Raw genomic sequence first — 137,586 nt, 5'->3', positions numbered from 1 at the left:
CCCAGGAAAAGAGTCAAGTCCAAGAGGACAGAGTGAATGTTATGAGAATCTCCCAGACAATTTGGGGTATCATCTAGATTTTCTGTCACTCATTTTCCAGCCAAGTTTTCATGAGCATATTGACACAACTCTCTAGTATCTGTGGAGAGGGCTTTCAGACTGCAGAACTCAGAAGATAGAAAATGATTTTATTTTCTGTGGAGATGAATGTACATTAATCTTCCTGTAAATTATTCTCTGTTGTGATGTCACAATACACACTATTCCTATGAGTCGATTCATTAAACCCAGAGACACAAGCAAGTAGGAATGACAAGAAGTTGCAGGGTGGAGGGAGCTGAGTGTGCAGCTCTGTGTCCATCTTACCTTGTCCATGAGCCCAGGAGACCCACAAGGTGACAATGACACTGACCAGGGACAGCAGCATGTTGGGCATCCCCAGACAGTGTATTAACACGAATATCCCAGCCGTGCTCTGTGGGTTGTGAGTCTGCCTCGTGAGCGGTTGTTAGTGTGAGCCTGAATTTAAGTGCTCTGTCAGGATGCTGGTTTGTTATATCAGTTAATGAATATCAAAGTTCAGAGAGTTTTGCAATATCTGTTAATTTTTGTTAAAGGTTTGCTGTCTCTTCTTGACTTCACTCCTTGTTGTGCTTGCACAGCTTTCCTCAGGGATATGAACACATGGGCTCCAAAAGTGACACAAAACACTAATTTTATTGATTTTTGATTTTTAAGTGTATTTCATTGATTATGCTATTACAGGTTTTCCAATTTATTCTCCCTTTTATCCCCCCACTGCCCTGCATGCCCCTGCCTCCAGCATCCTCTCCACTTTACTTCATGTCTGTGGGTCTTACATATAAGTTCTTTGGCTTCTCTATTCACTATACTATTCTTAACACCCCCCCTGTCTATTTTGTAACTACCAGTTATGCTTTTTATTCCCTGTACCTTTGCATCCCCATTCTTCCTCCCCCACTCCACACTGAATGCCCCCACCCCCCCATGTGATCTCCATTTCTCTGGTTCTGTTCCTATTGCAGCTGATTGTTTGGTTTTGTTTTTTAGGTTTAGTCATTGACAGTTATGAGTTTGTTGTCATTTTACTATTCATGTTTTTTTATCTTCTTCAATTTCTTAGATAAGTCCCTTTCATATTTGATATAATAAGGGTTTGGTGATGATGGACTCCTTTAACTTGACCTTATCTGGGAAGCACTTTATCTGCATATCCATTCTAAATGACAGCTTTGCTGGATAGAGTAATTTTGGATGTAGGTACTTGCCGTTCATGACTTCAGATACTTCTTTCCAGTCCCTTCTTGCCTATAAGGTTTTTTTTTTTTATGAAATCAGCTGATAGTTTTATGGGAACTCCTTTGTAGGTAATTGTCTCCTTTCCTCTAGCTTCTTTTAAGATTCTCTATCTTTAATCTCTGTAAAGTTGATTATGATGTGCCTTGGTGTGTTCCTTCTCTGGTCCAACTTCTGTGCGACCCTCTGGGCTTCCTGGACTTTGTGGAAGTCTATTTCCTGTTCCCAATTGGAGAAGTTATCCTTCATTATATGTTCAAATAAGTTTTCAATTTCTTGCTCTTGTTCTTTTCCTTCTGGCACCCCTACAAGTCAGATAGTAGAGTGTTTAAAGTTGTCTTATAGGTTCTTAAGCCTCTCCTCATTTTTCTGAATTCTTGTTTCTTTATTCTGTTTCAGTTGGATGTTTATTTCTTCCTTTTGTGCCAAGTTGTTGATCTGAGTTCCAGTTCCCTTCTCTTCACTGTTGGTTCCCTGTATATTTTGCTGTATTTCACTTTGTGTAGCCTTCCTTTCTCCCTTCATTTAGCAACTGAGCTCTATCAGCTCTATAGATGCTCACAGGACATTCTGTTGGCATCCTAACTACCAGTGTTTTGAACTCCGAATCAGATAGGTTGTCTGATCATCGCTTAGCTCTTTTTCTGGTGCTCTGATCTGTTCTTTCATCTGGGCCATATTTCTTTGTCTCAGTGTATCTGTTATGTCGTAAGGGGTGGGGCCTTAGGTGTTCTCCAGGGTGGGCAACCCACTTGCTGCATTGTGGCACAACTGTTGGGGAGGGGTCCAAGAGGGGTCAGTTCTGCTTGTTTGCTTGCTCTAGCTCCCCGTTTCCAACAAACTCTCCTGTGAGACTGGGAGTTACTACCGCCGTGGCAACCCCACCCCCGCAGTAGTTTACAGGAAGCTTTGAGTTTTAGTTTCCTGCTCAGCCAGCCCTGCCTCGCCTGCCTGTGCAGTCTGCCACCTTGCCACGTACCTTTTCCACTGGCTGGCCATCTCCCACCCACTCCTACCCTTCTGGGTGGATGTTTCCTTATCTACTTGGTTGTCAGGCTTGCATGCAGTTTGATTTTCTGGCACTTCTGGTTGTTTATCATTTTTTTGTTGGTTGTTATCTCTCTTTTGTTTGTGGGACAAAGCAAAGCATTTCTATCTATACCTCCATGTTGGTCATAACTTAAAACACTAATTTTTAAATGAAAGAATTCTTGAAATGGGTGAGGTTCTGTCTTTACCAAGAGATGATGTGAGAGTAACTCCGAGTCCATGTCCCTGTAACTGTCCCTTGTCCTGTAAGTGTCCTCAGCCAGCCCCAGTCCTTCGGGTCTGTGAGCACCAATCACAAAAGCTACTAGCAAATGTTTGTTAAAATATTAGTATTCAATGTTACTTAAGATTTTATTACTCAGTAATGTATAATGAGTGTTCTTATTCTCATAGGGAGTCTTTCACATCCCTTGTGGTTTTCATGAAGAGCTTCTCATGAAAGGTGAGACCTCTTGGAACACTCTCCCTCCCAGAATGCTCCCCTTGACCCCCTTGTCATCACCCAGGCCTCATTGCCCTCACCTCTGTTCACCTACGTCTCTGGTATTTGAAAGGTGCACACACAGGGAGCTTATACACATCACTTACTGTGGCCTGGTACTTCTGGGGACCTACCTTCTGGTATGGAAGTGATGTCATGCAGTCACCTTATGAAAAGGTCACACAGTTGGCTCCTCAGGGGTAGCACCATTTTCCTGCAGATGCTGGAAAGTATGGTTCATACCTGCCTTCCATGTACGGACGTCTGAGCTTTCTTTCTGGAATATTTCAAGGTGTCACTGGCAACAAAAAACAAGGAGCAGATGAAGTAATGATTTCTATGACCAATCAGAACACAGAAGAATTGTTTCATCAATGAACTATCACCTGTTTGGCATCACTGTCCTCCTGGTTTAGGGCTCCCAGGATGAGAAGGGATACAGAGTTTGGAGGGCAGAGCTGGTGAAAATGTCTTGCTGAGCTGGAGAAGATGATATCTTGTGGGTCATTTGATGTATGAACTTGGATTTGAACTCTGAAGGAAGGAAACTGTTCAGATCTATCCAGTTTTCCCCCCCAGTTTTTGGAGACAGTGTAAGAAATATAAAGCAATAAAATGTTTATTGCTCATATCATATAAAAAATAATGTTCTTAGTCTTTTCTCAAACCAGTCATTTAGGTAAGATATTTTTTATTAAACACAGAAAGATAAAGAAACTTTTCCTAATACCTAAATAAGTAAATTATGTTAAATATTTGATGATTTATTTTTAATTTTAGAAAAATGTGTTTTTAAGTGTACCCTATACATTTAAAGAGATATAACTGTTTTATCACATTATTTTTACATATTGAATAATTTTAATTATATGCAAAATGTTACTTTTTTGTGAATAGGTTTTTACCTATTAATTCAGAATATTTGCCCATTACATGACATGATTTAGACATACTTTAGTTCTCTTAATACCAGACTAGGATATCTTTTATCCCTAAATATGATTCTAGTTTTAGAAACTCAAAGCAAAGATGTTTAAAGAAAGAACTAACACACACACAGCTCAAATATGCATGATCATATTCACCTGCAAGTTTATTGATCTATTTCCTTTCTTGCTTGATTATAGAAATTTCCAAGTGCTTTCTACAGACTTGTTGCATAGAGTATAAACTGCAGTGTTGCACATCCCAGAGTCTTATTTCCAGCACAGACCTGGGAGTGACCCAAGCCCAGGTGTGGCGTTCCGCCTGCCCTCTGTCTCTCTCTCACATCGTGGATGGAGTTTTCCTACTTCCTGGCAGCTTTCAATGTTGGGAATGAAATGCTCTTCTAGTATCATTATTTTGAGTAACATTCTCGTGTAGTTTCAGCTGCTTTTGGAGATTTTGAATATCCTCTCCTGACATGAGATTCTTAAAATTTCACCATGATACATGAAGATGTGTGGCCCGTAATAATCATTCTGCCTCGGACACAGCTGAGTCTGGGTTTGCAGAAACTGGGTCTGAGAAACACTGTTAAATTTATCATTACATAGTTCAGAAGAGACGTGAACCCTGGCGGTCTGGTTTAAGAAGAAGGGTGATTACCCACCTCATTATGGTGTTTCACAGGACATGAACAAAATAAAATTGGTCCCTGGGGTTTTCTTTCAAAGGTCCAAAAGAGGTTTAATTAAAAGTGGAACCCAGTACGAAGTACCACAGGCCTGAGCCTGCTGCTGGTCTTCTCTCTCATTGGGTGCATTTGAATCTGTCTTTGTCTTGCAAGCTGGTTCTCGAAGGCAACATAATACTGTGCTAATGAGAGGACCAAACCTGAGATGTGTGGGACCTATTTTCTCCTCTGGCTTCCTGTCCCATGTTGGTGGATGCAGGTGGTGTTCCCTTAGGCCGTTATGGTGGGTCCACCTTGGGCTGACTTTAGGGATCTTAGTGTTCATTCGATAGTCATGAATTTCTAGAGGGGTCGCTAATCCTTCTGTGCTGGTGCAGTGGGTTCTTCAGGGACAGTCCATGAGGTTCACGTCACCACAGCTAAATGTTGCTGTGAAGTGTTACAGATGCCACAAAGCATGTGGGACTGTACATGACACTCTGTCCTCATTGCCTGTGTCCTTCCAGAAGGGAATTCACTGCTTTTCCCTAAAACCCCAAACCATTGGGTCACACAGATAATGAGGGAGCAGGCCCGGAAACACAGCCCTGCACCTGCCAGTCTCATGAGTTAACCTGGCTCCTTGGTGACAGCCAGTCTCCTCATTGGAGTGATGCCTCGGGTTTGGTTTTAACACAGAGAAACAAGGTACCACTTCAGTTATTTGTAGCTTAGTTACTTATAGCTTTATTTCCATTTTAAAATTTTTGTTGAATTCACTGGGGTGACATTGCTTCATAAAATCACACAGGTTTCAGCAATACAAGTGTATAGTACAGCATCTCTATATTGTGTTGTGTGTTTATCATCCAAAATCTAGTCCCCTTCCACCACATTTACCCCCCATCCCTTCACCCTCTTCTCCCTCCCCCACCCCGTTTCCCTCTGGTCATCACCATACTGTTGTCTGTGTCTACGGGATTTATTTTCTTTTATTTTTTGCTTAATTTTGTCATCTTTTTCACCCAGTCTGTGAAATCTCCCCATGACAGCTGTCGGTATGTTTCTGTATCTGTGAGTCTCTTTCTATTTTGTTAGGTAATTTTGTTTATTATATTCGAGATAGAGTGAAATTTTTCAGTGTTTGTGTTCCTCAGAATGGCTTATTTCACTTCGAATAGTACCCTCCAGGTGCACCCATGCTGTTGCAAAATGTAAGATTTATACTTTACGTTCATCTTAAAGTATTAATGATTTGGTATAACTTAAAAATGTTTATATTCAACTGATTTTAGTTAAAATCAGTTGAATTCAGTTGAATTAATTATGTATTTGAAAGGTACAAACCTAAAAATCATACATCACGCTCTGGTCTTTGAAAGTCTCCAAAACTCTTGAAAGCAGCAAAATCATGGAAATGATATTCAATTGGAACATCATTATGAAAGAGTTCTTTCTGGTTCTCAACATGTGTCATCTTACTTTTTGTGTATATTTATTCCAAATTAACATATTTCATGGTTCAAAGGTGATCTACGTTCAATACAGAAGACTGGGGGGAATACGGGACTGAAGCCCAACTCCTACCCCTGTTGTCTCTACATCCAACAGAGCTGTGGAAAGTGTGTCATTGCATGTCCTGCCGGTCTCTGCTCTGTAAACACATAGTCACAGTTCACAGCATGTTGCGAGAACATGTGAATGTGTTTATACTGATGCTGTGTTTTCATCAGGGCATGTGCCACTGCCCACAGTCATGCCCTGAATTGGACCCACCTGCTCCGTGTGACGTGTCTGAGAGCTTGCCTGCACTGGGGGGACAGGCTGCAGGCGATCACACCTGTCACCATCTCTGGTGTGTGTTTTGCTAGGACAGGTAATAACCGCTGATGTCTTCTCACCAGCACAGGTGTGACATAGTTTGGTTTCTACGTGTTTGTGAAGTGAATATATTTTGAAGATGGAGACAAGCATTTTTTCCCATTTCCTCTGCAACAAGAGTCTTAAACGGCCTCAGAAGTTTCGGATACAGTGTTGGGAAAGTTAGGGGAATGGTTGGGTGCAAGCGGGCCGTGAAGGGATGGCTTCTGATTTCTGGCCACAGATGTTTACAAACAGAACACGCAGCAGGGTGGTTTGCCACATTTTAATGAGATCCCTTTCAGAGCGATTCATTGTTTTTTCAGATTACAATGACATTTTCCACATAATATTTACCACAAATTCTCATTCATGAATAAACATGAGTTAAACTAAACTTGAAAAATTGAGAATTGGATTAATGATAAAAAATTCTAAATGAATGTATTTTAGTTTTCAGATTGCAATACAACCATCATTTCATTCACAAGCGGGATACATCAGTTTTCCTTCCTGACACATTACCCGGAATGTGGAACGTGCTGACTTTTGACGATACCCAGATCGACAGATGAACTCAACAGTATCATTTGTTTTCGAATAAAGTTTGTTGTCCCTTTTCCATTTTAACCGTATGTTATATTTTTCCATCATTTCTTCTGATATTACACATGCATCTGAAGGTAAAAAACAATAAACATAAAATATTAAGTAGCACATAAATATTCACTACAGACTCTTAAACTGTCATGTAGAATATTCTACACTGATTCAGGAATTTATTTTCAAAACCCATTCAGAAACAATTCATTGAGAAGCCATCATGTAGGTATAAGCCATTCAAAACTCTAGATGATGTAAAAATGAGGTACCGTGTGTAATAATTAAATGCTATCATCAAAGTTCTAATTTGAAGAGTATGACATGACAAAAAATCTTTTGTTACTGTACTGGCTTAAGGAGTTTTCAAACTTCATTTCTTCACATATTAATGTTTATTCATCAAGTTTTCAGTAGAATTGTTTATTACTTCAATACATTTTTACTGTAAAATGTAGACAGGAGTGATTTCCAGACTATTTGGGCTGGTGTAAATGGATTTTGACCCCAGTCCTGCCACTTCCAGTGTCAGGAGCACTGAATTTGCTATAAATGCCACAGAAGGGGACACATACTCAGGGGATCAGGAGTGCGGTCTGGCCCCTAGCAGGGTCAGTTAATGGGTCAGCATTGGTGTGGGTTTTGCCTCCTTTTCAGATTTTAATTGAGTATGAAGGTGCCAGTTTGTTGCTGGGCTCTATTCTGTTCCATGGTATATGCCTCCACTTATTTGGATTTTCTTCAGTTTATTTCCACAAAGACGTATACCTTTCTGAATACAGGTCTTCCTATAGTTGGTTATATTCCCAAGTATTTTAATTTTGGACAATTTTAAATGGGATTGCTGCCTCAGAGATATCACCTAAAACCTGTCAGAATGCCCATCATCATAAATCAACAAAGAAGTGATGGGGAGGATGTGGAGGAAAGGGAACCGTCCTGCACTGCAGGTGGGATTGCAGACTGGTGCACTGCTGTGGAAAGCAGAATGGAGATACCTCCAAAAATTAAAGGTCATACAGCCTTATGACCCAGTGATACCACCTCTGGGAATTATTCCAAAGAAACTAAACACCAAACACTAATTCAAAAGAATTAGTGGTATATATATATATATATACACCACTGTGTTCATAATAATATTCTGTACAATAGCCAAGAATTGGGAGCAACCCAAGTGCAGGAGGTGATTGAATAAAAAAGCTGTGGCACATTTACACAGTGGAACGCTACTGAGCTGTATGAAGGAAGAAAATCTTACTGCTGAAATGGCATGGATAGATCTGGAGAGCATTAAGCTAGGTGGAAAAAGCCAGTCAGAGAAAGATAAGCATCACTTGATTTCACTTACACGTGGAATCAAATGAACCAAATAAACTAACAAACACAGTGGAGACAGAGTGATGGATGCAGAGGACAGACTGACACCTGTGGGTGGGGGTGGGGGTCAGGAGGGGCTGGGTGAGAGGGTGAAGGGATTAAGAAAAGGAAAAAGACTCCTAAACAAGGACAGCTGTGTGGTGACGCCAGAGAGAAGGGGTGGAGGAGGGAAGTGGCCGAGGGTGAAGAGCGATGGAGGGCGAGGGAAGGAGAGCTGACTTCGGGTGGCGAGCACACAGCACAGTGTGCAGATGACCCCTGTGAGAGTGTGAGCCCGATGCAAAATAATTGCACTAACCAACGTCACCACAGTACATTGAATAAACTTGCAAAAAGAAAAAAAGAGTGTCTGAACATTACTGTGTCAAAAAAGCGATTTCATTGTTTACATGGGAATTTTCTCAGCATCTGGCCTTATACATGAGTGTTAGAATGTCCAGCCTCTGGCAGGACAGCTGTCTGAGAACACAGTCTAGAGTACCCCTGCAGGAGTGCTAGACTATGTATGAGCACTGAAACATGCCTATAATTGTCTCAGGATCCGGAAGAATATGGAGAACTTACCTAGACATTTTGGGGGTTCGGACCACTTAGCATCACTGCAGGTTACATATTTAGGACCCTGAAGTTCATAGTAGGCCTGGCATTGGTATTCAACTCTTGACCCCGGAGGGTAGGCATCCAGTGGGAAGGATATGATATCTCCATTGCTAACAGCTGGAGGAGGCCCACACTTTTCTGCAGATTCTAAAAAATAGCATTTTCAATGTTGAGGAGAAATTCTAGTTATATTGCAGACTATGTAAAGGAAGCTCCATAGGAACTCTGAAGTCTGTCCTGCATTGTAAACCTGTGACTTAAAAGTGTGGTAGATAATTTCCATTCAAATGAGCACTGTGTTTAAATAGACTTTTCGACTCTTGACAAAGGAAGCACCGGAAATAAAATACTTACTGAAGCAGCTTGGCAAGTGGGACCAGCCATCCTCCCCACACAGCAGGGAGCCCATAGTGTGTCCATCTCGGGTTTCGTACCCATCCAGGCACTGGTAGTCCAGCGTGTCATTGGGCCTAAACACTTTTCCAGTGATGGTGGCTGTGGCATTCTCAAACAGAGGCGTGTCACAATGTTCTAGAGGGAAGAAGAGTTGACAGTTGTATATCTAAGGCCATACCATGGATAATGCAGCAAGGAGACCTTCTTCTGGAGGAAATCACCGTGACCCTAACTGTGTGACACCAACAAAGTATCACTTGAAAATGCTCTGACACTCAGCGTCACTCTGTGCTGGAGCACCTACCGCACATCTCCCTGTGCATTGTTTTCTTCTTTTGATGTGCCAAGCACCCTTTTATTTACATTAACTGCATTTACATTTTTCTTTTTATTAAATCGTTCTTCAAGTACACTTGTCTCATTTTCTCCCCTACCCTTCGCAGCAGCATGGATGGAACTGGAGAGCATTATGCTCAGTGGAATAACCCCTGTACATTGTTTGCTGTCACTCGAAGCCTGTCAATTACAGTGGGACATTTAGTCACATCAATTTTTAGCTGCATGTCACAGGCTGTTACCTAATCACATTATCATAATGTTATGACATTATCATTTTCAGGGCAATGAAATTTGTGAATGTTTGAGGTAATATATGTGATTGTGCAGGAGACATACTGAGATATTCTAAGGGTGCATATCTTACGGTGAAACTGTAGGCACTGGATATACAAGCCTGTCATCCCCATTTCTACTCATGCCCCTGGAGTACCGTCATCCCACTGTCTGGACTGTCCTATCAGGGACTGTGGTCCATTCCTGGGGAGCAGCCTCAGAGCAGGTTCCCATCAGTGCAGATGCAGCCCTTCCCCCACGGGAACCTCCCAGGGCTCTCCCTGCAGGTCTGCTCCTTTTCTCTCAGGGCTTCCCGGTTGGACTTGACCCACTTTTCCTCCTTCCCGCTCTGTTTGCGCTGCACTGGCCATCTGCTGTCCTCAAATACACAGAATTCCTTCCTTGCTTAAGTCATTTCACTTGAACATCATCTCTCTCTGAAAGCCGTCCTTCCAATGATCATGGGGCCGCCTCACACTTTGAGGGCTTATGTGTTAACTTCCCTGCTGGGCCTTACTGTGCAACGCCCACACATGAGCAATGGTCTGTTATTTTCTGATGTGACTCCTCTCATGTCCTGAACGACAGCATCACTCACACTCACTGATCACCTGGTCTTGTTTTTTTTTTTTCAGTATCCTTATATTCTGTTGCATAGGCTTTAGTTTTTTTGAAAAGAGTTTTTTTTTAATATCTATGAATATGCTTAGTCCTCCACATTCTCTGAGAGAATGAATGGTCAGTGTTTAAACCCCTCCACTTATAGAGAAAGCAGGAGAAAAAACAGCTTTCAGGTCCCCTGACTGTCATGTCGGATGGGCTCACTAGTTCCTAAGTTCCCATCCACATTCAGTGATCACGGCTTCTCTGTAGACGTAGAGGACTCCTGTTAAAGTTCAGCTCTAGTATTTCATGATTTATAATACAATACCCATAAACTGAATTTTCTATATTTCAAACAACACCCTCAAAACAACTTACAGACTCCTGTCAACTTAAAATGTGAAAGCCAGTTATAAATGGTGTATTAGAGTCTGAATTTACTACATCCTAGGACTAATACAAGTATATTATATGTGAAATGTTTGTGATATGTATATGACTTTGAAAATCAGTGTATTTGTTTATAATTTCAACTATACTTTAAATTGCTTTTCAATGAACTAATTAGCATGAATTCAATGCAAATACTCAAGTAAAGTGACTCTAACCTGTTTCATTTAACATTCAGTGGCATTCATGAGCTATAGTTCTATTGTTACATAATTCAATAAAGTAACATCATCTATTATTGTCAAAAAATTAAACTCATTTGGACATAATTTGAATGGAAATGTATTTATGTCTCTAAGACAAAAAGATTTAATGCATTGAGTTCAGATTTGATACATAAAACTTCCCGCAGATATAAGTCTGGGTCTCGGAAAATCCCAAACAGATTATCTCAGAGCAGTTCACTTACTGAGGCAAGAGAGATCTGGGGACCAGCCATTCTCCGTGCATGTGACTAAGCTCTCCCGATTTTGAAGACTGTAACCAGGGTGGCAGAAAACTCTTAGAGATTCTCCGGGTAAATATGTTTGTTCCTTAGGTGGAGAATGTCCATGCTCCAAATTGTTGGCAACACATTTTCCTAAGAATGGTAAATGATAATGAAAAAAATGAATTTGGTCAAAATAATATATTAAAAATTATCTTTGGGGAATTTAAATTAGAATGTATAAGCACCCAAATAAGAAATAGCTTTAAAAAATTAGAGCTGCTCCCAAGAGATTTTTAAAAAGAAAATCAATATAAATATGATTTATCTGTAGTTTTCACAATTAAAATATGTATAAATGACATAGATACCCTTGTAGAGTCTATTTATGTCTCATGCTTTTAATGAAAAACCTCCAATAAAACCAACAGCCTACATGGGTCTTCCTGCTCTCAGAACTCTGCCTTCCACCTTATGCTGGTCACACAGCCTCATCGTTCTCCCTGGTGTGATTCCCCTCCTCTCCGAAGTGTCCCCAGGGGCACAGTGAGGAAGGGGTTTACTTACGGAGACAGGGAATGTCAGGCGACCATCCATCTGTTGTACAAGTAATTGTGCCCCAGTTGTCTCGTGTAGGCGGCACATAGTTGCCATCACAGTAGTAGTAAAACTGTTTTCCCACGAAAGCTGGGAAGTATCCTCTATAGCTGCTTCCCCAGGATAGGTACCCATGCTTTATTTCTGGATATTCACATGGCTTAACTTGCAATCAAAACAAAGAAAAACAACATAAATTATATTTGCCTTTATAGAATCTAATGAGAGATAAATGGTTTCCTTGATGACTTATGTTATTAACATAGTTACACTCATTGCATTAGGGTTTCTAGGACAAGAAAGGTTGTAAACGCAGATGATGTAAAGAACACATGTTTCTGGTCATTTCATGACGTGCACATGCAGAGTTCATCTGTTGTACACCTGAAACCACACGGTGCTGCCTGTCAGTTCTGTCTAGGTGAGCACACAGACACTCTTTTTGTGGTGGTCACGCTCACTGAGGTCTGTGTCACCGTGATGCTGGAATCCTCTCTAAGTGCCACACACTGTCACATTCATGTGGACATTTGTCCTGAACTGACACTGAGCATCATTTTGTTTCTCACTCATGGAGTGTCCAGCTGCAATATGGACGCCTCTACAGGGACCTGATACGTGAGCAAGAGGAACGGGAAGGTGGAGGCAGAAAGCTCTTGGAAAGAGGTCAAAGAAACCTCCCAGAAATAAATGCCCTGATGGTGTGGGTGGCACTTTGTGACATGTGATGGTGTCAGAAAATCAACTATGTCTTCCACTCTCCTCCCTGAGAGAAGGAGCCCACTGCCCCCACCTTTGAGTGTGGGTTGGACTTAGGGACCCTCTTCTAAAGGGTATAAATAGCTCAGATGGCAATGTGTGAGCAGGTCATAGATGGCATGGAGGTGTCCTCTTTGTGTCTCAGATCACTCAACATGGGGACATTAGAGCCACATAGGCTCCTATGGAGACACCAGGAGGTTAGGCCCTGAGGCCCCTGCACTACCAGGGAGGTACCCACTTGGGAGCAGGTCCCAGCTGCACTCAGCCCTGAGCCCACACTCTGGGCCAGTGTCCCAGTGCCGCCCAGAGAATGACCGGGCACTAGAGGGCTGAGCCTCTCCCCAGGGCTGACCTTGTGACCCTGAGTCAGGAGAGGGTGGTTGTTCTCAGTCAGTATTTACGGGAAATTTTTAGAAAGGAATAAATAACTAATATACTTGTTTTTAGACAATATGAGCCTTAGCCAATGTTTTAGTTTGGGTACTACAAATGTATCACTTACAGAAATAATTAGACATGTATGCACATATTTAATATTGAATAGCAAAACTTAAAAGTTCCTCAGTTATAATATATGACTCTATCCTTCATATAACTGGCTATTTTGAAAAGCAGAGGATGTTATAAAATCTTCCACTTTCCATTCTCTGTAGTCAATGATGGTGACTTCTTATGTCCCCATTTTTATGTTTAAGAGAAGTAATTCAGAATTAGGAAGCAGATCATGATTTGAATTGAACTTACGGCTACATCTGGGAGGAGGTGCCCAGCCTCCTTCAGTGCATTTTGCTGTATTTCCGTGGGAGGAGGGATAAAGGCCATTGTCACAACGGTATGTGATTACATCTTCCAGTCTGTATTTGGTCCTGAGAGGTGCGTAGACACCATTGGCAATAGCTGGAGGATCACAGGTTGTTTCTGAAAAGAGAAAGGACAGGTGGATAATGCAGAAATCACTGTCCAGGAAAAGAGTCAAGTCCATGAGAATACAGGGAATGTTGAAAGAATCCCTCAGACAATTTGGGGTATCAGCTAGCTTTCCTGTCACCCATTTTCCAGTCAAGTTTTCATGAGCATATTCACACGACTCTCTAATATCTGTGCAGAGACTTTCAGCCTGTAGAACACAGAAAACTATTTATTTTATTTGCCCTGGAGATGAATATATGACAATCTTCCTACAAGATACTCTCTGCTGTGAAGTCACAATACTCACTGTTCCTAGGAGTCAATTCATTAAACCCAGAGACACAAGCAAGTAGGAACAACAAGAAGTTGCAGGTTGGAGGGAGCTGAGTGTGCAGCTCTGTGTCCAGCTTACCTTGTCCATGAGTCCAGGAGACCCACAGGGTGACAATGACACTGATCAGGGACAGCAGCATGGTGGGCATCCCCGATGGCGTATCAACACAAATATCCCAGCCGTGCTCCGTGGGGTGTGAGTCTGCCTCGTGAGCGGCTGTTAGTGTGAGCCTGAATTTCAGGGCACTGCCAGGATGTTTCTTCATTGATGTCACTTAGTGAATATCAAATTTCAGAGTTTTGCAAGATCCGTAAATTTTCATTAATTTTTTCACAATTATTTCTTGATTTCACTTCCTCATTGTGCTTCTCCAACTTTTCTTAGGAATATCAAGACTAGGCAAAAAAAGGCAATATGAATCACTATGTTTTAAAATAAACAACCCTTGGAATGGGCGAGGTTCTTTCTCCACCCAGAGACGGAGTGGGAATAACTCCGAGTCCACGTCCCTGTAACTGTCTCTGGTCCTGTATGTGTCCTCACCCAGCCTCAGTCCTTAGGGTCTGTGAGTACCACGCCGTGTATCTGGACCCGCTCCAACCTCTGTACTTTCTTGTCCATAGAAAAGCACCAATTTTTTGGTGAACCTTTAATAGACCACTTCACAGTGTACAAGAGTTTCAGTGCATCCTGGGCACTGAGACATTGGTAACTAATGTGCTTTGAGGTACCTTGTCATTTAAGGTGCACTACATTCAGAGGCTTACAATAGAAAAATGGGAGGTATGAAGTCTCACCCTGAGAAGTAGTTTGACTAATATACTTCTGCTCAATTGTAATTTGGAGACTGGTTTTAAGACACTGCTTTCTATTTGATGGGGACTCTAAATGTTTTTAAAATGCTTTCACAATAAGCATCGAGAAAATAAAAATTCAGTTCCTATATTAACTTAGCATCAGGTATATTGTTCAGTGACTGGCGAGTATAAGATTTGCAGCTTTTAAATAAGGTGTTACTTTTGTCAAATAGAAGAGCAACTGCCCGGCACTGTGACACAGTTCCGACCACACTCAGGGGAGCAGGACGAAGGATGGATCTTTGTCACCCTCACAAACTCCTTCCCTGGTCCAGGGCCCCCTGCTGACAGCAGCAAGGGGACAGAGTGACAGGCCTGTTCTCACTCACTGCTTTACCATCTAACGTTTTCATTGTGTTAGCTCCCCTAGTAAATCCTAAGCTCACATGTTTTCACTGTTAAACCTCCAATCCAAGACGCACAAAGCCACACTGTCAGGCATACTGAGTTCAATAATCTGTAGGCAAGTAGCCCTGGCTGGTGTGGGTCAGTGAATTCAGCACTGGCCTGTGAACCAAAGGGTCAGTGGTTCGAGCCTCAGTCAGGGCACATGCCTGGGTTGTCCCCACTTTGGGGGTGTGCAAGAGGCAGCTGCACTTCTGTGTTTCTGTCCTTCTCTTTCTCCCCCACTTTCCCTCTATCTAAAATAAATAAAATAAAATCTTTTAAAATATGTCTAGGCAAGTAGTCCTATCCCTGAAATGGTGAATAATGCTTTTCTCAGTAAAGTCTAAATGATGACATAGTTTATTTTATTACCTTTGTGAGAAGATTAGGTTGAAAGTTCAGACTACCGTATTGTACTGATTTCTCTGAAATAAGGTAGAAAAGAGCTGGAAATGTCTGGATATTTTTAAGAAGTGATGAACAAGTACGGGTGGCTGGTGGAAGCTCCTTCATTCACATCTGGCAACTGCACTGTCCCTTCCCGACACACGGCTTCAAGTGACTGCCCTGATGTCGCTGTACTCTGTCCTAATTTACACGTAAATTCTATGATATCCCGTTTTTGCGTAGTGTGTCTTGTCCTCTTTCCCTTTCAACTGTATGTCATTTTCATTTAGGGTTTCTTCAGATATGACACAGGGATCTGAAAGTAGACAAAGAAATAAAAACAATGAGTAATCTTTCCTATTGTGGACTAAGAAAGATCCGAGCTAACGAATACATGAGGACAACATGAAATGATGATGTTGTCTCAATTGCTAATATTTTTTAAAGAATTTTATTTATTCATTTTTAAAGAGAGAAGGGAGGGAGAGAGAGAGAGAGAGAAAGATCAATGTGTGGTTGCTGAGGCTATGACCTGCAACCCAGGCATGTGACCTAACTGGGAATCAAACCTGTGATGCTTCCGTTCACCGCCTGCGCTCAGTCCACTGAGCTATGCCAGCCAGAGCCCTCAATGGCTAATATTTATTAACATGGGCTAAGTGCTGTCCTTGGCACTTCCTGTGAGATCCTTCAGCTCCTTCAAGGGGCAGCTACTGCTACTCACACACAAGGAAACTGAGGCAAGGGCAGTTCATTCACACTGTCCAAGGTCATGGAGCTTAGCAGGGGGATAATGAATGTGGACCCTGGCACCTGACTCCAGAGTTTTGACCTCTGTTTCTGGTGTGCACGGCACCCGCCCCTGTGAGCTCATGTCCAGGGGAGGTATGTGAACGTGCTCTACATTGTCATGGTTTTCACTCTCTGTTTCCTATTCAGCTGGCAGTGACCACAAAGGCTCCAAATTCATTCACACTCTGCTAAGTTCAATCAATGTCTGCTTTTTTCTTATGCCCAAAATGTGGAAAGAGAACTATAGAAAACCACAAACTTTCTAATAAACAATCTTCTATCAAAATACACTTATATATACTATATATACCGATATAATCTTTATATCTGTACATCCATCTACCCATCCACCCACCTTACAATCCACTATTTTCTTCCTCCTTCCCTCCTTCCTTCCTTCCTTCCTTCCTTCCTTCCTTCCTTCCTTCCTTCCTTCCTTCCTTCCTTCCTTCCTTCCTTCCTTCCTGTCTTTCTTTCTTTCTTTCTTTCTTTCTTTCTTCTATCTATCTATCTATCTATCTATCTATCTATCTATCTATCTATCTATCTAATCTTTTTCATTCTCTATGGTCAGGACAGGCTGCAGAGAAGCACAGATATACACATAGAGGAGATTTGAATCCCATCTTGATTATGAACAAATTTCTTTGCCTCACTATATCCCTGTGTCCTCTGGTGTAAAAATCACTATAAATGTTTCCTTTTTAGGAATGTTTTGTGACATCAAAGAGTTTCTAGTTCATTACTACTGCAATGTGACTATAAGCAATATTTCATATGTTATAATATTGTTGTAGACCTCGTCTCTTTCTGTAAACAAGCTGCTACTGCATTGTAGAAATTATTACATGTGAGAAATTTTAACTTTCTTCTATTTACTGTATTGGGTTAGCATTGGTTAATAAGAGTACATAGGTTTCAAAGTACACAAGTCTATGTCACATCATCTGTATGTTGAATGTGTGCCCACTACTCCAAATCAAATCTTTTTCTGTCACCAGATAGTTGAACCCCTTTCCCTTTGCTACCCGCCCATGTCCTTTCCCTCTGAGAACCACCATACTGTTCTCTGTGTCAGTGAGGTTTTGTTTGTTTGTTTTCCTTATTACTTACTTGTTGTGTTTACTTGTTATCAACAGTTTTATGTCCTGCATTTAGTTAAATCATATGGTTCATGCCTTTTTCTGTCTGACATTTCACTTGCATGATATTCTCAATGTCCATCCAAGTTGCCACAAATGTCAGTGTTTCATCTTATAGCTGATAAGTATTCCATTTATACATGTACTGCATCTTTATCCAATCATATACCAAATTTTGAACACACCATGGGCTCCTCTCTCTCTTCTCTTCACCTAAGTATTTTGCATTTTAGTTCATGCCTCTCAGACATTGATAAGATCTTAGAAATAGCTCAAAATGATGTCCTCACACACCCCTTTAACTCTACATGATTAAACTTCATGCAAAATACATATAACCTGATAGGGTAGTCCAGCATGTCATTGGGATTAAATGCTTTTCCAGTGATGGTGGCTGTGGCATTCTCAAACAGTGGCATGTCACAATGTTCTAGAGGGAAGAAGAGTTGACAGTTGCATGTCTAAGGCCATACCATGGATAATGCAGCCAAGGAGACCCTCTACTGCCAGAAATCACCATTATCCTAAGTGTGTGACACCAGCGAAGTATCACTTGAAAACTCTCTGACACTCAGCGTCACTTTGTGCAGAGCACCCTACCACAGATTTCCCTGTGCATCGCTTTCCTGTCACTCAAAGCCTCTAAGTGTATAGAAGGGACACCTAGTAACATCAATTTTTACCTGCACATCACTGTCTGTTACTGAATTACACTACCATAGTATAATGATGTTATGATTTTAAGGACAGTGAAATTGTTGAATGTAACAGGTAATGTATGCATTTATGTTCCATACATACTTAGAATGTATATGTTAAAGTTGTAGTTGTTGGATATATAATGCATGTATTTACATACTGCACCCTCTCATCCAAAATGTTTCCTATAATAGAATATTTATCAAAACTGAGTGACTTGTGGTCAAGATGGCAATGTAGGCAACATGGCTCGCTTCTGCATATGACCACACCAAAATTAAAACTAAAATATAGAACAACCATTACTCAGGGCTGTCAGAAATTGAGTTGAATGGAAGCCTGGCAACTAAGATATTAAAGAAATCACATTCATCCTCTCTGGAAGAGGGGCACAGATGCAGAACAGACTGGAACCTCACCCAAATGTGGTGGATAAAAATTCGGGAGAGATATCTCAGGAGTGAGAATTTCCAGCCCCACACCAGGCTCTCCAGCCCAGGGTGCCAGTGCCAGGAAGATAAGTCCCCACAATCTCCTGCTGCAAAAACCAGTGGGAATTGAGTGGGTGGAAGAAACTTCTGAAGCTCCAAGCAGTTCCTCTTAAAAAACCCATGCACAGACTCACCTACTCAGACTCATTCTCTCTGAGCTCCAGCACCGGGTTAGCAGCTTGAAAGGCAATACTGGCATGCAGGGAGAGACTGAAGTTTCTCCAGCAAGGCGAGCAGAGACCTTTGTTCCTTTTTCAAACCACCCCACCCTGGAGCCCCTGAACCTGCAAATTGGTGCCATATCTGAGACTCCATCAAAATGGTCCACACTGTTTGACTTGCCTTGGAGATCCCTAGAGACCCCATCCCACCCAATTTACAGCCCCACCAAAGCTGCTTTATCAAATGAATGGCTGGTCTTGGCTGATGCTTCACAACTACCTAAATCCTCTCAAACCAGCAGCAGCTGGCTTCAGTGAGCCCCAGGCTCAGAACTAGCAGCCTAGATTCACAGCTTGGCTTTTCCTGGGAATCTCCAAACCCAGTGCAAGTAGCAGCCATTTCAGATTGCTTTACAGCTCAAGCAGGGTTACCCCGGGAAAAACACAGGTGGGGTTGATCTTGGCCTATACCACCTGGGAATCTCCAGGGCCAGTGCACCCAGTGGACATCTACAGATCATGTAGGAGCACCACCACCCTACCCCTGCACAGCTGATCCTCCATGGGATATGGAGGTTTTGGCACAGAGGTCACAGCCAATCCTTGTAGCTGATTGGCCTGGGTATATCCTTCCTATTGATCTGCCAACAGCAAACAAGGCTCAGCTACAGGAGGAGGATATATTCAGCCAACACAAAGGACATACCTGAAGCAACCAGCTTGGGGGATAGGGGAGGCTGTTCCACTGGACCTTACAGGACACCTACTACATCAGGCCATACTACCAAGACACAGAGTCAAAGAAGCTCAATTTAATACACAGAAACAAAACCAAGGAGGCTGCCAAAATGAGGAAACAAAGAAACATGATCCAAATAAAGGAACGGATCAAAACTCCAGAAGAGCTGAACAAAATGGAGATAAGCATTCTATCAGATGCAGAGTTCAAAACACTGTTTATAAGGACGCTCAAGGAACTTAGTCAGGACCTCAACAGCATAAGAGAGATCCAGTCAGAAATAAAGGATTTACTAATTGAAATAAAGAAAATTTACAGGGAAAAAACAGTAGAGTGGATGAAACGGAGAATCAAGTCAATGATTTGGAACATAAGGAAGCATAAAAGAGAAGAGAAAGAGCAAGAAATTAGAAACCTATTTCAAAATATAATGAAAGAAAACTGCCCTATTTGTTGAAGGAAATAGACAGGCAAGTCTAGGAAGCACAGAGAGCCTCAAACAAGATGGATGCAAAGAAGTTCACTGCAGGACACATCATAATTAAAGCCTCAAAGGTTAAAGATAAAGAGAAAATCTTAAAAACAGCAAGAGAAAACAAGTTAGTTACCTACAGGGCAGTTCCCATAAGACTATCAGCTGATTCCTCAAAAGAATCTTTGTAGGCAAGAGGAATTGGCAAGGAATATTCAGAGTTATGTAAAGCAGGGACCTACAGCCAAGACTGCTATACTAGCAAAGCTATCATTTAGAATTAAAAGGCAGATAAAGAGCTTCCCAGACAGGGAAAAACTAAAGGAGCCAATCATCTCCAAACCATTATTATATGAAATGTTAAAGGAACTTATTTCAGATAAAGGAGATCAAAACTATGAACAGTAAAATGGCAAAAGATGCATATCTATCAACAATTGAATCTATAAAACAAACTAAGCAAACAAGAAGAACAGAGACAGAATCCACGCATACAGAGAGCATTTTGATGGTTGCCAGATGGGAGGGGGGAGGAGGGACAGGGAAGAATGGGTAAAGAGGTGAGGTTATCAAGAAGTACAAATAAATTGTTATAGAATACCCAAGGGGATATGAAGTACAGTGTAGGAAATGAATAGCCAAAGAATTTATATGCCTGACCCATGAACATGGACAATGGTGGGGGAATTGCCTGAGAGAGTGGGGTGTGCTGGGTGGAGAGGGGACAAAGAGGAAAAAATCAGGACAACTGTAACAGCATAATCAATAAAATATAATAAAAAAGAAAATATCAAAATTAAGTATAAAAATGAATTGCAAAGGTACAGGATTGCATTAAAGAAAGCCCATGACAAGCATAGAAATAGAAAACAACATATTAAGAATGTAAGAATTGATATTTTGCAAGTCAAATATCTCACTAGGTGATGTTGAGATAATAAACTTTCGATTGTATTTGTTATTTTTTACTGAAGACAGTGTTTTGCAAATTTATCTAAGTTGTATTGAATAATATATATTAGCAGCTCTTGTGATTTTATATATGGAAAAAGTAAATGAATAGAGATCTTTATATCAGTGGGATATTGGGTGTGAAATCATACATCAGTAACTGTTAAATTTAAGATGTGGTTGGTCCTAGAATGTCTGAGCGGGGAGAAAGGACCTGGGTCAGTGGTACTGAGGTTTGTCACACAGAGAGGTTTCCTCTGTCCTTCCCCACGCCCTCGTGGTAATAAGGAAAACCTCAGCATGTGTGAGACTGTGGGTGTCACAGAGGGTTAGTACATTAAGACTCTGAGCAAGAGATCAGGTAGAAGGGGTTGATCACTTTAAAATACGAGGAAGGGGATGAGAAGAGTGTGCCAGGTGACAACACAGTACGTGTTGCCAGTATGCCGATCAACCTCCCTAAGGAGTCCCTCCCCCATGGGCTTGCTGTGACAAGAGTCACATTGAATGAATGGAAAGAGATGGACGACACCCTTCCCCATTAGCAACCACTCTACACACAGAAGTGTGTGTCAGCCCCCCGTGTTCAATGCTGTCACCCATATTTACCTATCTTTTCACCCCTCTGGTGTTGGTGCATTTTTACATGCAGCAGTCCCCTCCACGACGTGCACATGCTGACAGAGAATGGGTGGGACCCCCTTATTCACTATGCAAGCAGGCTAGGAGGGCTGTCACCTTGCCTTAGTGGATATCTGCATATCACCATCCCCTTGTCTTTCTTGCACAGTGACCGGGTCTTGTTCCCACCTACTGTAGGTGTCTCTGGAAAAGGACCAACTGCCCAGCCTTCCCTGAGCTTATGGCTGTGAAACTGAGATGTGATCTTTGCCATGTAAGGAAATGTTTTTCTTTTTAAGTTTTTTTAAAATTGTTGTTCAATTACAGTTGTCCCCATTTTCTTCCATGTATCTCCCGTGCCCTACCCCCATCCCACATTCAACCCTCCTTTCCCTGTTCTCTTTTTCCACGGGTCCTTTATACATATTCCTGGACTTGACCCTTCCCCTTCTTTCCCATACTCTCCCCCATTCCCCACCCCTCTGGTCATTGTCAGTTTGACTGAGGGGAGCACTAGCCTCCTCTGGAGGTCAACTGGAATATTCCATCCTTGCCCCTCCAGTGTCGCTAGACTCTTCCTTGCTGCCTGAAAACGAACCCAAAGTCAAAAGTCCACTGCCCTTTGATGACCATGAACCACAAGTAGCTGAGAGGAGACTTAGAAGTGTGGACCCAGATGACCTCAGGTCAACTTTGCTCTTACTTCTCACCTCAGAAGTTTATTTGGGGGAAATAAGCCTTTGTCTATTAAGTCTCAGTGATTTGATCATTCTATAAATACATTGAACAGATTCCTACAGAATCTCCTCCCATGCCATCTATGGTCACATTAAGATGATATCATTTCCAGAGATTCCTCTTACACATCCTCTCGTCCCCATTTCTACTCATGCCCCTGGAGTACCTTAGTCCCACTGTCTGGACTGTCCTATCAGGGACTGTGGTCCATTCCTGGGGAGCAGCCTCAGAGCAGGTTCCCATCAGTGCAGACGCGGCCCTTCCCCCACGGGAACCTCCCAGGGCTCTCCCTGCAGGTCTGCTCCTTTTCACTCAGGGCTTCCCGGTTGGACTTGAACCACTTTTCCTCCTCCCCGCTCTGTTTGTGCTGCACTGGCCATCTGCTGTCCTCAAATACACAGAATTCCTTCCTTGCTTAAGTCATTTCACTTGAACATCATCTCTCTCTGAAAGCCGTCCTTCCAATGATCATGGGGCTGCCTCACACTTTGAGGGCTTATGTGTTAACTTCCCTGCTGGGCCTTCCTGTGCAACGCCCACGCATGAGCAATGGTCTGTTATTTTCTGTGGTGAGTCATCTGATGTCCCAAACAGCATCACTCACACTCACTGATTACCTGGTCCTCTTGTTTTTGTTTTGTTGTTGTTGTTGTTGTTGTTGTTATTCTCATAGTCTGGTGCATAAGCTTTAGTTTTTCTTGAAAGCAGTTTTGTTTTTTAATGCCTATGAATATGTTTAGTTCCCCATACTCACTGAGGGATGAATGGTCAGTGTTTAAACCCCTCCACTTGTAGAAAAAGCAGGAGAAAGAACAGCTTTCAGGTCCCCTGGCTGTCATGTCAGATGGGCTCACTAGTTCATGAGTTCCTGTCCACATTCAGGGATCACGGCCTCTCTGTAGACATAGAGGACTCCTGTTAAAGCTCAGCTCTAGTATTTCATGATTTATAATACAATTCCATTAAATTTACTTTCAAAATTCCAAACTATATCCACAAATCAACTTATAGAATCCTGCCAACTTAATGAGAAAGCCGGATATTACTTTATATTAGAGTCTTAATTCATACCATTATGGCACTAATGCATAAACTTATATGTGAAATGTTTGTGAACTGTGTGTGTGTGCATGTGTGTGTATGCTAATGGGCAATCAGCTTATTTTTTAAATATAAGGTATATTTTAATTTCTTTCAATGAATACATTTAGCATGATTTCAATGTAAATACTAAACAAACATGATTCTGAACTTTTGTTTTATTTAACATCATTTAGTGACATTCATGATGAATAGTTCTACTGTTACTTACTTCAATAAAGTGACATAATCTATTGATTATTAAAAATTTAAAAGTGCTTAGACACAATTAGAGTGGAATTGCATTTATGCCTTTAAGACAAAAAAGCCTTGATACACTCAGCTTGAGATTTGATACATAATACTTTCCACAGAGATAAGTCTTGGATTCAGAAAATCATAAACAGATTGTATCTTGGAGGAGCTTTCTTTTTGATGCATTTGGGAGGAGGCGACCAACCATTCTCCATACACGTCATTGTGGTCTGCTGGTTTGGGAGACTGTAATCAGGATGGCAGGTAACGCTTACAGACTGACCCTGTAAATATGTTTGTCCATCAGGTGGGGAATGTCCATGCTCCAAATAATTGAAAACACATTTTCCTAAGAATGATGAAATGATAATGAAAAAACACATTGGTTGATAAAAATGATAAATTAAAAATTATCTTTATGATATATAAATTAGAATGCCTTTAGAATTAGAATGCATTAGAATGCATAAGCATCCAAAAGTGACTCATAGAGTAAGAACAAGTAAAGCTGCTACTAAATGTTTTTAAAAAGAAAAGAAATCAATAGTAAATATAATTTATCTGTAGATCACAATTAGAATATATATAAATGACATAGAAATTCTGTAGTCGATTTTTGTCTCTCATGTTTTCATGTTTTTGATGAAGAACATCTCACAAAACAAACAAACTGTATTGGTCTTTCTGCTCATAGAACTTTCCCCTTGACCTATGTTTGTCATGCAGGCTTAATTGTCCTCACTTGTTTAGTTCCCCTCCTCTCCAAAGTGTCCCCACGTGCACAAGGAGGAAGAGGTTTACTTACTGAGGCAGGGAACCTTAGGAGACCATCCCTCTGGTGTACAAGTGATCGTAGCCCAGTTCAGCTGTGTGAGAGGAGTCACATAGTAGTCCTCACAGGCATAGTAATACCATTGTCCCACAGGAGTGGGAAAATGTTTTCTGTATACGTCTTCCCTATAGAGGACTCCATGTTTTATTTCTGGAAATTCACAAGACTTAACTTGCAGTGGAGATAAACAAACAAAAAAACCAGCATAAATTATGTTTTCCTCTAATAGAATCTACTGAGAGATAAATGGTTTCCCAGATGAATTATGTTATTAACATAGTTATACTCATTGCATTAGGGTTTGTAGGACAGGAAAGGTTGTAAAATCAGATGATGTAAAGAGCACATGTTTCTGGTCATTTCACGGCATGTGCACACGCAGAGTCTGTCTGTTGTACACCTGAAACAACACAGTGCTGCCTGTCAGTTCTGTCTAGGTGAGCACACACTCTCCTGGTACTGGTCAGGCTCACTGAGGTCTGTGTCACTGTGATGCCAGCATCCTCTCCAAGGGCATCACACTGTCACATTCATGTGGACATTTGTCCTGAACTGACACTGAGGCCATTGACCTCCTATTAGCATGATTTTGTTTTTCACTCATGGAGTGTCCAGCTGCAACATGGACACCTCTCAGCGACCTGATACGTGAGCAAGAGGAACATGAAGGTGGAGATAGAAAGCTCTTGGAAAGAAGCCAAAGAAACCTCCCCAGAAATAAATGCCCTGCTGTACTGAGTGGCACTTTGTGACATGTGATGGTGTCAGAAAATGAACAATGTCTCCCACTCTCCTCCCTCAGAGAAAGAGCCCACTGCCCCCACCTTTGAGTGTGGGCTGGACTTAGAGACACTCTTCTAAGGTATGAATGGTTGAGGTGACAAAGTGTGAGCAGGTCATAGATGGCATGGAGGTGTCCTCTTTGTGTCTCAGATCACTCACTCTGAGAACAGTTAGTTCCACTCAGGCTCCTATGGAGACCCCAGGAGGTTAGGCCCTGAGGCCCCTGCACCACTAGGGAGGTGCCCACTTGGAAGCAGGTCCCAGCTGCACTCAGCCCTCAGCCCACACTCTGGGCCAGTGTCCCAGTGCTGCCCAGAGAGTGACCGGGAACTAGGTGGCTGGACCTCTCCCCAGGGCTGACCTTGTGATCCTGAGTCAGGAGAGGGTGGTTCTTCTCAGTCAGAATGTTATGGGGAAGTTTTTATAAAGAAATACATGACTAACATACTTGTTAGATAAGACTAGTCTTAGCCAAAGTTTTAGTTCTGATACTTGAAATAAATTATTTAGAGAAATAATTATAAACACATACACATATTTAACATTGAAGAGGACAAATTAAAAGAGTTTTCAATTATAGTCGTAAGATTTTATCTTACTTAGATTCAGCCACTTTGAAAAGCAATGGATAAAATGAAATCCTCTGCTTTGCCTTTTCAGCAAGTCAGGAAGGGAGACGTATTGCATCCTCATTTTTATGTTTAAGAGAAGTAATTTCAGAATTAGGAAGCAGGTCATGATTTGAATGGAACTTACGGATACATCTGGGAGGAGGTGCCCAGCCTCCATCAGTGCATCTTGTCTCATTCCTTCGGGTTAAAGGAGAAAAGCCATTGTCACAGCGGTATGTGATTACATCTTCCAGTCTGTATTTGGTCCTGTTCTGTGTGTAGAGACCATGAGCAATAGTTGGAGGATCACAGGTTGTTTCTGAAAAGAAAAAGGACAGGTGGATAATGCAGAAATCACTGCCCAGGAAAAGAGTCAAGTCCATATAATACAGTGAATGTTGACAGAATGACTCAGACAATTTGGGGTATCAGCTAGCTTTTCTGCCTCCTATTTTCCAGTCAAGTTTTCATGAGCACATTCACACGAATCTCTAATATCTGTGCAGGGGCTTTCAGCCTCTAGAACACAGAAGACAGAAAACTACTTGTTTTATTTTCCCTGGAGATGAATATATGACAATCTTCCTACAAGATACTCTCTGTTGTGAAGTCACAATACACCCTGTTCCTACGAGCTGATTCCCTAAACTCAGAGACACAAGCAAGTAGGAATAACAAGAAGTTGCAGGGAGCTGGTGTGCAGCTCTGTGTGCAGCTTACCTTGTCCATGAGCCTGGGAGACCCACAAAGTGACAATGACACTGATCAGGGACAGCAGCATGTTGGGCATCCCCGATGGTGTATTAACAAAAATATCCCAGCCGTGCTCCGTGGTGTTGTGACTCTGCCTTGTGAGAGGTTGTTAGTGTGAGCCTGAATTTAAAAGCACTACCAGGATGCTAATTTGTTGAGGTAACTTAGTGAAAATCAAAGGTCAGAGGGTTTTGCAAGATCTGTACATTTTTGTTAATGATTTCACAATCATTTCTTGACTTCATTTTCTCATTGTTCTTGTGAAACTTTTCTTAGAACTAGTAACACACCTGATCCAACAGTGATATGGAACACTAATTAAAATTAAACAACTCTTAGACTGGGCGAGGTTCTTTCTCCAGCAAGAGGTGGAGTGTGAATAACTCCAAGTCCATGTCCCAGTAACTGTCCCTTGTCCTGTATGTGTCCTCACCCAGCCTCAGTCCTTAGGGTCTGTGAGCGACAATCCGTGTATCTGGACTCACCTTCTTGTCCACAGAAAAGCACTGATTTTTTTGTAAACCCATAATACACTACACCACAGAGTACAAGAGTTTCAGTGCATCCTGGGCATTGAGATATTCGTAATTGATGTGCTTTGAGGTACCTTGTCATGTCAGGTGCACTACATTCAGAGGCTTACAATAGAAAAATGGGAGGTGCGAAGTCTAGCCCTGAGTACATTTGAGACTGGTTACTAGACAGGGCTTCAATTTGACAGGAATGTCAATGGTTCTTCACATGCCTTCACCATAAGCCTTGAGAAAATGAAAATTCAGTTCCTATGTTCACTTTGAATCAAATATATTGTTCTATGACTAGGTATTATAAGATTCACAACTTTCAAATAATTTATTATTCTTGTCAAACAGAAGAGCAATTGCCCGACACTGTGACACAGTCTCAATCACACACAGGGGAGCAGGACGAAGGATGGATCTATGTCACCCTCACAAACTCCTTCCCTGGTCCAGGGACCCCCTGCTGACAGCAGCAAGGGGACAGAGTGACAGGCCTGTTCTCACTCACTGTTTTACCATCTAACGTTTTCATTGTGTTGGCTCCCCCAGTAAATCCTAAGCTCACATGTGTTCACAGTTAAAACTCCAATGCAAGATGCACAAAGCCACACTGTCATCCATACTGAGCTCAATAGTCTCTAGGCAACTAGTCCAGTCCTTGAAATGGTGAATAATGATTGTCTTGGTACAAGTGTAAACAATGACACAGTTTATTTTAACACCTTTGGGAGAAGATTAGTTTGAAACTTCAGACTACCGTATTGTACTGATTTCCCTGAAATAAGATAGAAAAGAGCAGGAAATGTCTGAGATTTTTAAGCAAGCAAGTGTTGAGGCAGTGTGGGCTGCAGGTGGAAGCTCCTTCATTCACATCTGGGCAACTGCACTGTCCCTTCCCCACACACGGCTCCAAGTGACTGCCCTGATGTCATTGCACTGTGTCCCGGTTTACATGTAAATTCTGATATCCCCTGTTTTTGCGTAGTGTGTCTGGTCCATTTTCCCTTTCAACTGTATGTCATTTTCATTCAGGGTTTCTTCAGATATGACACAGGGATCTGAAAGTAGACAAAGAAATAAAAGCAATGAATAATCTTTCCTTTTGTGGACTAAGAAAGCTCTCAGCTAATGACTAGTTGAGGACAACATGAGATGATGATGTAGTCTCAATGGCTAATATTTATTAATGTGGGTTAAGTGCTGTCCTTGGCACTTCCTGTGACATCTTCCAGCTCCTTCATGAGGCAGCTACTGCTACTCACACACAAGGAAACTGAGGCAAGGGCAGTTCAGTCACACTGTCCAAGGTCACAGAGCTTAGCAGGGGGATGATGAGTGTGGACCCTGGCATCTGACTCCAGAGCCTTGACCTCTGTCTCTGGTGTGCACAGCACCTGTAAGTGGATCCTAATCAACAAAACCAAGAAGCAAGCAAAATGGAACCAGAGGCATGGAAATAAAGAACAAACTGACAGTGGCCAGAGGGGAGGGGAGAGAGGGAGCACATGAGATGGCCATCAGGGAATGTGGATGAAGGACCCATGGATGAAGCCGGGTGGTGTGTTGGAAGGTGGGAGGTGGGGTGAAAATGGAGACAATTGTACTTGAACAACAATAAAAAAAACAACTAAAAAGAATCTGCAAACTACAAATAATGTCTTTAGAGCTTTTATTTTACCTTTTAAACCTGTGCCAAATTGAGTAAGAAGAGACTATGATATCATGTGTGCCTGACATATGAGCACTTTGTACCCAAAACAATCTTATTCTAGAATAAATATAAATATACTGCAAAATAGTACATTTGTACATATATAGATGCATAAATCATCTCTATATCCATCCATCCACCCACCCAATACTGCATTACATTTTATCTATCATCTATCTATCTATCTATCTATCTATCTATCTATCTATCTATCTATCTATCTATCATCTATCTAATCTTTTTCATTCTCTATGATCAGGACAGGCTGCAGAGAAGCACAGATATACACATAGAGGAGATGTGAATCCCATCCTGATTATGAACAAATTTCTTTGCCTCACTATATCCCGGTGTACTCTGGTGTAAAAATCAGTATAAATGTTTCCTTTTTTGAAGTGTTTTGTGACATCAGAGTTTCTAGTTTATTGCTATTGCAATGTGACTGCAAGCAGTATTTCATATGTTACAATATTGTTGTAGACCTTGTCTCTTTCTGTAAACAAGCTGCTACTGCATTGTAGAAATTAGTACATGTGAGTAACTTTAACTTTCTTCTGTTGAGTGTGCTGGGGAGGTGTTGGAGAATAAGATTATAAAGCTTTCGGGGGTGCGATTCTCTGCCACATCATCTGGTGTCCACCTTCCTAAGTCAAATCTTTTTCTGTCACCAGGTAGTTGAACCCCTTTCCCTTTGTACCCCCCCTTGTCCTATCCCTCTAGAACCACTATACTGTTGTCTGTTCACTAGTTTCTGTTTGTTGTTTTTCTAGTTTGTTCATCCATTTCTTTCAGTTTTATGTCCCATGTATGAGTGAAACCGTGTGGTTCATGTCCTTTTCTGTCTGACATTTCACTCGCATGATATTCTCAATGTCCATCCAGGTTGTCACAAATGTCAGTGTTTCACCTTATAGCCGAGAGGTATTCCATTGACACGTGTACGCATCTTTATCCAATCATATACCAAAGTTTGAACACACTGTGGTCTCCTCTGTCTCTTCTGTTCACCCCAGTGTGTTGCATTCTAGTTCTACCATCACTGACATTGGTGAGGCCTTAGAAAAAGCTCCACTTATGTCCCCACACATGCCATTAACTCTTACAGGATGAAACTTCATAAAAATTCACATCACTTGGGATATTCATAGGTTTTCAAAGTCCAACAAACATTCTCATGCATGTTAATAATCAGAAGTATGTACTATATGAGGTCTACAACCTCCACACATCCATTCCAGGAATTTTCTTTCTGCTTTTCTATTGAACTTTTCTTTACATTTCCTGAGTTTTAGTAAGAGAGGGAGGGAGGAATAGAGGGGAGAGAGAAATTTCATCAGTGGCCCCCTGCACACATCTCGGGACATATATGACCTGACTGGGATTCAACACTTGAAATTTCCAATCAGTGACTCAGAATGCAGTCTGATTTCTCTGTCACAGAATTGCTTTTGTGTCCTCAGATATTGATAACTGGTTCCCATTCTTTGGACACTATATCATTTTAATTCTTTCTATCCATGAAACAGCATGTGCTTCCACTTATTTGTATTTTCTTCAGTATCTTATAATTTTCTTAATACAGGTCTTTTACATCCTTGGTTAAATTTATTGCTACGTATTGAGGTTTTGAAGCAATTGTAAATGGAAGTGCTTTCTTAGAGATATCGCCTCACACCTGTCCAAATGCCTATCATCAATAAATCAACAAGCCAGAAGTGCTGGAGAGGATGTGGATGAAAGGGAACCCTTGTGCACTATTGGTGGGAATGAAGACTGGTGCACCGCTGTGAAAAACAATATGGAGATACCTCAAGGAATGAAAAAGAAAGCAGCCTTATGGCCCAGTAATACCTCTTTCCAGTCTTTATCCAAAGAATCCTAACACTAATCAGAAGGATACATAACCCTCTAAGTTCCCAACAGTGTTATTTACAATAGCCAAGATTTGGAAGCAGCCCATATGTCCATCAGTAGATGAATGGATAAAAAAAGCTGTGGTACATTTACACAAAGGAATATTACTGTATAAAAGAAGGAAATCTTACCTTTTATGAGAGCACAGATGGACCAGAAGAGCATTAGGCTAAGTGAAAAAAGCCAGTCAGACAAAGACAAGCATCATACGATTTCACTTATATGTGGAATCTAATGAACAAAATAAACTAACAAAGTGGAGACAGACTCTTGGATACAGAGAACAGACTGACAGCTATTGGAGGGGAGGTGGTTGGGGGCTGGGTAGACTCATGGACATGGACCACATATGGTAATTGTCAGGGGGAAGAGAGGTGAGGGGAGGTAGAACAGGGTAAAAGGAGGATGAATGGTGATGGATGGAGGATGACTCAAGGTGGTGAACACAATGTAATCCTACAGATGATGTATCATAGAATTGTACACCTGAAATCTGTATAATTTTATTAACCTAGTCATCCCAATAAAAGCATTTAAAAAGCCAAAAAAATCATCAAGTCCGAACCTTCCTGTTTTAATTAAACTTTGTCATTCTTTACTTAGGAATTTTCTCAGCGTCTCGTCTTATACATAAGTATCAGAATGTCCAACCTCTGGCAAGACAGCTGTCTGAGAACACAGGTCTAGAACATTACTCCACGAATATTACACTATTAGCACATAAACATTAATTTTCTCTGGATCCAGAAGAACTTTTAAGAACTTACTTATACATTTCGGGGGTTCGGACCACTTAGCATCATGGCAGGTTACATATTTAGGACCCTGAAGTTCATAGTAGGCTTGACATTGGTATTCAACTCTTGACCCAGGAGGGTAGGCAGTTGGTGGGAAGGAGGTGATGTCTCCATTGCCAACAGCTGGAGGATGACTGCACTTTTCTGCGTATTCTAAAAAATAGTATTTTCAATGTCTAGGAGAAATTCTAGTTTTATTGCAGACTATGTAAATGAAGCTCCATAGCAACTCTGAAGTCTGTCCTGCATTGTAAACCTGTGACTTAAAAGTGTGGTAGATAATTTCCACTCAAATGAGCACTGTGTTTAAATAGACTTTTCGACTCTTGACAAAGGAAGCACTGGAAATGAAATACTTACTGAAGCAGCTTGGCAAGTGGGACCAGCCATCCTCCCCACACAGCAGGGAGGAAACCCCATAGTGTGTCCATCTCGGGTTTCAGTACGCATCCAGGCACTGGTAGTCCAGCGTGTCATTGGGCCTAAACACTTTTCCAGTGATGGTGGCTGTGGCATTCTCAAACAGAGGCATGTCACAATGTTCTAGAGGGAAGAAAGAGTTGACAGTTGTATATCTAAGGCCATACCATGGATAATGCAGCAAGGAGACCTTCTTCTGGAGGAAATCACCGTGACCCTAACTGTGTGACACCAACAAAGTATCACTTGAAAATGCTCTGACACTCAGCGTCACTCTGTGCTGGAGCACCTACCGCACATCTCCCTGTGCATTGTTTTCTTCTTTTGATGTGCCAAGCACCCTTTTATTTACATTAACTGCATTTACATTTTTCTTTTTATTAAATCGTTGTTCAAGTACACTTGTCTCATTTTCTCCCCTACCCTTCGCAGCAGCATGGATGGGACTGGAGAGCATTATGCTCAGTGGAATAACCCCTGTACATTGTTTGCTGTCACTCGAAGCCTGTCAGTTACAGTGGGGACATTTAGTCACATCAATTTTTAGCTGCATGTCACAGGCTGTTACCTAATCACATTATCATAATGTTATGACATTATTATTTTCAGGGCAATGAAATTTGTGCATGTATGAGGTAATATATGTGATTATGTAAGAGACATACTGAGATATACCAAGGGTGCATATCTTATGGTAAAACTGTAGGCACTGGATATACAAGCCTGTCATCCCCATTTCTACTCATGCCCCTGGAGTACCGTAGTCCCACTGTCTGGACTGTCCTATCAGGGACTGTGGTCCATTCCTGGGGAGCAGCCTCAGAGCAGGTTCCCATTAATGCAGACGCGGCCCTTCCCCCACGGGAACCTCCCAGGGCTCTCCCTGCAGGTCTGCTCCTTTTCACTCAGGGCTTCCCGGTTGGACTTGAACCACTTTTCCTCCTCCCCGCTCTGTTTGCGCTGCACTGGCCATCAGCGGTCCTCAAATACACAGAATTCCTTCCTCGCTTAAGTCATTTCACTTGAACATCATCTCTCTCTGAAAGCCGTCCTTCCAATGATCATGGGGCCGCCTCACACTTTGAGGGCTTATGTGTTAACTTCCCTGCTGGGCCTTACTGTGCAACGCCCACACATGAGCAATGGTCTGCTATTTTCTGTATGAGTCATCTCATGTCCTGAACGACGGCATCACTCACACTCACTGATCACCTGGTCTTCTTCCTTTTTTTTTCAGTCTCCTTATATTCTGTTGCATAGGCTTTAGTTTTTTTGAAGAGTTTTGTTTTTTAATATCTATGAATATGCTTAGTCCTCCATATTCACTGAGGGAATGAATGGTCAGCGTTTAAACCCCTCCACTTATAGAGAAAGCAGGAGAAAAAACAGCTTTCAGGTCCCCTGACTGTCATGTCGGATGGGCTCACTAGTTCCTAAGTTCCCATCCACATTCAGTGATCACGGCTTCTCTGTAGACGTAGAGGACTCCTGTTAAAGTTCAGCTCTAGTATTTCATGATTTATAATACAATACCCATAAACTGAATTTTCTATATTTCAAACAACACCCTCAAAACAACTTACAGACTCCTGTCAACTTAAAATGTGAAAGCCAGTTAAAACTGGCATATTAGAGTCCAAATTAATTACATCCTAGGACTAATACAAGTATATTATATTTGAAATGTTTGTGATATGTATATGACTTTGAAAATCAGTGTATTTGTTTATAATTTCAACTATACTTTAAATTGCTTTTCAATGAACTAATTAGCATGAATTCAATGCAAATACTCAAGTAAAGTGACTCTAACCTGTTTCATTTAACATTCAGTGGCATTCATGAGCTATAGTTCTATTGTTACATAATTCAATAAAGTAACATCACCTATTATTGTCAAAAAATTAAACTCCTTTAGACATAATTAGAATGTAAGTATGTTTATATCTCTAAGACAAAAAGATTTATGCATTCAGTTCAGATTTGATACATAAAACTTCCTGCAGATATAAGTCTGGGTCTCGGAAAATCCCAAACAGATTATCTCAGAGCAGTTCACTGACTGAGGCAAGAGAGATCTGGGGACCAGCCATTCTCCGTGCATGTGACTAAGCTCTCCCGATTTTGAAGACTGTAACCAGGGTGGCAGAAAGCTCTTACAGATTCTCCAAGTAAATGTGTTTGTTCCTTACGTGGAGAATGTCCATGCTCCAAATTGTTGGCAACACATTTTCCTAAGAATGGTAAATGATAATGAAAAAAACAGCAATTTGGTCAAAATAATATATTAAAAATTATCTTTAGGGAATTTAAATTAGAATGTATAAGCACCCAATTAAGAAATAGCTTTAAAAATTAGAGCTGCTTCCAAGAGATTTTTAAAAAGAAAATCAATATAAATATGATTTATCTGTAGTTTTCACAATTAAAATATGTATAAATGACATAGATACTCTTGTAGAGTCTATTTATGTCTCATGCTTTTAATGAAAAACCTCCAATAAAACCAACAGCCTACATGGGTCTTCCTGCTCTCAGAACTCTGCCTTCCACCTTATGCTGGTCACACAGCCTCATCGTTCTCCCTGGTGTGATTCCCCTACTCTCTGAAGTGTTCCCAGGGGCACAGGGAGGGAGGGGTTTACTTACGGAGGCAGGGAATGTCAGGTGACCATCCATCTGTTGTACAAGTAATTGTGCCCCAGTTGTCTCATGTAGGCGGCACATAGTTGCCATCACAGTAGTAGTAAAACTGTTTTCCCACGAAAGCTGGGAAGTATCGTTCAGATCCGCTTCCCCAGGCTAGGTAACCATGCTTTATTTCTGGATATTCACATGGCTTAACTTGCAATCAAAACAAAGAAAAACAACATAAATTATATTTGCCTTTATAGAATCTAATGAGAGATAAATGGTTTCTTTGATGACTTATGTTATTAACATAGTTATACTCATTGCATTAGGGTTTCTAGGACAAGAAAGGTTGTAAACTCAGATGATGTAAAGAACACATGTTTCTGGTCATTTCACGACATGTGCACACTCGGACTCCGTCTGTTGTACACCTGAAAACACACAATGCTGCCTGTCAGTTCTGTCTAGGTGAGCACACAGACACTCTCCTTGTGGTGGTCACCCTCACTGAGGTCTGTGTTACTGTGATGCCAGCATCCTCTCTAAGGGCATCACACTGTCACATTCATGTGGACATTTGTCCTGAACTGACACTGAGGCCATTGACCTCCTATTAGCATGACTTTGTTTTTCACTCATGGAGTGTCCAGCTGCAGCATGGACGCCTCAAAAGCGACCTGGTACATGAGCAAGAGGAATGTGAAGGTGGGGGCAGAAAGCTCTTGGAAAGGGGTCAAAGAAACCTGCCAGAAATAAATGCCCTGATGGTGTGAGTGGCACTTTGTGACATGTGATGGTGTCAGAAAATGAACAATGTGTCCCACTCTCCTCCCTGAGAGAAGGAGCCCACTGCCCCCACCTTTGAGTGTGGGCTGGACTTAGGGACCCTCTTCTAAAGGTATGAATGGTTGGAGTGAAAATGTGTGAGGTTATAGACCACACGGAGGTGTCTTTCTTGTGTGTCAGATCATTTGTTCTGGGGACATTAGTGCCACTCAGCTCCTATGGAGACCCCAGGAGGTTAGGCCCTGAGGCCCCTGCACCACCAGGGAGGTGCCCACTTGGAAGCAGGTCCCAGCTACACCCAGCCCTCAGCCCACACTCTGGGCCAGTGTCCCAGTGCTGCCCAGAGAGTGACCGGGAACTAGGGGGCTGAGCCTCTCCCCAGGGCTGACCTTGTGACCCTGAATCAAGAGAGGGTGGTTGTTCTCAATCAGTATTTATGGGAAATTTTTAGAAAGGAATAAATAACTAATATACTTGTTTTTAGACAATATGAGCCTTAGCCAATGTTTTAGTTCCGCTGCTACAAGTGTATCACTTACAGAAATAATTAGACATACATGCATATATTTAATATAGAATAGCAAAACTTAAAAGTTCCTTAGTTATAATATATTACTCTATGCTTTTTATAATTGGCTACTTTGAAAAGCAGAGGATGTTATAAAATCCTCTGCTTTCCATTCTCTGTAGTCAATGATGGTGACTTCTTATGTCCCCATTTTTATGTTTAAGAGAAGTAATTTCAGAGTTAGGAAGCAGATCATGATTTGAATGGAACTTATGGCTACATCTGGGGGGAGGTGCCCAGCCTCCTTCAGTGCATTTTGCTGTGTTTCCGTGGGAGGAGGGATAAAGGCCATTGTCACAGCTGTAGGTGATTACATCTTCCAGTCTGTATTTGGTCCTGAGAGGTGCGTAGAGACCACTGGCAATAGCTGGAGGATCACAGGTTGTTTCTGAAAAGAGAAAGGACAGGTGGATAATGCAGAAATCACTGCTCATGAAAAGAGTCAAGTCCAAGAGAATACAGGGAATGTTGAAAGAATCCCCCAGACAATTTGGGGAATCTTCTAATACACTTCTATACTAATAGAAGTAGGGGTGTCTACTAATATACTTCTTCTAGCTTCTTTGTCACCCATTTTTCAGTCAAGTTTTCAGGAGTACATTCACAAGAGTCTCTAATATCTGTGCAGACACTTTCAGCCTTTAGAACACAGAAGACAGAAAACTATTTATTTTATTTGCCCTGGAGGTGAATATATGACAATCTTCCTACAATATACTTTCTGTTGTGAAGTCACAATACACACTGTTCCTACGAGTTGATTCTCTAAACCCAGAGACACAAGCAAGTAGGAATGACAAGAAGTTGCAGGTTGGAGGGAGGGAGCTGAGTGTGCAGGTCTGTGTGCAGCTTACCTTGTCCATGAGCCTGGGAGACCCACAAGGTGACAATGACACTGATCAGGGACAGCAGCATGGTGGGCATCCCCAATGGTGTATCAACACAAATATCCCAGCCGTGCTCTGTGGGGTTTGAGCCTGCCTCATGAGCGGCTGTTAGTGTGACCCTGAATTTCAGGGCACTGCCAGGATGTTAGTTCACTGATGTCACTTAGTGAATATCACATTTCAGAGTTTTGCAAAATCTGCAAATTTTCATTAATCCTTTCACAATTATTTCTTGATTCCACTTCCTCATTGTACTTCTGCAACTTTTCTTAGGAATATCAACACAGAGGCAAAAAAGTCTACATGAATCACTATGTTTTAAAATAAACAACCCTTGGAATGGGCGAGGTTCTTTCCCCACCCAGAGACAGAGTGGAAATAACTCTGAGTCCACATCCCTGTAACTGTCCCTTGTCCTGTATGTGTCCTCACCCAGCCTCAGTGCTTAGGGTCTGTGAGCACCAACCCGTTTATCTGGACCCACTCCAGCCTCTGTGCCTTCTTGTCCATAGAAAAGCACTGATTTTTTGTGAACCTTTAATAGACCACATCACAGAGTGCAAGAGTTTCTGTGCATCCTGGGCACTGAGACATTGGTAACTAATGTGCTTTGAGGTACCTTGTCATTTAAGGTACACTACATTCAGAGGCTTACAATAGAAAATAGGGAAGAACGAAGTCTCGCCCTGAGAAGTAGTTTGACTAATATACTTCTGCTCAATTGTAATTTGGAGACTGGTTTTAAGACACTGCTTTCTATTTGATGGGGACTTTAAATGTTTTTAAAATGCTTTCACAATAAGCACTGAGAAAAAAATTCAGTTCCTATATTAACTTAGCATCAGGTATATTGTTCAGTGACTAGCTAGTATAAGATGTATAGCTTTCAAATAATTTATTACTTTTGTCAAACAGAAGAGCAACTGCCCGACACTGTGACACAGTTCCGACCACACTCAGGGGAGCAGGATGAAGGATGGATCTGTGTCACCCTCACAAACTCCTTCCCTGGTCCAGGGACCCCCTGCTGACAGCAGCAAGGGGACAGAGTGACAGGCCTGTTCTCACTCACTGTTTTACTGTCTAAGGTTTTCATTGTGTTGGCTCCCCCAGTAAATCCTAAGCTCACATGTGTTCAGTGTTAAATCTCCAATCCAAGATGCACAAAGCCACACTGTCAGCCATACTGAGTTCAATAATCTTCAGGCAACTAGTCCAGTTCTCAAAATGGTGAATAATGATTGTCTTGGTTCAAGTGTAAATGATGACACAGTTTATTTTACCACCTTTGGGAGAAGATTAGGTTGAAAGCTCAGACTACTGTATTGTATTGATTTCCCTGAAATAAGATAAAGAGCAGGAAATGTTCGGATATTTTTAGCAAGTGTTGAGGTAGTACGGGTGGCTGGTGGAAGCTCCTTCATTCACATCTGGGCAACTGCACTGTCCCTTCCCCACACACGGCTTCAAGTGACTGCCCTGACGTCACCGCACTGTGTCCTGATTTACTCGTAAACCCAATGATATCCCCTGTTTTTGCATAGTGTGTCTTGTCCTCTTTCCCTTTCAACCGTATGTTATTTTCACTCAGGATTTCTTCATATATGACACAGGGATCTGAAAGTAGACCAATAGATAAAAACAATGAATAATCTTTCCTTTTGTGGACTAAGAAAGCTCTGAGCTAATGACTAGTTGAGGACAACATGAGATGATGATGTAGTCTCAATGGCTAATATTTATTAACGTGGGCTAAGTGCTGTCCTTGGCACTTCCTGTGGTATCCTCCAGCTCCTTCATGGGGCAGCTACTGCTAGTCACACAGTAGGAAACTAAGGCAAGGGCAGTTCTGTCTTACTGTCCAAGGTCATGGAGCTTAGCAGGGAGCAGATGTGTGTGGACCCTGGCACCTCAGTCTGGAGCCTTGACCTCTGTCTCTGGTGTGCACAGCACTCGCCCCTGTGAGCTCATGTCCAGGGGAGGTTTGTGAACCTGCTCTATGTGGTCATGGTTTTCACTCTCCATTTTCCATTCAGCTGGCAGTGCCCACAAATGCTCCAAGTTCACGACAGCATGGATGGAACTAGAGAGCATTATGCTAAGTGAAATAAGCCAGATAGTGAAAGAGAAATACCACATGATCTCACTTGTAAGTGGAACGTATTCAACAAAACCAAGAAGCAAGCAAAACAGAACCAGAGACATGGAAATAAAGAAAAAAGTGACAGTAACCAGAGCAAGTGGGGATATGGATAACGGGTAAAAACTTGGGGAATGTCTGTCATGCAACATGTAGAAAGGACACAAGGACAAAGCCAAAGGGGGCAGGTTAGTGGGTGGGAGGTAGGATGTGTCTCCTGTGGCATTCCAAGATCTTATGACAATATATGAATCAGTGTAAGCAGAATGTTATTTTACACTGAATGCACAAGCACACATGTGTATTTTTTATTTCAATGTGGAGGAAGGATGTACCGAGCCCCTTCTGGATGCCAGGTACTGCGCTGGGCACTGGGACTTGGTTGTTGTCCATTCCTGTGACAGTATTTTCTTCATGGTCTCATGACAACACTCGATTACTTGTGCTGTTTGAGACCCAGATGCATTCTTTGTAGAAGAGTGTATGGTGCCTATAAAAATGTATTTACACTTGTTATGGGTGTACTGTTGATCCTTGCAATGCATTTTCAATTTCATTTCCATTTCACAGATCTAACGATCAAGAGGCCCTGAAAGTGAAAACACTTCCACACTCTTGGACACGCCCATGCGGCACCAGTAGCACATAGTTCTTGGATTCTAAATGCTATTTCCTGATAAAAAAATATCTGAGGTTCTTGCAAGCATGTGTACACACATGAGCAATTGCCAGAAGTACACACTGAACGTGGAACAACACACTGTGATATAAAGAAGAGAAAGGCTGAATGAGTAAGTGGGGATTCAGCCAAAGCTCCAAGAATGCAGTTCAGAAGACAGCCCGTAGGCAAAACTGGTGTCATCTGGACCGCCAATGGAAAAATGAATGTGACCAAATGAGACAAATAGAATATTAAACATTGAGCTGGTTTAAAGAAGAAAAACAAATCTTGAAAACCATCATGGAAGGACACAAACACAAGTTTGTGTGTTTCTTGCTCCAAAAATTGGAGATTGAAAGACCAACATAATGCTTAGCCACATCTTTTTAGGTGAAGGTTTAACTGATGTAGCGTTGGTGAAGGAACACTTACCTTTGTACAAGAGGGACAGTGAAGGAACACAGAAGAATGATAGAACTGATCTGTGAAATTACAATTTTGTGGCCACCAATGTAATAAATGGTGAAAACCAAGTGTGACAGGTTCCACTACTATTCGGTAAACAGTTGGGAGAAACACTGCACAAATATCAGCGTTAATAGAAAAGAGACATGTCTATTGTGACGATGTCCCTTCACATGACAGGAAGCTGGCTGCCCTGCTGACACAGGTTTTATAACATGGCTCCTTGGTGACAGCCAGTCTCCTCATTGGAGCGATGTCCTGGGTTTTGTGTATTTTTTATTTCAATGTGGAGGAAGGATTTATCGAGCACCTTCTGGATGCCAGGTACTGCACTTAGCACTCGGACTTGGTTGTTGTCCATTCCTGTGACAGTATTTTCTTCATGGTCTCGTGACAACAATCTATTACTTGTGCTACACAGAGCAACACAGAGCAATAAGGTACCACTTCAGGTATTTGTAGCTTTTTTTAATTTACTAACTTATAGCTTTATTTTCATTTTAAAATTTTTGTTGAATTCACTGGAGTGACATTGTTTAATAAAATTATATAGCTTTCAGGGGTACAGTTCTATAATACACCATCTGTAAATTGTATTTTTGTGCTCACTACCCCAATCGGGTCTCTTCCCATCACTATTTATCCCCCATTTACCCTTTTCTACCTCCCCCAACCCCCTCCCCTCTGGTCATCACCATACTGTTGTCTGTGTCTATGGGTTTTTGTTTTATTTTATTTTAAAATTAATGCTTTCATTTTTCTCACTCAGTCCCCCCAATTCTCCCCTCTGACAGCTGTCAGTCTGTTTTTGTATCTGTGAGTCTGTCTCCATTTTGGTTGTTAGTTTACTTTGTTCATTAGATTTCATACATATCTGAAATCTCATGCAGCTTGTCCTCCTCAGAACGGCTTATTTCACTTCACACAACACTCTCCAGGTCCATCCATGTTGTTGCAAATGTAAGCCTTACATCTTCACTTTCATCTTATAGTATTAATATTTTTGTAGAAATTGAAAATGTTTGCAGTCAACTGATTTTAATTAAGTACGTGTTTGAAATGTACAAACATAAAAAACGTATTTTAGGCTCTGGTGTTTGAAAGTTTCCAAATCTCTATAAAGCAGCAAAATCATGAAGATGATATTTGACCCATCCATCTTCATGCAGAGCTCTTTCCGATTCTCAACATGTGTCAGCTTACTTTTTGCATGTACTTAATCTAAATTAACATATTTCCTGGTTCAAAGGTGATGCATGTTCAATACACAAGAATGGGAGAATACGGCAACTGAAACCCAACTCCTACACCTGTTATCTCTAAATCCAACAGAGTTGTGGTGTGTCTTTGCATGTCCTGCCAGTCTCTGCTATGTAAACCTGTAGTCATGGTTCATAGCATGTCGTGAGATCATGTGAATGTGTTTATACTGATGCTGTGCTTTCATCAGTGGCAGGTCACTGTCCCCACAGTCATGCTCTGAATTGGACTCCACCTGCTCTGTGTGATGTGTTTGAGTGCTTGCATGCACTGGGGGGACACACTGTAGAAGATCACACCTGTCACCATCTCTGGTATGTGTTTCGCTAGAACAGGTAGTAACCACTGACATCTCACCAACACAGGTGTGACATAGATTGGTTTTGACGTGTTTGTGAAGTGATTACATTTTGAAGGTGGAGACAAGCATTTTTTCCCATATTTTTTGCAACAAGAGTCTCAAACGGCCTCAGAAGTTTCGGACAAAGTGTTGGGAAAGTTAGGGGAGTGGTTGGGTACAAGTGGGCCATGAAGAAATGGCTTCTGATTTCTCGCCACAGATGTTTCAAGAACAGAACACACAGCATGGTGGTTTGCCACATTTTAATGAGATCCCTTTCAGAGTGATTTATTGGTCTCACATTATAATGATATCAATATAAATTCTGATTATGAAGAACAATGAGTTAAACTGTACTTGAAAAATAGAGAATTGGATTAATATAAATAATTCTAAATGAATGAATGTGTATTTTAATTTGCTGACTACAATATAACCATCATTTTATTCACAAGTGGGATATGTCAGTTTTCCTGCCCGACACGTTACCTGGAATGTGGGATTTGGTGACTTTGCATGATACCCAGGTCGACAGGTGAACTCAAGACTATCATCTGTTCTAGCATAAACTTTTTTCTCATTACTCCATTTTAACTGTATTTTATGTTTTTCCATCATTTCTTCTAATATTACACATGCCTCTAAAGGTAAAAACAAGAAACATAAAACATCAAGTGGTATACAAATTCTCAGTACAGAAGTTTAGACTGTCATGTAGAATCTTCCACACTGATCCAGGAACTCATTCTCAAAACCTTTTTCAATATAATTCATTGAAAAGCCATCCTGTAGATGTAAGTCATTTCAAGCAATTAATGATGTAAATATGAGGTACTCTGTGTGATAACTAAAAGTTAAATCAAAGTTCATAATACCAGTTATCATGTGTAGAGTTTTCATAAAAGAATCTTTGTTGCTCTTCTTGCTTAAGAATTTTTCATATGTTATTCACTCACAGATCACTATGAGGGAGTCAAGCATTCATCAGAATAGTGGTAACCCATGAAAGTTCTGGTATAAAGAGCAGAACATCACACTCCTTACACACATTTCTGAGGACCCATGGGAACGGCAACACACTTACCTAAACATTTGGGTGGTTCTGACCACTCTCCGTCATGACATGTTAGTATCCTGTTTCCCTGAAGTTTATAGTAAGCCTGGCATTTGTACTCCACCGAGTCTCCTGGAGCATAGACGGCTGATGGGAATGTGGTGATGTCCCCATTGTCGATGGTTGGAGGGCGCCCACATGTTCCTTTGGACTCTACAAAAGGACAGTCTTTGGTTTAAGGTGGCTCTGGAGTATGTGGGAGCTATCCTCACCTCTTCAAGGCGCCAAAGTGGATTTACAGCTAAATAAGAGAGTAAGCAAGGTGAATAACCAAGTGAAGGACGCCTGACCAAGAGCCTTAAATCTAGGGTGTAAGGAAGCTGCCACACAGATGGGTAAGCAGAGAGGACATAGGGACAGCCTTGACCCCCCACCAAGTACAGTGGCTGAGAAGCCAGAGGGGCAGCTGGGCTGAGTCTAACCCTCTTTCGACAGACAGGTGTGACACAAGTGACACACTACTGACCAATGCAGCGTGGGACTGACTTCCAGATTCCACCCTGGCACACGAGGTCTCTTGCTTCCAGAATCAGAGAATTGTCTTGACAGAGAATAGAGATTGTTTCTCCTTCCTGATAATTCACTGTGGTCGTCATATTTTGAGATTTGGGAATCTGAGGTGGGGGTGCACATCTTGGTATTTCTAAAAATATTAAAATGAGACTTCTTAAGGAAAACCACAAGTTACAAATATTAAAAGGGTAATTCAGTAAACAAAGCTGTCAGTGATATTGCATCTGAAAAGATCAAATTATAGTATGTTCAAGATTTAAGTTTGTTGTACTGTTCTTCTTGCTTACCACTGTAACATACCACATGGGGTTTCTATTCTCATGGCCTTCTTTGTAAAGTCTCTCTCTTATTCTTTCTGTGATCAAGCTTGGATAATTTAGGGAAAACCTACTTTAATGATTTCTAACCAGTTGAGTGTCCTAACTAAATTATTCATTCAATAACAGTTGGAATATCAAGATTAATATCAGAATCTTTTTTTACGGATATCCATGATCAAATGTATTGAGAGCTGATGCAAACCCTCAGAAGATGTTGTGCCAATAGAAGCTGAATACCCATAGGTATAGGGAACTGGTTGGTGTGACAATGGCAAATGTATCTCAGCCTGGTTCTGAAACAGACATGGTCCAAGTGGCGCACAGAAGCCAGTCCCGCAGATCAGCTTTCCCATGGGGGAGCAGGCCTGCATTATATCTAGGCTGCTTTGAGGCTTGCTTTTGCTAAGACTCCCTCACCCTGAGTTAGGACAGCAGATGTGTAATGTGTATCTTGGAGATAACTCACTAAAGCGTATGCTAAGCTGTTCCAACCATGGAGTGTTACCAGATCAATCACTTTTATTGTTCTTTTCATTTGCAACATTCTTTTCTTTGTTATTTGTAAGAAGTAATCACTTCAAGCAAACTTGAGCATAATGAATGAGAACCTTCCTTGATGTAATGCTCCCAGAAAGCAGTAAAAGGCTGTCCAGGCAGGGGTCGGGGCACTCTCTCACTCAGAGAGTAGCCATGCTGTCCCTTTTCTTCACAGGACTTCTGCAGTCCATGTGATTTTGTTCATCACATCTACAACACCACAGACACTGCTGGCCACACAGACCATATCACATAGGGAAGAATTGCCTTCAGTTAAAGATCAATGAATTTGATACAGAATCTTGGCTGAGATACGAATTAGATATGTTAACTAGTGATTTATGTATTGTTAAAAGTTTAAAACTTTCCTGCAGGTTCTGTTTCCTAGCTTGCCAAAGTGGTAAGAGAGGTACATAGGAAGTTTAAATAGTCCACTCTCTGTTAAGGATATTAAGTTAATCAGCAAAACGTCTTTAAAAGAGAAAAGAAACTAAACTATATACCAGATGATTTCACCAGTGAATTCTAGCAATCATTTAAAGGAAAAATAATATAATAACTCTGTATGCAATAATATTATATATGTAATTTCTGGAAACAGAGGAGCAAATAACACTTCTTTGTTAGGTCTCTGACACCACAATAACCTTGATAACAACACCTGGCAGAGACGTTCCAAGAAAAAGTAACTGTAATTTAATATATCCATTAACATGTAAAAGAATTTTAAATATATAATAGCAAATCAAGTACAGGAAGTACAAAAAGAATAATATATCACCACCAAATAGAATTAACTCCAAGAATGAGACATTTTTATATGCAGTTCAATGGTATGGTGGGAGGAAAATGGAGACAACTGTACTTGAACAACAGTAAAAAAGAAAAATTCCCAATATAGGGGTACCCAAATGCACAGGGAAAATCTTGGAAAACCTCAAGATAGATATTGACAGCAACACAATTATCATAGGGGATTTTAACACCCCACTGTCAAAAATGGATAGATCTTACAAACAAAATATCAACAAAAATATTTTAGCATTGAACAATGTCCTAGATTAAATGGCCTTAACTGATATGTATAGAGCTCTTCATCACAAAGAAGCAAAATACACATTCTTTTCAAACACACATGAAATATTTTCAAAGATAGACCACATGATAGGACATGAAACAAGTCTCAACAAATTTAAGAAAGAAATAATATCAAGCATTTTCTCTGATCACAAGGGACTGAAACTGGAAATTAACCTCAAGGAAAAAACTCAAAAACACCTAAACTCATGGAGATTGAACAGAATGCTATTAAATAATGAATGGGTCAAGAAGGAGATTAAGGAAGAAATAAAAAACATTCTGGAAACAAGTGAAAATGAACTCACAATAATCCAAAACTTATGGGACACAGGAAAAGCAGTCCTGAGAGGGAAGGTCATAGTGATACAGACCTATCTAAAAAAGAGAGAAATATTTCAAATAAAAAACCTAACCCTACATTCACAAGATCTCAAGACACAACAACAAAGACAGCTTAGAGCAAGTAGAAGGCAGGAAATAACCAAGATCAGAGCAGAATTAAATGACATAGAGGCTAACAGCACAATTCTAAAGATCAATAAATCCAGGAGGTGGTTCTTTGAAAAGATAAACAAAATCAACAAGACTTTAGGCAGGGTTGAAACCTTTAAGCATCAAGAAACAAAGAGAGAAATGACCCAAATAAACAGAAATGAAAGAGGAGAGATTATAACTGATACCACAGAAATAGAAAGGATTTTAAGAAATTACTAGGAGGAACTATATGCTAAGAAATTTGAAAGCCTAGGTGAAATGGACAAATTTCTAGAAAAATATAATCATCCAAAAGTGAAGAAGAAGCAGAAAGCCTGAACACACCAATAAGAGCTGACAAAATTGAAGCAGTAATCAAAAACTCCTGACACACAAAAGCCTCAGACCTGATGGTTTCACAGGAGAATTCTATAAAGCATTTAAGGAAGAGTTAACCCTTATCCTTCACAGATTATTCCAAAAAATCCAAGAAGATGGAAGACTCCCAAACTCTTTTTATGAAGACAGTATCACCCTAATCCCCAAACCAGATAAAGACATAACAAAGAAAGAAAACTTCAGGCCAATATTGCTGATGAAAATGCACTCTAAAATCCTCAACAAAATGTTGGCAAACGCATCTGGCAATACATTAAAAACATCAAGTGGGATACACCATGATCAAGTGGGATTCATCCCAGGGATGCAGGGATGATTCAGTATTTGAAAATCCATAAATATAATACGTCACATAAACAAAAGGAAAGATGAAAGTCACATGATCATATAAAAATGTGGAAAAAGCATTTGACAAGGTTACAGCCCATTTATGATAAAAACACTCAGCAAAGTGGGAGTAGGGGAAGCATTCCTCAACATAATAAAGGCCATATAAGAGAGACCTACAGCCAACATCATACACAATGGGCAAAAACTAAAAAGCTTTTCCACTAAGATCAGGAACAAGACAAGAATGCCCAATTTCACAACTCCTATTCAACATAGTATTGGAAGTCTTAGCTACAGCAATGAGGCAAGGAAAAGAAATAAGAGGCATCCAAATTGGAAAGGAGGAAGCAAAAGTGTCATTGTTTGCAGATGACATGATAGTGTACATAGGAAATCCTATAGACTCCACCAAAAAAACTGTTTGACCTAATTAGTGAATTTGGCACAACGGTGAGATATAAAGTCAATATGCAGAAATCAAAGGCATATTTGTACACTAATAGTGAACTATCAGAAACAGAAATCAGGAAAAAAGTCCCATTTGATAGAGCAACAAGAAAAATAAAGTACCTAGGAATAAACCTAACCAAGGATGTAAAAGACCTGTACTCATAAAACCACACAACACTCAAGAAATAAAATAAGGAAGACACAAACAAATGGAAGCATGTACCATGTTCATGGATTGGAAGAATTAACATCATCAAAATATCCATACTACCCAGAGCACTACATAGATTCAATGCAATCCTTATTAAAGTACCAGTGACATATTTCACAGATATAGAACAAATACTTCAAAAATCTATATAAAACCATAAATGACCCTGAATAGCTGCAGCAATTTTGAGAAAGAAGAACAAGGTAAAAGGCATCATAATACCTGATATCAAACTGTATTACAAGGCCACTGTAATCAAAACAGCCTCTTACTGGCACAAGAACAGACACATAGACCAATGGAACAGAAGAGAGAGCCCAGAAATAAACCAAAGTCTCTAAGGTCAATTAATGTTTGACAAAGGGGGCAGAAGCATGAAATGGAGTAAAAATAGCCTCTTCAACAAATGGAATTGGGAGATCTGGACAATTACATGTAAAAAAATGAAACTCAATCACCAACTTACACCATACACAAAAGTAAATTCAAGGTGTATAAAAAAGTTAAATATAAGTCATGACACCATAAAAGTCCTAGAGGAAAACATAGCCAGGAACACCTCAGATATTCCACAAAGCAATATTTTCACCCTTATGTCCCCTATAGCAAGGGACATAAAGGAAATAATAAACAAATGGGACCTCATAAAATTAAAAAGCTTCTGCATAGCTAAAGAAAACGGTATTAAAATGAAAAGAGAACCAACTATATGGGAAAACATATTTGCCAATGATACCAAAGACAAAGGTTTAATTTTCAAAATATATAAAGAACCCACATGAGTCCATTCCACGAAGGCAAACAACCCAATAAAAAATGAGCAAAAGACTTGAACAGACATTTCTCCAAGAAGGACATACACAGGGCTGAGGGACATATGAAAAAGTGCTCGATATCACTAGCCATCAGAGAGATGCAAATTAAAACCACAATGAGATATCACTCCACACCAGTGAGAATGGCCATGATAAACAAAACAACAAACAACAAGTGTTGGAGAGGATGTGGAGAGAAGGGAACCCTAGTGCACTGTTGGTGGGGTGCAGCCACTGTGGAAACAGTATGGAATTTACTCAGAAGACTAAAAATGGAACTACCTTTTGACCTGGCAATTCCACTAGTGGAATTGTATACTAAGAACCCCGAAACACCAATCCAAAGGATCCTATGCACCTCAAAGTTCATAGCAGCACCACTTACAATAGCCAAGTGCTGGAAGCAATCTAAGTGCCCATCAGTAAATGAATGGATAAAGCAACTATGGTATATTAACACAATGGAATAGTACACAGGAGAAAAAAAGAAGGAGCTCCTAATTTCTCCCTCCCTCTCCCTCTTTCTAAAATTAAGTAAATAAAATCTTAAAAAGTAAAAAATACAAAAGAAGATCTAAAAATAAGTAGGAATTTTGTATTGGTATGAAACTGCTTTCTCTGTATTCTAGACCTGAGGAAATAGGTAAAGCACTGAGGACAGTGAGCCCAGGTGCCCTACAGTTGGAGAAGAGCAACATAGACATGAAAAGTGGGGAATCAGAATGAGCCCTGTGCTGTTGGAATTGGTGGTGGAAATATGACTGTTTCTAAGACAGATACAGATAAACAAAACGATAGATGGCTCGGTGGGTAGATACCTACGGAGATAGATGGATACATACACAGAAGGGTGTATACATCCATGGGTACTAAGATAGCTACATGAGTTAGAGATATAAGCATAAGCATCACATTAATACAAAAAATAGTAGCTATGGTATTCCAACAGCAATGAACTGACCTACTCCCCAAAGTTGAAGTCACCAGTTCATGAGTGGTTTGTGAGGTAGCTGTAGAATGCACATGATACAATTACTATTTTGAAACAGTGCTCTGGTTACCTTCTAAATCACCTTCCATCTGGGAATTATTTGTAATAAGAAATAGTTAATAAAAAATTTAAGACACAACAAGGCTCCTTTCACAAGGTAGGAAGAAATTGGATGACATTTGAAAATGTTATAATCGAGAGCTCACCTCCACAGTTCACTTGGGGAACCCATCTTCCATTGACACAGACTGAGTGCTTCTGCTCTGACCTTCTTTGGCACGTGTAATTCACTTGCTCATTATGGTTGTAGTCAACCCTATATGACCTGGTTGTCTTATATTCAAGTGACCTTGGTAATTTACATGTCTTAATGTTACCCGTTTCTGTAAAATGAAGACAGTACCTTGAAAATACTAATCATGAGAATCTAAGCAACTAATACAAAAAATAGCTATAGAGTCCAGAGTACAATGAAATGGGAATTTAGGTCTATAAATTCCACCAGCAAAGTTATTCCTGATCATGTTGCATAAGGTGGGCTATTATGTAGGAACACAGTCCTATGTCCAGTGCTGATATTTCAGAGAGAATAACCATCATTAAGGCATTTGGCACTTTGGGAATTGCAAGAACATAGAGGTTCAGTTTTTGCTTTATCTGCATAGAGAAGAGTCATCACATGACTAAATTTGGTCCCATTTGAAATCTTTACAAATGTTCACATCCATTCTTTTCCTGATCTCAGACATTTCTGCATTATTTTTAACCACAATCCTGAAGCATTAGAAGCAAACAATGATCTGTGTAAACAAAATAAATGAACTTGGTAATTTTATTATATTGTTTCAATAAAGTTAAGGTAAAATAAGAAGAAAAGTTGATCTAAGGTGTAGAGTATAGAATGTAAATATTAAAGCACATCTTGTGCATGATCACCAAAATTAAGAATAAAAATTAGTTGGTTAAGTCATAACCTATTTTGCATACATACTTTAGAATCTTTGAGAAGCTCTTTTATACACCAGATCATCCTATAATCCAGTATTATATAATCCAATACTATAATGCTAGAATAATCCATTTTTGCTGGCTTCAGTATATTATCTATAGATTATTAAAGTTTTTATACAACTATGTGTTTCAAAAATTTCATGCATATGGCAAATCCTGTTTTGAACTTGATGTCAGTGTAGGTCTTGAGTAGTATTATTAATAATTTGGTAATGATGTCAGTGAGGATGAACAGAAGAAAGAAAATTTAGGTAATTGGCCATAAAATAGTAAGGATTTTGTAATGCAACCCTGAAAAACAAATAATGTGGAATAATTTAAAATGCACTAGATTCTTGAGAATTAGTCTTATCTTTCCAGGTCTTCTCCAGAGTGCTGAGGAAGAAAAAATCCCAATATTCACCTTCAAGGGATGGTAACTGAAGGAAGATTTGTAGTTGAAAGGATGTGTGTGGTTCTTATCCTACATCCTATGGTGACTGGTTTCTGAAATCATTTCTTTTTTTTTTAATGTTTGCTTTTTTTTCTCTTGGTGTTTGCATTTTCCTTTTTTTTTAAATTTCATTTATTTATTTTCAGAGAGGGAAGGGAGGGAGAAAGAGAGAGAGAGAAACATCAATGTGCAGTTGCTGGGGGTCATGGCCTGCAACCCAGGCATGTACCCTGACTGGGAATTGAACCTGCGACACTTTGGTTCGCAGCCCATGCTCAATACACTGAGCTACACCAGCCAGGGCTTGAAATAATTTCTTTATTAAGAAAAAATAGACATCTTGAGGAGAAGGAAAAGTTAAGATTATAGGGAGGTACAAAAATCACTGAAGGAGAAAATTTTAATATACATCTATCTACAAGTAAAATTTAGCTTCATACTTGTAAATAATGTTAACATCAGAATTATTCATACAATTCTATTCACTAGTTTCTTTTTCTCTCATAGACTCTTTTGAACTACAAACAACAAATCTTTGGATTCATTGTAATTTATGACCTGACATTTTCAAGAATATCTCCAAATTTCAGAAATATGGTGGCAAGGGCTTCACAGCAAAAATATTAAATTGTCTCACAGGGCCATTTTAGAAAGGCATGCTCACCAATGCACTCAGGTGGTTGGGTCCACTTTCCCTTCAAACATGTAACTGATCTGGGCCCCACCAATGTGAACCCTTCTCTGCAGCTGAGCTGCACAGACTCTCCATGGTGATAGGGACGCCCTCGGGAATAGACGGCACCGCGAACGATGTGAGGTATGACTTCACATGTGCTGTTTTCCTCTGTGAAAATGTCACAAGCATATGCTAATGAAGAACAAACTGCCAGTAACCAGAGGGGAGGGAGAGGGGGATAATGGGGAAAAGAAGGGAAGGGTCAAGCCAAGGAACATGTATACAGGACCCATGGCCAAAGACAATGGGGAGGGGAGGATTGAATGTGGGATGAGGAGGGTTGGTAGGGCAGGGGAAAGGAATGGGGGAAATGGGGACAACTGTAATGGAACAGCAATAAACAAAAATAAAAAATAAAGCTCCTGTAAACAAAAAGTAAAAATGAATTATGTGTTCTATGAATATAAATACACACTAGTGACTTAAGTCTAAGTGTTAACATTTTTATGCATTACCAATACACTGGGGCAAGGATGTCCATTCCCCATCAACACACTGAATTTTCCGAGAACCCTTCAGCAGAAACCTGGGGTCGCAGACGTACTCCACAACTTCACCGTGTTCATGTTCTTCTTTCGGTGTGTTTGTAGCTCTCCCATTGGGGAGCTGAGGATGTGGACCACACCGTTTCACTTCCGCTACGGTAGAAATGCAGTATAACTGGTTACATAGTCTAATTTACAAGTTAAAATCCAGTAAAATTTTTCTTAACTTTCTTCCTCATTATCTAATTTACAGGTGGCAAACACAAGGACCGGGGGGCCGAATCTGGACCTCTACCTGATTTTATCTGGCCCAGCACCTTGCTTCTACCTGGCAGCAGTACCGAGCTCCTTGCCCCTAGTTAAGAAGCAGTTACATTTATACAGTCCTAAAATTAATTTCCTCCCTTTGAAGACAACCACGAGGCTGATGTGGCCCCCAGTAAAAATAGTTTGACACCCTTGATCTAATTTATTATAGCGGCCTTTGACAGAGGAGAAAGAGTGGTGTTTACACTAGATTCAAGTCCCCCAGTTCTGTTACTCATGATGATTTAGCAATCTGGAAGTATTTTTAAGCCCAGGAAACATGTTCTGTATTCTAGATAGTCTAAAAATATATGCAAACTAAGTAAATATACTACTGTAACTTATAATGATGTTTATATTCCTCAGAAAAATCTTATCAACACTTTTATCTTAAATTATTTTTTTATTTATTTAACTTAGAGAGAGCAAGGGAGGGATGGAGAGGGGGCAGAGAGATAGAAATGTGGATTTGTTGTTCCATTTATTGATTTAGAAGCATTCAGTGCTTGCTTCTTGTATGTGCCCTGACCTGAGATTGAACTTGCAACCTTGGAGTATTGGAATGATGCACTAATCAAATGAGCTACCTGGCCAGGGCCAAGGCCTTTTGAAAAAACACCACCATTGGAGCCAAGCACTTGATGAGCTAGTTTTAAGTCATCTCTATGATTGAGTTGACTGTAAGATGCTTAAACATTGTTCAGACACTCAGTGGAACCTGAAGTGAAGCCCATGCTGACAGAATGAGATGCAAAAACAGGACTAAAAAGAAGTGGCTCCAGCACCAGACGCCACTGAAGGTGAACTTCTTAAACAAGGACATCTGAGGCATGTACTACCAACGCATAGTTTTCTGAAGTAAATCTCTGGCTTAATGCCCTAGACTAGAGACACCCTGGAAACCAACAGAACACTAACAGAGAAACACAATGTGATAACCAAAATTCTCATTCTTGTTGGAGCAATTGTCAGATAAAACATTCACCTTTACATGTTGGAGGATCTGGAGACCACCCAAAGTTGTAACACTGAATTGAATCTGGTCCAACAAGTTTCAGTCTTTGTCTGCAGGAGAATTTCAACACGTCTCCAATGAAATATTTCTCTTTCCGGGGCTGAGCAATTAAGTTTTGTTCTATATCAGGAACAATGCATTCTTTTTCTATAAAAACAATTTCATAATTATTATGAAAATAATTTAATGAGTATATACAAGTTTTCATTGCCAAAGTATATGTTATACATCATGCAAAGATAAGTTACTGGGTGTTGTATATAGAGAGAGGCATCAAACCAATCCTGTCCCTGGAAAAACATTTATCCATTCAGTTTACACCTCCTTCAAATTTACATGGGACTCCCTGAACAACAATACATGGGTCCTGAAAATTTGTAAGATCAGGTTGCTCATAGTGGATATGATTTTATCACTGCATTTATAAAATTTAATGTTACTAGTTTTGTATTATCAAAACAAAACTATTCTCTCACAAAAAAACCCACTGATGCTACAATTTTAAATTGCATGCATAAGTAAAAACTGGAATTTTTGTTTAATATACATGGGAAACCAGGACACTCAGAGAGGCATATCTGATATATTTCAGTTAGAAGAATTTTAAAAATAATTTAATTAATAAACTGAAATGTAATCAAACCAAAACATAAAAGAAGGTGAAGTAACATTCTCAAGGTCACACAGGTAGACATATCCTATGTGTCCTCAATATTTATATAATAGAAGACCATCCTTACTTAGGTATAGTTTATATTGGCTATTAATAAATTATTAGTTATTCTGATTCTATTTAGAAATGTGTAAATTATCCCTTAGCATTTTAAAATTTATGAAATTTATGATATTGCAGACATTGTATAAATGCATTTTGGTTTGAATTCTCCATCTCATTAGTTAATATATAAAATTAATAAGTGGAATTTAAAATTTGCAATCATACAATAAAGAAAATTATACTATTTAAAAGTCACTTATTAACACATAATCATAAAAGTAGTCATAGAACTTAATGATTTTAAGAAGTGGGGTCACCGAAAACCTCAATCAGTTTTTTTTTTTGTGTGTGTGTGTGTTTTCCTTTGATGTTGACCTTCGTACCTTATTGAGTAGATCACCTTTTAATGGGAACTACTGGGACTCTTCTAAAATGTTATTCCAATACTATGCATAGCAATTCTTTTTTTAGTGCGTGACCTCATTTGCATATTTTGTGCTCATTTTGTATAAATTCTCTATCTCATCATATTGTAAAAAAATGCTGCCTTGTGGGGGAAAGAAAAAGATCTTGGGTGTTGGCTATTTCCAGCTGTTATATTTATAGAATGACTTAAGATTTAGGTCATTCCACAAATATGACAGCTGGAAGTATCCAACGGCATAGATAGAACTGGAGAGCATTATCCTAAGTGAAATAAGTCAGGCAGTGAAAGGCAAATACCATATGATCTCACCTCTAAGTGGAACCTAATCAACACAACAAACAAGCAAGCAAAATAGAGCCAGAGACAAGGAAATAAGGAAGAAACTGACAGTGACCAGGTGGTGGGGGAGGGGTATAACAGGGGAATGAAGGGCGGGGGCGAAGCAAAGGAACAGGAATCATGGACACGGAAAATGTGGGGGTTGCCTGTGGGATGAGGGGTGGGGTTGGGCTGAGCAAGGGGGAAAAAAGGCGGGAAAACTGTGAGCAACAATACGTTTTATAAAAAGATATTCAATAGAGATCTTAGAACTAAGCAAGATGTAACATATTCAGACTGCCTTACGAGAAATTACTGATGTCCAGAGGCAGAGGGCAGGGGATTGGTGGAGGTGGACAAAGGGAGGCTAGGTGACATCTGTAATAGTGTCAACAGTAAAATAAAGTTAAAAATAAAATAAATAAAAAGTAAATTATTAGGATCCGTCTGTGCACTGCATGTGGAGTGCTACAGCACAACAGAGTGCTACTAGCATGCGTCCATTCCCGGGACCCGTTTCAATTATCGCTGAGAAGGAAGAGTCACATGTTCTGGCCTCATGCAGAACCATGGTCCCTACATGAGGGGGATGCACATGCTAATGACCATGACATGGTGGTCACTTCAACCGGTGTGCACATGTCAATATAACCAGCTGCCACATGTGCCATTCTCATTAACATTGAACACAGAAAAACATATTTGAAAAAATGACAATGTTGGCAGACATAAATTGAAAACAAACACCACAGAAAAATGTACAGAATTAAAAGGTGGTTCATGGGAGAAATTTAATAAAATTAACAAATGCACAGTAGGAATACAGAAGAGATTCCAGCCCCGCACGGTGAAGAAACTGAACCAACCCTGTGAAAACAACCCTGTGAGCTGTGCACACGCGCCCAGCTCCTGGCTCTGACTGCTGAGAGAGAAGGAGAATGCTGTGGGCTCTGTTCTCACAGTGGCTTCATTGGGGTGGGGGTGCAAATTGTCCAGATTACAACAAGGAAGAAAACACTCAAGCTGAAGACATCAGTCCCACTGAACAGAAGGACAAACCCGGCATTCTCAAACAGGCTGACATCACTGAACTTGGAGTCTAGAGAACACAGTGGGAAGAGCTACAGAGGGAGAGAGCCCCACACACCTGCAGGCTGAACACATCACGCCTCAGAGCAGGGCAGAGCCCCGCCACAATGGGCAGGGAGTAACCCCTCCAGGAAGAACCAGCAGGAAACCATCAGTTCAAAGATTTCCAGGGCACCCTCAACACTGGGAGATTTTCACATGGGATCAGTGAAATTGGAAGGACGTCTTTAAACACTGCCCATTTACTAGAGGGGCCAGAAGAGGCCTTCTTCATCCACATTCTGAATAAACTGGTCGTAGTGGACAGGGTGCCAAACCAGCCTTATTAGTTTGGAAATGAGCCTTCAGTGAATCAAGTCAGCCTGAACAACAAAACCAAGTACAAAACCACTAAGAATCGAGGTCTCAGACCCCAAACCTCCACCAGGTGCAGGACTGGGGAGGCGCTAACTCAGGGAGAGGAAGCTGTTGCTCCCAGGCCCTTCCACGCACCCAGTCCTGGATCTCTGTGCCCCTGGGGCAGGAGGGACCTGTCTGCCAGAGTCCAGACTCTCACCAAGCTGCCCTCATCTAGGAGATATTCTCTGTTGTGATGTCACAATACACACTATTCCTATGATTCCATTCACTAAACCCAGAGACACAAGCAAGTAGGAACGACAAGAAGTTGCAGGTTGGAGGGAGCTAAGCGTGCAGCTCTGTGTCCAGCTTACCTTGTCCATGAGCCTGGGAGGCCCACAAGGTGACAATGACACTGAGCAGGGACAGCAGCATGTTAGACATCCCCGAGGGTGTATTAACACGAATATCCCAGCCGTGCTCTGTGAGGTGTGAGTCTGCCTCGTGAGCGGTTGTTAGTGTGAGCCTGAATTTCAGGGCACTGCCAGGAAGCTGGTTTTTTGAGTTCACTTAATATCAAAGTTCAGAGAGTTTTGCAAGATATGCAGATTTTTGTTGAAAGTTTCCCAATCTCTTTGTGATTCCCTTTCCTCATTGTCCTTGCACAACCTCCCTCAGTGATATTAACACACCTGATGCAAAGTTGACAAGAAACAGTAATTTTTAAATTAAACAACTCTAGAAATGGATGAGGTTTTCTCCATCAAGAGGTGGCCTGGGAATAACTCCGAGTCAATGTCCCTGTAAGTAAGTATCCCTTGTCCTGCATGTGTCCTCACCCAGCCTCAGTCCTTCGGGTCGGTGAGCACCAGTAACCAAAGCCTAGCAAATGTTTGTTAAAATGTTAGTACTCAATGTTACTTCTCTTCAGTTTTTGTTACTCAGTAATGCATAATTAATATTCTTTTTCTCAAAAGCACTCTTTCACATCTCCTGTGGTTTCCATGAAGAGCTTCTCATGAAAGGAAAGATCTCTTGAACATTTTCCCTCCCAGAACGCTCCCCTTGACACCATTGTTGTCACCCATGTTTCATTGCCCTGACATCTGTGTGCCTACATCTCTGGTCTTTGAGAGGTTCACACACAGGGAGCTTACACAGGTCACTTACTGTGGCCTGGTACTTCTGGGGACCTACCTTCTCACGTGCAAGTGATGCCATCCAGCCACCTTGTGAAAAAGTCACACAGTTGTCCTCACGGCTGTAGCACCATTTTCCTGCAGGTGCTAGAAAGTACGATTCATTCCTGCTTTTCCTGTATGGACATCCGTCCTTTCTTTCCGGAATATTTCAAGGTGTCACTGGCAACTAAAAACAAGGAGCAGATAAAGCAATGATTTCCATGACCAATCAAAACACAGAAGAATTGTTTCACTGATGAACTATCAGCTGCTCAGCATCACTCTCCCCCTGGTTTAGGGCTCCTGGGATGAGAAGGGTTACAGAGTTCGGAGGGCAGAGCTGGTGCAGAGGTCTTGCTCAGGTGAAGGAGGTTATGTCTTGTGTGTCATGTGATGTATGAACTTGGATGTGGACTCTGGAGGAAGCGAACTGTTCAGACGCACCTGCGGTGTTTTCCGGAGTCCCTGTGGTCCAGGGCTGGGTGAGCAGAGCGGGGCCGGCTCCAGGGATGAAGGGGCTGTTTCCACCTCTCAGCTCCTTTGTCCCCCTTTTGTCTCATCTCCTCTCTCAGCAGGAAGTGGGCCCTGGGTTCTCTTCTCACAGCAGCTCATGCAGAGAGACTGCGGTGTCTTACGGCTTCATTGTTGTATTTCCTTACATTCATGGTCCCCCCCCGCCCCAGTTATTGGAGACAGTGTACTGTCTTAATTATATATATGTAATTACAACTAATATATATAATTATTTATAATTATAATATATAATTATAATTGTGCTTTTTTATAATTAATAAATTTATATATGAAAAAGGAAAGCAGATAATTAGAATTAAAATTCGTGCATTGGTTAGATTTATAAGGGCATGTGCAAGGAAGATATAAACAAGGGAATAAATTGAAAAAAGATTATGTTAATATAGGATAAAGCAGAAAAATCTAAAACTGAAGAAATCACCAATGCAAATAAATGTAAAATGTTACTACTAATTTGGTAAGCAAGCCAAGCAGAGATTAGAATCTCTGTCCAGTTCTTTGGAATACCAGAGGGTGTTCAACATCCTGGGACAGAACAAATACAAAAGCATTTTAGCTGTCACTCAGTAGTTACTGTGCTAACAGTAATGTTTGCATTGCACTATTGAGAACTTTTTCTGAAACTGAGATGTAAGAATACAGAAGTAATGAGACAGAGAGAAAATGTATTGAAGAGTTTCTAGACCCTGTATTAGCTGAGCTGTAAAATCTAAACAGAACTAATGCTTTATTTATCTTTCCATTCAGTCACTGATTTATGTATCTTTGGAATATTATTTTTATTTTATTTTGTTGAAAGCACAGACTGCATTCCACCCCCAAGGCCAGCCAAGTGTCCTGTGGAAGTACAAGGCCTTATGACCTTCCATGAAATCATTGTAAACTGAATGTTTAATATTTTACACACTTAGGTGTTGTCCATGGCAATGACCAGCAAAGATTTACTGAGCACCTTCTGGATGCCAGGCACTGTGCTGGGCACTGGGACTTGGTTGTAGTCCACTCTTGTGACAGTATTTTCTTCATGGTCTTGTGACAACACTGTATTGTGCTGTTTGAGACCCATATGAAATCTTTGTAGAAAAGTGTATCATGCCTGTAAAAATGTATTTACTCTTGTTGTGGGTGTACTGTCATTCCATGCAATGCATTTTAATTTCATTTCGATTTCAAAGATCTGACAATCTAAAGAAATTTGAAGTGAAAATACTTCCACAGTCTTGGACATGCCCATGTGGAACACAGTACTTGGGTTCTAAATGCTATTTCCTGATTAAAAAAAATCTGAGGTTCCTGCAAGCATGTGTGCGCACGTGAGCAAGTGGCAGAAGTACATGTTGAGCCTGGAACAACACACTGTGATATAAAGAAGAGAAAGGCTGAATGAGTAAGTGGGGATTCAGCTGAAGTTCCAAGAATATGGCTCAGGAGACACCCCCTTGCCAAGACTGGTATCATCCAGGCCACCATTGGAAAAATGAATGTTACCAAATGTGACAAATGGATCATTAAACACTAAATTCTTGCTGATACATGCAGCAGTTTTAAAGAAAAAAAAGAAATCCTGAAAACTGACATGGAAGGACATGAACATAAGTTTTTGCTTCAGAAAGTGGAGATGAAGGACAATCATGATAAGTAGCCACATCATTTAGGTGAAGGTTTAACTTACTTGCCAAGTCAGAGACTCAGGTTCCATAACCTGGCTACTTGGTGAAGCCAGTCTCTTCATTGGAGCAATGTCCCAGGTTTGGTTTTAACACAGAGCAACAAGGTACCACTTCAGATATTTGTAGCTTAATTACTTATAGCTTTATTTTCATTTTAAAAATTTTATTGAATTTACTGGGGTGACATTCCTTAACAAAATTATGTAGCCTTCAGGGGTACATTCTATAATACGTCACATATAAATTGTGTTCATTGCCCCAATCAGGTCTCCTCCCATCACAATTTATCCCCCATTTACCCTCTTCTACCTCCCCCACCCCCTTCCCTCCAGTCATCACCTTACTGTTGTCTGTGTCTATGGGTTTTTATTTCATTTTACTTTTTAATTAATGCCTTCACCGTTCTCACTCAGTCCCCCCAATTCTCCCCTCTGACAGCTGTCAGTCTGCTTCTGTATCTGTGAGTCTGTCTCCGTTTTGATTGTTTGTTTACTTTGTTCATTAGATTCCACACATATCTGAAATCTCATGCAGCTTGTCTTCCTCAGAACGGCTTATTTCAGTTCACACAGTACTCTCCAGGTCCATCCATGCTGTTGTGAAATGTGAGACCTACATCCTCACTGTCATCTTACAGTATTAATGTTTTTGTAGAAATGAATCATGTTTATATTCAAGTGAATTTAGTTAGTGATGTGTTTGAAATGTACAAACATAAGAATTATATTTCAGGCTCTGGTGTTTGAAAGTGTCCAAATCTCTATAAAGCAGCAAAATCATGAAGATGATATTTAAGCCCTCCTCTTCATGCAGAGCTGTGTCTGGTTCTCAACATGTGTCGTCTTACTTTTTGTGTGTATTTACTTTAAATGAACACATTTCATTGTTCGAAGATGATACATGTTCAATACAGAAGACTGGGGGAATATGGGACTGAACCCCAACTCCTACCCCCATTATCTCTACATCCAATAGAATTGTGGTAAGTGTGTCACTGCACGGCCTGCCGGTCTCTGCTCTGTAAACACGTAGTCATGGTTCACAGCATGTCCTGAGATTGTGCGAGTGTGTTTATACTGATGCTGTGTTTTCATCAGGGCGTGTGCCACTGCCCGCAGTCATACCCTGAATTGGACCCCATCTGCTTCGTGTGACATGTCTGAGCGCTTGCATGCCCTGGGGGGGGAGGCTGCAGGTGATCACACCTGTCACCATCTCTGCTGAGTGTTTCCTTGGAAAGGTAATACCGCTGACGTCTTCTCACCAACACAGGTGTGACATAGGTTGGTTTTTACGTGTTTGTGAAGTGATTACATTTTGAAGATGGAGACAAGCATTTTTTCCCATTTCCTCTGCAACAAGAGTTTCAAACAGCCTCAGAAGTTCCAGACAAAGTGTTGGGAAAGTGAGGGGAGTGGTTGGGTGCAAGCAGTCCATGAAGGGATTGCTTCTGATTTCTGGCCACAGATGTTTGATGAACAGAACACACAGCATGGTGGTTTGCCACATTTTAATGAGATTCCTTTCAGAGCAACTCATTGGTCTTTCACATTATAATGATATCAACATAAATTCTGAGTATGAAGAAAAACGAGATAAAATATACTTGAAAAAATACAGAATTGGATTAATATAAAATGCTCTAAATGAATACATGTATTTCAATTTTCAGACTGCAATATAACCATCATTTCATTCACAAGTGGGATACGTCAGTTTTCCTGCCCGACACGTTACCCGGAATGCGGAAGGTGGTGACTTTGCACGATACCCACGTCGGCAGGTGAACTCAATACTATCATCTGATTCTGAATAAATTTTCCTGCCCTGTGTCCATTTCAACTGTATGTTATGCTTTTCCATCATTTCTTCTAATATTACACATGACTCTAAAGGTAAAAACAAGAAATGTAAAACATTAAGTGGTATACAAATTCTCAGTAGAGAAGTTTACACTGTCATGTAGAATCTTCTACACTGATCCAGGAACTCATTCTCAAAACCTTTTTCAATATAACTCATTGAAAAGCCATCCTGTAGATGTAAGTCATTTCAAACAATTCATGATGTAAACATGAGGTGCTCTGTGGGATAACTAAAGGTTAAATCAAAGTTCATAATACCAGTTATCACGTGTAGAGTTTTCATAAGAGAATCTTTGTTGCTCCCCCTCCCCCTGCTGAAGAATTTGTCATATGTTGTTTGCTCACACATCACTATGAGGGAGTCAAGATTCATCAGAATAATGGTAACCCATGAAAGTTCTGTTATAAAGAGGAGAATATCACACTCCTTAGACACATTTCCCAGGACCCATGGGAACGACAACACACTTACCTAAACATTTGGGTGGTTCTGACCACTCTCCGTCACGACATGTTATTAACCTGTTTCCCTGAAGTTTATAGTAGGCCTGGCATTTGTACTCCACCAAGGCTCCTGGAGCATAGACGGCTGATGGGAATGTGGTGATGTCCCCATTGTCGATGGTTGGAGGGGGCCCACATGTTCCTCTGGACTCTACAAAAGGACAGTCTCTGGTTTAAGTTGGCTCTGGAGTAGGTGGGGGCTATCCTCACCTCTTCAAGGCGCCACACTGGATTTACAGCTAAATAAGAGAGTAAGCAAGGTGAATAACCAAATGAAGGACGCCTGACCAAGAGCCTTAAACCTAGGGTGTACGGAAGCCAGCATACAGATGGGTAAGCAGAGAGGACATAGGGACAGCCTTGACCTCCCTCCATGGACAGTGGTTGAGAAGCCGGAGGGTCAGCTGGGCTGAAAGGCCCCACTGAAGAGGTCCCACTCTCAACCTCATTCTGGAATCCATGACACAGAACATCTCTTCTTCTAATGCGGCCAAATATGTCCTAGAATAAATACACCATACTACTTACTCAGTCCATAAACAGAATGGGACTTTAAGCATTACTATTTTATTTGCATGAAGTTATTTCATCCATAGGAATCACTTCATTATGTATTCATACCAATACAGTTTGTCCCTAATATATCCTCTACAATGGGGGTGAGGGGAGAACAAGATACTCTACCTTTGCACTGAGGTGGGTCTGTCCATTTCCCATTCAGACAGGTCACCTCTACATCCCCAAATAGGTCCAACGATTTCATGCATTCGTAACGTACTCTGTCACCAGACTGATACCGAGTCATCCTGTTTTGTATAGTGGCATATTTGACTATGGGAGGATTCCCACAGGAGTTATCTGAATGAGAAGGAAAAATGTGTGCCTAATGCAATGAATGTTTATAACTCACATCAACCAATGGGATTCCCTTCTATTTCTGGAGGACTTAAATCCATATTAATCTGTCATGAAGACAGATTAAGTTAAGCTTCTGCCTCTTAAATTTCTTTCCCATCCCCTCAAAGTTCAATAGATATTTATAGCCAATGTAAATGGTGGCTTTTCAGATATTTCCCTCTGAGTTTAGTAAAAAAAATAAAAGTTGTACAAATTGAAGATGAATTGATAAACCATAAAAAGTCAGAATAACAGATTATTTGGCTTCAAATGTGTTGAAATCATCACATCTATTCATTGTGATTTTAGACTCTTGGGCTAATAAGTATAGTAGTCATTTCCTTAAGGAGTAAATCAATAATTAAATGTTTTGCAGAATACCACATAGTTAAAGGAAGAGGGTGATCTCACAAAAGATCCAAACAGAGGCTGAGGAAAATATGAGAAAAATGAATTTACAATTTAATGAAAGTACTCTAGTCATCTGAGGGGGGCAGATTCTTATGGATGCTAAGATGAGCAAGGAGCTTCAGCTGGAGGTAAAGTAGTAGTAGACTGAAGTGGAAGCTGCTGGGAATTCCCATGAAAGAGTTTCAGGTCACCACCTGGAGTTTTGGATGCTGCTCTGAGTGAGCCTGTGAATTGGCATTTGCATTTCCTCCAGTTTCCTAGAAGGTGCTGATGCTGCTGTTTCAGGGACCACCCAGTAAAAACAACAGGCTCTCAGGTCAACCCTCACCACCCCTTCCATTCCTCTGTGTGAAGGCACCAACCCCCACCTCCCCCAATCTGGCCTAAGACAGAGCCTGTGTTCATCTCTTCATCATGCAAGAAGCAATGCTATATTGTACTATTTAAGACACTTCAGGAAATTAAAATCAATGTTTATCAAAACACCTCTGCATGTGGGCGTCCCTATCCATCTGCCAGTCATACAGCGAACAACATTGGATCCATCTATTTGGTAGGGCTGTCGACATCTGTAAGCTACTTCATCTCCTGACTGATACACTTTCCTGTTCTTGTTTACATTTATAGGTTCAGCATTATCAAAGCTGGGTGGGGAAGGACAAGTTGTTTCTGAAAGGAAAAAAACAAAATACTTGTTCAGTAAATCTTTAAAAATAGATATTGGCCAATAACTTTACTCTAGAATAATAGGTACATACCAAACCAATGTATACTGTATAACATTTTTCTTATAACTTGAAAATACATTAGTGGTCTTGACTTGATCACATTGAATGATTTTACATTTATCAGAACTGTAATGTGGTACTGATGGTTCAGAAAGCCTGATGAGATCAGGACCACACTTCTTACATTCAGATTCTTTTTTGTCCACAGAGGCCATCTGTGTTATATATATATATTTCTAGCCTTTCTGTCCAAGTCCACTTCCTAGAACTACATGAAACATTGGAAAATGACACAAATGTCTCTAAGTAGGTAACTGGTAAAGTGACAAGAGCTGAGTCACGATGAGACTGGTGAGCAGGGGCCAGCTGCACCACACAGAGGCGACATGTCTGAGCATGCACATAGAGCAAGGGTCAGAGGGGCAGGGGGACCCCAAAGTAAACCAATCAGGCTCCTGTTGCTAATCTGGTCATGTGATTAGGGCTATTAATTGTCCACCAGAATCCAGAACTTTTTGGAGATACCTTGTTATATTCTAAAATGACTGCGGATTTAAATTTATATCGTTCATGCTCTAGTTACAGATATTGATCAGCCTGAGAATAAAATTAAATACACCATACTTATGCATTCTGGGGGAGGGCTCCATTTTCCTCCTGAACATATCACAGATGCAGGCCCATGAAGTGAAAATCCTCGGGCACAGTGGTACATAAATTCTTCTCCATACTCATATCTCCTTTTCCTGTTCAGTGCAGCCCCATTGGAAATTGAAGGTGGTGGTCCACAAGGAAGTCCTGAAGGAAAAAAGTTAACAATGACTGAACATTTCACTAACTCTGGAATTAATTTCATGTACTGGTTGCCACAGTTGGTACTTTTATTTGATCACACAGGTGCTAATAATAATACATCACAGAAAAGGTGCATAAATGTTTCCTAAATCCACCATTGTAGGGTGCATCCAGCCATCAACTTGACCAAAAACTTGAAAAGAAAAATCCCCATATATTTAGGAATGGGACTGTCAATGCTTCCCTAACCAGTCACGAGTAATAAAAAGAAACACATTGAGAATAATGTTAAGAAAATTGTCATCTATTGTAAGAGATCAGAAAGGACATTGTAGGAAAAATGTGAAATTTTAAAAGCCTGGCAGCAAAGCATTCACTACAATGTATACAAATATTTAGAAAATACAAATAGCTGTACCTACATGAATAGTTAGGTTTAATTTCACTACACATCTAGTTTTGGTGGGGAAAATGCCATAATTAAAAGTGATTACATGTACCACAATCTTTTATCCACTTAGGGACTGATCGGCCCTTGGACTGTTTCTAGGTCCTGGAGGTTGGAAACAACGCTGCTATGAACATGAGGGTGCATATAACCTTTCTAACTGGTGTTTCAGGACTCTTAGGGTGCAGTCCCAGGAGTGGGGTCTCTGGGTGTGAAGGCAGTCCTATTTTTAATTTTTGAGGTGCCTCCATACTGTTTTCCACAGTGGCTGCTATGTGGCCTGTGAAAAAGAAGGAAATCTTACCTTTTGCGACAGCATGGATGGACCCGGAGAACACCATGCTGAGTGAAAGAAGCCAGTCAGAGAAAGACATACAGTATGATCTCGCTTACATGTGGAATTAGTGAACAGAAGAAACTGGTGAACAAAATAGAACAGAGGTGTGGATGCATGGGACAGACTGACAGCTGTCAGAGGGCATGAGGGAGAGGGGGGCTGGGTGAACAAAGGAGAAGACATTGCAAAAGGACATGTATGCATAGCCCATGGACACAGAAGACAATGTGGTGATGGCCGGAGATAAGGCAGGGGGTGGAGGCTGGGTGGAAGGGCACAAAGAGGTAGAAATAGGGACCTTGGTAATAGTGTCAACAACAAAAATAAACAGAAAGAACAAAAATTTAAAGCGATTTCAGAATAAACCCATAACATTAACAAAAAATAGGATTTCTTGGTTTATAGAAAACTTGTTTGGTAAAATATGTTAATACATAAATGGTATATAAAAACATAAAAGGGTTTGTATACTTATAAATCTAAAGAACTATCTCTCATGCCTTTGATGATGATTGCTCATTTTAATCAATTGTACCAAAAATAGGATTTTAGTTTGCACGCTGTCCTCACCTACACACTGAGGTGGGGAACTCCATCTCCCCAGGTGGCATGTTATCTCATGATGCCCAGTTATCTTGAAACCGTCTTCACAAACATAATGTAATTTAGTGCCATGTGGATAGAGCTTGGGCTCCACTGTTTCTTCTCTTTCTTCTTCTGATCGGGAGGAATTTACAGATCCATGTTCTATATAAGGTGGCTGAGGACACGGTGTTTTCTCTACAATCCAGAGCAGAGGTGAAAGGGTCAGGCACAGAGATCATATTTACAAGGAAAAATAAAATTAAACACGTTTGGGATTTTAAAATAACAATTTTTGAACTACTGAAATTATTTAATAACTAAACAATACTTGAAACTTGCAAAGATATGTGTCTCCATAAAATCAGTGCTACCATCCCCTCATTCCCTAGGCCCCTTCATTCCCTTCCTGCTCAGCCCCAGGAGTGAAACACGCATGGAGAACAATTGCGTCTGGGGTTTCCGCAGTAACCCAAAGCTTCCCTCTGTGCTCACTTCACAACACAAGGGGAACAATGCTGATTGGTTCTGGTACTGAGATTGTGATGTAGGGTTGCAAGGTGAAGTGGAACCCATATGGAGAAAGGGATTCATCTGTCCCTTTCCACAAAGCACAAGGCAGTCTAACCCTTGTAAGAGAGACAGGTGTCATGCAAGTGACACACTACTGACCAATGCAGCGTGGGACTGACTTCCAGATTCCACCCTGGCACACGAGGTCTCTTGCTTCCACAATCAGAGAATTGTCTTGACAGAGAATAGAGATTGTTTCTCCTTCCTGATAATTCACTGTGGTCATCATATTTTGAGATTTGGGAATCTGAGGTGGGGGTGCACATCTTGGTATTTCTAAAAATATTAAAATTAGACTTCTTAAGGAAAATCACAAGTTACAAATATTAAAAGGATAATTAAGTAAATAAAACTGTCAGTAATAATGCATCTGAAAAGATCAAATTATAATGCCATGTTCTACATTTAAATTTGTTACACTGTTCTTCTTGTTTACCACTGTAACATACCACATTGGGTTTATATTCTCATGGCCTTCTTTCTAGAGTCTTTCTATTATTCTTTGGATAATTTAGGATGACCTATTTTAATGACTTCTAACCAGTAGAACATCCTACCTGAATTATTTATTCAATAAAAGTCCATAAAATCAAGATTGATATTAAAATCTTTTTTACAGATATCCCTGATTAAATGTATTGGGAGCCAAGGAAAACCCTCAGAAGATGTTGTGCCAATAGATGCTGAACAGCCATAGCTATAGGGAACTGGTCCACGTGGCAATGGCGAATGTAGCTCAGCCCTGGTTTGGAAAACCAGCAGGTGCCAGGAGGCACACAGGAGCCAGTCCCACAGATCAGCCTTCCCATGGGGGACCAGGCCTGCATTATTTCTAGGCTGCTTTGAGGCTTGCTTTTGCTAAGACTCCCTCACCCTGAGTTAAAACATCAGAGGTTTAGTATATATCTTTGAAGTAACTCACTAAAGTGTGTGCTAAGCTGTTCCAACCATGGAATGTAGCCAGATCAATCACTTTTATTGTTCTCTTGCATTTACCACATTCTTTTCTTTGTTATCTGTAAGAAGTAATCACTTCAAACAAACCTGAGCATAATGAATGAAGACCTTCCTTGATGTAATGCTCCCAGAAAGCAATGAAAGCCTGTCCAGGCAAGGGTTGGGGCACTCTCTCACTCAGAGTGGCCATGCTGTCTTTTTTCTTTATAGGACTTCTGCAGTTCTTGTGATTTTGTTTGTCACATCCACAACACCACAGACACCATGTCACATAGGGAAGAACTGCCTTCAGTTAAAGATCAATGAATTTGATACAGAGTCTTGGCTGAGACATGAATTAGATAGGTTAACTAGTGATTTATGTATTGTTTAAAAGTTTAAAACTTTCCTGCAGGTTCTATTTCCTAGCTTGCCCAAATTGGTTAAAGACCAATATAAGAGGTTTAAATAGTTCACTCTCTGTTAAGGAAATTAAGTTAATCAGCAAACAATTTTTAAAAGAAAAAAGAAACTAAACTATATATCAGATGATTTCACAGGTGAATTCTATCAATCACTTAAAGGAAAAACTATAATAACTTTATGCATTATAACATTATACATGTACTTTCAGAAAACAAAGGAGCAAAGAACAATTCTCTAATGGGTTTCTGAGGCCACAGCAACCTTGATAACAACACCTGGCAGAGACGTTCCAAGAAAACAATGGTAATCTAATACGCTCTGCGAACATACATACCAAATTTCTTAAAAATATATCAGCAAATCAAGTACATGAAAGTAAAGAAAAATAACATATCACCACCAAGTAGAATTAACTCCAGGAATGAGACATTTTTACATGTAGTTCAATGGTATGGTAAGAGGAAAATGGAGACAACTATACTTGAATAACAGTAAAAAAGAAGAAAAATTCCCAATATAGGGACATCAAATATATAAGGAAAATCTTGGAGGACTGCAAGAAAGATATTGACCGCAACACACTTATAGTAGGGGATTTTAACACTCCACTGTCAAAATTGGATAGATTTTCCAAACAAAATATCAACAAAGATGTTTTAGCATTGAGCAATGTCCTAGATCAAAAGGCCTTAACTGATATGTATATAGGTTTTCTTCACAAAGAAGCAAAATACACATTCTTTTCAAATGCACATGGAACATTTTCAAAGATAGACTACATGATAGGACACAAAAGAAGCCTCACCAATTCAAGAAAATGGAAATAGCATCAAGCATTTTCTCTGACCACAAGGGACTGACTGGAAACCACCCTCAAGAAAAAAACTCAAAAACACCCAAACTCATGGAGATTGAATAGCATGCTATTAAACAATGAATGGGTCAAGAACGAGATTAAGGAAGAAATCAAAAACTTTCTGGAAACAAATGAAAATGAAAATGAACTCATAACAATCCAAAACTTATGGGGCACAGCAAGAGCAGTCCTGAGAAGGAAGGTCATGGCGATATGGGCCTACCTAAAAAAGAAAGAAATATTTCAAATAAAAAACCTAATCCTACACTTGCAAGAACTCAAGAAACAACAGCAAAGACATCCCAGAGCAAGTAGAAGGAAGGAAAAGACCAAGATCAGAGCAGAATTAAATGACATAGAGGCTAACAGCACAATTCTAAGGATCAATAAATCCAGGATCTGGTTCTTTGAAAAGATAAAGAAAATTGACAAGCCTTTAAGCCGGCTTGAAATCTTTAAGCATCAAGAAAAAAAAAGAGAGAACACCCAAATAAACAGAAATGAAAGAGGAGAGATTACAACTGATACCACAGAAATACAACAGATTGTAAGAAATTACTAGGAAGAACTATATGCTAAGAAATTTGAAAATCTAGGTGAAATAAACACATTTCTAGAAATATATAATCTTCTAGAAGTGAATAGAGAAGCAGAAAGCTTGAATAGACCAATAATAACTGATGAAATTGAAGCAGTAATAAACTCCCGACACTCAAAAGCCCTGGACCAGATGGTTTCACAGGAGAATTCTACAAAGCATTTAAGGAAAAGCTAACCCCTATCCTTCACAGACTATTCCAAAAGATCCAAGAATATGGAAGACTCCAAACTATTTTATAAAGCTTGTATCACCTTAATCCCAAAACCAGATAAAGACATAACAAAGAAAGAAAACTTCAGGACAATATTGTTGATGAACATAGACACTAAAGTTCTCGAGAGAATATGGGCAAACCACATCCAGCAGTACATTAAAAATATCATACACTGTGATCAAGTGGGATTCATCCCAAGGATGCAGGGATGGTTCAATATTTGCAAATCAATCAATGTAATATATCACATAAATAAAAGGAAAGACAAAAATCACATGATCACATGATATAATCACTTGATTATATCAATTGATGTGGAAAAAGCATTTGACAATGTACAACATCCATTTATGATAAAAACACTCAGCAAAGTGGAATAGAGGGAGCATTCCTCAACATAAACAAGGCCATATAAAAGAGACCTACAGTCAAGAACATTCTCAGTGGGCAAAAACTGAAAGCTTTCCCACTAAAATCAGAAACAAGACAAGGACATCTGCTTTCATCACTTCTATTCAACACAGTACTGGAAGTCCTAGCCACAGCAATGAGGCAAGGAAAAGAAATGAGGCATCCAAATTGGAAAGGAGGAAGCAAAAGTGTCATTGTTTGCAGATGACATGATAGTGTATAGGAAATCCTGTAGACTCCACCAAAAAAACTGACCTAATTAGTGAATTTGGCACAACAGTGAGACATAGTCAATATGCAGAAATCAAAGGCATATTTGTACACTAATAGTGAACTATCAGAAACAGAAATCAGGAAAAAATCCCATTTGATAGAGCAACAAGAAAAATAAAGTACCTAGGAATAAACCTAACCAAGGATGTAAAAGACCTGTACTCATAAAACCACACAACACTCAAGAAAGAAAATAAGGAAGACACAAACAAATGGAAGCATGTACCATGCTCATGGATTGGAAGAATTAACATCATCAAAATGTCCATAGTACCCAAAGCAATACATAGATTCAATGCAATCCTTATTAAAGTACCAGTGACATATTTCACAGATATAGAACAAATGTTTCAAAAATTTATATAAAACCATAAATGACCTTGAATAGCTGCAGCAATTTTGATAAAGAAGAACAAAGTAGGAGGGATCATAATACCTGATATCAAACTGTATTACAAGGCCACTGTAATCAAAACAGCCTCTTACTGGCACAAGAACAGACACATAGACCAATGGAACAGAAGAGAGAGCCCAGAAATAAACCAATGTCTCTATGGTCAATTAATATTTGACAAAAGGGGCAGAAGCATAAAATGGAGTAAAAATAGCCTCTTCTACAAATGGCATTGGGAGATTTGGACAGCTATATGCAAAAAATTGGACTTGATCACCAGCTTATACCATACAGAAAAATAAATTCAAGGTGTATAAAAAACTTAAATATAAGTCATGACACCATAAAAGTCCTAGGGGAAAAGATAGCCAGGAAAACCTCAGATATTCCACACAGCAATATTTTCACCCTTATGTTCCCTAGAGCAAGGGACATAAAGGAAATAATAAACAAATGGGACCTCCTCAAATTAAAAAGCATCTGCATGGCTAAAGCATTAAAATGAAAAGAGAACCAACTACATGTGAAAACCTATTTGCCAATGATACCTAGGAAAAGTGTTTCATCTCCAAAATATATAAAGAACTCACATGACTCCACTCCATGAAGACAAACAATCCAATAAAAAATGGGCAAAAGATTTGAACAGACATTTCTCCAAAGAGCACATACAGAGAGCCCAGAGACATATGAAAAGATGTTCAGCATCACTAGCCATCAGAGTTGCAAATTAAAACCACAATGAGGTATCTCCTCACAACAGTCAGAATGGCCATCATAAACAAATCAATAAACAACAACTGCTGCAGAGGACATAGACAAAAGAGAACCCTAATGCACTGTTGGTGGGAATGCAGACTGGTGCAGCCACTGTGGAAAACAGTATGGAATTTCCTCAGAAAACTACAAATGGGGCTGCCTTTTTGACCTCGCAATTCCACTGCTGGGATTAATCCTAAGAACCCTGAAACACCAATCCAAAAGATCCTATGCACCCCGATGTTCATAGAAGCACCACTTATACAATAGCCAAGTGCTGGAAGCAAGTGCCTATCAGTAAATGAATGGATCAAAAAACTCTGGTACATTTACACAATGGAGTTCTGTGCAGCAGAAAGAAAGAAGGAGCTCCTACCCTTTGCAACAGCATGGGTGGATCTGGAGAGCATCATGCTAAGTGAAATCAGCCAGGCTGTGAGGAACAAATACTATATGATCTCACCTATAAGTGGAACCTAATCAACCAACCAAACAAGCAAGGAAAATATAAGCAGAGATACTCAAATAAGAACAATCTGACAGTAACCAGAGGGGAGGTGTAAAAGGATAATGGAGTAGAAGGGGAAGGGTTTTCAGGAAAACCTACAAAGGACACCTGGACAAAACTAAGGGGAGGGGTGGAAGCAGGGGAGGGAGGTGGGGATGGCTGGGGAGGCAGTGTGGGGGGGGTGAAATGCAGACAACTGTAGCTGAACAACAATAACGTAATTAAAAAAAAGAAAAGAAAAATTAAGAATGTCAGATTATCCCATCAAAAAGCATAAAAAGCAATGAAAAATGCTCAACAGTACTGGATGATAAAATTCCTTACTGAGCAAAGTGGGAGCAGAAGGAAATTCAGTTAAACTGATAAAAGGAATCTACAAAAATTCTAAGCTAACATTGTAGTTGTAGTAAGAAATGAAATACTGTCTCCCAGAGGTCAAAAATAAGATAAAGATGTCTGTTCTCTTTACTTCCTCTCAACCCCGTTCTGAAGGTCTGAGCTAGTACAATAAAGAAGACAAACTAAATAGCAAAATAAAAAGGGACCAGTAGAAATCTAACTGTATATTTGAATGATATTTGTACTTGATCTACAAAAGAATGCATAAAATGAATAATGTCATTCTGTGTAGTTTCAGAGTATAAAATCAATTTCCAAAAATAAAATACATTTCCTTAGACTTAGAGCAAAAATTGGAAAATGCAAACATGAAAAATACCATTTGAAATGTCAAAAATATGAAATATAAATACATTTCAAAATCTCTACATCTTCTACCCAAATCATTGCTGAGAAAATAGAAGCCAAAATAAAAGACTGATGAGATATACCAAGTTTATGGATTGAACACTCAGTGTAGCGAAGATGCCGGCTCTCCCTAATTTATCTTTCACTAGAGAAGCTGTCCGTTTGCTTTCACCCATAGATGCATTACATAAGCCAAACAGTTTTTCCTGAAATTTCTGTTAATGAAAAGACCAGAATAATTAAAACAATCTGAAAGATGAAGAGCATAATTGGTGAAAACACAGCAGAATCCAAGACTTAGTGTACAGTAGTACTCATCAAGGCAAAGTGGTGGGGCTAAGAATAGAAAAGTGGATAAACAGACTAAAACAGAGGGTTGAAAAATGAACTGTCACTTCCACAGACAATTGATTTTTATTTCAAAGGCTTTCCCCCTCATAATGCTAGAACAATTAAATGTCCATCTGCAAAAAAGATCAACCCTTATTTTACAGCACACTCAAGCTTAATTTAACATGGAGAATATTCTTAAATATAAATGTGAAAACTGTATAAAGCTTCTTAGAAGAAAACAGATGAACACTTGCATTTCACAGACTATAATTACTCCTTCTTTCCATTAAGAAGATCTGAAAATATGTCCTGGCTGGTGTGGCTCAGTGGACTGAGTGCTGGCCTGCAAACCAAAAGGTCACTGGTTTGATGTCCAATCAGGGCACATGCTAGGTTGCAGGCAGGTCCCTGGTGGGGGGCATGGAACAGGCAACCACATATTGATGTTTCTGTTCCTCTGTTTCTCTATTCCTTCCCCTCTCTCTAAAAATAAGTAAATAAAACCTTAAAAAATAAAAAAGAAGATCTGAAAATAAGTAGGAGTTTTGTATTGGTATGAAACTGCTTTCTCTGTATTATAGGGCTGAGGAAATTGGTAAAAGCACTGAGGAAAGTGAGTCCAGGTGCCCTACAGCTGGAGAAGAGCAACACAGATGTGGAAAGCTGGGAATGGGAATGAGCCCTGTACTGTTGGAATTGGTGGTGGCAATAAGACTGTTTCTAAGACAGATATGGATAAACAAAACTATAGATGCCTCAGTGGGTAAATACCTACAGAGATAGATGAATACATTCATAGAAGGGTGTATACATCCCTAGATACTAAGATAGCTACATGAGTTAGAGGTATAAGCATAAGCACTGTAGTAACACAAAAAATTAGTAGGAATGGTATTCCAACAGCAATGAGCAGACCTACTTCCCAAAGTTGAAGTCACCAGTTCATGAGTGGTTTGTCAGGTAGCTGTAGAATGCACATGATACAATTAGTATTTTGAAACAGTGCTCTGGTTATTTTCTAAATCACCTCCCATCTGGGGATTATTTGTAATAAATAGTTAATAAAAAGTTTTAAGACACAACGAGGCTCCTTTTACAAGGTAGGAAGAAATGGATGACATTTGAAAATGTTATAATCAAGAACTCACCTCCACAGTTCACTTCGGGATCCCATCTTCCATTGACACAGACTGAGTGTTTCTGTTCTGACCTTCTTCGGCATATGTAATTCACTTGCTCATTATGGTCATAGTCAACCTTATATGACCCGGCTGTCTTATATTCAAGTGACCTTCGTAATTTACATGTCTTAATGTTACCTGTTTCTGTAAAATGAAGACAGTACCTTGAAAATACTAATCATGAGAATCTAAGCAACTAATACAAAAAATAGCTATAGAGACCAGAGTACAATGAAATGGGAATTTAGGTCTATAAATTCCACCAGCACAGTTATTCCTGATCATGTTGCATGAGGTAGGCTGTTATGTAGGAACATAGTCCCATGTCCAGTGCTGATATTTCAGAGAGAATAACCATCGTTAAGGCATTTGGCACTTTGGGAATTGCAAGAACATAGAGGTTCAGTTTTTGCTTTATCTGCATAGAGAAGAGTCATCACATGACTAAATTTGGTCCCATTTGAAATGTGTGCAAATGTTCACATCCATTCTTTTCTTGATCTCAAAATTGTCTGCATTATTTTTAATCCACAATGTAAAGAATTAAAAAAACAAAGATCTGTGCAAATAGGATATATAAAGTTGGTAGTTTCATTATATTGTTTCAATAAAGTTAAGATAAAATAACAAGAAAAGTTGATCTAAGTTATGGAGTATAGAATGTGAATATTGAGGCACATCTTGTGCATGATCACCAAAATTAAGAATAACAAGTTAGGTGGTTAAGTCATAACCTATTTTGCATACATGCTTTAGAATCTTTGAGAAGCTCTTTTATACACCAGATCATCCTATAATCCAGTGTTATATAATCCAATATTATCATGGTAGAATAATCCATTTTTTTGCTGGCTTTAGTATGCTATCTATAGATTAATAAAGTTTTTATACAACTATGTATTTCAAAAATTTCATACATATGGCAAATTCTGTTTTGAACTTGATGTCAGTGTAGGTCTCGGGTAGTATTTGTTAATAATTGGTAATGATGTCAAGTGAGGAAGATCAGAAGAAAGAAAATTCAAGTAATTGGCCAAAAAAGAGTAAGGATTTTGTAATGCAACCCTGAAAAACAAATAAAGGGACTAATTTAACACACACTAGATTCTTGAGAATTAGTATTACTTTCCCAGGACTTGTCCAGAGTGCTGAGAAAGAAAAGAACAATATTCCTCTTCAAGGGATGGTAACTGAAGGAAGATTTGTAGTTGAAAGGATGTATGTGGTTCTTCTCCTATGTCCTATGGTGACTGGTGTGTGACTGGTGTGTGACTGGTGTCTGAAGTAATTTCTTTATTAGGGAAGAATAAGCATCCTGAGGAGAATGAAAAGTTAAGACTAACAGGAGGTACAAAATAAACATTGAAGGAGGAAATTTTAATCATACATCTATGTACAAGTAAAATTTAGCTTCATACTTATAAATAATGTTAACATCAGAACAGATTCATAAAATTGTATCACTAGATTCTATTTTTCCCCTGCAGACACTATTGAAGTATAGACAACAAATCTTTTGATTCTTTGTAATTTATGACCTGACACTTTCATGAATATCTCCAAATTTCAAAAATATGGTGGCAAGGGCTTTACAATAAAAATATTAAACGGTCTCACAGGGCCCTTTTAGAAAGGCATGCTCACCAATGCACTCAGGTGGTTGGGTCCACTTTCCCTTCAAACATGTAACTGATTTAGGCCCCACCATTGTGAACCTTTCTCTGCAGGTGACCTGCACAGACTCTCCATGGTGATAGGGACGATCCTGGGAATCGATGGTGCCGTGAACGATGTGAGGTATGACTTCACATGTGCTGTCCTCCTCTGTGAAAATGTCACAAGCATATGTTAATGAAGAACAAACTGCCAGTAACCAGAGGGGAGGGAGAGGGGGATAATGGGGAAAAGAAGGGAAGGGTCAAGCCAAGGAACATGTATACAGGACCCATGGCCAAAGACAATGGGGAGGGGAGGATTGAATGTGGGATGAGAAGGGTTGGTAGGGCAGGGGAAAGGAATGGGGGAAATGGGGACAACTGTAATTGAACAACAATAAAAATAAACAAACAACAAAACTCCTGTAAATAAACAAAAAGTGAAAATAAATTATGTGTTTCTATGAATACAAATGCATACTATTGACTTAAGTCTAAGTATTAACATTTCTATACACACCGATACACTGGGGCAAGGATGTCCACTCCCCATCAACACACTGAGTTTTCCGAGAACCCTTCAACAGAAACCTGGGGTTGCAGATGTACTCCACAACTTCACCGTGTTCATGTTCTTCTTTAGGGGTGTTTGTAGCTTTCCCATTGGGGAGCTGAGGATGTGGACCACATGGTTTCACTTCCTCTACGGTAGAAATGCAGTATAGTTACTGGTTAAATAGTCTATTTGACAAATTAAAATCCGGTATAATTTTTCTTAAATTTCTTACTTATTATCTAGATTATTAGCAACTTATAGAAATGATCCCTGAAAGTATAGTTTTTATTATTATCTAATTTATTATAGCAGTCTTCATGAAAGGAAAAAGTGTGGTGTATACACTAGGTTCAGGTCTCCCAGTTCTGTTACTCATGCCAATTTAGCAAACTGCAAGTACATTTAAGCCCAGGAAACATGTTCTGTATTCTAGATAGTCTAAAAATATATGCAAACTAAGTAACAAATATACTAGCGTAACTTTTAATGATGTTCATATTCCTTAGAAACATCTATCAAGACTTTTATCTTAAATATTTTTTATTTATTTAGCTTAAAGAGAGCAAGGGAGGGATTGAGAGCGGGGAGAGATAGAAATGTGGATTCGTTGTTCCATTCATTGATGCATTCACTGGTTGCTTCTTGTATGTGCCCTGACCTGAGATTGCACCTGCAGCCTTGCAGCATTGGAATGATGCACTAACCAAATGAGCTCCCTGGTCAGGGCCAAGACTTGTTGAAAAAAATACCATCATTGGAGCCAAGCACTTGATGAGCTAGTTTTAAGTCATATCTATGATTGAATTGACTCTAAAATGCTTAAATATTGTTTAGACACACTCAGTGGAACCTGAAGTGAAGCCCATGCTGGCAGAATGAGATGCAAAAACAGGACTAAAAAGAAGTGCCTCCAGCACCAAGCACCACTGAAGGTGAACTTCTTAAACAAGGGCTCTGAGACACGTACTACCAATGCATGGTTTTCTGAAGTAAATCTCTGGCTTAATGCCATAGATTAGAGACACCCTGGAAACCAACAGAATGCTAACAGGGAAACACAATGGGAAAACCAAAATTCTAATTCTTGTTGGAGCAGTTGTCAGATAAACATTCACCTTTACATGTTGGAGGATCTGGTGACCACCCAAAGTTGTAACACTGAATTGAATCTGGTCCAACAAGTTTCAGTCTTTGTCTGCAGGAGAATTTCAACACGTCTCCAATGAAATATTTCTCTTTCTTGGGCTGAACATCTATTGTTTGATCTATATCAGGAACAATGCATTCCTTTTCTATAAAAACAATTTCATAATTATTATGAAAATAACTTAATGAGCATATACAATTTTTCATTGCCAAATAAATGTTATATATCATGCAAAGATAAGTTGCTGGGTGTTGCATATACAGAGAGGCATCAAACCAATCCTCTCCCTGGAAAAACATTCATGTATTAGATTTACACCTCCTTCAAATTCATACGGGACTCCCTGAATATGAATACATGTGTTATGAAAATTTGTGAGATGAAATTGCTCATATTGGATCTGATTTTATCATTGACATTTATAAAATTTAATATTTGTTTTTGTATTATCAAAATAAAACTATTCTCTCACAAAAACCCCATTAATGCTATAATTTTAAATTGGAGCATGCATAAATAAAAAGTGGAACTTTTGTTTCGTATACATGGGAAACCAGGACACTCAGAGAGGCATTTCTGATATTTTCAGTTAGAGGAACATTAGAAATTGCTTAATTAATAAATTAACCCAAAATGTAATCAAGCTGAAACATAAAAGAAGATAAAACAACATTCCCAAGGTCACAGAGGTAGACGTATTCTAGGTGTCCTGAATATTTATATACTATAAAACTATCTGTTCTTACTTAGGTATAGTTTATGTTGGCCATTAATAAATTATTAGTTATTCTGATTCAACGTAGAATGTGTAAATTATGCCTTAAAATTTTTTAAAATTGTGAAATTTATTACATTGTTAAATGTTATAAAAATACATTTTGCTTGATTCCTCTCTCATTCATTAATATAAAAATTAATAAGTGGAATTTAATATTTCCAATCACAGCAAGAAGAGAATTCTTATGAATTAAAAGTTGAGTATTAACACATAATCATAAAGGTAGACATAACTTAAAGATTTTCAAAAGTGATGTAACAAAAACCTCAATAATTTGCTTTTGTTTTGGCTTTTGCTTTAACGTGAGCTTTGTAGCTTATTGAGAAGATCATGCTTGAATGGGAACAACTGGGATACTTCTAAAATGTTTTTCCAATATTTTCCATAGCAATTCTTGTATTAGTGTGTGTCCTCATTTCCATATTTTGTGCTCATTTCCTATCAATTCTCTATCTCATCGTATTGTAAAACAATGCTGCCTTGAGCAAAAAAAAGAAAACAACAACAAATAAGTTTTGGCTGTTGGCTATTTCCAGCTGTTATATTTATAGAAGGACTTAAGAAATGTGATTTAAGAAGGAGAATGAATAGGCATATCCTGAATTACAGATTTTTATTTATATTCATTCAAAAGTCAAAATTCTAAATCCTAGCACTGAGACTTCAATATGTTGGTCTGGACTTTTAACTCTGAAATGTACATGTAGTTAAGATTGTTGTTGGCACTGTTTGGCTTAATGGTTTATGATAACATTGCTTGGAAACTCCTCTCCAACCAGGAGACTTTCCAGGACATTTGAAATCAATTCCAGTGTCAGCTACTCAGTGTGCCAGTCCCTGCTACGTGGCCGAGGAAAGCCCTCTGAAAGGAATGCTAAGCTGCCATTTGTTTGCTCTGTCCTTGGAAGCCTTACATCGTGCTGGCGAATTCTGACCAGTGTGTCCTCAGAGTCATGGGTAACTGCAAATTCTCAATAGAAAGCCATATTGACCCTGGTGCTTTCTACCACTGTCTCTGTCACCTCTAGGTCCATTCCTTCACATTGTTCTGTCGTGCCTGATGGCCTTGGAAGCACATATTCCTGATTGGGCATTCTTCCTTACAGAAGGCCCTCAAGGCTATCAAAGCTTCTGGGTTCATACAATCTAGATCTGCCTCTGATCCCAGAAAAGAGTGACAGGGAGATTACACTTTCATCACAGATTTGTGATGTGCTTGCACTCTAGGGCACATCAGTGCACTGGGTTGGATGGGTTGTTGTCTTTAGACTTCAAAACCCCTGTCCTCCCAATTTGCATTGAATCAGAAGGAGACAACTCAGTTGTATTCAGTATGCATTAAAAGTAATTCCACATAATCCAAATTTGTTAAAAATAAAACATTTTAAATGAATTTTATTATGATAATCCTGAAAAGTGACTTACCGTGACAGGAGGGTGTACCAGACCAACCACTGTGACCACACACTATGAAGCCTGTGGTGCGTCCATCTTCATTTCTATATCCATCCTGGCACTCATAGTCCAACCTGTCATTGACCTTAAACCACGTGCTGCCACTTCTGGCTCTGGCATTCTCAAGCACTGGCATATCACAAGATTCTAATGCACAATGGAATTGAAGAGTTCATGTCCAGTAGCATTTAACAGACACTCTAAAGGGGTAAGTCCCATCCCAAGGAAATGCATCACCTAAGAGCAATCTCAGAATACCAGTGATAAGTCACTGTCCTGATATTGTTACTCAGGATGAAAACAGGTGTTTCTACAAAGTAGTTTTACCATCACTTAAATCATCTGAACAATTTAAGGTCATTTTTCTCAATGCCATTACACTCACACATTTATTTCACCCTAGCAGGAAACTAGACCCTAACAGACCTGCTGGACTTTGGTTCTGGCAAAGCAGAGTAGCATTTGGTGAATGGAGGTAGGAGCCAAACTCAGTAGCAGTTGGGCCATCAATGCCAGAAATGAAGTTAACTGGTTCAATGAAAAGATTAATTTTCAACAGTGACAGTGATTTTTAAACATTCTATAGAAATCTACTTTAGAACTTACTAATTTTAAAAACTCACATGCTAATTGAACTTTTTTCTAATATCCTCTTAATGGCTGGATATTCTTCTATACTTATCAAGACTGAATGGAGAAATAGTTCCACACTGATAACTTGTATAGGAAATTAAATTGTTGAACAAATAGTCTCCATTTTCACTAACTCCTTTCCAGAAAGATGTTAATGTAGACTTCAATAGTTTTCCTGAAATTTTTAAACATATTATGCAGCCAGCTAATTTAAAGATTTAAAAAGTAAAGAAAACTATAACAATAAAAATAATAAGAGACATTTTTCTTTCCAAGTCAGAGTGTTGTAATGGATAATTAATCACAATTTAATATAGTATCAATGTGATATAAAGGCAACCTTCATCATTTTTTCTTTCGCTAGTCCGCATTGTAAGTATAGAAACTGAAAAAAATGAAATAATAAAAGTGGATATTTTACATATTCACTTCATGTGAATGAAAAATACTATTATGTGGCTTTGGGATAAATACTATAAAATGAGAAAAGTGTTCTTAGAATATTCTCATAAACATTGAGGAGGCAACAAGCACTTCTTAGTCTCCACTGATTCAATGTTGATGTATGTTTTCTTAAAAATATAAATTTTATTTGGAAATGGGCCTGCTCTGCTATTGCACATATAAATTACACAGGTGACACTGTTTTACAATTATGTACTGTGAACACGTTGCAATTTAAAACATAACTTTTATGTCTAGGAATGAACACCCAGATGTAAAAGTCTGACCCCCTGAAAACAGGCCCAGGCCAAGGCCTCATGTAGAAATGAATGAGTTGACACCAGAACATACAGAAGGGCTCTCACCAGTTTGGAAATCACGGGAAGTTTTATGATGAGAAAACCCTGAACTGAAAGATGGGCTATATCTACCTTCTAGTAGGTCATTGTAAAAGGCAAAACTTATGCAAACTTTCTCAAAAACCTTTTATTTATCTTTTCAAGTGGAACCACCTCAGCTTCCACCAGCCCAAGGAAAGGAAATCAGGTAAAGTAACCATTTCTGCCACAGGCATCGGGGCAATAACTCAACATCATGAATGACTTACTAATGCACCTGGGGTGAGCGGACCATCCACGCTGCAGACACGTGATCTTTCCTGATGTCTGACCATCTTCTGTTAAGTAACCTTGTTTGCACTTGTATTGTGTTTCTTTATATAAGGGGTATGTCAGTTCAGATTCAGAAAAAAATCCATTCTCAACTTCTATATCCGACTTTAAACATGTGACTAAAGGGAAGAGAGCATGAGGGAAAGGTAAGCATAGGGTCCATACACATGATCATTAGGGTTCTAACAAAATACAGCAAAAACAACAAAAAATGGGGCTTCTGTTGTGAATGAAAACCTGGAAAGTCCTAATCATCCAAGGTCTGGTATCAGAGAAAATAAGCTATGAGTCTCCAAAAATATATATCGAAATATATATCAACATAACCATTCCCATTGAGAAGACATTGCCTTCATTATTAAATCAACAAACAAGTGCTGGCAAGGTTGCTGAGAAAAGGGAACCCTAGTGCACTGTTGGTGGGAATGCAGACTGGTACAGTCACTGTGAAAACAGTGTGGAGTTTCCTCAAGGAACTAAAGATGGAACTGACTTTCAATCAAGTGATCCCTCTGCTGCGCCCATACCCTAAGAATCCTGAATCACCAATTCAAAAGAACCTGTGTTACATAATGTTCACAGCGGGGTTATTTACAAAAGCCAAATGACAGAAAGAGCCTAAGTGCCCATCAGTCAATGAGTGGATCAAAAACCTGTTGTACATTTACACAGTGGAATATTACGCAGCAGAGAAAAGAAGGAACTCCCACCCTTTGCACACAGCATGGATGGAACTGGAGAGCATCATGCTAAGTGAAATAAACCAGGAAGTGAACGGCTAACATCATATGATCTCACCTATAAGTGGAAGCTGATCAACACAGAAAACAAAAGAGAAAATAGAACCAGAAATATGGAAATAAAGAAGAAACTGACAGTGACCAGAGGGGTGGGGGAGGGGTATAACAGGGAAAAGAAGGGCAGGGGACAAGAGGACTCATGGGCATGGAAAATGAAGAGGAGGGGGTTGGCTGTGGGAGTTGGGGGGCGGGGTGGCATTGAGCAAGGCGGGACAACAGTAACTGAGCAACAGATTTTTTAAAAAGGTATTAAAACCAGGTCTGGGAACTAAGCAAGGCTTAGTATATTCAGATTGCCTTATAAGAAATTACTGATGGCTACAGGAAGGAGTTGGGGCTGTGTGGCATTGGGCAAAGAGGGATGGGGACATCTGTAAAAGGGTCACCAATGAAAATGAAGATAAAAAATAAATGTAAAAAATAAATTATTAGGATGTGTCTGTGCACCGCATGTGGAATGCTACAGCACGCCCGAGCACTCCTAGATTGTGTCCATCCCCGGGACACGTTCTAATTATCGCTGAGAAGGAAGAGTCACGTGTTCTCGCCTCATGCCGAACCAAGGTCCCTAAATGAGGGGATGGACGTGCTAACGACCTTGACGTGGTTGTCACTTCATAATGTGTGCACATGTCATCATAACTAGCTTCCACATGTGCCATTCCCATTCACACTGAACACAGAAAAACATATTTGAAAAAATGACAATGTTGGCAGACGTAAATTGAAAACAAACACTACAGAAAAATGTACAGAATTAAAAGTAGGCTTATGGAAGAAATTTAATAAAATGAAGAAATGCACGGTAGGAATACCGAAGAGAGATCCAGCCCCGCACAGTGAAGAAACTGAACCAACCCTGTGAAAACAACCCTGTGAGCTGTGTGCATGCACCTAGCGCCTGGCTCTGACTGCTGAGAGAGAAGGCGAATGCTGTGGGCTCTGTTCTCACAGTGGCTTCATTGGGGCGGGGGTACAAAGTCTCCTGAATACAACAAGGAAGAAAACACTCAAGCCGAAGACATCAGTCACACTGAACAGAAGGACAAACCCGGCATTCTCAAACAGGCTGACATCACTGAACTTGGAGTCTAGAGAACACAGTGGGAAGAGCTACAGAGGGAGAGAGCCCCACACACCTGCAGGCTGAACACATCACGCTTCAGAGCAGGGCAGAGCCCCGCCACAATGGGCAGGGAGTAACCCCTCCAGGAAGAACCAGCAGGAAACCATCACTTCATGAGGGTGAAACAATCACCCTCAACATTAGGAGATTTTCACATCGGATCAGTCAAATTGGAAGGACGTCTTTAAACACTACTCATTTACTAGAGGGGCCAGAAGAGGCCTTCTTCATCCACATTTCGAGTAACCTGGTCCTAGTGGGCAGGCTGCCAAACCAGCTTTATCAGTTTAGAAACGAGCCTTGAGTGGGTCAAGTCAACCTGAACAACAAAACCAAGTACAAAACCACTGAGCCTGGAGGTCTCGGACCCCAAACCTCCACCAGGTGCAGGACTGGGGAGGCGCTAACTCAGAGAGAGGAAGCTATTGCTCCCAGGCCCTTCCACACACCCAGTCCTGGATCTCTGTGCCCCTGGGGCGGGGGGGACCTGTCTGCCAGAGTCCGACTCTCACCAAGCTGCCCTCATGTAGGAGATATTCTCTGTTGTGATGTCACAATACACACTATTCCTATGATTCGATTCATTAAACCCAGAGGCACAAGCAAGTAGGAACGACAAGAAGTTGCAGGTTGAAGGGAGCTGAGTGTGCAGCTCTGTGTCCAGCTTACCTTGTCCATGAGCTCGGGAGGCCCACAAGGTGACAATGAAACTGACCAGGGACAGCAGCATGTTGGACATCCCCGAGGGTGTATCAACACGAATATCCCAGCCGTGCTCTGTGGGGTGTGAGTCTGCCTCGTGAGCGGTTGTTAGTGTGAGCCTGAATTTCAGGGCACTGCCAGGAAGCTGGTTTGTTGAGTTCACTTAATATCAAAGTTCAGAGAGTTTTGCAATATATGCAAATTTTTGTTGAAAGTTTCCCAATCTCTTTGTGACTCCCTTTCCTCATTGTCCTTGCACAACCTCCCTCAGTGATATTAACACACCTGATGCAAAGTTGACAAGAAACAGTAATTTTTAAATTAAACAACTCTAGAAATGGATGAGGTTTTCTCCGTCAAGAGGTGGACTGGGAATAACTCCGAGTCAATGTCCCTGTAAGTAAGTATCCCTTGTCCTGCATGTGTCCTCACCCAGCCTCAGTCCTTCAGGTCTGTGAGCACCAGTAACCAAAGCTACTAGCAAATGTTTGCTAAAATGTTACTATTCAATGTTATTTATCTTAAGTTTTTATTACTCAGTAATGTATAATTAATATTCTTTTTCTCAAAAGCACTCTTTCATATCTCCTGTGGTTTTCATGAAGAGCTTCTCATAAAAGGAAAGACCTCTTGGGACCTTTTCGCTCCCAGAACGCTCCCCTTGACCCCATCGTCGTCACCCAGGCCTCATTGCCCTCACGTCTGCGCACCTACGTCTCTGGCCTTTGAGAGGTTCACACACAGGGAGCTTTACGCACGTCACTTACTGTGGCCTGGTACTTCTGGGGACCTACCTTCTCACGTGCAAGAGATGCCATCCAGCCACCTTGTGAAAAAGTCACACAGTTGTCCTCATGGCTGTAGCACCATTTTCCTGCAGGTGCTAGAAAGTACGATTCATTCCTATCTTTTGTGCATGGACGTCCCTGCTTTCTTTCTGGAATATTACAAGGTGTCACTGGCAACAAAAAACAAGGAGCAGATAAAGTAATGATTTCAATGACCAATCAAAACACAGAAGAATTATTTCATCGATGAACTATCACCTGTTTGGCGTCACTGTCCTCCTGATTTAGGGCTCCGGGGATGAGAAGGGTTACAGAGTTCGGAGGGCAGAGCTGGTGCAGAGGTCTTGCTCAGGTGAAGGAGGTTATGTCTTGTGTGTCATGTGATGTATGAACTTGGATGTGGACTCTGGAGGGAGCGAACTGTTCAGACGCACCTGCGGTGTTTTCCGGAGTCCCTGTGGTCCAGGGTTGGGTGAGCAGAGGGGTGCCGGCTCCAGGGATGAAGGGGCTGTTTCTACCTCTCAGCTCCTTTGTCCCCCTTTTGTCTCATCTCCTCTCTCAGCAGGAAGTGGGCCCAGGTTCTCTTCTCACACCAGCTCATGCAGAGAGACTGCGGTGTCTTATGGCTTCATTGTTGTATTTCCTTACATTCATGCCCCCCCCGCCCAGTTATTGGAGACAGTGTACTGTCTTAATTATATATATATAATTACAACTAATATATATAATTATTTATAACTATAATATATAATATAACTATAATTATGCTTTTTTATAATTAATAAATTTATATATGAAAAAAGAAAGGAAATAATTAGAGTTAAAATTGATGCATTGGTTAGATTTGTAAGGGCATGTGCAAGGAAGATATAAACAAGGGAATAAATTGGAAAAAAGATTATGTTAATATAGGATAAAGCAGAAAAATCTAAAACTGAAGAAATCACCAATGCAAATAAATGTAAAATGTTACTACTAATTTGGTAAGCAAGCCAAGCAGAGATTAGAATCTCTGTCCAGTTCTTTGGAATACTAGAGGGCGTCCAACATCCTGGGACAGAACAGATACAAAAGCATTTTAGCTGTCACTCAGTAGTTACTGTGCTAACAGTGATGTTTGCTTTACACTTTTGAAATGTTTTTCTGAAACTGAGATGTAAGAATACAGAAGTAATGAGACAGAGAGGAAGTGTATGGAACAGTTTCTAGACCCTGTATTATTAGCTGAACTGTAAAATTCAAACAGAACTAATGCTTTACTTATCTATCTATTTGCTCATTCATTCACTTACATATCTTTAGAATATTACTTTCATTTTATTTTGTTGAAAGCACAGACTGCATTCCACCCCCAAGGCCAGCCAAGTGTCCCATGGAAGTCCATGACCTTATGACATTTCATAAAATCATTGTAAGCTGAACATGTAATATTTTACACACTTAGGTGTCGTCCATGGCAATGACGAGCAAAGAGTTACCGAGCACCTTCCGGATGCCAGGCACTGCGCTGGGCACTGGGACTTGATTATTGTCCACTCTTGTGACAGTATTTTCCTCATGGTCTCGTGACAACACTCTATTGTGCTGTTTGAGACCCAGATGAAATCTTTGTAAAAGAGTGTTTCATGCCTGTAAAAATGTATTTACTCTTGTTGTGGGTGTACTGTCAATCCATGCAGTGCATTTCAATTTCATTTCCATTTCAAACATCTGTCAATAAAGACATCCTAAGTGAAAACATTTCCACACTCTTAGACACACACATGTGGAACATAGTTCTTGGGTTCTAAATGCTATTTCCTGTTAAAAATATCTGAGGTTCTTGCAAGCATGTGTGCCCATGTGAGCAGTTGGCAGGAGAAGTACACACTGAGCGTGGAACAACGCACTGTGATATAAAGAAGAGAAAGGCTGAATGAGTAAGTGGGGATTCAGCCGAAGCTCCAAGAATGTGGTTCAGGTGACAGCCCCTGGCCAAGACTGGGGTAATCCAGCGACCAATGGAGAAATGAATGTGACCAAATGTGACAAATGGATCATTAAACACTGAATTCTTGCTGATACATACAGCAGTTTTAAAGAAGAAAAACAAGTCTTGAACACCATCATGGAAGGACACAAACATAATTCTTGCTCCAGAAAGTGGAGATTGAAGGACAATCATGATGAGTAGCTACATTTAGGTGAAGGTTTAACTTACACAGCCTTGGTGAAGGGACACTTACCTGTGTACAAGAGGCACCGGGAATGAACACAGAAGAACGATAGAACTGATCTGTGAAATTACTGTTTTGTGACCTCCAATGAAATAATTGACCAAAACCAAGTGTGACAGGTTCCACTACTGTTGGGTAAAAGGTTGGGAGAAACACTATGTGCCCAAATATCTGCATTAATGGCAAAGAGATGTGTCCATTGTGATGATGTCCCTTCATGTGACAGGAAATTTGCCAACCCAGGGACCCAGGTTCCCTAACTTGGCTCCTTGGTGATGGCCAGTCTCCTCATTGGAGTGATGTTCCAGGTTTGGTTTTAACACAGAGCAACGAGGTACCACTTCAGGTATTTGTAGTTTAATTACTTACAGCTTTTTTTTTAATTTTAAAATTTTTATTGAATTGACTGAGGTCATATTGCTTAATAAAATGATACAGCTTTCAGGGGTACCGTTCTATAATACACCATCTGTAAATTGTATTTGTGTGTTCACCACCCCAATCAGGTCTCCTCCCATCACCATTTATCCCCCGTTTACCCTCTTCTACCTCCCCCACCCCCTTCCCTCTAGTCATCACCCTACTGTTGTCTGTGTCTATGGGTTTTTATTTCATTTTATTTTTTCATTAATGCCTTCACCGTTCTCACTCAGTCCCCCCAATTCTCCCCTCTGACAGCTGTCAGTCTGCTTCTGTATCTGTGAGTCTGTCTCTGTTTTGGTTGTTAGTTTACTTTGCGCATCAGATTGCACACATCTGAAGTCTCATGCAGCTTGTCCTCCTCAGAATGGCTTATTTCACTTCGCACAGTACTCTCCAGGTCCATCCATGCTGTTGTGAAATGTGAGACCTACATCTTCAGCTGGCATCTTACAGTATTAATGTTTTTATAGAAATGAACAATGTTTATATTCAAGTGAATTTAATTAGTGATGTGTTTGAAGTGTACAAATATAAAAAACATATTTCAGGCTCTGGCGTTTGAAAGTGTCCAAATCTCTGTAAAGCAGCGAAATCATGAAGATGATATTGACCCGTCCTCTTCATGCAGAGCTATTTCTGATTCTCAACATGTGTCATCTTACTTTTTGTGTGTATTTATTCTAAATTAACATATTTCATCACTGAAAGATGATACATGTTCAATACAGAAGAATGGGGGAATATGGGAACTGAACCCCAACTCCTACCCCCATTGTCTCTACATCCAACAGAGTTGTGGAAAGTGTGTCACTGCACTTCCTGCCCATCTCTGTTCTGTAAATGCATATTCACAGTTCACAGCATGTCCTGAGATTGTGCGAATGTGTTTAAACTGATGCTGGGTTTTCATCAGGGCATGTGCCACTGCCCGCAGTCATACCCTGAATTGTATCCCACCTGCTTTGTGTGACATGTCTGAGAGCTTGTATGTACTGGGGGGTCACACTGCAGGAGATCATGCCTGTCACTATCTCTGGTGTGTGTTTCCCTAGGACAGGTAATAACTGCTGATATCTTCTCTCCGACACAGGTGTGACATAAGCTGGTTTCTACGTGTTTGTGAAGTGATTATATTTTGAAGATGGAGACAAGCATTTTTTCCCATTTCCTCTGCAACAAGAGTCTCAAACAGCCTCAGAAGTTCCAGACAAAGTGTTGGGAAAGTGAGGGGAGTGGTTGGGTGCAAGTGGGCCATGAAGGGATGGCTTCTGATTTCTGGCCACAGATGTTGGATGAACAGAACACACAGCATTGTGGTTTGCCACATTTTAATGAGATCCCTTTCAGAGCAATTCATTGGTCTTTCACATTATAATGATATCAACATAAATTCTGATTATGAAGAAAAATGAGATAAAATATACTTGAAAAAATACAGAATTGGATTAATATAAAATATTCTAAATGAATATGTGTATTTCAATTTTCAGACTGCAATATAACCATCATTTCATTCACAAGTGGGATACGTCAGTTTTCCTGCCCGACACGTTACCCGGAATGCGGAAGGTGGTGACTTTGCACGATACCCAGGTCGGCAGGTGAACTCAATACTATCATCTGATTCTGAATAAAGTTTTTTGTTCTGTCTCCATTTTAACCGTATGTTAAACTTTTCCATCATTTCTTCTGATATTACACATGCCTCTAAAGGTAAAAACAAGAAACATAAAACATTAAGTGGTATACAAATTCTCAGTACAGAAGTTTACACTGTCATGTAGAATCTTCCACACTGATCCAGGAACTCATTCTCAGAACCTTTTTCAATATGATTCATTGAAAAGCCATCCTGTAGATGTAAGCCATTTCAAACAATTCATGATGTAAACATGAGGTGCTCTGTGGGATAACTAAAGGTTAAATCAAAGTTCATAATACCAGTTATCATGTGTAGAGTTTTCATAAGAGAATCTTTGTTGCTCTTCCTGCTGAAGAATTTGTCATATGTTATTTACTCATGCATCACTATGAGGGAGTCAAGCATTCATCAGAATAATGGTAACCCATGAAAGTTCTGTTATAAAGAGGAGAACATCACATTCTCTGCACAGATTTCCCAGGACCCATGGGAATAGCAATACACTTACCTAAACATTTGGGTGGTTCTGACCACTCTCCATCATGACATGTTATTAACCTGTTTCCCTGAAGTTTATAGTAGGCCTGGCATTTGTACTCCACTGAGTCTCCTGGAGCATAGACGGCTGATGGGAATGTGGTGATGTCCCCATTGTCAATGGTTGGAGGGCGCCCACATTTTCCTTTGGACTCTACAAAAGGACAGTCTTTGATTTAAGGTGGTTCTGTAGTAGGTGGGGGCTATCCTCACCTCTTTAAGGCACCAAACTATATTTACCGCTAAATAAGGGAGTAAGCAATGTGAATAACCAAGTGAAGGATGCCTGAACAAGAGCCTTAAACCTAGGGTGTACAGAAGCCACCACACAGATGGGTAAGCAGAGAGGACATAGGGACAGCCTTGTCCCCCTACCATGGACAATGGCTTGGAAGCTGGAGAGTCAGCTGGGCTGAAAGGCCCCAGTGAAAAGTTCACATTCTCAACCTCATTCTGGAATCCATGACACAGAATATCTCTTCTTCTAATGTTCCAAATCTGTCCTAGAGTAAATACACCATAGTACTTACTCAATCTATGGGTAGAATGGGTGTTTAAGCACCACCATTTTATTTGCATGAATTTATTTCCCCCATAGGAACCACTTCATTATGTATTCATACCAACACAGTTTGTCCCTAATATATCCTCTACAATGGGGGTGAGGGGAGAACAAGATACTCTACCTTTGCACTGAGGTGGGTCTGTCCATTTCCCATTCAGACAGGTCACCTCTACATCCCCAAATAGGTCCAAAGGTTTCATGCATTTGTAACGTACTCTGTCACCAGACTGATACCGAGTCATCCTGTTTTGTATAGTGGCATTTTTGACTATGGGAGGACTCCCACAGGAATTATCTAATAAAAAGAAAAAATATGTATCTAATGCAATGAATGTTTATAACTCACATCAACCAATGGGATTCCCTTGTATTTCTGGAGGACTTAAATACATATTAGTCTGCCATGAAGATGGTAAAACTTTGATTCAAAGTTTTGTATGTATGATTCAAAAAGGGGATAATGCAGGGTTGTTTTTCTCTGTAAGAGTTCAGCTTCTACATCTTAAATTTCTTTCCCATCCTCTCAAAGATCAATAGACATTTACAGCCAATGTAAATGAGGGCTTTTCTGGCATTTCCCTTTGAGTTTAGTAAAAAAAAAGAAAGTTATACAAATTGAAGATGAATTGATAAACTCTTAAAAGTCAGAATAACAGATCATTTCGTATCAGATTTTGGTTTAAATCCACATATCTATTCATTGTGATTTTAGGCTCTTGGGCTAATAAGTACAGCAATCATTTCCTTAAGGAGTGAGTCAAGAATTAAATGCTTTGAGGAATGCTGCATATTTCAAGGAAGGTGGTTATCTCACAAAAGATCCCAAAGAGGCTGAGGAAAATATGAGAAAAATGAATTTACAATTTAATGAAAGTACTCTAGTCATCTGAGGGGGGCAGATTCTTATAGATGCTAAGATGAGCAAGGAGCTTCAGCTGGAGGTAAAGTAGTAGTAGACTGAAGTGGAAGCTGCTGGGAATTCCCATTAAAGAGTTTCAGGTCACCACCTGGAGTTTTGGATGCTGCTCTGAGTGAGCCTGTGAATTGGCATTTGCATTTCCTCCCTTTTCCTAGAAGGTGCTGATGCTGCTGTTTCAGGGACCACCCAGTAAAAACAACAGGCTCTCAGGTCAACCCTCACCACCCCTTCCATTCCTCTGTGTGAAGGCACCAACCCCCGCCGCCCCTAATATGGCCTAAGACAGAGCCTGTGTTCATCTCTTCATCATGCTATAGCAATGCTATATTGTACTATTTAAGACACTTCAGGAAATTAAAATCAATGTTTATCCAAACACCTCTGCATGTGGGTGTCCCTATCCATCTGCCAGTCATACAGCGAACAACATTGGATCCGTCCATTTGGTAGTGCTGTCGACATCTGTAAGCTACTTCATCTCCTGACTGATATACTTTTCTGTTCTTGTTTACATTTATAGGTTCGGCATTATCAAAGCTGGGTGGGGAAGGACAAGTTGTTTCTGAAAGGAAAAAAACAAAATACTTGTTCAGTAAATCTTTAAAAATAGATATTGGCCAATAATTTTACTCTAGAATAATAGGTACATACCAAACCAATGTATACTGTACAGCATTTTTCTTATAACTTGAAAATATGTTAGCGGTCTTGACTTGATCACATTGAATGACTCTACATTCATCAGAAGTACAATGTAGGGTGAGGGGCCAGAAAGCCTGATGAGATCAGGACCACACTTCTTGCATTCAGATTATTTTTTGCCCATAGAAACTATCTATGCTATATACATATTTCTAGTCTTTCCTTCTGTCCAAGTCCATTTCTCAGAATTATGTGAAGCATTGGAAAATGACACAAATGTCTCTAAGTAGGTAACTGGTAAAGTGACATGAGCGGAGTCATGATGAGACTGATGAGCAGGGGCCAGCTGCACCCCTAGAAGTGACATGTCTGAGTGTGCACATAGAGCAAGGGGCAGAGGGGCAGGGGGACCCCAAAGTAAACCAATCAGGCTCCTGTTGTTAATCTGTTCCTGTGATTGGGGCTATTAATTGTCCACCAGAATCCAGAACCTTTTGGAGATGCCTTATTATATTCTAAAATGACTGCAGATTTAAATTTACATCGTTCATGCTCTAGTTACAGATATTGATCAGCCTGAGAATAAAATTAAATACACCATACTTATGCACTCTGGGGGAGGGCTCCATTTTCCTCCTGAACATATCACAGATGCAGGCCCATGAAGTGAAAATCCTCGGGCACAGTGGTACGTAAATTTTTCTCCATACTCATATCTGTTTTTCCTGTTTGATGCAGCCCCATTGGAAATTAGAGGTGGTGGTCCACAAGGAAGTCCTGAAGGAAAAAAGTTATGAATGATTGCATATATTGCTCTCTCTGAAATTTATTTCATGTACTGGTTGGCATAGATGGCACTTTTATTTGATCACACAGGTGCTAATAATAATACATCACAGAAAAGGTGCATAAATGTTTCCTAAAACCACCATTGTAGTGTGCATCCAGCCATCAACTTGACCAAAAACTTGAAAAGAAAAATCTCCATATATTTAGGAATGGGACTATTAATGCTTCTCTAACCCATCACGAGTAATAAAAAGAAACACATTGAGAATCATGTTAAGAAAATTGTCATCTATTGTAAGAGATCAGACAGGACATTGTAGGAAGAACATAAATTTTTAAAAAACCTACTGGCAAAGCCTTCAATACAATGTATATAAATATTTAAAATAATACAAATAGCTGTACCTACATGAATAGTTAGGTTTAATTTCACTACACATCTAGTTTTAGTGGGGAAAATGCAGGAATTAAAAGTAATTTCATGTATCACATTTTTTTATCCACTTAGGGACTGATTGGCCCTCGGACTGTTTTCAGGTCCTGGCTGTTGGAAACAATGCTGCTATGAACATAGGGGTGCATATAATCTTCCCAACTGGTGTTTCAGATCTCTTAGGGTGTATTCCCAGAAGTGGGGTCTCTGGGTGAGAAGGCATACCTATTTTTAATTTTTGAGGTACCTCCATACTGTTTTCCACAGTGGCTGCTATGTGGCTGTGAAAAAGAAGGAAATCTCACCTTTTGCAACAGCATGGATGGACCTGGAGAACACCACGCTGAGTGAAAGAAGCCAGTCAGAGAAAGACATACGGTATGACCTCACTTACATGTGGAATTAGTGAACAGAAGAAACTGGTGAACAAAATAGAACAGAGGTGTGGATGCATGGGACAGACTGACAGCTGTCAGAGGGCATGAGGGAGAGGGGGGCTGGGTGAACAAAGGAGAAGACATTGCAAAAGGACAGGTATGCATAGCCCATGGACACAGAAGACAATGTGGTGATGGCCAGAGATAAGGCAGGGGGTGGAGGCTGGGTGGAAGGGCACAAAGAGGTAGGGCACAAGGTGTTGACACCTTGGTAATAGTGTCAACAACAAAAATAAACAGAAAGAACAAAAAACTAAAGCAATTTCAGAATAAACCCATGACATTAAGAAAAATAAGATTTATTTGTTCATAGAAAAATTGGTAAAATATGTTAGTACATAATGGTCCATAAACATGTAAATGGGTTTGTATACTTACAAACCTAAAGAATTATCTTTCATGTCTTTGATGATGATTGCTTATTTTAATGAATTGTACCAAAGTAGAATTTTAGTTTACATGCTGTCCTCACCTACACATTGAGGTGGGGGACTCCATTTCCCCAGGTGACATATTATCTCATGATGCCCAGTTATCATATGTCCCTTTCCACAAAGCACAGGGGAGTCTAACCCTCGTTTGACAGACAGGTGTGACACAAGTGATGCACTACTGACCTATGCAGCGTGGGACTGACTTCCAGATTCCACCCTGGCACACGAGATCTCCTGCTTCCAGAATCAGAGAATTGTCTTGACAGAGAATAGAGATTGCTTCTCCTTCCTGATAATTCACTGTGGTCATCATATTTTGAGATTTGGGAATCTGAGGTGGGGGTGCACATCTTGGTATTTCTAAAAATATTAAAATGAGACTTCTTAAGGAAAACCACAAGTTACAAATATTAGAAGGATAATTCAGTAAATAAAATTCTCAGTAATAATGCATCTGAAAAGATCATATTATAATGCCATGTTCTACGTTTAAATTTGTTACACTGTTCTTCTGGCTTACCACTGTAACATACCACATTGGGTTTCTATTCTCATGGTCTTCTTTCTAGAGTCTTTCTCTTATTCTTTCTGCAATCAAGCTTGGATAATTTAGGGAAAACCTATTTTAATGATTTCTATTAGGGAAAACCTATTTTAATGATTTAATGTGTAGAACATCCTACCTGAATTATTCATTCAATAACAGTCCATAAAATAAAGATTGATATCAGAACTTTTTTATGAATATCCATGTTCAAATGGTTTGGAAGCCAAAGAAAACCTTCAGAAAATGTTGTGCTAATAGACACTGAACAGCCATAGCTATAGGGAACTGGTCCACGTGGCAATGGCGAATGTAGTTCAGCCCTGGTTTGGAAAACTGACAGGTGAGAGGTGGCACACAGGAGCCAGTCTCACAGATCAGCTTTCCCATGGGGGACCAGGCCTGCATTATTTCTAGGCTGCTTTGAGGCTTGCTTTTGCTAAGATTCCCTCACCCTGAGTTAAGACATCAGAGGTTTAATGTACATCTTTGAAGTAACTCACTAAAGTGTGTACTAAGCCATTCCAAGCATGGAGTGTAGCCAGGTCAATCACTTTTATTGTTCCCTTGCATTTGCAACATTCTTTTCTTTGTTATCTGTAAGAAGTAATCACTTCAAGCAAACTTGAGCATAATGAATGAGAACCTTCCTTGATGTATTGCTCCCAGAAAGCAGTAAAAGGCTGTCCAGGCAGGGGTCAGGGCACTCTCTCACTCAGAGAGTAGCCATGCTGTCCCTTTTCTCCACAGGACTTCTGCAGTCCCTGTGATTTTGTTCATCACATCTACAACACCACAGACACTGCTGGCCACACGGACCATATCACATAGGGAAGAATTGCCTTTAGTTAAACATCAATGAACTTGATAAAGTGTCTTGGCTGAGATACAGATTAGATATGTTAACTAGTGATTTATGTATTGTTAAAAGTTTAAAGCTTTCCTGTAGGTTCTGTTTCCTAGCTTGCCAAAGTAGTAAGAGAAGTATATAGGAATTTTAAACAATCCACTCTCTGTTAAGGAAATTTAGTTAATCAGCAAAAAGTCTTTAAAAGAAAAAAGAAACTAAACTATATATCAGATGATTTCACAGGTGAATTCTATCAGTCATTCAAAGGAAAAAATAATATAATAACACTATGTATAATAACATTATACATGTACTTTCTGGAAACAGAGGAGCAAAGAACACTTCAGTATTGGGTTTCTGAGGCCACAGTAACCTTGATAACACCTGGCAGATGTTTCAAGAAAAAGAAACCATAATTTAATATATCGATGAACATAGGGGCAACAAATTCTTAAATATATATCAACAAATCAAGAATATAAAAGTAAAGAAAGAATACATATCACTGCCGAGTAGAATTAACTCCAGGAATGAGACATTTTTATAACCAGTTCAATGGTATTGTGGGAGGAAAATGGAGACAACTGCACTTGAACACCAATAAACAGAAGAAAAATTCTCAACATAGGGACACCCAAATACATAAGGAAAATCTTGGAGGACTTCAAGAAGGATACTGACAGCAACACAATTATAGTAAAGGATCTTAACACCCCATTGTAAAAAATGGATAGATCTTCCAAACAAAATATCAACAAAGATATTACAGCATTGAACAATGCCTTAGATCAAATGGCCTTAACTGATATGTATAGAGCTTTTCATCCCAAAGAAGCAAAATACACATTCTTTTCAAATGCACGTGGGACATTTTCAAAGATAGAAAACTGTTGGGAACCACTATGGCTGGTTTCAGAAGCTGTAACCCCCTCAAGGCTAAGGCTGAGTGAGTGACCTTCAGATCAGAAGCCACTAAGAAAACAAAGCTTAATCCCTGGCAGGAGCTCAGCTTCTTTCCTTTTACTTCATCCATAGCTGGCCCTCAGTGGTTGGTTGGTTAGCCAATGACGGGTAAGATTCCCCAAGGGGGGAATGACCTAAGACAGGCACGGTCACATGGGAGGCCCCAGGGAAGAACTTGGGGGGCTATGGAGGAAGGGAGTGATGGACCCTCCCCCCTCGGCTTTGACAAAGCCTGAGTCCTCATGCTGATTGCGAGAAGTCTCCTAATCTCTTGGCTGCCTTGCTTCCTCTGCCTGACTTAATACTGAAACAATGACAGAGGGCAGTGCAGCCCTGTGCTGGAAAGGGTGGGTTCCCTGGGTGATCAGGCCTGAGAAAGGATATATAAAATCCTGGGAAACCTGCTTTGCTAAGAATTTTCTTAATTAAATGATAAGGGTCCAAGTGGGAAATAAGTGTGTTTCTCAAAGTTTTGTAGCCCTTTAGCTAATAGACCCTGACTCAGAATATGCCCTAAGAGTTCTTTGTTATATATTGTTTGATCCTTACTGCCTGACAATGATTAATGAGCTTTACCTGTGTTCCTGTGCAAATGAACCCAATAAAAGCCCATTGAGGAAAAAGCTCTTGGCCCTTCTCCTCTGAGAGACTGGCCACCTTTCCTCCTCAAGCAGATCATGTCTTCAAAGACTTATTCTCATCCACAGTGGCTGGGTGGGGTCCCCCTACCCCCACAGAAAACATCATAGGACACAAAAACAAGCCTCAATACATTCAAGAAAAAATGGAAATAATATCAAGCATTTTCTCTGACCACAAGGGACTGAAACTGGACACCAACCTCAAAGAAAAAACTCAAAAACACCCAAACTCATGGAAATTGAATAGCATGCTCTTAAACAATGAATGGGTCAAGAAGGAGATTAAGGAAGAAATCAAAAACTTTCTGGAAACAAATGAAAATGAAGTCACAACAACCCAAAACTTATGGGACACAGTGAAAGCAGTCCTGAGAGGGAAGGTCATAGTGATACAGGCCTACCTAAAAAAGAAAGAAATATTTCAAATAAAAAACCTAACCCTACACCTACAAGAACTCGAGGAACAACAATAAAGACAGCCCAGAGCAGGTAGAAGGAAGGAAATAACCACAATCAGAGCAGAATTAAATGACATAGAGGCTAACGGCACAATTCTAAGGATCAATAAATCCAGGAGCTGGTTCTTTGAAAAGATAAAGAAAATTGACAAGCCTTTAAGCAGGCTTGAAACCTTTAAGCAACAAGAAAAAAGAGAGAGGACCCAAATCAACAGAATCAGGAATGAAAGAGGAGAGATTACAATTGATATCACAGAAATACAAGGAATTATAAGAAATTACTATGAACAACTATATGCCAAGAAATTTGAAAACCTAGGTGAAATGGACAAATTTCTAGAAAAATATAATCTTCTAAAACTGAATGAAGAAGCAGAAAGCCTGAACACACCAATAACAGCTGACGAAATTGAAGCAGTAATCAAAATACTCCCAACACAAAAGCCTTGGACCTGATGGTTTCACAGAAGAATTCTACAAAGCATGTAAGGAAAAGTTAACCCCTATCCTTCACAGACTATTCCAAAAAATCCAAGAAGATGGAAGACTCCCAAACTTTTTATGAAGCCAGCATCATACTAAGTGAGGCCAATATCGCTGATGAAAAGAGACACAAAAGTCCTCAACAAAATATTGGGAACCACATCCAGCAATACAAGAAAAAGATCATACACCATGATCAAGTGGAATTCATCCCACGGATGCAGGGATGGTTCAGTATTTGCAAATCAATAAACATAATACATCACATAAACAAAAGGAAAGACAAAAATCACATGATCATATCAATAGATGCACAAAAAGCATTTGACAAGGTACAGCACCCATTTATGATAAAAACACTCAGCAAACTGGGAGTAGGGGGAGCATTCCTCAACATAGTAAAGGCCATATAAAAGAGACCTACAGCCAACATCATACGCAATGGGCAAAAACTAAAAAGCTTTTCCACTAAGATCAGGAACAAGACAAGAATGCCCAATTTCACAACTCCTATTCAACATAGTATTGGAAGTCCTAGCCACAGCAATGAGGCAAGGAAAATAAATAAGAGGCATCCAAATTGGAAAGGAGGAAGCAAAAGTGTCACTGTTTGCAGATGACATGGCAGTGTACAGAGAAAATCCCATAGACTCCACCAAAAAACTACTTGACCTAATTAGTGAATTTGGCAAAAGAGTGGGATAGAAAGTCAACATGCAAAAAGCAAAGGCATGTTTGTACACAAATAGTGAAATATCAGAAACACAAATCAGGGGAAAGATCCCTTTTGTTATAGCAACAACAAAAAAATAAAGTACCTAGGAATAAACCTAACCAAGGATGTAAAAGACCTGTACTCATAAAACAACACAACACTCAAGAAATAAAATAAGGAAGACACAAACAAATGGAAGCATGTACCATGTTCATGGATTGGAAGAATTAACATCATCAAAATGTCCATACTACCCAGAACAATACATAGATTCAATGCAATCCCTATTAAAGTACCAATGACATATTTCACAGATATAGAACATTTCAAAAACTTATATGGAACCATAAATGCCCTGAATAGCTGCAGCAATTTTAAGAAAGAAGAACAAAGTAGAAGGGATCATAATACCTGATATCAAACTGTATTACAAGGCCACTGTAATCAAAACAGCCTCTTACTGGCAGAAGAAAAGACACATAGACCAATGGAACAGAAGAGAGAGCCCAGAAATAAACCAATACCTCTATGGTCAATTAATATTCGACAAAGGGGACAGAAACATAAAGTGGAGTTAAAATAGCATCTTCAACAAATGGTATTGGGAGATCTGGACAGCTACATGCAAAAAAATGAAACTTGAACACCAACTTGTACCATACAGAAAAATAAATTCAAGGTGGATTAAAAACTTAAATATTAGTCATGACACCATAAAAGTCCTAGAGGAAAACATAGCCAGGAAAACCTCAGATATTCCACATAGCAATATTTTCACCCTTATGTTCCCTAGAGCAAGGGACATAAAGGAAATAATAAACAAATGGGACCTCGTCAAATTAAAAAGCTTCTGCACAGCTAAACAGCATTAAAATGAAAAGAGAACCAACTATATGGGAAAACATGTTTGCCAATGATACCTTACACAAGGGGTTCATCTCCAAAATATATATAGAACTCACATGACTCCACTCCACAAAAACAAACAATCCAATAAAAGAATGGGCAAAAGACTTAAACAAATCTTCTGGCCCAGATGGAGGCATAGGTAGACACACTGTGCCTCCTTCCACAACCAAACTAAGGACAACAACAATTTAGGAATAAGATAACAACCAGAACTGACAGAAAATTTAACTGTATGGAAGTCCGACAACCAAAGAGTTAAAATAGACACATTCATCCAGACCGGTAGGACAGGGGGAGTTAGGCAGCTGGGAGGAGAAGGGTTGTTGCAAAAAAAAAAAAAAGCGGTAGCACTAGGCGTGCAAGACAGCAGCAGGTGGACCCCGGGCGTGGGGTGGCAGTGGGCAGACCCGGTGAGGGGTACAGGGAGTCTGGCTGACCCAGCTATTCCACATTCCAGTGCAGATAAACCAGGTGAAACTGGGGAGTGAGACAGACCGCACAACCCAAGGTCCCAGTGAATGGAAATGAAGCCTCAGAGCACTGATTGAAAACACCCGTGGGGGTTGAGGCACAGGGAGAGACTCCCAGCCTCACAGGAGAATTCACTGGAGAGACTCACAGGGTCCTGGAAAGTACACAAGGCCACGCACCTGGGAATCAGCACCAGAAAGGCCGAGTTTGCTTGTGGGAAGTGGCAGAAGGGACACGAACCCAGCAGAGAGCAGAGAAAATGTCATTGTTCCCACTCAGACTCTGCCCTCATGTACAACATCACAACCCGGTGACTGGGTTGCCCTGCCCTGGTGAACAACTAAGGCTCCACCCCTCATATGTAAAAGGTGCAACCAGACCCAAAAAAATGGTGCAAATGGAAGAACAGATCAAAGCCTCAGAACAAATACAATTAAGCTATCAAGAGAGAGCCAACCTATCAGAGCACTAGTTCAGAGCACTAGTGATCAGGATGCTCACAGAATTGGTTGAATTTGGTTGCAAATTCGATTAAAAGAAGGCTATGCTAAGTGAAATAAAGGAAAATACACAGGGAACCAATAGTGATGGGAAGAAAACTGGGACTCAAATCAATGGAGTGGACCAGAAGGAAGAAAGAAACAACCAAACATAAAAGAAGGAAGAAACAAGAATTCTAGAAAATGAGCGGAGGCTTAGGACATCTTTAAACATTCCAACATCTGAATTACAGGGGTACCAGAAGGAGAAGAGGAAGAGCAACAAGTGGAAAAGTTATTTGAACAAATAATAAAGGAGAACTTCCCCAATCTGGCAAAGGAAATAGACTTCCAGGAAGTCCAGGAAGCTCAGAGAGTCCCGAAGAAGTTGGACCCAAGAAGGAACACACCAAGGCACATCATAATTACAGTAGTGAAGATTAAAATGAAGGAGAGAATCCTGGAAACAGCAAGAGATAAGGAGACAGTAACCTACAAAGGAATTCCCATCAGACTATCAGCTGATTTCTCAAAAGAGACCTTGCAGGCAAGAAGGGGCTGGAAAGAAATATTTCAAGTCATGAAAGACAAGGAACTACATCCAAGATTGCTCTATCCAGCAAAGCTTTGATTTAGAATGGAAGGGCAGATACAGTGCTTCTCAGATAAGGTCAGATAAGTTAAATGAGTTCATCATCACCAAGCCCTTATTATTTGAAATCTTAAAGGGATTTATTTATCTAAGAAAAAGGGGATAAAAAACATGTATAGTAAAATGTCAGCAAACTCACAATTTCTAACAACCACACCTAAAACAAAGAAAAAACAACGTAAGCAAACAACTAGAACAGGAACAGAACCACAGAAATGGAGGTCACATGGAGGGTTAGGAACAGGGGAGTGGGGGGGGAAGGTACAGAGAATAAGTAGCATAGATGGTAAATAGAAAATAGACAGAGGGAGGGCAAGAATGGTATGGGAATTGTAGAAGCTAAAAAACTTATGACACATAGACATGAACTAAAGGGGGGGAATGTGGGTGGAAGAGGGTGTGCAGGGTAGAGGGGAATGAAGGGGGAAAATGGGACAATGGTAATAGCATAATCAATAAAATATATTAACAAAAAAGACTTGAACAGACAATTCTCCAAGGAGGACATACAGAAGGCCCCGGACATATGAAGAGATGCTCAGCATCACTAGCCATCAGGAGATGCAAATTAAAACCACAATGTGATACCACTTTGCACTGGTGAGAATGGCCATCATAAACAAACAAACAAACAAACAAACAAACAAACAAACAAACAAATAACAAGTATTGGAGAGGATGTGAACAAAAGGGAACCCTAATGCACTGTTGGTGGGAATGCAGACGGTGCAGCCACTGTGGAAAACAGTATGGAATTTCCTCAGAAAACTACAAATGGAACTGCCTTTTGACCTGGCAATTCCACTGCTGGGATTATATCCTAAGAATCCTGAAACACCAATCCAAAAGATCCTATGCACCCCGATGTTCATAGAAGCACCACTTATACAATAGCCAAGTGCTGGAAGCAATGTAAGTGTCCATCAGTAAATGAATGGATCAAAAACTCTGGTACATTTACACAATGGAGTTCTATGCAGCAGAAAGAAAGAAGGAGCTCCGACCCTTTGCAACAGCATGGATGGAACTGGAGAGCATTATGCTAAGCGAAATAAGCCAGGTGCTAAAAGAAAATACCATATGATCTCAACTCATCAACAAAACAAACAAGCCAAGAAAATATAACCAGAGACATTGAAATTAAGAACAATCTGACAGAAACCAGAGGAAAGGTGGGAGGGGATAATGGAGTAGAAGTGGGGAGGGTTTTCAGGAACACCTATAAAGGACACATGGACAAAACTAAGGGGAGGGGTGGGAGCAGGGGAGGGAGGTGGGGATGGCTGGGGAGGCTGTGGCGGGTAAATGCAGACCACTGTAGCTGAACAACAATAACGTAATTAAAAAAAAGAAAAGAAAAATTAAGAATGTCAGATTATCCCATCAAAAAGCATAAAAAGCAATGAAAAATGCTCAACAGTACTTGATGATAAAATTCCTTACTGAGCAAAGTGGGAGCAGAAGGAAATTCAGTTAAACTGATAAAAGGAATGTACAAAAATTCTAAACTAACATTGTAGTTGTGGTAAGAAATGAAATACTGTCTCCCAGAGGTCAAAAATAAGATAAAGATGTCTGTTCTCTTCACTTCCTCTCAACCCCGTTCTGAAGGTCCGAGCCAGTACAATAAAGAAGACAAACTAAATAGCAAAATAAAAAGGGACTGGTAGAAATCTAACTGTATATTTGAATGATATTTGTACTTGATCTACAAAAGAATGCATAAAATGAATAATGTCATTCTGTGTAGTTTCAGAGTATAAAATCAATTTCCAAAAATACAGTTCCTTAGACTTAGAGCAAAAATTGGAAAACGCAAACATGAAAAATACCATTTGAAATATCAAAAATATAAAATATAAATACATTTCAAAATCTCTACATCTTCTACCCAAATCATTGCTGGGAAAATAGAAACAAAAATAAATGACTGACAAGATATACCAAGTTTATGGATTGAACACTCAGTGTAGCGAAGATGCCAGCTTTCCCTAATTTATCTTTCACTAGAGAAGCTGTCCGTTTGCTTTCACCCATAGATGCATTACACAAGCCAAACAGTTTTTCCTGAAATTTCTGTTAATGAAAAGACCAGAATAATTAAAACAATCTGGGAGATGAAGAGCATAATTGATGAAAACACGGCAGAGTCCAAGACTTAGTGTACAGTAGTACTCATCAAGGCAAAGTGGTGGGGCTAAGAATAGAAAATTGGATAAATAGACTAAAAGAGAGGGTTGAAAAATGAACTGTCACTTCCAGAGACAATTGATTTTAATTTCAAAGTCTTTCCCCCTCATAATGCTAGACCAATTAAATGTCCATCTGCAAAAAAAGATCAACCCTTATTTTATAGCACACTAAAGCTTAATTTACATGGAGAATATTCCTAAATATAAATGTGAAAACTATATAAAGCTTCTAGAATAAAAGAGATGAAGACTTGCATTTCACAGACTGTAATTATTACTTCTTTCCATTAAGAAGATCTGAAAACATGCCCTGGCTGGGGTGGCTCAGTGGACTGAGTGCTGGCCTGCAAACCAAAAAGTCACTGGTTTGATGTCCAATCACAGTAAATGCCCAGGTTACAGGTCAGGTCCCAGGTGGGGGGCATGGGACAGACAACCACATATTGATGTTTTTGTGCCTCTGTTTCTCTATTCCTTTCCCTCTCTCTAAAAATAAGTAAATAAAATCTTAAAAAATAAAAAATTAAAAGAGAAGATCTGAAAATAAGTAGGAGTTTTGTATTGGTATGAAATTGCTTTCTCTATATTCTACCTCTAAGGAAATTGGTAAAAGCACTGAGGACAGTGAGTCCAGGTGCCCTACAGCTGGAGAAGAACAACACAGTTGTGAAAAGGGGGGAATCAGAATGAGCCCTGTGCTGTTGGAATTGGTGGTGGCAATAAGACTGTTCCTAAGACAGATACAGATAAACAGAAGATAGATGACTCCGTGGGTAGATACATATGGAGATAGATGGATACATTCATAGAAGGTATATACATCCTTGGATGCTAAGATAGCTACACGACTTAGAGGTATAAGCATAAGCATCACATTAATACAAAAAAAATTAGTAGCAATGGTATTCCAACAGCAATGAGCAGACATACTCCCCAAAGTGAAAGTCACCAGTTCCTGAGTGGTTTGTCAGGTAGCTGTAGAATGCACATGATACAATTACTATTTTGAAACAGTGCTCTGGTTATTTTCTAAATCACCTTCCAGCTAGGAATTATTTGTAATAAGAAATAGTTAATAAAATGTTTTAAGACATAATGAGACTCCTTTCACAAGGTAGGAAGAAATTGGATGACATTTGAAAATGTTATAATCGAGAGCTCACCTCCACAGTTCATTTGGGGATCCCATCTTCCATTGATGCAGACTGAGTGCTTCTGCTCTGACCTTCTTCGGCACGTGTAATTCACTTGCTCATTATGGTCATAGTCGATCCTATCTGACTGGAGTGGCTCAAATTCATTTGACCTTGGTAATTTACATGTCTTAATGTTACCTGTGTCTGTAAAATGAAGAAATTATCTTGAAAATACTAATCATGAGAATCTAAGCAACTAACACAAAAAATAGCTATAGAGTCCATAGTACAATGAAATTGGAATTTAGGTCTATAAATTCCACCAGCAAAGTTATTCCTGATCATGTTGCATGAGGTGGGCTATTATGTAGGAACACAGTCCCATGTCCAGTGCTGATATTTCAGAGAGAATAACCATCGTTAAGGCATTTGGCACTTTGGGAATAGCAAGAACACAGAGGTTCACTTTTTGCTTTATCTGCATAGAGAAGAGTCATCACATGACTAAATTTGGTCCCATTTGAAATCTGTGCAAATGTTCACATCCATTCTTTTCCTGATCTCAAACATTTATGCATTATTTTAAACCACAATCCTAAAGCATTAGAAGAAAACAATGATGTGTGCAAACAGAATATATAAAGTTACAAGTTTAATTATATTGTTTCAATAAAGTTAAGGTAAAATAAGAAGAAAAGTTGATCTAAGATGTAGAGTATAGAATGTGAATATTGAGGCATGTTTTGTGCATGATCACCAAAATTAAGGATAAGAAATTAGGTGGTTAAATCATAACCTATTTGCATACATGCTTTAGAATCTTTGAGAAGCTCTTTTATACACCAGATCATCCTATAATCCAGTGTTATATAATCCAATATTATAATGCTAGAATAATCCATTTTTGCTGGCTTCAGTATGTTACCTATAGATTAGTAAAGTTTTTATACAACTATGAATTTTAGACATTTCATGCATATGGCAAATTCTGTTTTGAACTAGATGTCAGTGTAGGTCTCAGGTAATATTTGCTAACAATTTGGTAATGATGTCAAGTGAGGATGAACAGAAGAAAGAAAATTCAAGTAATTGGCCAAAAACAGTAAGGATTTTGTAATGCAACCATGAAAAACAAATAAAGGGACTATTTTAAAACACAGTAGATTCTTGAGAATTAGCCTTATTTTCCCAGGACTTGTCCAGAGTGCTGAAAAAGGAAAGAACAATATTCCTCTTCAAGGGATGGTAACTGAAGGAAGATTTGTAGCTGAAAGGATGTGTGTGGTTCTTATACTAAGTCCTATGGTGACTGGTTTCTGAAAGAATTTCTTTATTAGGAAAAAAATAAGCATTCATTCTTGAGAAGAATGAAAAGTTAAGACTAACAGGAGGTATAAAATAAACATTGAGGGAGAAAATTTTAATCATACATCTATTTACAAGTAAAATTTAGCTTCATACTTATAAATAATGTTAATATTAGAACAGATTTACAAAATTCTGTCAATAGTTTCTATTTTTCATTTGTAGGCACCATTGAACTATAAACAACAAATATTTGGATTCATTATAATTTTGACCTGACACTCTCAAGAATATCTCCAAATTTTAAAAATATGGTGGCAAGGGCTTCACAGCAAAAATATTAAATTGCCTTACAGGGCCATATTAGAAGGGCATGCTCACCAATGCACTGAGGTGGTTGGGTCCATTTTCCCTTCAAACATGTAACTGATCTGGGCCCCACCAATGTGAACCCTCCTCTGCAGCTGAACGTCACGGACTCTCCATGGTGATAGGGATGCTCCTGGGAATAGACGGAGCCATGAACGATGTGAGGTATGACTTCACATGTGCTGTTCTCCTCTGTGAAAATGTCACAAGCATATGCTAATGAAGAACAACCTGCCAGTAACCAGAGGAAAAGGGGGAGGGGGACAATGGAGGAAGGAAGGGAAGGGTCAAGCCAAGGAACATGTATACAGGACCCATGACCAAAGACAATGGGGAGGGGAGGATTGAATGTGGGATGAGAAGGGTTGGTAGGGCAGGGGAAAGAAATGGAGGGTAATAGGGATAACTGTAATTGAACAACAATAAATATAAATAAAAAATAAAACTCCTGTAAACAAACAAAAAGTAAAAATAAATTACATGTTTCTATGAATATACACTATTGACTTACGTCTAAGTGTTAACATTTCTATACACACCGATACACTGGGGCAAGGATGTCCACTCCCCATCAACACACTGAGTTTTCCGAGAACCCTTCAGCAGAAACCTGGGGTTGCAGACGTACTCCACAACTTCACCGTGCTCATGTTCTTTTTTCAGCGTGTTTGTAGCTGTCCCATTGGGGAGCTGAGGATGTGGACCACACGGTTTCACTTCCGCTACGGTAGAAATGCAGTATGGTTACTGGTTAAATAGTCTAATTTACAAATTAAAATCCAATAAAATTCTTCTCAATTTTTTTACTAATTATCTAATCCATACGTGGCAAACACAAGGCCTGATGGCCAAATTCGGACCTCTAGCTTGTTTTATCTAGCCCAGCACCTGGTTGCTATCTGGTGGCAGCAGCAAGCTCCTTGCCCCTAGTTAAGGAGTAGTTACATCTATACAGTCATAAAATTAATTTCGACCCTTTGAAGGCAACCCTGAGGCTGATATGGCCACGGGTGAAAATAGTTTGACATCCCAATCTAATTTATTATAGCGGTCTTTGACAGAGGAGAAAGAGTGGAGTTTACACTAGATTCAGGTCTCCCAGTTCTGTTATTTATGCTGATTTAGCAACCTAGAAGTGTATTTAAGCCCAGGAAACATGTTTCATTTTTCTAGATAGTCTAAAAATATATGCAAATGAATAAGCAAATATACTAGTATAACTTATAATGATGTTCATATTCCTTAGAAACATCCTATCAAGACTTTTATCTTAAATATTTTTTATTTATTCAGCTTAGAGAGGGGAACAGAGGAAGGGACGGGGGAGAGAGATAGAAATGTGGATTTGTTATTCCATTCATTGGTGCATTCAGTGGATGCTTCTTGTATGTGCCCTGACCTGAGATTGCATCTGCAACCTTGCAGCATTGGAATGATGCACTAACCAAATGAGCTCCCTGGTCAGGGCCAAGACTTTTTGAAAAATACCATCATTGGAGCCAAGCATTTGATCAACCACTTTTAAGTCATATCTATGATGGAGTTGACTGTAAGATGCTTAAACATTGTTTAGACACACTCAGTGGAACCTGAAGTGAAGCCCGTGCTGGCAGAATGAGATGCAAAAATAGGACTAAAAAGAAGTAGCTCCAGCACCAGACACCGCTGAAGGTGAACTTCTTAAACAAGGACATCTGAGACACGTACTACCAACGCATGGTTTTCTGAAGTAAATCTCTGGCTTAGTGCCCTAGATTAGAGACACCCTGGAAACCAACAGAACACTAACAGATACACAATGGGAAAACCAAAATTCTAATTCTTGTTGGAGCAGTTGTCAGATAAACATTCACCTTTACATGTTGGAGGATCTGGTGACCACCCAAAGTTGTAACACTGAGTTGAATCTGGTCCAACAAGTTTCAGTCTTTGTCTGCAGGAGAATTTCAACACGTCTCCAATGAAATATTTCTCTTTCCGGGGCTGAGCAATTAAGTTTTGTTCTATATCAGGAACAACGCATTCTTTTTCTATAAAAACAATTTCATAATTATTATGAAAATAATTTAATGAGTATATACAAGTTTTCATTGCCAAAGTATATGTTATACATCATGCAGAAATAAGTTACTGGGTGTTGCATATATAGAGAGGCATCAAACAAATCCTCTCCCTCGAAAAACATTTACCCATTCAGTTTACACCTCCTTCGAATTCATATGGGAGTATCTGAACATCAATACATGTGTTCTGAAAATTTGTAAGATCAACTTGGTGATAGTGGATCTGATTTTATCACTGACATAAAATTTAATGTTACTTTTTTGTATTATCAAAACAAAACTATTCTCTTGCAAAAAAACAAAAAGAAAAACACTGATGCTACAATTTTAAATTGCATGCTTAAATAAAACCTGAAATTTTTGTTTAATAACATGGGAAATCAGAACACTCAGAGAGGTATTTCTGATATATCTAAGTAGAGTGATTTTGAAAATAATTTAATTAATAAATTCAACTGAAATATAATAAAACTGAAACATAAAAAAGATGAAGTAACATTCTCAAGGTCACATAGGTAGACAGATTCCAGCTGTCCTGAATATTTATACAATATAGAACTATCTATTCTTACCTAGGTATAGTTTATGTTGGCTATTAATAAATTATTAGTTTCTTTGATTCTGTGTAGAAATGTGTAAATTATCCCTTAGAATTTTAAAATTTATAAGATTTATGACTGCAGAGATTGTATAAATGCATTTTGGTTTGAATTATCCATCTCATTAGTTAATACTTAAAATTAATACGTGGAATTTAAAATTTGCAATCAGACAAATAAGAAAATTTATACTATTTGAAAATCACTTATTAACACATAATTATAAAAGTAGACATAACTTAATAATTTTTAGAAGTGATGTCAGCAAAACCCTCAATAAATTTGCTTTTCTTTTGTTTTTTCCTTTGATGTTGACCTTTGTAGTTTATTGAGAAGATCACACTTGAAAGGGAACCACTGGGACTCTTCTAAAATTTTATCCCAATACGATGTATAGCAATTCTTTTATTAGGGAGTATCCTCATTTACATATTCTGTGCTCATTTGGTATAAATTCTCTATCTCATCATATTGTAAAAAAATGCTGCCTTGAGGGGGAAAAAAGAGATCTTGGCTGTTGGCTATTTCCAGCTGTTTTATTTATAGAATGACTTAAGAAATGTGATTTTGGTCATTCTACAGATATAACAGCTGGAAATAGTCAATAGCCAAGGTGGAACTGAAGAACATTATGCTACCTGAAATAAGCTAGGCAGCAAGGGACAAATACCATATGATCTCACCTATAAGTGGAATCTAATCAACACAATAAACAAGCAAGAAAAATAAAAGCAGACATGGAAATTAAGAACAATCTGACAGTAACCAGAGGGGAGGTTGGAGGCAGTAGTGAAGGGAAGGGGAGGAAGGGTTTTCAGGAACAACTATAAAGGACACATTTATAAAAACCAAGGGGGGGTTGGAATCAAGGGAGGGAGGTGGGAATGGTTGGGGTTGTGGAGAGTGGTGAGGGGAAAATGCAGACAACTTTGTTTGATTTGTAATAAAAGAAAAAAAAGAAATGTGATTTAGGAAGGAGAATGAATGGGAATGCCCTAAATTACAGACATTTATATTCATTCAAAAGTCAAAATTATAAATCCTAGCACTGAGACTTCAATATGTTGGTGTGAATTTTTAACTCTGAAATGTACATGTAGTTAAGATTGCTGCTAGCACTGTTTGGCTTAATGGTTTATGATAACATTGCTTGGAAACTCCTCTCCAACCAGGAGACTTTCCAGGACATTTGAAATCAATTCCAGTGTCAGCTACTCAGTGTGCCAGTCCCTGCTACGTGGCCGAGGAAAGCCCTCTGAAAGGAACGCTAAGCTGCCATTTGTTTGCTCCGTCCTTGGAAGCCTTACGTCCTGCTGGCGAATTCCGACCGGTGTGTCCTCAGAGTCATGGGTTACTGCAAATTCTCAATAGAAAGCCATATTGGCCCCAGTGCTTTCTACCGCTGTCTCTGTCACCTGCAGGTCCGTTCCTTCACACTGTTCTGTCGTGCCTGATGGCCTTGGAAGCACATATTCCTGATTGGGCGTTCTTCCTGAAAGAAGGCCCTCAAAGCTATCTAAGCTTCTGGGTTCATACAACCTGGGTCTGCCTCTGATCCCAGAAAAGAGTGACAGCCCGATTACATTTTCATCGCAGATCTGTGATGTGCTTGGACTACAGGGCACGTTAGTGCACTGGGTTGGATGGGCTATTATCTTTGGACTTCAAAACCCCTGTCCTCCCAATTTGCATTGAATCAAAAGGAGACACCTCAGTTGTATTCACTGTGCATTAAAAGTAATTCCACATAATCCAATTTGTTAAAAATAAAACATTTTAAATGAATTTTATTATGATAATCCTGAAAAGTGACTTACTGTGACAGGAGGGTGTACCAGACCAGCCACTGTGACCACACACTATGAAGCTTGTGGTGTGTCCATCTCCATTTGTATATCCATCCTGGCACTCATAGTCCAACCTGTCATTGACCTTAAACCATGTGCTGCCACTTCTGGCTCTGGCATTCTCAAACACTGGCATATCACAAGATTCTAATGCACAATGGAATTGAAGAGTTCATGTCCAGTAGCATTTAACAGACACTCTAAAGGAGTCAGTCCCATCCCAAGGAAACACATCACATAAGAGCAATCTCAGAATACCAGTGATAAGTCACTGTCCTGATATTGTTACTCAGGATGAAAACAGGTGTTTCTACAAAGCAGTTTTACCATCACTTAATCATCTGAACAATTTAAGGTCATTTTTCTCAGTGCCATTGCTCTCACACATTTATTCCACCCTAGCAGGAAACTAGACCCTAACAGACCTGCTGGACTTTGGTTCTGGCAAAGCAGAGTAGCATTTGGTGAATGGAGGTAGGTGCCAAACTCAGTAACAGTTGGGCCATCAATGCCAGAAATGAAGTTAATTGGTTCAATGAAAAGATTAATTTTCAACAGTGACAGTGATTTTTAAACATTCTATAGAAATCTATTTTAGAACTTACTAATTTTTAAAACTCACATGCTAATTTAACTTTTTTCTAATATCCTCTTAATGACTGGATATTCTTCTATACATACAAAGATTGAATGTAGAAATAGTTCCACATTTATAACTAGCAAAACAAATCAAATTGTTGAACAAATAGTCTCCATTTTTACTAATACCTTACTGGATTGATGTTAATATAGGTTTAAATTGGTTTCCTCAAATTTTAAAATATATTAGGTAGCCAGCTAATATAAAATTTAAAAAGTAAATAAAACTATAATAATAAAAATAATAATGAAAACATTTTTCTTTCTCAATGAGAGTGCTGTAATAGGTAATTGACCAAAATTTAATATAGTATTAGTTTGATATAAAGGCAACCTTCATCATTTTTTCTTTGGCTAATTGAAAAAAATTAAAAATAATAAAAATTGATATTTTAAATAATCACTTCATGTGAATGAAAAGTATCATTACATGTCTTTGGGATAAATACTATAAAATGAGAAAAGTGTTCCTAGAATATTCTCATAAATATTGAGGAAGCATCAAGAATTTCTTAGTCTACACTGACTTGATGTTGATGTATGTTTTCATAAAAAATTTTTTTTCAGAAGAGGACCTGTTTTGCTGTATCACATGTAAGTTACACAGGTGACATTTTTCCAAAATTACTCACTGTGAACATATATTTTCAGATAAACACATAATTTTTATGTCTAGGAATGAATGCCCAGATGTAAAAGTCTGACCCCCTAAAAACAGGCCCAGGCCAAGGCCTCATCTAGAAATGAATGAGTTGACACCAGAACACACAGAAGGTCCCTCACCAGTTTGTAAATCACAGGAAGTTTTATGGTGGGAAAACCCTGAACTGAAAGATGGGCTATATCTACCTTCTAGTAGTTCATTGTAAGAGGCAAAACTTATGCACACTTTCTCAAAAACCTTTTATTTATCTTTTTAAATGGAACCACCTCAGCTTCTGCCAGCCCAAGGAGAAGAAATCAGGTAAAGTAACCATTTCTGCCACAGGCATCAGGGCAGTAATTCAACATCGTGAATGACTTACTAATGCACCTGGGGTGAGCGGACCATCCACGCTGCAGACACGTGATCGTTCCTGATGTCTGACCCTCTTCTGTTAAGTAACCTTGTTTGCACTTGTATTGTGTTTCTGTATGTAAGGGGTATGCCAGTTGAGATTCAGAAAAAAATCCATTCTCAATTTCTATATCCGATTTCAAACATGTCACTAAAGGGAAGAGAGCATGAGGGAAAGGTAAGCATAGGGTCCATACACATGATCATTAGGGTTCTAACAATATACAACAAAAACAACAAAAAGTGAAGGGTCTGTTCTAAATGAAAACTTGGAAAACTCTAATCATCCAAAATGTGGTGGCAAAGACTATAGGCTATGAGTTTCCAAAAATGTTAAATCAAGACATTGCCATCATCATTAAATCAACAAACAACAAGTGCTGGCGAGGTTGGTGAGAAAAGAGAACTCTAGTGCACTGTTGGTGGGAATGCAGACTGGTGCAGCCACTGTGGAAAACAGTGTGGAGTTTCCTCAAGGAACTAAAGATGGAACTGACTTTTGATCAAGTGATCCCTCTGCTGGGACCATACCCTAAGAATCCTGAATCACCAATTCAAATAACCTGTGTAACACAATGTTCACAGCGGGGTTATTCACAATAGCCAAGTGCTAGAAACAGCCTAAGTGCCCATCAGTAAATGAGTGGATCAAAAAACTGTGGTACATTTACACAATGGAATGTTACCCAGCAGAAAGAAGGAACTCTCACCCTTTGTGCACAGCATGGAGGAAACTGGAGAGCATCATGCTAAGTGAAATAAGCCAGGCTGTGAAAAAGAAACACCATATGATCTCACCTATAAGTGGAACCTAATCAACACAATAAACAAAAGCAAAATAGAATCAGAGACATGGAAATAAGGAAGAAACTGACAGTGACCAGAAGGGTGGGGGAGGCATACAACAGGGGGAAGAAGGGTGGGCGACAAGCAAAGGAACCAGAGTAGAGGATTCATGGACACAGAAAATGGCGGGGAGTGGACTGTGAGAATCAAGGGGTGAGGTTCGGTTAAGCAAAGAGAAAAAAAGGCGGGACAACTGTAACTAAGTAACAGTAATTTTTTAAAAAAAGATATTAGAAAGAGATCTCAGAACTAAGTAGGACTTACAGTATTTAGATAGCCTTATAAGAAATTACTGATGGCCAGAGGAAGGGGGTGGGGCTGGTTGGCATTGGGCAAAAGTGGCTATGGGCACATCTGCAATAGTATCACCAATAAAAATGAAGATAAAAAATAAATGTAAAATATAAATTATTAGGATCTGTCTGTGCACTGCATGTGAAATGCTACAGCATGCTCCTAGCATGTGTCTATTCCCAGGATGTGTTTTAATTATCGCTGAGAAGGAAGAGTCACCTGTTCTTGCCTCATGCAGAACCAAGGTCCCCACATGAGGGGACGGACATGCTAATGACCATGATGTGGTGGTCACTTCATACCGTGTGCACATGTCAACATAACAAGCTGCCACATGTGCCATTCCCATTAACACCGAACACAGAAAAACATATTTGAAAAAATGACAATGTTGGCAGACATAAATTGAAAACAAACACCACAGAAAAATGAACAGAATTAAAAGGTGGTTCATGGGAGAAATTTAATAAAATGAAGAAATGCATGGGGAGATTACAGAAGAGAGTTCCAGCCCCGCACAGTGAAGAAACTGAACCAACCCTGTGAAAACAACTCTGTGAGCTGTGCACATGCGCCCAGCGCCTGGCTCTGACTGCTGAGAGAGAAGGAGAATGCTGTGGGCTCTGTTCTCACAGTGGCTTTATTGGGGCGGGGGTGCAAATTCTCCGGATTACAACAAGGAAGAAAACACTCAAGCTGAAGACATCAGTCACACTGAACAGAAGGACAAACCCGGCATTCTCAAACAGGCTGACATCACTGAACTTAGAGTCCAGAGAACCCAGTGGGAAGAGCTACAGAGGGAGAGAGCCCCACACACCTGCAGGCTGACACATCACACTTCAGAGCAGGGCAGAGCCCCGCCACAACGGGCAGGGAGTAACCCCTGGAGGAAGGACCAGCAGGAAACCATCAGTTCAAAGATTTCCAGGGCACACTCAACACTGGGAGATTTTCACATCAGATCAGTCAAATTGGAAAGACGTCTTTAAACACTGCCCATTTACTAGAGGGGCCAGAAGAGGCCTTCTTCATCCACATTCTGAATAACCTGGTCCTAGTGGGCAGGCTGCCAAACCAGCCTTATCAGTTTAGAAACGAGCCTTCAGTGGGTCAAGTCAACCTGAATAACAAAACCAAGTACAAAACCACTGAGCCTGGAGGTCTCGGACCCCAAACCTCCACCAGGTGCAGGACTGGGGAGGCACTAACTCAGGGAGAGGAAGCTGTTGCTCCCAGGCCCTTCCACGCACCCAGTCCTGGATCTCTGTGCCCCTGGGGCCGGGGGGGCGGTGGGACCTGTCTGCCAGAGTCCGGACTCTCACCAAGCTGCCCTCATCCAGTGTCGTGGCCAAAATCCATGCCATTGTGGGGAGACAATAGGAGCAGCTAACATGCCATCCTGCTCTCCACTCTGTATTTAATTAGATGTTTCTTCTCTGTGGTCTTTGGGTGGTTTTCTAAATTAATGTCTACTAACAGGTGTCTCTATCATGCTATTGATATGTCAAGAAACTGGCATTTCCACTTATACACACTTGAAAAAGTAAAACCAAGAAAGTCCTTTGACAAAACAAGAAGCTGATATAAACATTCTTCCACAGTAATTATAGGTAAGTCTTAGAAGATGAGAAACAGCCTAGATCTTAGACCCATTTTCTTACCGACACGGATGCATTTGGGAGGAGGGAACCAGCCATTCTCCGTACACGTCATGGTAGTCTGCTGGGTTGGGAGACTGTAACCAGGAAGGCAAAAAACTCTTATAGATTCTCCCTGTAAATAGTTTTGTTCATATCTCAGAGAATATCCATACTCCAGATAACGGAAAACACATTTTCCTAAGAATCATAAAATAATAAAAAATCCCATCAATTTGGTCAAAATAATAAATTATAATATATCGTCATGACATCCAAAAATAACATGTCACTTAGGAACACTAAAGCTTCTACCAATGTTTTTTAAAAAAGTCAATATTAAATATAACTGTCTGTATTTCACAATGAGAATATGCAGAAATGGCACAGATGTCCCTGTAGAGTGCAGTTATCTGTCATGTTTTTAATGAAGAACCTCTCATAAAACAAACAACCTGCACGGGTCTTCCTGCTCACAGAACTCAGCCCTCCCCCTTATGCTGGTCACACACCTTCATAGTTCTCACTTGTTTAATTCCCCCCCTTCTCCGAAGTGTCCCCACGGGCACAGGGAGGAAGAGGCTTACTTACGGAGGCACGGCACTTCAGGCAACCAGCCACGTGGTGTGCAAGTGATGCGACTCCAGTTACCTTCCAAAGGAGTCACATAGTTGTCATCACAGGTATAGTACAATCGTTGTCCCACAGAAGCTGGGAAGTATCCTCTATATCTGTCTATCCAGTACAGGTCCCCATGCTTTACTTTTGGAAATTCACATGGCTTAACTTGCAAAACAAACAAACAAGCAAACAAAAAAGTGTAAATAATGTTTTACTTTAATAGAATCTAAAGTGATTAATGGTTCCTGCGATGAATTATATTCTCTAATTAACATAGTTATACTCATTGCATTAGGGTTTCTAGGACAGGAAAGGTTGTAAACTGAGATGATGTCAAGAACACGTGTTTCTGGTCATTTCACGACATGTGCACACGTGGAGTCTGTCTGTTTTACACCTGAAACAACACAGAGCTGCCTGTCAGTTCTGTCTAGGTGAGCACACAGACCCTCTCCTTATGGTGGTCATGCTCACTGAGGTCTGTGTCACTGTGATACCAGCATCCTCTCTAAGGGCATCACACTGTCACATTCCTGTGGACATTTGTCCTGAAGTGACACTGAAGCCATTGACCTCCTATTAGCATGATTTTGTTTCTCACTCATGGAGTGTCCAGCTGCAGCGTGGACACCTGGTATGTGAGCAAGAGGAACATGAAAATCAAGGCAGAAAGCTCTTGGAAGGAGGCCAAAGAAACCTCCCCAGAAATAAATGCCCTGCTGAACTGAGTGGCACTTTGTGACATGTGATGGTGTCAGAAAATCTAACTATGTCTCCCACTCTCCTCCCTGAGAGAAGGAGCCCACTGCCCCCACCTTTGAGTGTGGGTGGACTTAGGGACCCTCTTCTAAAGGTATGAATTGCTCAGAAGACAATGTGTGAGCAGGTCATAGACTGCATGGTGGTGTCATTCTTGTGTCTGAGATCACTCACTCTGGGGACATTAGTGCCACTCAGGCTCCTATGGAGACGCCAGGAGGTTAGGCCCTGAGGCCCCTGCACCACCAGGGAGGTGCCCACTTGGGAGCAGGTCCCAGCTGCACCCAGCCCTCAGCCCACACTCTGGGCCAGTGTCCTGGTGCCGCCCAGACAGTGACTGGGAAGTAGGGGCCTGGACCTGTCCCCAGTGCTGGCCCTGTGACCCTGAGTCAGGAGAGGGTGACTGTTCTCAGTCAGGATGTTATGGGGATATTTATAAAAAGGAATAAATGACTAATATACTTGTTTTTAGACAATACTAGTCTTAGCCAATGTTTTAGTTCTGATACTTGAACTATATTATTTAGAGAAGTAATTATACTCACATGTACAAATTTAATGTTGAATAGCTAAAATTAAAAGTTTTCAATTATAATTATATTATTTTTTCTTAGAATTGGCTGCTTTGAAAATCAATTATGTTATTAAATCATCTGCTTTATATTCTCAGTAAGACAAAGACTACAATTTATTATGTTCCCATTTTTACATTTAGGAGAAGTCATTTCATAATTAGGAAGCAGGTCATGATTTCAACAGAACTTACAGATGCATCTGGGAGGAGGTGCCCAGCCTCCATCAGTGCATCTTGTCTTATTTCTTCGGGTTAAAGGAGAAAAGCCATTGTCACAGCGGTATGTGATTACATTTCCCAGTCTGTATTTGGTCCTGAGAGGTGTGTAGAGACCGTTAGCAATAGCTGGAGGATCACAGGTTATTTCTGAAAAGAGAAAGGACAGGTGGATAAGGCAGAAATCACTGCCCGGGAAAAGAGTCAAGTCCATGACAATACAGTGAATGTTGAAAGAATCCCCCAGACAATTTGGGGTATCATCTAGCTTTTCTGTGAAGCATTTCCCAGTCATGTTTTCACAAGCATATTCACATGACTCTCTAATATCTGTGCAGAGGCTTTCAGCCTGTAGAACACAGAAGACAGAAAACTATTTATTTTATTTGCCCTGGAGATGAATATATGACAATCTTCCTACAAGATACTCTCTGTTGTGAAGTCACAATACACACTGTTCCTACGAGTCGATTCATTAAACCCAGAGACACAAGCAAGTAGGAACGACAAGAAGTTGCAGGTTGGAGGGAGCTGAGTGTGCAGCTCTGTGTCCAGCTTACCTTGTCCATGAGCCCGGGAGGCCCACAAGGTGACAATGACACTAACCAGGGACAGCAGCATGTTGGGCATCCCCGACGGTGTATCAACACGAATATCCCAGCCGTGCTCCGTGGAGTTGTGAGTCTGCCTCGTGAGCGGTTGTTAGTGTGAGCCTGAATTTCAGGCACTGCCAGGAAGCTGGTTTGTTGGGTTCACTTAATATCAAAGTTCAGAGAGTTTTGCAAGATATGCAAATTTTTGTTAAAAGTTTCTCAATCTCTTTGTGACTTCCTTTTCTCATTGTCCTTGCTCAACATGCCTCAGTGATATTAACACATCTGATGCAAAATTGACAAGTAACAGTAATTTTTAAATTAAACAACTCTAGCAATGGCCAAGGTTTTTCCTCCACCCAGAGGTGGAATGGGAATAACTCTGAGTCCACTTCCCTGTAACTGTCCCTTGTCCTGTAAGTGTCCTCACCCAGCCTCAGTGCTTAGGGTCTGTGAGCACCAATCCCCAAAGCTACTAGCAAATGTTTGTTAAAATGTTACTATTCAATGTTACTTAAGATTTTATTATCCAGTAATGTATAATTAATATTCTTATTCTCCTAAGGACTCTTTCACATCTCCTGTGGTTTTCATGAAGAGCTTCTCATGAAAGGAAAGATCTCTTGGAACATTTTCCCTACCAGAACATTCCCCTTGACCCTATTGTCGTCATCCAGGCCTCATTGCCCTCACGTCTGCGCACCTACGTCTCTGGTCTTTGAGAGGTTCACATACAGGGAGCTTCACACACGTCACTTACTGTGGCCTGGTACTTCTGGGGACCTACCTCCTCATGTGCAAGTGATGCCATCCAGCCACCTTGTGAAAAAGTCACACAGTTGTCCTCACGGCTGTAGCACCATTTTCCTGCAGGTGCTAGAAAGTACGATTCATTCCTGCTTTTCATGTATGGACATCCGTGCTTTCTTTCTGGAATATTAGAAGGTGTCACTGGCAACAAAAAAACAAGGAGCAGATGAAGTAATGATTTCCATGACCAATTAAAGCACAGAAGAATTGTTTCATTGATGAACTATCACCTGTTTGGCATCACTGTCCCCCTGGTTTAGGGCTCCTGGGATGAGAAGGGATACAGAGTTCGGAGGGCAGAGCTGGTGCAGACGTCTTGCTGAGGTGAAGGAGGTTATGTCTTGTGTGTCATGTGATGTATGAACTTGGATGTGGACTCTGGAGGAAGCGAACTGTTCAGACGCACCTGCGGTGTTTTCCGGAGTCCCTGTGGTCCAGGGCTGGGTGAGGAGAGGGGTTCTGGCTCCAGGGATGAAGGGGCTGTTTCCACCTCTCAGCTCCTTTGTCCCCCTTTTGTCTCATCTCCTCTCTCAGCAGGAAGTGGGCCCCGGGTTCTCTTCTCACACCAGTTCATGCAGAGAGATTGCGGTGTCTTACGGCTTCATTGTTGTATTTCCTTACATTCATGCCCCCCCCCAGTTATTGGAGACAGTGTACTGTCTTAATTATATATATAAGTATAACTAATATATATATTTATTTGTAATTATAATATATAATATAATTATGCCTTTTATAATTAATAAAATTATATATGAAAGAAGAAAGGAAATAATTAGAGTTAAAATTGATGCAATGGTGAGATTTATAAGGGCATGTGCAAGGAAGAAATAAACAAAGGAATAAATTGAAAAAAATACTACGTTAATAGAGGACAAAGCAGAAAATCTAAAACTGAAGAATATCACCAATGCAAATAAATGTATAATGTTACTACTAATTTGGTAAGCAAGCTAAGCAGAGATTAGCATTTCTGTCCCATCGTTTTGAATACCAGAGGGTGTCCAACATCCTGGGACAGAGCAGATACAAAAGCATTTTAGCTGTCACTCAGTAGTTACTGTGCTAACAGTAATGTTTGCTTTACACTTTGGAAACCTTTTTCTGAAACTGAGATGTAAGAATATAGAAGCAATGAGACAGAGAGAAAATGTATTGAAGAGTTTCTAGATCCTGTTTTATTAGCAGAACTGTAAAACCCAAAAGGAACTAATGCTGTATTTATTTATCTACTAATTCATTCATTCATTTATGTATCTTTAGAATATTACTTTTTATTTTATTTTGTTGAAAGCACACACTGCATTCCACCCCCAAGGACAGCCAAGTGTCCCGTGGAAGTACAAGACCTTATGACAATATATGAAATCATTGTGACCTGAACGTGTAATATTTTACACTCTTAGGTGTCATCAATGACAATGACCAGCAAAGATTTACTGAGCCCCTTCTGGATGCCAGGCCCTGCACTGGGCACTGGGACTTGGTTGTTGTCCACTCTTGTGACAGTATTTTCTTCATTGCCTCACGACAACATTCTTTTTAGTTGTGCTGTTTGAGACTGAGATAAAATCTTGGTATAAGAGTGTTTCATGCCTGTAAAAATGTATTTACTCTTGTTATGGGTGTGTTGTCAATCCTTACAATTCATTTTAATTTCATTTCCATTTCAAAGATCTGACAATCTAAAGAAACTGGAAGTAAAAATACTTCCACACTATTGGACATGCCCATGTGGAACATAGTTCTTGGGTTTTAAATGCTATTTCCCGATAAAAAAAAATCTGAGGTTCTTGCAAGCATGTGTGCCCATGTGAGCAGTTGGCAGGAGAAGTACACACTGAGCGTGGAACAACACACTGTGATATAAAGAAGAGAAAGGCTGAATGAGTAAGTGGGGATTCAGCTGAAGCTCCAAGAATGTGGTTCAGGTGACAGCCCCTCGCCAAGACTGGAGTAATCCAGCGACCAATGGAGAAATGAATGTGACCAAATGTGACAAATGGATCATTAAACACTGAATTCTTGCTGATACATACAGCAGTTTTAAAGAAGAAAAAGAAATCCTGAAAACTGACATAGAAGGACATGAACATAAGTTTTTGCTCCAGAAAGTGGAGATTGAGGGACAATCATGATGAGTAGCCACATCATTTAGGTGAAGGTTTAACCTACGCAGCCTTGGTGAAGGGACACTTACCTGTGTACAAGAGGCACCGGGAATGAATGCAGAAGAACGATAGAACTGGTCTGTGAAATTACTGTTTTGTGACCTCCAATGAAATAATTGACAAAAACCAGGTGTGACAGGTTCTACTACTATTGGGTAAAAGGCTGGGAGAAACACTATGTGCACAAACATCACCATTTATGGCAAAGAGATGTGTCCATTGTGATGATGACCCTTCATGTGACAGGAAACTGGGTGCTCTGTGACACAGGTTCCCTAACCTGGTTCCTTGGTGAAGCCAGTCTCTTCATTGGAGCGATGTCCCAGGTTTGGTTTTTAACACAGAGCAACAGGGTACCACTTCAGGTATTTGTAGCTTAGTTACTTATAGCTTTATTTTCATTTTAAAATTTTTATTGAATTGACTGGGGTCACACTGCTTAATAAAATTATATAGCTTTCAGGGGTACAGTTCTATAATACATCATCTGTAAATTGTATTTGTGTGTTCATTACCCCAATCAGGTCTCCTCCCATCACCATTTATCCCCCATTTACCCTCTTCTACCTCTCCCACCCCCTTCCCTCTGGTCATCACCATACTGTTGTCTGTGTCTATGGGTTTTATTTCATTTTATTTTTTAATTAATGCCTTCACCGTTCTCACTCAGTCCCCCCAATTCTCCCCTCTGACAGCTGTCAGTCTGCTTCTGTATCTGTGAGTCTGTCTCCGTTTTGGTTGTTAGTTTACTTTGCTCATCAGATTCCACACATCTGAAGTCTCATGCAGCTTGTCCTCCTCAGAATGGCTTATTTCACTTCGCACAGTACTCTCGAGGTCCATCCATGCTGTTGTGAAACGTGAGACCTACATCCTCACTGTCATCTTACAGTATTAATGTTTTTGTAGAAATGAATAATGTTTATATTCAACTGAATTTAATTAGTGATGTGTTTGAAATGTATAAATATAAAAACCATATTTCAGGCTCTGGGGTTTGAAAGTGTCCAAATCTCTATAAAGCAGCAAAATCATGAAGATGATATTTAAGCCCTCCTCTTCATGCAGAGCTATTTCTGGTTCTCATCATGTGTCATCTTACTTTTTGTGGGTATTTACTCCAAATTAACATATTTCATCATTCAAAGATGATACATGTTCAATACAGAAGACTGGGGGAATGTGGGACTGAACCCCAACTCCTACCCCCATTATCTCTACATCCAACAGAGTTGTGGTAAGTGTCATTGCACTTCCTGCCGGTCTCTGCTCTGTAAACGCGTAGTCATGGTTCACAGCATGTCCTGAGATTGTGTGAATGTGTTTATACTGCTGCTGTCTTTTCATCAGGACGTGTGCCACTGCCCACAGTCTTGCCCTGATTTGGACCCCACCTGCTCTGTGTGACGTGTCTGAGAGCTTGCCTGCACTGGGGGGACAGGCTGCAGAAGATCACGCCTGTCACCATCTCTGGTGAGTGTTTCTCGAGGACAGGTAATAACTGCTGACGTCTTCTCTCTGACACAGGTGTGACATAGGCTGGTTTTTATGTGTTTGTGAAGTGATTACATTTTGAAGATGGAGACAAGCATGTTTCCCCTTTTCACTCTGCAACAAGAGTCTCAAACAGCCCCAGAAGTTCCAGACCAAAGTGTTGGGAAAGTTAGGGGAGTGGTTGGGTGCAAGCAGGCTGTGAAGGGATAGGTTCTGATTTCTGGCCACAGATGTTTGATGAACAGAACACACAGCATTGTGGTTTGCCACATTTTAATGAGATCCTTTTTCAGAGCAATTCATTGGTCTTTCACATTATAATGATATCAACATAAATTCTGATTATGAAGAAAAATGAGATAAAATATACTTGAAAAAAATAGAGAATTGGATTAATATAAAATACTCTAAATGAGTACATGTATTTCAATTTTCAGAATGCAACATAACCATCATTTTATTCACAGGTGGGATACGTCAGTTTTCCTGCCTTACACGTTACCCGGAATGAGGAAGGTGGTGACTTTGCATGATACCCAGGTCGGCAGGTGAACTCAATACTATCATCTGATTCTGAATAAATTTTTTTGTCCTGTTTCCATTTTAACTGTATGTTATGTTTTTCCATCATTTCTTCTAATATTACACATGCCTCTAAAGGTAAAAAACAAGAAATGTAAAACATTAAGTGGTATACAAATTCTCAGTAGAGAAGTTTAGACTGTCACGTAGAATCTTCCACACTGATCCAGGAACTCATTCTCAAAACCTTTTTCAATATAACTCATTGAAAAGTCATCCTGTAGATGTAAGTCATTTTAAGCAATTAATGATGTAAATATGAGGTATTCTGTGGGACAACTAAAAGGTAAATCAAAGTTAATAATAGCAGTTACTATGTATTTAGTTTTCATAAAAGAATCTTTGTTACTCTTCCTGTTTGAGAATTTTTTTTGTATGTTATTTGTCCATGCCTCACTATGAGGGAGTCAAGCATTCATCAGAATATGGTCATCCATGAAAGTTCTGTTATAAAGAGCCGAACATCACACTCTTTATGCCGATTTCCCAGGACCCATGGGAACGACAATCCACTTACCTAAACATTTGGGTGGTTGTGACCACTCTCCATCACGACATCTTATTATCCTGTTTCCCTGAAGTTTATAGTAGGCCTGGCATTTGTACTCCACCGAGTCTCCTGGAGCGTAGACGGCTGATGGGAATGTGGTGATGTCCCCATTGTCGATGGTTGGAGGGGGGCCCACATGTTTCCTTTGGACTCTACAAAAGGACAGTCTTTGGTTTAAGGTGGCTCTGGAGTAGGTGGGGGGCTATCCTCACCTCTTCCAGGAGCCAGACTGGATTTACAGCTAAATAAGGGAGTAAGCAATGTGAATAACCAAGTGAAGGATGCCTGACCAAGAGCCTTAAACCTAGGGTGTACGGAAGCCACCACACAGATGGGTAAGCAGAGAGGACATGGGGACAGCCTTGACCCCCCTACCATGGACAGTGGCTGAGAAGCTGGAGAGTCAGCTGGGCTGAAAGGCCCCAATAAAAAGCTCGCATTCTCACCCTCATTCTGGAATCCATGACAGAATATCTCTTCTTCTAATGTGGCCAAATATGTCCTAGAATAAGTACACCATAGTACTTACTCAGTCCACGGACAGAATGGAACTTTAAGCACCACCATTTTATTTGCATGAATTTATTTCCTCCATAGGAACCACTTCATTATGTATTCATATCAACACAGTTTGTCCCTAATATATCCTCTACAATGGGGGTGAGGGGGAGAACAAGATACTCTACCTTTGCACTGAGGTGGATTTGTCCAGTTCCCATTCAAACAGGTCACCTCTACATCCCCAAAGAGGTCCAAAGATTTCTTGCATTCGTAACGTACTCTGTCACCAGACTGATACCGAGTCATCCTGCTTTGTATAGTGGCATTTTCGACTATGGGTGGACTCCCACAGGAATTATCTGAATAAAAAGGAAAAATGTATATCTAATGCAATGAATGTTTATAACTCACATTGACCAATGGGATTCCCTTCTATTTCTGGAGGACTTAAATCCATATTAATCTGTCATGAAGACTGAGAAATTTCATAAATTTACATGTATGATTGAAAAAGGAGATAATGCAGGGTTTTTTTTTCTGTAGCAGTTAAGCTTCTATATCTTAAATTTCTTTCCCACCCTCTTGAAGATTAATAGACACTTATAACCAGTGTAAATGATGGCTTTGGGGGACTTTCCTTTGAGTTTAGCAGGAAAAAAAAGAAAGTTATGTAAATTGAAGATAAATTGATGAACCTTAATACTAGAATAACAGATTATTTGGCATGAGATTTGGGTTGAAATCATCATGTCTATTCATTGTGATTTTAGGCTCTTGGGCTAATAAGTACAGTAGTCATTTCCTTAAGGAGTATGTCAAGAATTAAATGCTTTGAGGAATACCTCATAGTTAAAGGAAGAGGGTGATCGCAAAAAAGATCCAAACAGAGGCTGAGGAAAAATATTATGAAAAAAATGAATTTACAATTTAATGAAAGTACTGTAGTCATCTGAGGGGGGAAGATTATTATAGATGCTAAGATGAGCAACGAACTTCAGCTAGAGGCAAAGTATTAGTAGACCGAAAGTGGAAGCTGCTGGGAATTCCTGTCAAAAAGGTTTCACTGCTAGGGTTATGCCCTAAGAACCCTGAAACACCAATCCAAAAGAACCTATGCACCCCCCATGTTCATGGCAGCACCATTTACAATAGCCAAGTACCAGAAGCAACATAAGTGCCCATCAGCAAACAAGTGGATCAAAAAATCATGGTACATTTACACAATGGCATAATATGCAGCAGAAAGAAAGAAGGAGCTCCTACCCTTTGCAACAGCATGGATGGAACTGGAGAGCATTATGCTAAGGGGAACAAGCCAGGCAGTGAAAGACAAATACCATATGATCTCACCTTCAACAGGAACCTAATCAACAAAACAAACAAGTAAGCAAAATATAACCAGAGACATGAAAATGAAGAATAAATGGACAGTAACCAGACGGGAGATGGGAGAGGTAATGGGGGGGGGGATAATGGTGAAGAGTCTTCAGAAATGACTATAAAGGACATATGGACAAAACCAACAAGGGGGGTGGAATCAGGGGAGGGAGGGAGGGATGGCTGGGGTGGTGGGGAGAGAAGTGGGCCTGGAGTGAAAAGGCAGAGAACTGTACTTGAACAACAATAAAATTTTTTAAAAAGAGTTTCAGGTCACAACCTGGAGTTTTTTATGCTGCTCTGAGTGAGCCTGTGAAGTGGCATTTGCATTTCCTCCAGTTTCCCAGAAGGTGCTGACACTGCTGTTTCAGGGGCCACCCAGTGAGAACAGGGGCCCTCAGGTCAACCCTCACCACCCCTTCCATTCCTCTGTGTGAAGGCACCAACACCACCCCCCCCACCCCCCGCCCCTGATCTGGCCTAAGACAGAGCCTGTGTTCATCTCTTCATCATGCTAGAAGTAATGCTATTTAAGTACTATTTAAGACACTTCAGGGAAATTAAATGTCAAAGTTTATCAAAACACCTCTGCATGTGGGCGTCCCTATCCATCTGCCAGTCATACAGCGAACAACATTGGATCCATCCATTTGGTAGGGCTGTCGACATCTGTAAGCTACTTCATCTCCTGACTGATATACTTTCTTGTTCTTGTTTACGTTTGTGGGTTCGGCATTATCAAAGCTGGGTGGGGAAGGACAAGTTGTTTCTGAAAAGAAAAAACAAAACAAAACATTGGTTCAGTAAATCTTTAAAAAACATATATGGCCAATAACTTTACTCTAGAATAATAGGTACATACTAAACAAATGTATACTGTACAACATTTTTTTATAACTTGAAAATATGTTAACAGTCTTGACTTGATTACATTGAATGATTCTACATTTATCCGAAGTGTAATATGGCGATGAAGAGAAAGAAAGAAGGAACTTCTACCCTTCACGAAAGCATGGATAGATCTGGAGAACATTATGCTTAGTGAAATAAGCCAGTTGGTAAAGGCAAATACCATATGATCTCACCTTTAAGTGGAACCTAATCAACAAAACAAATAAGGAAGCAAAACATAACCAGAGACATTGAAATTAAGAACAATCTGATGGTAACCAGAGGGGAGGGTAGAGAGGGATAATGGAAAAATTGAGGGGGGTCATCAAGGAACATGTATAAAGGACACATGGACAAAGCCAAAGGAGGGTAGGATCGAGGGTGGGAGGCAGGGATGGGTGGGGGTGTGGGGGGGAGTGGTGGGAGGAAAATGGAGACAACTGTACCTGGAAAACAATGAAAAATATATAAATTAGTTTAAAACAAAGCATTACATGGGACTGATGGTTCAGAAAGCCTGATGAGATCAGGACCACACTTCTTACATTCAGATTCTTTTTTGTCCATAGAGGCCATCTGTGTTATATCCGTATTTGTACCCTTTCCTTCTAAGTCCATTTCCTAGAACTACATGAAGCATTGAAAAATGACACAAATGTCTCTAAGTAGGTAACCTGTAAAGTGTCAAGAGCTGAGTCACGATGAGACTGGTGAGCAGGGGCCAGCTGCATCCCACAGAGGTGACATGGCTGAGCATGCACATAGAGCATGGGGCAGGGGGACGGGGGACCTCAAAGTAATTCTTGTTAATTCTAGAATGACTACAGATTTAAATGGATGTCATTCATGCTCTAATTACATGTATTGATCAGCTCAAGAATAAAATTAAATACACCATACTTATGCATTCTGGGGGAGGGCTCCATTTTCCTCCTGAACATATCACAGATGCAGGTCCATGAATGGTAAATCCTCGGGCACACTTGTAGGTAAATTCTTCTCCATACTCATATCTGTTTTTCCTGTTCAGTGCAGCCCCATTGGAAACTGAAGGTGGTGGTCCACAAGGAAGTCCTGAGGAAAAAAGGTAAGAATGACTGCATATTTCACTAACTCTGGAATTTATTTCATGTACTGTTGGGCATAGTTGGTACTTTTATTTGATCACACAGGCCCTAATAATAATACATCACAGGAAAGGTGCATAAATGTTTGGTAAAACCGTGATCGAGGTGTGCATTGATGGAAAAGAGAAATGTCAATATATTTAGGAATGGGACTATCACTGCTCCTCTAACCAGTCACGAGTAATAAAATGAAACACATTGAGAATCATGTTATGAAAATTCTCATCTATTGTAAGAGATCAGAAAGGACATTGTAGGAAGAATATAAAAATTTAAAAATCTGGTGGCAAAGCTTTCACTACAATGTCTACAAATATTTAGAATAATACTAATAGCTGTACCCACATGACTAGTTAGGTTTAATTTCACTATACATCTAGTTTTAGTGGGGAAAATGCCATAATTAAAAGTGATTTCATGTACCACATTTTTTTTATCCACTTATGGACTGTTCGGCCCTCGTACTGTTTCCAGGTCCTGGCTGTTGGAAACAATGCTGCTGTGAACATAGGGGTGCATATAATCTTTCCAACCGGTGTTTCAGGACTCTTAGGGTGTACTCCCAGGAGTGGGGTCTCTGGGTGAGAAGGCAGTTCTGTTTTTAATTTTTGAGATATGTCCACACTGTTTTCCACAGTGATTGCTATGTGGCTATGAAAAAGAAGGAAATCTCACCTTTTGCAACAGCATGGATGGACCCCAAAAACACTATGCTGAGTGAAAGAAGCCAATCAGAGAAAAACATACAGTATGATCTCACTTGCATGTGGAATTAGTGAACAGAAGAAACTGGTGAACAAAATAGAACAGAGGCGTGGACGCATGGGACAGACTGACAGCTGTCAGAGGGCATGAGGGAGAGGGGGGCTGGGTGAACAAAGGCGAAGACATTGCTAAAGGACATGTATGCATAGCCCATGGACACAGAAGACAATGTGGTGATGGCCGGAGATAAGGCAGGGGGGTGGAGGCTGGGTGGAAGGGCACAAAGAGGTGGGAATGGGGACCTTGGTAATAGTGTCAACAAGAAAAATAAACAGAAAGAATAAAAAACTAAGTGATTTCAGAATAAACCCATGACATTAACAAAAATAGGATTTATTTATTTATGCAAAAATTGGTAAAATATGTTAATACATAATGGTACATAAACATATAAATAGATTTGCACACTTATAAAAGCTAAAGAATTATCTCTCATGCCTTTGATGATGATTGCTTATTTTAATGAATTGTACCAAATTAGGATTTTAGTTTGCACACTGTCCTTACCTACACATTGAGGTAGGGGGACTCCATTTCCCCAGGCGGCATGTTATCTCATGATGCCCAGTTATCTTGAAACCGTCTTCACAAACATAATGTAATTTAGTGCCATGTGGATAGAGCTTGGGCTCCACTGTTTCTTCTCTTTCTTCTTCTGATCTGGAGGAATTTACAGTTCCATGTTCTATATCAGGTGGCTGAGGACACGGTGTCTTTCTCTACAATGCAGAACAGAGATCAAAGGGTCAGGCACAAAGATCATATTTACAAGGAAAAATAAAATTAAACACACTTGGGGGTTTTTAATACAAGAATGATTTGAACTACTGAAATTATTTAATAACCAAACTATATTTGAAACTTGCCAAGATATATGTCTCCATAAAATCAATGATACCATCCCCTCATTCCCTAGGCCCCTTCATTCCCTTCCTGCTCATTCCCAGGAGTGAAACACGCATGTAGACCAATTGCATCTGGTGTTTCTGCAGTAACTCAAAGCTTCCCTCTGTGCTCACTTCACAACACAAGGGGAGCAATGCTGATTGGTTCTGGTACCGAAATTGAGATGTAAGGTTTTGAGGTGAAGTGGAAGGCATATGGAGAAAGGGCTTCAACTGTCCCTTTCCACAAAGCACAGGGGAGTCTAACCCTCGTTTGACAGACAGGTGTGACACAAGTGACACACTACTGACCAATGCAGCGTGGGACTGACTTCCAGATTCCACCCTGGCACACGAGATCTCCTGCTTCCAGAATCAGAGAATTGTCTTGACAGAGAATAGAGATTGCTTCTCCTTCCTGATAATTCACTGTGGTCGTCATATTTTGAGATTTGGGAATCTGAGGAGGAGGTGGACATCTTGGTATTTCTAAAAATATTAAAATTAGATTTATTAAGGAAAACCACAAGTTACAAATATTAAAAGGATAAGTCAGTAAATAAAACTGTCAGTAATAATGCATCTCAAAAGATCAAATGTAATGACATGTTCTAGATTTATGTTTGTTATACTGTTCTTGCTTACCACTGTAATATACCACATTGGGTTTCTATTCTCATGGCCTTCTTTTAGAGTCTTTCTCTTATTCTTTCTGTGATCAAGCTTGGATAATTTAGGGAAAACCTATTTTAATGATTTCTAATGAGTAGAACATCCTACCTGGATTATTTATTCAGTAACAGTCCATAAAACCAAGAGTAATATCAGAATCTTTTTAATGAATATCCATGATCAAATGGTTTGGAAGCCAAAGTAAACCCTTAGAAGATGTTGTACCAATAGACGCTGAACAGCCATAGCTATAGGGAACTGGTCCACGTGGCAATGGTGAATGTAGCTCAGCCCTGGTTTGGGAAACTGACAGGTGCCAGGTGGCACACAGGAGCCAGTCCCGCAGATCCACTTTCCCATGGGGGACCAGGCCTGCATTATTTCTAGGTTGCTTTGAGGCTTGCTTTTGCTAAGACTCCCTCACCCTGAGTTAAGACATCAGAGGTTTAATGTATATCTTTGAAGTAACTCACTAAAGTGTGTGCCATTCCAACCATGGAATGTAACCAGATTAATCACTTTTATTGTTCTTTTCATTTGCAACATTGTTTTCTTTGTTATCTGTAAGAAGTAACCACTTAAAACAAATCTGTGCATAATGAATGAGGTATTCCTTGATGTAATGCTCCCAGAAAGCAGTAAAAGGCTGTCCAGGAAGGGGTCAGGGCACTCTCTCACTCAGAAAGTGGCCATGCTGTCCCTTTTCTCCACAGGACTTCTGCAGTCCGTGTGATTTTGTTCATCGCATCCACAACATAGACACCGCTGGCCAGAGTCTGTGTCCCGTAGGGAAGAATTGCCTTTAGTTAAAGATCGATTAATTTGATACAGATTCTTGGCTGAGATATGAATTAGATATGTTGAGTGGTGATTTATGTATTTGTGAAAAGTTTAAAACTTTCCTGCAGGTTCTGTTTCCTAGCTTGCCTAAATTGGTAAAAGAGCTATATAGGAAATTTAAATAGCCTACTCTCTGTTAAGGAAATTAAATTAATCAGCAAAAAATTTTTAAAAGAAGAAACTAAACTATATATCAGATGATTTCACAGGTTTTCTATCAATCATTTAAAAGAAAAAATATAATAACAGTGTGTATAATAACATTGTACATATACTTTTGGATAACAAAGGAGTACAGAGCAATTTTCTATTGGGTCTCTGAGACCACAATAACCTTGATAAGAACATATGGCAGAGACATTACAAGAAAGCAACAGTAATCTAATATCCTCTGTGAACATACATGCCAAAATTTTTAAAAATATATCAGCAAATCAAATACATGAAAGTAAAGAAAGAATACCATATCACTGCCAACCACAGTTAACTGAGGACAGTGAGTTCAGGTGCCCTGCATCTGGAGAAGATCAACACAGAGGTGAAACTGGGGAATCAGAATGAGCCCTGTGCTGTTGGAATTGGTGGTGGCAATAAGACTGTTTCTATGACAGATACAGATAAACAAAATGATAGATGGCTCAGTGGGTAGATACCTATGGAGATAGATGGATACATTCCCAGAAGGGTATATACATCCCTAGATGCCAAGATAGCTACATGAGTTAGAGGTATAAGCATAAGCACAATGTAACACAAAAAATTAGTAGCAATGGTATTCCAACAGCAATGAGCAGACCTACTCCCCAAAGTTGAAGTCACCAGTTCCTGAGTGGTTTGTCAGGTAGCTGTAGAATGCACATGATACAATTACTATTTTGAAACAGTGCTCTGGTTATTTTCTAAATCACCTTCCAGTGGGAATTATTTGTAATAAGAAATAGTTAATAAAAAGTTTTAAGACACAACGAGGCTCCTTTTACAAGGTAGGAAGAAATAGGGATGACATTTGAAAATGTTATAATCAAGAGCTGACCTGTGCAGTTCACTTCGGGATTCCATCTTCCATTGATGCAGACTGAGTGCTTCTGCTCTGACCTTCTTTGGCACGTGTAATTCACTTGCTCATTATGGTCATAGTCAACCCTATATGACCGGAGTGGCTTATATTCGTGTGACCTTCGTAATTTACATGTCTTAATGTTACCTGTTTCTGCAAAATGAAGATGTTACCTTGAAAACACTAATCATGAGAATCTAAGCAACTAATACAAAAAGTAGCTATAGAGTCCAGAGTACAATGAAATTGGAATTTAGGTCTATAAATTCCACCAGCACAGTTATTCCTGATCATGTTGCATGAGGTGGGCTATTACGGAGAAACACAGTCCCATGTCCAGTGCTGATATTTCAGAGAGAATAACCATCATTAAGGCATTTTGCCCTTTGGGAATTGCAAGAACATAGAGGTTCACATTTTGCTTTATCTGCATAGATAAGAGTCATCACATGACTAAATTTGGTCCCATTTGAAATCTGTGCAAATGTTCACATCCATTCTTTTCCTGATCTCAGACATTTCTGCATTATTTTAAACCACAATCCTAAAGCATTAGAAGAAAACAATGATCTGTGCAAACAGAATATATGAAGTTGGTAGTTTATTATACTGTTTCAATAAAGTTAAGGTAAAACAACAAGGAAAGTTGGTCTAAGGTGTAGAGTATAGAATGTGAATATTGAAGCATGTCTTGTACGTGATCACCAAAATTAAGAATAACAAATTCGATGGTTAAGTCATAACCTATTTTGCATATATACTTTAGAATGTTTGAGGAGCTGTTTTATATACCAGATCATTGTATAATCCAATACTGTATAATCCAATATTATAATGGTAGAATAATCCATTTTTGCTGGCTTCAGTATGTTATTCATAGATTAGTAAAGTTTTTATACAACTATGTATTTCAAAAATTTCATGCATATGGCAAATCCTGTTTTTCAACTTGATGTCAGTGTAGGTCTCGGGCAGTATTTGTTAATAATTTGGTAATGATATCAAGTGAGAATGAACAGAAGAAAGAAAATTCAAGTAACTGGCCAAAAACAGTAAGGATTTTGTAATGCGATCTTGAAAAAAATAAAAGGGACTAATTTAAAACACACTAGATTCTTGAGAATTAGTGTTATTTTCCCAGGACTTGTCCAGAGTGCTGAGAAAGGAAAGAACAATATTCCTCTTCAAGGGATGGTAACTGAAGGAAGATTTGTAGCTGAAAGGATGTGTGTGGTTCTTCTCCTATGTCCTATGGTGACTGGTTTCTGAAATAATTTCTTTATTAGGAAAAAAATAAGCATCTTGAAGAAAATGAAAAGTTAAGACTAACAGAAGGTACAAAGTAAGCATTGAGGGAAGAAATTTTAATCATACATCTATCCACAAGTAAAATTTAGCTTCATATTTACAGATAATGTTAACACCAGAAGATATTCATAAAGTTCTGTCACTAGTTTCTATTTTTCCCCTGTAGACAGTATTGAACTATAAACAACAAATCTTTGGATTCATTATAATTTATGACATGACACTTTCAAGAATATCTCCAAATTTCAAAAATATGGTGGCAAGGGCTTTACAATAAAAATATTAAATGGTCTCACAGGGCTATTATAGGAAGGCATGCTCACCAATGCACTCAGGTGGTTGGGTCCACTTTCCCTTCAAACATGTAACTGATCTGGGCCCCACCATTGTGAACCCTTCTGTGCAGCTGACCTGCACAGACTCTCCATGGTGATAGGGATGCTCCTGGGAATAGACGGAGCCGTGAACCATGTCAGGTATGTCTTCACATGTGCTGTTCTCCTCTGTGAAAATGTCACAAGCATATGCTAATGAAGAACAAACTGCCAGTAACCAGAGGGGAGGGGGGAGGGGGACAGTGGGGGAAAGAAGGGAAGGGCCAAGCCAAGGAACATGTATACAGGACCCATGGCCAAAGACAATGGGGAGGGGAGGATTGAATGTGGGATGAGGAGGGTTGGTAGGGCAGGGGAAAGAAATGGAGGGTAATGGGGAGAACTGTAATTGAACAACAATAAACATAAAATAAAAAATAAAGCTCCTGTAAACAAACAAAAAGTAAAAATGAATTATGTGTTTCTATGAATATAAATACACACTAGTGACTTACGTCTAAGTGTTAACATTTTTATACACACCAGTACACCGGGGCAAGGATGTCCACTCCCCATCAACACACTGAATTCTCTGAGAACCCTTCAGCAGAAACCTGGGGTCGCAGACGTACTCCACAACTTCACCGTGTTCATGTTCTTCTTTCGGCGTGTTTGTAGCTGTCCCATTGGGGAGCTGAGGATGTGGACCACACGGTTTCACTTCCACTACGGTAGAAATGCAGTATGGTTACTGGTTACATAGTCTATTTGACAAGTTAAAATCCAGTACAATTTTTCTTAAATTTCTTACTTATTATCTAATTTATTAACAAACCATAGAAATGATTCCTGAAAGTATAGTCTTTATTATGATCTAATTTATTATAGCAGTCTTTGAGAAAGGAAAAAGTGTGGTGTTTACATTAGATTCATATCTCCCCAGTTCTGTTACTTATGCTGATTTAGCAAACTGGAAGTATATTTAAGCCCAGGAAACATGTTCTGTGTTCTAGACAGTCTAAAAATATATACAAACTAAGTAACAAATATACTACTGTAACTTATAATGATGTTCATGTTCCTTAGAAACATATCAAAACTTTTATATTAAATATTTTTTATTTATTTAGCTTAGAGAGAGAGCGAGGGATAGAGGCATGTAGAGGGGGAGAGAGAGAGAAATGTGGATTTGTTGTTCCATTCATTGGTGCATTCAGTGGTTGCTTCTTGCATATGTGCTGACCTGAGATTGCACCTGCAACCTTGGAGTGTTGGAATGATGCACTAACCAAATGAGCTCCTTGGCCAGGGTCAAGACTTTGAAAAATCACCATCATTGGAGCCAAATGCTTTTGTACTTTGATCAACCACTTTTAAGTCATATCTATGATGGAGTTGACTGTAAGATGCTTAAACATTGTTTAGACACACTCAGTGGAACCTGAAGTGAAGCCCATGCTGGCAGAATGAGATGCAAAAACAGGACTAAAAAGAAGTGGCTCCAGCACCAGACACCGCTGAAGGTGAACTTCTTAAACAAGGACATCTGAGGCACGTACTACCAATGCATGGTTTTCTGAAGAAATCTCTGGCTTAATGCCCTAGATTAGAGACACCCTGGAAACCAACAGAAGACTAACAGGGAAACACAATGTGATAACCAAAATTCTAATTCTTGTTGGAGCAGTTGTCAGATAAAACATTCACCTTTACATGTTGGAGGATCTGGAGACCACCCAAAGTTGTAACACTGAGTTGAATCTGGTCCAACAAGTTTCAGTCTTTGTCTGCAGGAGAATTTCAACACGTCTCCCAATGAAATATTTCTCTTTCTGGGGCTGAACAAATTATGTTTTGTTCTATATCAGGAACAATGCATTCCTTTTCTATAAAAACAATTTCATAATTATTAAGAAAATAATTTAATGAGCATATACATATTTTCATTGCCAAATAAAAGTTATACATCATGCAAAAATAAGTTGCTGGGTGTTGCATATACAGAGAGGTATCAAACAAATCCTCTCCCTGGAAAAACATTTATCCATTCAGTTTACACCTCCTTCAAATTCATATGGGAGTCTCTGAACAACAATACATGTGTTCTGAAAATTTGTAAGATCAACTTGCTCATAATGGATCTGATTTTATCATTGACATAAAATTTAAAGTTACTGGTTTTGTATTATCAAAATAAAACTATTCTCTGACAAAAAACCCCACTGATGCTACAATTTTAAATTGCATGCATAAATAAAATCTGGAACTTTGTTTAATATACATCAGAAACCAGGACACTCAGAGAGGCATTTCTGGTATATTTCAGTTAGAGGAACATTAGAAATTGCTTAATTAATAAATTAAACCAAAATATAACCAAACTGAAATATTAAAGAAGATGAAATAACATTCCCAAGGTCACACATGGTAGACATATTCTAGGTGCCCTGAATATTTATATACTATAAAACTATCTGTTCTTACTTAGGTATAGTTTATGTTGGCTATTAATAAATTATGAGTTAATCTGATTCAAATTAGAATGTGTAAATATGCCTTAAATTTTTTTAAATTTGTGAAGCTTATGACATTGCTAAATGTTATAAAAGTACACTGTGCTTGATTCCTCTATCTCATTAATTAATATAAAAAATTAATAAGTGGAATTTAAAATTTGCAATCACACCAAAATAAAATTCATATGATTTAAAAGTCAAGTATTAACACATAATCATAAAGGTAGACATAACTTAATGATTTTCAAAAATGATGTCACAAAAAACCTCAATAATTTCCTTTTGTTTTGGCTTTTGCTTTAATGTTGAACTTTGTAGTTTATTGAAAAGATCATGCTTGAGTGGGAACCACTGGGATACTTCTAAAATGTTTTTCCAATATTCTGCATAACAATTCTTTTATTAGTGTGTGTCCTAATTTCCACAATTTGTGCTTATTTGGTATAAATTCTTCATCTCATCATATTGTAAAAAAATGCTGCCTTGAGCAAAAAAATAAAGGTCTTGGCTGTTGGCTATTTCCAGCTGTTATATTTATAGAAGGACTTAAGAAATGTGATTTAAGAAGGAGAATGAATGGGAATACCCTGAATTACAGACATTTATATTCATTCAAAAGTCAAAATTCTAAATCCTAGCACTGAGACTTCAATATGTTGGTCTGGACTTTTAACTCTGAAATGTACATGTAGTTAAGATTGCTGCTAGCACTGTTTGGCTTAATGGTTTATGATAACATTGCTTGGAAACTCCTCTCCAACCAGGAGACTTTCCAGGACATTTGAAATCAATTCCAGTGTCAGCTACTCCGTGTGCCAGTCCCTGCTACGTGGCTGAGGAAAGCCCTCTGAAAGGAATGCTAAGCTGCCATTTGTTTGCTCCGTCCTTGGAAGCCTTACGTCCTGCTGGCGAATTCCAACCAGTGTGTCCTCAGAGTCATGGGTTACTGCAAATTCTCAATAGAAAGCCATATTGGCCCCAGTGCTTTCTACCGCTGTCTCTGTCACCTGCAGGTCCATTCCTTCACGTTGTTCTGTCATGTCTGATGGCCTTGGAAGCACATATTCCTGATTGGGCGTTCTTCCTGACAGAAGGCCCTCAAGGCTATCAAAGCTTCTGGGTTCATACAACCTGGGTCTGCCTCTGATCCCAGAAAAGAGTGACAGTGCGATTACACTTTCATCACAGATCTGTGATGTGCGTGGACTCCAGGGCATGTCAGTGCACTGGGTTGGATGGGTTATTGTCTTTAGACTTCAAAACCCCCTGTCCTCCCAATTTGCATTGAATCAGGAGACACCTCAGTTGTATTCACTGTGCATTAAAAGTAATTCCACATAATCCAAATTTGGTAAAAATAAAACACTTTATACACATTTTGTTTATTATGATAATCCTGGAAGAAAACGACTTACCGTGACAGGAGGGTGTACCAGACCAGCCACTGTGACCACACTCTATGAAGCCTGTGGTGCGTCCGTCTCCGTTTCTATATCCATCCTGGCACTCATAGTCCAACCTGTCATTGACCTTAAACCACGTGCTGCCACTTCTGGCTCTGGCATTCTCAAGCACTGGCATATCACAAGATTCTAATGCACAATGGAATTGAAGAGTTCATGTCCAGTAGCATTTAACAGACACTCTAATGGAGTCAGTCCCATCCCAAGGAAACACATCACATAAGAGCAATCTCAGAATACCAGTGATAAGTCACTGTCCTGATATTGTTACTCAGGATGAAAACAGGTGTTTCTACAAAGCAGTTTTACCATCACTTAAATCATCTGAACAATTTAAGGTCGTTTTTCCCAATGCCATTGCACTCACACATTTATTCCACCCTAGCAGGAAACTAGGCCCTAACAGACCTGCTGGACTTTGGTTTTAGCAAAGCAGAGTAGCATTTGGTGAA

The 137,586-nt window shown here is 39.8% G+C and overlaps 4 protein-coding genes and 1 pseudogene across 7 annotated transcripts in view; all 5 read right to left on the bottom strand.

Moving 5' to 3' along the window:
* Positions 1 to 6,577: 6,577 nt before the first annotated feature.
* Positions 6,578 to 14,211, bottom strand: LOC123817883 (complement factor H-related protein 4-like). Its single transcript, XM_045837667.1, has 7 exons — positions 14,054 to 14,211; positions 13,477 to 13,650; positions 11,941 to 12,135; positions 11,356 to 11,526; positions 9,240 to 9,416; positions 8,850 to 9,032; positions 6,578 to 6,982 (listed from the first exon to the last, which is right to left on the bottom strand). Exons 1-7 carry the CDS (start codon positions 14,121 to 14,123, stop codon positions 6,786 to 6,788), a joined length of 1,167 nt encoding a protein of 388 aa, XP_045693623.1. The 5' UTR covers positions 14,124 to 14,211; the 3' UTR covers positions 6,578 to 6,785.
* Positions 14,212 to 23,694: 9,483 nt separating this feature from the next.
* Positions 23,695 to 26,814, bottom strand: LOC123817884 (complement factor H-like). 4 transcript variants are annotated; one of them, XM_045837668.1, is made up of 4 exons: positions 26,694 to 26,814; positions 26,119 to 26,292; positions 24,553 to 24,750; positions 23,695 to 24,096 (listed from the first exon to the last, which is right to left on the bottom strand). In XM_045837668.1, exons 1-4 carry the CDS (start codon positions 26,761 to 26,763, stop codon positions 23,882 to 23,884), a joined length of 657 nt encoding a protein of 218 aa, XP_045693624.1. In that variant the 5' UTR covers positions 26,764 to 26,814; the 3' UTR covers positions 23,695 to 23,881. The 4 variants fall into 4 exon arrangements, with proteins under 4 accessions (XP_045693624.1, XP_045693627.1, XP_045693625.1 ...); XM_045837671.1 differs by having other exon boundaries at positions 23,695 to 24,031; XM_045837669.1 differs by having other exon boundaries at positions 24,553 to 24,729.
* Positions 26,815 to 28,110: 1,296 nt separating this feature from the next.
* Positions 28,111 to 37,001, bottom strand: LOC123817882 (annotated as a pseudogene).
* Positions 37,002 to 42,076: 5,075 nt separating this feature from the next.
* LOC123817881 (complement factor H-like) lies at positions 42,077 to 117,937 on the bottom strand. The gene is made up of 30 exons (XM_045837665.1): positions 117,780 to 117,937; positions 117,196 to 117,369; positions 115,641 to 115,835; positions 115,074 to 115,250; positions 112,238 to 112,420; positions 110,544 to 110,720; positions 107,918 to 108,094; positions 106,604 to 106,786; positions 106,077 to 106,256; positions 104,418 to 104,594; positions 94,081 to 94,257; positions 92,408 to 92,581; positions 91,542 to 91,724; positions 90,365 to 90,538; positions 89,650 to 89,832; positions 89,018 to 89,206; positions 84,040 to 84,234; positions 81,381 to 81,563; positions 79,667 to 79,843; positions 77,432 to 77,608; positions 76,281 to 76,463; positions 75,750 to 75,929; positions 74,073 to 74,249; positions 66,566 to 66,742; positions 65,882 to 66,091; positions 64,356 to 64,529; positions 63,490 to 63,672; positions 62,380 to 62,553; positions 61,664 to 61,846; positions 42,077 to 42,471 (listed from the first exon to the last, which is right to left on the bottom strand). Exons 1-30 carry the CDS (start codon positions 117,847 to 117,849, stop codon positions 42,275 to 42,277), a joined length of 5,343 nt encoding a protein of 1,780 aa, XP_045693621.1. The 5' UTR covers positions 117,850 to 117,937; the 3' UTR covers positions 42,077 to 42,274.
* Positions 117,938 to 122,877: 4,940 nt separating this feature from the next.
* The window catches only part of LOC123817880 (complement factor H-like), a 19,439-nt gene continuing 4,730 nt past the window's right edge, over positions 122,878 to 137,586 (bottom strand). The window contains 12 exon segments of the mRNA XM_045837664.1: positions 122,878 to 122,941; positions 123,387 to 123,571; positions 124,106 to 124,279; positions 125,884 to 126,066; positions 127,089 to 127,262; positions 129,277 to 129,453; positions 131,510 to 131,686; positions 133,165 to 133,344; positions 133,699 to 133,881; positions 134,863 to 135,006; positions 135,009 to 135,041; positions 137,087 to 137,263. Of these exon segments, the coding sequence (XP_045693620.1) occupies positions 123,432 to 123,571; positions 124,106 to 124,279; positions 125,884 to 126,066; positions 127,089 to 127,262; positions 129,277 to 129,453; positions 131,510 to 131,686; positions 133,165 to 133,344; positions 133,699 to 133,881; positions 134,863 to 135,006; positions 135,009 to 135,041; positions 137,087 to 137,263 (1,742 nt within the window). The 3' untranslated portion in view covers positions 122,878 to 122,941; positions 123,387 to 123,431.

This window comes from Phyllostomus hastatus, unplaced genomic scaffold, assembly GCF_019186645.2.
Source record: "Phyllostomus hastatus isolate PE091 unplaced genomic scaffold, TTU_PhHast_1.1 phas_contig_226, whole genome shotgun sequence".
Classification (NCBI taxonomy): Eukaryota; Metazoa; Chordata; class Mammalia; order Chiroptera; family Phyllostomidae; genus Phyllostomus; species Phyllostomus hastatus.
The sequence above is the reverse complement of the archived record's forward strand: the minus strand, read 5'-3'. Positions and strand labels throughout refer to the sequence as shown.

Excerpts from the sequence above, each read along its gene's own strand:
- LOC123817884 (XM_045837668.1), bottom strand. The coding sequence starts at position 26,763 with ATGCCCAACATGCTGCTGTCCCTGATCAGTGTCATTGTCACTTTGTGG. Across the intron at positions 24,751-26,118 it reads ACCTCCTCCCAGATGTATCC|TTAAGTCTTGTGAATTTCCA; the intron begins GTAAGTTCCATT and ends CTCCACTGCAAG. Across the intron at positions 24,097-24,552 it reads TCCTAAGGTTCCCTGCCTCA|GAAAATGTGTTTTCAATTAT; the intron begins GTAAGTAAACCT and ends CATCATTCTTAG.
- LOC123817883 (XM_045837667.1), bottom strand. The coding sequence starts at position 14,123 with ATGCCCACCATGCTGCTGTCCCTGATCAGTGTCATTGTCACCCTGTGG. Across the intron at positions 13,651-14,053 it reads CTCCTGGACTCATGGACAAG|AAACAACCTGTGATCCTCCA; the intron begins GTAAGCTGGACA and ends TTCTCTTTTCAG. Across the intron at positions 9,033-9,239 it reads CCACTTGCCAAGCTGCTTCA|AATCTGCAGAAAAGTGTGGG; the intron begins GTAAGTATTTTA and ends GCTATTTTTTAG.
- LOC123817881 (XM_045837665.1), bottom strand. The coding sequence starts at position 117,849 with ATGCCCAACATGCTGCTGTCCCTGGTTAGTGTCATTGTCACCTTGTGG. Across the intron at positions 94,258-104,417 it reads TCCCCAAATGAACTGTGGAG|AAATACCAAGATGTGCACCC; the intron begins GTGAGCTCTCGA and ends TAATATTTTTAG. Across the intron at positions 63,673-64,355 it reads CCCTCCCCCAGAATGCATAA|AAACAACTTGTCCTTCCCCA; the intron begins GTATGGTGTATT and ends TTTTCCTTTCAG.